At 36.6% G+C, this 144,179-nt stretch overlaps 1 protein-coding gene and 2 long non-coding RNA genes across 7 annotated transcripts in view; 2 read left to right on the top strand and 1 right to left on the bottom strand.

The window, feature by feature from the left end:
• The window catches only part of DIAPH2 (diaphanous-related formin 2), a 265,399-nt gene extending 255,942 nt beyond the window's left edge, over positions 1-9,457 (bottom strand). For all 4 annotated transcript variants that reach the window (XM_010572431.1, XM_010572432.1, XM_010572433.1 and 1 more), the window contains exon 1: positions 9,157-9,457. In XM_010572431.1, coding sequence (XP_010570733.1) covers positions 9,157-9,279 — 123 coding nt within the window. In that variant the 5' untranslated portion in view covers positions 9,280-9,457. The remainder of the gene's footprint in view (positions 1-9,156) is intronic.
• A 59,361-nt stretch (positions 9,458-68,818) lies between these two features.
• Positions 68,819-104,607, top strand: LOC104834813. Its single transcript, XR_774658.1, has 4 exons — positions 68,819-68,878; positions 80,414-80,484; positions 99,682-99,859; positions 104,525-104,607. It is a non-coding gene; the product is annotated as an uncharacterized LOC104834813 (long non-coding RNA).
• Positions 104,608-110,024: 5,417 nt separating this feature from the next.
• On the top strand, positions 110,025-134,001 carry LOC104834812. 2 transcript variants are annotated; one of them, XR_774657.1, is made up of 6 exons: positions 110,025-110,358; positions 115,677-115,753; positions 119,194-119,341; positions 121,528-121,581; positions 128,083-128,148; positions 132,697-134,001. It is a non-coding gene; the product is annotated as an uncharacterized LOC104834812 (long non-coding RNA). The 2 variants fall into 2 exon arrangements; XR_774656.1 differs by lacking the exon at positions 110,025-110,358 and having other exon boundaries at positions 115,653-115,753.
• The last annotated feature ends 10,178 nt before the right edge of the window (positions 134,002-144,179 follow it).

The following is a 144,179-nucleotide window of genomic DNA, read 5'->3' as shown; positions in this document are numbered from 1 at the left end:
GGAAGACAGTGGAATAATAAGAGAATGGAGAATTGTAAAGGTTAGACAGACTGCATCAGACATTGCCTGGTGTATTTCTAGCTCAGCCAAGAAATTACATGCTGAATCAAAAGGAGATTCCTCAGCTCACTTTCTTCTGTTGATGAGAATAAAGCAGTGAGAGATCCACTTGCCATGGAGGAGTGGAAAGGAAGAACTGAGGCAGTTCTAGTAAAGTGGATTGCCTGGGACCAACAGCTCTTGCTGCCCCATTATTTAATAATACCAAAAAAACCACAAAGAAAGAAGAATCTGGTTTTATGGGAATTAAGACTGGCAGCAGTACCAGAAATAAAGCACTGTACTAACACCAAAGTTAGGATAAAATCAGTTACTAGATGCTTCAGTGTTGAAGCTTTGGTTGCAACTTCCATCTCAAGTCTGGTTATAAAATACCTTCTACTAATCCATCATATTCATTAGTTCACTCAATCTGTGACTGGCTAACGCCTTTATAAACAAAGACTTGCAATAATTATAAAAACACTTCTTATTGTATGAAAATTTTACTTCAGTGTATACAAAAATCAGATAGACATGCTACCATATGGCTTACAAAGAGGGACAGACACAGACTAAAGGATCTCAGTTAATTTGAGTTCATGTGTTAACTTTTCAACCTGGCCAGCTGACATGGGTTTACCCTTTGAATTTCAGATTTTATATTTAAACCTTTTGTTTTTAATGTACCCCCTAAATGTGGCTGGCATAAAAATTAAAATGTATATGGCATCAGTGTATATGCTTAGCCTGATATGTTGTTGTCTCTTCTCTGCTTTATGCAAATACTTACCTGTTCTAATGCAACTGGAACACTACGTGTAACTGCCTCAACTATTAACAACTGTCAAGTCCTCATCTACTCATGCACTCACAATTACAAATGCAAACATCCAGCACAGTTCCATTATGAAGCCACAGTATTTTAGAATTTACTTCAATTTTATAGGCATAAAAATAATTCACAGCAGAAGAATATGAAGAACCAAAATGTAGACAGGAAAGCAGGAAACTATGCTGTATACTGTACAAGAACTAACTACTTGTATCTGCTGTTAGGCACCTAGAATCTAATGAATCTCATGTTGGCTTAGTATTGGTTCCTCACAAAGCTACACTCATTAGAAAAAAGAAAAAATACAAAACAGGCATCTTTAAAGGTCATACTCTAACAAGCATCATTAGTTCTTACTATATTAAGAAAGAATAATAGACTGCAAACTAACATTTTTCCTGACCAAAGTACTTATTTTGTCTTGGTCAACCATCCCTGAGAGACCAACATGAATTTACACAGAGCCACTTGTAAACACATAACTAGTTATGACAAAAAGGTATCCTCAAGAACATTTAGGGTCTGTGGTTATTTCCTCTCATCTTCATGCCTAAATATGCATAATGATGTGGTTTTGTTTATATGTCCATACAGGACAAAGTTATTAACATTTAACTAGCCAATCCCTGAACAAAGAAATGAGAGAGAATGGGCCTATGTACTTTCAAACCAACCTGCATTCACCGGTACCTTTACTGCAGTTCCCTCAGCCTACATAACCTAAAGTTACAGTTGCTGCTTTACTGGCTGTACAGCAACAGTACCATTGCTCCAAGTGTTGGGATTCTACAGTACTATTCCCCAACTGTCTCAAACTTAACTTTTTTTATTTAGAAATTTGTTCTAAACTACGAGGTAGCGCTGCCCTGAAAGTTTCACATTCCTCAAGCAAGTTCTCCTGTATTTATTCTCACATAAAAGGGTAAACTAAATATGTTAATTTGGTTTTGTTATAAAGAGATAACTTTATATTTTCACTACAATTAGGAAAGCAGTAAGACTTAAGTGTGTTAAAAGAAAATATACACACACACACACACAAAAATCACTGAGGAATAGAAGGCAGGATTCTTTCCAATTCTTTTTTAATCAGCTGGTAACTTTTACACTTACATTCTACACTTTCAAAACAAGTTTGAACACACAAAATATAAACGGAAGATATTTTCAGTAATAAAAACATGTTTCCATCTTTGATGTCCTCCATATCCGATAACACTATGCAAAGAACACATACAAGCAGCAAACATGCATCACACATTCAGCATACCTAATACTTTCTCCAATACCATCTTGCCTCCAATGATTTACTCTGAGGATCACTAAAAGGTCCAAGAAGGGAACATTAAAGAAAGCCACCTGTCACATGCATCACCTTGAACTTCCTCTTCTCCCATTCTCCCCCGCAAACAGTCTGAAATTAATACAAAAATAGTTTCCTGTTTACACAGGAAGAGCCCATATCTATTAGAAACTCTTAAGAACATTTTTGTTTTATATAACAGAGAAGGTGTGGTGATGTTGCAGTATGCACTACACCTTAAGACCAAATATTACCACACCCAGGTAGACTGAAGACCTTCAGTAGCTGTATCAAACCATACAACATTTCCTATGTGTGCGTTTGTTCAGGAATTGAACTCGCAAGGTATTTCTCTATTTCTATAAATTAGGCGATTTCATGGTTTATATCACGATGTAGGTTACAATATCATTTAATTGCCCTAGCAGATCCTTTTCAGATCTGTCCATGTGCATAAAATGTGTTGCTTTTACACCATGTCGAACTAAACAGCTATCATAAGATGGCTGAAAAGCAGACACAATCATGATTTAATAGTACTAGTGGATGAACTTTAGACAAACCAATAGAAAAAGGAGGAACACTAGTGTGCCATAACACTAGTCTTAGTAGTTCTAGCAAATAATAAAGGAGGTGTTTTGACTGGTTCAGTTTCATGATCTTGTTTGTCCCGCTGCCACACAAACACTTATGGAGACTGCTTAAGCCCACACTGCTGCCTCAAAAAAAGCTGACACTTTAACTGTCACCCATTTCTCCCATACAATTAATTAATAGTTAACAAGTAGAATGTATTTGCCTTGCAGACTGTGTTAGTACTACTTTTGTCAAGCAAGATTCTGCTTATCTACCTATTAGGAAGTTGTGCTTGAAAGTCGGAAACCTAGAGGTGCTCACTCCAATACTGTAGGAAAAAGCTACTTGATTCACAAGATCCTAAGTAAAAGATCAGTTTGACAAAAAAATAACATGCAAGTTTAACACAAGTTAGCTTTGCCTACCTGCAACTTTATAAATTGCTACACAAATACTAAAGAAAGTCTTTCAACTGTTAATCTTCTCTCAAAATTATCTGTTCTACCACCATAACCCTTTATAATGACAAACTTATTTCTGCCAAAATAGTTACTAAATGTCTAAAAAAAAACTGAACGTAAAGAATGACCACGATACATAAGTTGTAAGGAACTGCATAAAAACATTCATTTTAGTAATTTCCTAACTTCTTGTGGTTTTAAGGCTGAACAAGTAAACCGATGAATAACCAACTGAAATTGTCAGTTGCTTCAGCAGCAACTGCCATCTCTTATTCTACTTTACCTCTAAATTTGAACAGGGATTAACAGAATTAGAGGAAAGTTATTAGCCATTATTGCTTACCTCTAAAGAACTGCAACTGATGCAGAAAAGATAAAGTAATCTTGTAACCCAACCAACGTTTTTAAGCCTATCTTTTCCTTCTAGCAGGTCATCGGCAATCATAGTATCATTAGCATGCTTTACAGGCTATTTATAATAAAAAAACAAAAGTTCATCCTCAATAACTTGGATATTCAGCACCACAGTGCTTAAAATCTCAGAAAACATCACTTCTATTTGATATGCACACTGTCAATTCTCACTGTAATTGTCTTTCACATTGCCTAGGTGGAATCTGCTTTGTTTGCAAAGCTTCCTGTATTGTACAGAGTTAGCTCTACAGTTTTGTCTTACAAGTAGTAGTTCAGGAAGTTTAAATACCACAAGCAGATAGGCTTATCACTGTATCTATCAGCTCGTTTAAACAGTGTCAGTATCAATTCACATTAAAAGCTAAAGCATTTACCTAAACACCAGCACCAAGCATGCCCTACTCTACCATCATCAGTATATATATAGTCAGAAGTGGAATCAGTATACTTTTCAGCAACAGAACCAAATTTTCCCAAGACATCAATTTTACTCTTCAATAATGGCTGCACCCTAACTTACTTCCCTTGCTGGAATATCTTGACTTTGAACTAATAAGACCAAGAGTCTTCTAAAACACAAGCATTTTGGTTCTCTTTTTCCTCAAGCATACACTGGAAGCAAGAAACCTCTGCAGGCATCCACTGATTTTACTCAGACACTGTGATCTCAAATGTAATATATTTTATTCATTTGCCAAAATTCTCTGCTCAACCTGACTCATAGTTCACGTATGCAGTATATAGACATCTAAGCAAGTCATGTGTAAAAGCACATTAACTCTCTACAGGAGAATGACATCAAACAGCCTTAGGAGTCAAAGTTGATGGTGCAAGGTAGGTCCTGGAGCACATAGCCTGTCTGACAGTGACTGATACACATAATTTAAAGCACTCATTAACTCCTGCATTGATATGGGCGGAGCAACGTAGCTGGGAAACATATCCTCCCAAACATACTCTGTTTACTTCTGTTTTAAAGCTAATTGATAAAAGCTTTTATTCCACTGTTTGACACTAGTTTATGCCATATTAGTCAGAACGTTGAGTTCACAGCTTTTGATTCATCTCAAAGCTCACAGGGTTTAACAGACTTCAGTAGTAAGCATAAACAATTTTTGTTCTTAAAACAAAGTATGACTTGCTCCTTGTTTGATGAATCACCAAACCCACTTGCTCTCCTTTATCCCTAACAATATGTTTTTCATGTTATACAAGATCTTTCTGCTAATCCACTTTTCAAGACAGCATCACACTCAGATGACAATCCCTTTCAGAAATTTAGTTTGTACGTAAGTGGAGTATCTATCACTGAATAACTACCACACAAACTTGAAGTGAACTTGGGGGTAATGCAGAATGCTTTTAGCAAGGCACTAGTCACCATATGCACAGAAATATTTCTATTTATGCTAATACTACACTAACATGATATATTATTAACTGTAATTAAAAAACACCCAAAAACCATTGGCCATATTAACTTCTAGTTAGCCAGTGTTTTAATAGTCAGGAAGCACCACAAATCCTGTTATAACACCTCTTTTCAAGTACTGATTCGTAGAATCACAGATGTTCGAAAGGATGTCATTCCTTTCTCAGTTTAGTCCAAACTCCTGTCCAAAAAGCAGGGTCAACACTGAATTCGAACCAGCCTGCTGAAGGCTTTGTCCGGGTTTCCAGGTCTTGAAAACCTCCAAGGACAGGGATTCCAGTGTCTCTGGTCAGCCAATGCTTAATCATCCTTCAAATTATTTTCTTCCCTTTATACTCAGTCTCCCCTCTAAAAACCTCTCCTGCTGCTTTTTATGACCTCCGTCTCCTGTGAACTTCTGTAAAAAGCCTGGCTTCAACTTCTCAGCTAAACAGATGAACAACTTGATAAGACTTTGGGTTCAGCTAAGCTACAACAGCTATGTCAAATCAGACCTGACACTTTCAAGCACTTTGATTTGCTAGGTACACAACAGAATTATATACTTCACATGTGATACTGAAGTGTTAAGGAGACCAAACAACATCTAAGTTAAGGATTAACAAGCATTGCAAAGCCAGCAATCTCCCTGACAACCTTAATTTAGTCTATTTCCCCTAGTATAACAAGCATACTTTTAAACAAGCAAAACAAGCACATTGCCAAACCCAGTTAAGAAAGTAACTGCTCATTGCCATCTCATGCCAGCCTATTCTCAGGGCTGGCATGAGATCAGATGATTGTTTGCCAAAACAATTAAATTTTTTTCTGCCCATTTCATTGTAAACAAAAATAATGACAAAAACACCAGGCACTCATTCCCACCTCCAGTCCTTGTGCCAGCAAAAAATGAGGGGAAAAAAATTAAATCAGAGCTTTCACAGCTGTGATGTGTCAAAGTGCTCACAAGACATTAAATTAAAAAAAATACTCCCATTTACACACTAGTAGTACAAAAACTGCAACTAAAGTCTCAATGTACAGTTCTGTCACATTCAACAAATTATATGAAACTTGAATGACTCTCAAACTGACCTAAAGCAGAAAAGAATTTAATTAGTTCTCATATAGCTTCAATTATTTGTGTGCTTACATATGCATCAATTATCTCACAGAAAAATACTTTAAACCATCATTTTCTTTTCTAGCATAGATCCTCTCTTGATAGCCTAGTCTTACTTCCTGTCAATCAGGAATAAATGTCATTGATCAGGCTTCAGTCCTTACAAAAAAAAAAAAAAAAAAAGAAAAAACCACCAAACCACTATGCTTCTGCAGGCCAAGCACCATTGCCCACCTTTTACTTTCAGACAGACAGCATGGGGAAACAAAAAACTTCTACCTTCTTGTAGAGCCTCCCTTCCCCCAAAATAGTGACTTCAGCTTTCCCAGCTCCCTGTCATCTAGAGTCATTTTTAGTCTATCATATAAAAATCATTCCCCTAGACTTCTTCCCAATGACTTGCCTAATTTCAGCTGCTATGCCAGAAGCTAAAAATAAATCCTCTGTTATATGTAGTTGCATACCCTCGCCCACTAAGCCCTTGTTCAGCACTCCACTTGACATGTGAAATAAGTTCTGGAAAAGACACACTCGCTCCTCTCAGCACACTGTAAAGTTCCTTGAATTATACACAACAAACTGACAGAGTGCAGGTTGATTCATCTGTATAACTCTACTGAAACTTGATGAATTGTAAGTTACGAAGCTGAACCAAGAAAATCTCCAGACCACACCCTGAGAAACTTTGTATACAGACTCTGTGACAACTTAACACTGGCACAAATAGTGTGGCTTCTCTTACAGAAGTCCCAAACATACCTTCATCTTATTTGCACAGTGAAGAGAACAGGGATGAGGTACAAGTAAAGTTGCTCTCTGAGTCCCTAAAGGTACTGCTAGCCTCAGTAGAGCCAATTCCTCATTCAAAATTCAAGCCAGCAAAATTTAGTAAGATCATTCTCCTATACAATGAATGAAGCCTTTCCCTGTTTACAGTCTTGTTCTTCCCTCACAAACCCATGGCAGTAATTGATAAATCTGGATGCCCACTCATACCACCTCAACTTAAAACACACCTGAATACCATCCCTTTTCTTCCTTAGAGGTAAATTCCTCTTGATGTCAGTTTTATACACCATTTGTGTACATCATGTCCAGAATGCCTACTTTCCCATTCAACCCATTCACTCAATTATACCATCAGAGGCTAGTTACTTTATCTCAGGGTAAAACTATCTTTCAGAAGGTAACTGATTCAAGCAACATACCACTACTGTGATTACTGTTGCTGCTGGACTGTACTCATCCCCTCAAGAAACAAAAGCATATGACTGCATATGAAGTCAAATATTAACATAATCTACTTTTTCCATAAAATGTAACAATAAAAGTCTACTCTAGTGATTCTAGAATAACTGAAAAGAACATGCAATGGAAATAGTTGTCCTGTTCAACCCAATTTTGAGCTCATTTCACTATGATTTTTCAAATTATCTATTTCTTTCAGAACAAAGTCTTCTCCTCTGCTAGAGCAAAATTCAAATTTGTACCCACAGCTTCCAATAGAAGCACTGTCCTGTGTGATTTTTAAATCACTTCCCTGCAGGCATCTTCAAGCAGCCTTCCTAGCTACTTCAGCTAAGAAATAGTACAGGTAGTATAAACATAAACAAACATCTTGTTTACATGAAGAAGTTTATTTATATTTATCCCGAGCAAGGAAGTACAAGTTTGTTTCCAACAACACCATAAAACAAAATAAGACATCATATTTGGTTACCTTTTGCTAAGATATACATGGTCACTTAATACAAGCACACTTCAAGTTACTCAGTATTCTGGTTTTCTGTCATCCTTCTAAATAATTGTAACTTTCAGTAACTTTTCAATGCCTCATATGTTATAAATTTAACATCTTCCCCAGATGTATTCTAACTTAGTTTTCAGTGAACAAAAAAACCCCCACAGTTCCCAGGTTGATCAGCCAAAGGCTCTACTGCACTCTAATTGACAAAAGGAACACAAGGTGGGAGCGCTTATATATTGCCTTAGTTTTACTACTACCTGGGAAAATCCTTGCACAGATTAAGTAAAGTTTATAACTAGCACTCTATTCAATAAGAAGAGTCAGGTAAGTTTTAAGTGTCGGCTACACTGCTGCTCTTGAAAATCCATCAGAAAACAGAGCTAAAAAGAGCTGATTCAAAGTTAAAACAAGTAAGTGTAACAGATGTAAACAATTAAAAGGAAACACTGTCATATTAACTGGTTTTGCTGCTACTGCATTTACAAAGGGAGATGCAATCCAGTGCTGTTGGCTTTGAAATGTACCTATATTGCAAGTTATCAGGTCTGTAAACAGAAATATCTTCTTTTAAATCAAAAGGCATAGGCATAATGAACAAAGTCCACAGTCCTAAAGAGGATTTGTGTGCTCAAAAGCTTGCCAGATCTTTCCAAAAAGACTGGACAACATCCAAACTTTAAAGTTATTTCCACATTAAGTCAGTTCACTCGGGAAGCACATCGTTTGCACCCTAATCACCCATGTTCTGGATGCTTCAACACAGACAGAAAAAAAAACCCAAAAACAAATAACCCTGTGATCTTTCACTCAAAAGGTGAGCTGAACGGAGGTTACACCAACAGGCCCTGCTAAAAGAACAGCGTTGGAAGGGCACCCCTCCCCAGGGGGACGGCCCCCCCGCATCACCCCCCTCACGGAAAACAGGGGAGTCCCCGGCTCCTGTCAGCGACCACCCCCGGCGCGTTACCACAGCGAGGCCCTCAGCGCGCCGCACGCCCCCCTCCAGCTGCCACCTCCCTCTTCCAAAGAGCACCCAAAAACCGTCACGGAAACTCACAAGATTTTTTTTTTTTTTTTTTTTTAAAGAGACTTTAATTCCCTCAGGCCCGGCCGCACGCCCCTCCGCCCCAGATCCTCTCCTGGGGAAGCAACAGGGCGGCATCCGAGCCTCCTCCTCCTCCTCCCCCGCCTTCCTCCCCGTCCCCAGGCCGTCCCCTGCCCCCCTCCCAGCCCCACAGCTCGCTCACCAGCTTGGGCTTGTTCCGGCTCTCCTCTTCCGCGGCGCGCCCACTCCGCTTCGGGTTCATCCTGCCAGAGCTCAGGGGCTCCTCGCCGCCGCCGCCAGCGCCCGGAGCCGCCTGACCCTCCATCCTCCCCCCCCCCAGGCTCTGCGCCCCAGCAAAGAAACGCGCTCTCTCACCGGGGGCTGTACGCTCAGGGCCCCATAGGACCGACACGCACCACCGGGCGTCTCCCCGTCCCCTCCCCGCCGCAGACCGGAGCCGGAGCAGCTCCCGGTCCTGCCACCGCCCCGCCGCCTCCTCCCAATCCACCGCCTCAGAGACGCCGAACGCCTCCACGCATGCGCGCCGGCCGGCCGGCCTCACCGCGCCTGTGCCGGGGCGGTGCGCGTGCGCCGCTGAGGAGAGCGGGGGCGGCGGGGACACCGCCCCGAGGGCGGGAGCTGAGGGAGCTCGGTGGTGGCCGTGTGGGGAAATGGCGGAGCTCGGGGGTTTTGAGCAGAAGCGCCCGCTAGAAAAGCGAACCGTGAAACGGAACTGAACGGTCTTGCTTTTGGCAGCACGGAGCCGGCGTGTAAGTGGATTTGTCGCCAGGGCTCCCGGCTGAGTCGTTCCTCAGGTGGCTGGGAGGAGGGAAGGCCGAGACTGGTGCTGCCTGGCCGTCTCCTTTCAGAGGGAGTTTGACTGCTCCGTGGGCCGGCAGGGAGCTGAGGCGGCCGGAGCCGGCTGTGGGAGTACGGGCTTTCGAGAAGAGCCTTGTCTCCTTCTCCTCTTCTTCACGTAGAGCTGCTGGGCCCCTGTGAGGAGTGCCGGGGCACTTCACACACGGAGGGTTTCCTGGTGAGGTGGCTCTGCCTTAAGTGTGTTTCCCTGTATTTTATTTTGGAAACACACGACAAGCAAGGGATAACTGTTGTGTTTTTACTAAAATTGAACTATTGTTATCCCAAACAAAAGACTTAATTTTTTCTCTCTCGGATTTGAGAACTCCATTCCCCGATATCTGACTCGTCTACACGTGCTCATGGTTGACGAAAAATTGCTTAAACCGTTTCTGTGGATTAGAGTATCCCTTTGGCTGAGCCTCACTGCAAACTGAAGGTCTGTCAGTGTGGATGTATTGGTGTGGATAGTAGAAACAAGGATCACATGTCTGATTATTAGAGGGCTCATGTTGACAGATGTCTTTGTATTAATATAATCGTTACTTTAAAAAGAAAAATACACATTTTTGTGTTAGTATAGGTGAATCTATGCTTGTTAAGTTATACTGAGAAAACAGTCGTGAAAACAATCATGATCTGTTGTTTTGCTGGGACAAGGGTAATCCACAATCTTTGGAGTCCAAATTTAGATACAAATGTAATTACTTGATTGCCCTCTAGAAAAGGGTCCCACAGTGGGTTTGTTCTTTTAAAAAGGCAAGTGAGATCAGTACAGTGAATTTTCCCCATCTTTGTGTAATACACACATAGTTAAAGCATGCCTGAGATTCTTGTAGCTGTCTGCATTTCTTGTGACTCCCTGAGGCTTTCCAGAGTACTGGATGAAATAATATTTTTTTTTAAAAATCCCAACAGTGAAAACTTGTTGATAAAATCTGACAATACCAGCTTTCAAATAAAATGACAGCTCTAAAACTTGCAGGAGTCTTAAAATCAGAGTAGAATCTTTGCAGCAGAAGTTAGTAGGTTATAAAAAAGTCCAGCTCCGTCAAGCTGCTCAGTTCTAAACTTTCCTTCGGCTTGCACCTCTTCTTTTTAGTACAAGTATTCCTTTTATTTAATCTTGCTGATTTTAACAGTGAGTATTTGGGCACAGTTTATGCTATCTTAACCACACATAACTTCAGAATTATGAAATTAACAAAATAATCATTAATTTAATCACTTGTTTGCAGTGACAAGCAATGTAACATTATTTCGAACTACATCAGTTTATAATTTACAGTGCATCATTCTACAGCAACAGTTTAACAACAATTTGCCAGTTTCAGTTAAAAAGAAATGCTCAGATCTCTTTTTTTCTTCTCTTCAGTTAGCCCTAATGGCCCTTTTGTTCTTCTGTGCTGTCTTTATTAGTCTGTATTAAGCAGCACCCATAACTGGAGCAGAAAGGTCAGTCATTCCAGAGTCAGAGAAAATAATTTCCAACCGCCTGACATCTCTGTGCACAAATTTAAGGGTTTTTAATCCAAACTCTGTAGCACTATTTGTTCAGCATAACTCTTAAGTGCTCAAGAGCTTTTTTTTTACCCAAATTTTCTGAATTTGCCACAGTACTACTTATACTGCTTTAGCCAAGTCTTCTTCAGTAAAACTTTTACATTGGACTGACCTGTAAGCTTCAAGAGCAGCAGGCAGAACATTACAAAAATACATTACAGTGTGAGTGAAAACAACCGCACATGGCAGAACTCAAGAAAATTGAGGAAATGTATGTTCAGGCATTGAGTTAATTTAGTTTTTGATGGAATAAAACTCAAATCACATTCACGATCTTAGGCAAAACAGGAAAAGAAGTACTAAAGTCAGGTTAGGGAATATGCACCTTACATTGAAAAGAAAACACAAAACATTTACTATTTTCAGTGCCGGTATGCAATAATAACTGTACCCTTGTCTAAGGGATGGAGAAAAGATATGCAACCGTCAGGCTATAGCTACATCATATGATGAAATAGCTACCCCACAAGTATTCTTAGTTCCTCTTTTCCTCCTGCTGTTTGCCTGCTCTCCTGGGACAAATGGCTGGTTGGTTAGCACAGTTATTGTCACTTTTTTTTAACTCCAACTTACAAAAATTTTGCAAGTCTCCACACAGAGTGCTCAGCTCTGACATAAAATAGTTGAGTTGTACAGAACATTGCTACGGGATTTTCTGGAGACCTGCTTTTGTATGTATTACTATAAATCAAACATCATTAGATCTACTTCACAGCCTCCTTAGCAGAAGTTAAAGCCTGCCATGGGTTTTTTGAAAATTTTTTAGTCATACTCCAGCATTTTAGTATTCTTTTTTTTTTTCCCCCCAGTTTCCAGGACTGAGGAAAAAAATATTCCATGTATGAACCAAGGACCTATGCGCATATAAACTCTGCAGGCATTTCTAAGCAAAAGGAGGGAGGTGAAATAATGCAACTATCCCAATTAGGAAAATTTAAATGGAAAAGCCCCTCCACATCAAAACAAAAAAGAAAACAGAAAACCACAACTCTGCTTAAGGCAACCAGACAAACCTCAGATCGTCTTGGCAGTCAGTTTGCAATGCAGTATTTTGGCCCGTCTCCGAGAGCAACATAGTATGGCCTGAGGGTGGAAACTAGTAGTTGTACAAACTGTTCTTAACTTGGCTTCATCTTTGAAGAAAATGTATTTTAAAGCTATGCATTTTACAAAAATCACTTCACAACATGGAAAACATGTAACTACAACAGGCCACTTCTATGTAGATGCTAACATTTCACCTTGTGGTTTCATGTGTAATCAGAGTCGCATTCAGTCACATAACCGCAACAGCTAACAGTGACAGAAAACTGCATATGTGCATCTGTAAAAAAAAATCTTACAGCAAAATGATCATAGACTGATAGGCATGTGATATTTTGAGCTTCCCCAAAACATGTACTATTTTATATCTGAATTTGAATGAAATAATAGGCTTTTGAAGAAGACTGGCTGACACAGCAGTATAAGAACTTATTGCTCTAGCACCCTCCCTCTAAACATGTAAAAAATACAATCATGCAAGGTTCCAGAAGACGCACACTCCAAGTATATCTGAAAAAGAAAAGGGTTCTGGGTTTATGAGATTTTATAAATTCAGTGATAGAATTTCCATTTAGCTGAGAAGGCATAGGCTTCTGCTTAATAGTAGCAGTTCTAAAACAGCAGTAGTCAACTGGTCACCAAACCAACTATTCAGATTTAAGTCCTTGAGAAATGTTCTATTCTTCGGGTTTCTAGTATTGAAGAAGAAAGTTAATAACGTTGAAGTCTTTGTTCTAACTGCACTGGGGGAAAGAAAAAAAAAAAAGGAATTGTTCTGTATACTACCATGAGAGAAAACAGTATTTAACTTAACCACAAACAGGAAGCATGCTGCTAAGTCACCCAGTAGTACATTCCCCAGCTTTTCATCCAAAAATTCTGTATCATTAGCACAACCGCTCTACACAGAAAACATACCACAATCCTTCCATTACTCCTGTTGAGCTGTAAACTTCCTTCAAATTGTTTTGTCTCTCTTCCCAATCAGTATCATCACCTCAGCCAGTTTTTACTTTCCTGCCTCTCTTCCCTTTTTGCAGTTTTAGTTGGAATCTATTTACATTTAGGAATTTTAAAAATCCCAAAATTTCTCTTCAGAAGGAAGTCAGTCTAAGATTTTTTGCAGTGCATGAGAATGTGGTAAATAATAAGAAGAAAATCACAGGGTATATAGTTTATCTTAACAGGTAGGAAAATAGGATTAGAAGTATTAACTACTAAGCAATGAAAATCAATGAAGGGCATTATTTGCATGTGAATAGATACTCCCCATTGACAAAATAACCTCATTTTCTAAAAAATACTCTCTTTGACTACTTAATAAATATGATTTATTCGCAAACCTAAATCCAGAGAAAATCCACTCACTGATAAGATAATGCCAAGAAATACTTGTTTGCTAAAGCTTTGTTTAATCTAAAGCAGTAATTTCCTGGTCTGTTAGAGGCAAAAATTGTGCATTCTGTAGTGTTTCTGTAAATTAAGTCACAAGAAGTTACTATCATATTTATACAAAATTTGTTAGTGATTTGAAGGTACATTAAAACATTCTATATTAACCATTAAAACAAAGTGACATTTCACGTTACAATCATGAACAGTATCACAAATGATAATTAAAAGCACAGCTAATTCTGAACATTTCTATAGATGGATAAGGATTACAGCTTCAGCAAGGTTAATTTTCTATGGCTACAGCTACATTTTGGTTTTAACCAGTAATGAGGTGGCTGCACAACAGTTCACTTATTAGGCTATAAACTTTTCAATTTTAAGTCAACTTACACATTGTTGTACTTATTTATAGGAAGAGGAAGCTGACAGCTATCCACCTATTGTTTAAAATAAGTGTTCATGTTGCATATGTTAGTGAGGTAATTATCTCTGTTGTCACAGCAGACCTATAGTTCAACTTTACTTACTATGTCTAGCTCTAATTTAAAACCTAAAGCACTGGTGCTAGATGAGGTATATAATTATTAAATGATACATTAAAATACGGGGGTCTACTTGTGTCAAGGCACTTTCTTCATTAAAGTGACTTATATAAATCCATAAATAAACTGAATTATGGTTTTAATCTGAACAAATCTTTAGTGATTTTAATTTACTCCAGGCCAGTCTCCTCTAATACTTAGGAATCAAAACATCAATATGCTTTTTAGGTTTATATTTTCCAATGTGTTACTTTTTTGTTACAAGCATTTTCCGTCTTTGAAGTAATTAACTAATTTAGGTGAATTCTGTTTTCACCATTTTCTGTGTTTTGACCACATAGTCTAAAATGCTAGATCACAACTAGGTTTATCTTCTCCAAATGATTTTTTACTTTCAGGTTTTAACAGAACAGTAAGAAAAGAGCATTCATGCCCCATTCATGTTTTCTAGAAACAACACATGTATGAAAAAATTGCACAGGATTACATCAGGGGATGATGTAAAAAAATAAGTAGGAAGAAATCCCTTTACTTGATTTTGGGCTTTTCCCACAGGAAAAACAAAACAAAACAAACAGGTAATACATGAAGCAGCTAATATACATGGTAATTAGTTAATAATTGATTTTCTTTTTCCCCCCTTTGCTTTTAAAATACCAATCTGTAGTCTTACCTGGTACAAGATGTGGTTATTAGTGCAACTGTTATCTAAACTTTGCATCTAGCGGTAACTTCTCAATATTGCTGGCAAGCAAAATGCATACTGCCTTTTTTTTTTTTTTTTTTCCATATAATGATGCTAATAGTAGCATACAGAACTTCTTGGGTTAGTACTTCCATTTTTTCACATTTTATGTTCCAGGACACAACTACGCTATGTGAATAAAAGACAGTTACGTTGTTATACTGAGTTTTCTTCCCAGCCTGGAAGAACTGGAGACGATCTATACAGAGAGAGAAAAGATGTAGTATTGCCACTAAATACTATGTCTCAGTTTTCAAACATACATTTAATATTACTTATATGTGCTACCTTGCCATTTTTAACAATATAGCACATCTTTTTGATTTAGAGTCAAATCCCAATAGTTGTTGTGGATTTAAATAGAGTATTCAAAGTCTTAGTAAAAGCTACTAAATTTTTACACTTTTTCTATCATCTGTAGTATTTTATACACCAAGCACCTATGTACTCTCTGTATCTGACAGTGTAATTCAGAGAGCATGTTCTATCATTACCTGTAGTTCAGCAGAAGGCCGCAGAAAATATGTTTCTTCAGAATGTGGCATTGTTTTCCCCTCTAAGGGTAAGGGGGGATTCTGTTGTCTCTTCTGCATAGCTCCCTACAGACCGATGGCCGAGTTGCACAGCTTATCATGCTGTGGCATGTTCCCCAAAATGTTTAGAAAATGCTTTTTGATGTTCCTATCTCACAGCACAATTTACTTCTCAAACATAACTAAACAGTTCAATATAAACTCCTTTAATTTACTACTCCTTTTATTTACTGCGTGGGTTCCTGTGACCATATTCACCACTAGAGACCTTTCTATTTGTCTTGCTTTTCTACATCTTCACAGCTTTTCACAAAAACTAAATACCCTACTGCAGCCATTCTCTAGCAAATCCCTCGCACATGGCTTGTAATTAATCCAGGGCTGGTCAGAACAGGACAGAACTGAACTGGTTATTTAATGGTCAGGCTGGGCTACATGGTAACTTTCCGACTTTGTTTATTTTGTCTACAAAGAAAGCTGTATCATAAGCAAATAGTGTTTATAATTTCTCTAAGTGATATGAAAGCTTAGTAAATAGGAATTCTACAGTACAGGAGATTAATCAGTGGAATAGTTTTAAATGTATCTTGCCATAGCCCATACTCCAACGAGTAGGTTTCTGGGTTGAATTAAGAAGTTCATTTTGATGGAAATATACACATTTAAGGCATTAGTAGATGCTAATGAAGAGCTTCCAGGTAGATGAACAAAAATTGGCCTGTTTAAAGCTAAAGATCATGTTAAGAAATCTTTGTTCAAGTTGTGCAGTAGAAGAATTAAGTAAAAATCATGGAATTTTCACCCATAGTAATTGCCTGTCCAGCATATTAATAATACTTTCCCTTGCTAGAAAGAGTTGTTTCTTTTTTTTTTTTAACTGTTCTTGTCCTTGGGTGTAGCACATATTGTTTATTGGTGGTATATACACTGTATGAAGGGATTACCGTCACCAGGTCTGCATCAAGGCTTTTTTCATAGCTATGCTAACTCCACTAAAGACCATTTTGGGGGAGAATGGTGGGACACATTTTAAAGGTGTGTCCTTTTACATGATTAATGTAAATTAATGTAAAATGTGGGATTATTTAAACAGCTTCTTTAAAGGGAGGTAAGCTAGTTATATGATGCAATTGTTTAGTAGGTAAACTAATACCTGTTTTATTATATAATTTCTTCATGGTATTTAAAGGATTTACTTAGTTAAATATCTTGAAAAGCAGGTATTGCAACTTTGAGGAATGAGAAGAAAAATTACCATGAGCAGGAAGGTATTTGGTGTACTCCTTATATTGGTTTTGGTTCACTTAATATTTGTGTTTCACTTGTAAGAATCTTTAATAACTACCACTGAAATAAACTGTATGTCTAGCTTTTCTGATGGAAAAACCTAGCTCTGAAGTCTAATGTGCTTCCTTGTCATCTTGCACAGTTCTAGCAAGATGGTGTTGTGTGAGACTTACAGAAATAAAGTATCTTCTCTTGTTCTACATTTTTGGTTTGTTCTGAATTATTCTTTCTTTTGTGTCTGTTAATTCCTTAAATATTACTTACAATGAACTTACTTGTGAAAAGCAAATTTCTGGAACACGTAATCTAAATTTTTTGCTTGTCTACTTAGTCCTCTTTATAAATGAATGAAGATGGAGTGTGGTAAAATAATAATAACACCAGTGAGAAGCAAGATTAACTCTGATCTTATCCTGCACATGCACAATTGTATGTTTTTAGTCAGACAAATAGCTGAAGGTGGGTTTGAGGCTTAGCCCAAGAGAATGTGATTTTTCACATGATGAGAACACACATTAGACTTCATTTAGTTTAAGAGGAAGTGACTCTTAGGGTAGTGAGTGGTATTTATTTCCCTCTCTTTATCCACATGCAAAGTATTTGTTCAGCAACCTTATGTGATACAAAATTAATACATTAAAAAAATACATAGTTTTCTGCCAGATTAGTCTACCGAGCTAATTCATTTGTCTGTAGTATCCCTAGCTCTGACATAAGGAATAGGGGACAAACAGGGCCATGAGAGATTACCAGACTAACAGTAATATAATACCAAATCCTCATTACTCTCACCTTTAACTCTCCACTAAAAGTGCTCTGATTCATGAGATGTGACAGTTTATACTGTGACAATTGGCAAGATTTTTATCCTTTCCTGTCTACCACATTGACTTAGGGAAGAATACTGTCTGCTTTCAGGCTGCAACAATTCACAGCCATGTGTTTTAAGATCAATTGAAATTGTGCAAAAAGAGGAAGGTCTATAGGCTGGGGGCAAGTTAAGCTTGTCAGCCAGATCAGTGTATATTATTGCCTATTTCTGGGTCAGAACCATTTGGCATTGTGTTCTCTGGTGAATCCTCAGTGATGGGAGTATGAATACAAAGCTACCAAAACAAAACACTCTCCGACATATACCTCTAGAGGAACATGAGCACAAGCATGTGACAGATGCTTGTTCCATTGCTTAATGCATTATAGGAAGGTGACACAATGCTACAGTGATAAGGACAGTGCAAGAACTGCAGGTTTCTTGTGTAGAAGAATATAGGTTCAGTTTATAGGAATAATTACTATCCAGTTTTTTAAAAAATTATTTTTCTGACAATCTTACAATTTCAGAATAGAAATGGTACAGAAATCTGTGGATGAAATTAGCCAGGGAGAAGACAGCAGGAGGAAAGAGTTAAAGTCCAGAGACTGCATAGACAGCTGGAGAGAGGTGAGACTATCCAACAGAGTGTTTGAAAGAGAATCAGGAGCAGTAACAGGAAGCTAAGAGTGCAGTGAGGTAGCTATGTAGTCAGCTGCTAAAGGTGTCTAATGGCACAAGAAAGGTCAGAGTTTCCCAGTTTGGCTAGAAGGTCATTCCAGACTTCACGGAGGATAGTTTCACTGCAGCCTAAGGAAGGAGTGGAACTGGCATGGAGCTCCATGGCCACTGTCTCTGCTGGAATTTGTGTCTTTGCTGGAATTTGGTGTTCTGTGGTCTAAATCATGCTTATGTCTTGGGGAAATTTGTCTCTTTAAATCCTCCAAGGACTTTTGAGCCTCCCATCCCCTTATTAAGGAAATAGTTTTAGCAACCTGAGGGCATTAGAAGTATATATGGGTAGGTGACTGCTTATGTGTAGGTAATAGTTCAGTTAGTTCTGAAGTCTTTGCTGTGAAGTGCTTGCTTACTTTGCCTTTTCTATGTATAGTTCTTATAGTTATACTAATGGAAAGTTATTAGTTGGCAGTTGCTTCAAATTTTATCTGAACTTTGGTTTCACTTCAAAAAGTCAGCAGTGCCATAAAAAGAATTTTTTTTCGGTTCCTGCCTGTTACCCTTTCCCATCTCCTGGTGCTCCCTTTGTGTATGCCAAACATTCATGTGACTGTTCTTCAGTGGATTGCAAAAGTGATCTGGGTTAAAATTTACCTTATTTAAGAACAGTTGGTTTTAACTTAGTTCAGTTCATTGATCCTGCCTATCATGCAGTCTCAGAAATACCTGCATTGGTACAAGATGGAAGATAGGTAAGAGGGCAATGTAAAACCCCTTCACCCTTCAGCTGTTGCTTTCAGGAATCCAACTCCCTGCCCTGATCTGTTCCAGCTGCGTCATCTTGGCTCCAGCTGCTGAGGAAATTGCTAAATTTTGAGGAACAGCTATGAGAAGGCCTGTAAAACAGAGCCATGTGAGGTGAAGAAGCAAAATTACAGGCTGAGGTAGGCCTTTTGGTGGTTTAAGGCTTGAAAAGGGAAAATACTGACATCAAAACACATGAAATTCTAACTGAAAACGTTAGGGACTTAATGAAAGATAGCCCTGTAACAATAGTAAGGCTGTATTGCTCCAGCCAGTGAAAGCTAATTTTTATCTCCCAGGCTTTTGCTTGTTTGGCTAGAAAGGATTCTTTGGGTGTTTTCTTAGCCTGGTGAGTGTACTGTTCTTAATGAAATGACTTGTTCAATCCAAGCTATGTTTTATGAGTGTTAACTTCTAACTTACTGCTTTTTATTTTTAAGCTGCATACATGTCTTGTTTGTGCAGTCTCTGTTCATGGCTGAAGGTGCCTAAAAAAGTGACCCAGGAAGTGATGGGGGGTATATTTTTGTAGTAGTATTGGCTTGTACTATGTAATTATAGAAGGGGATGTGCTTTGACTCACTTATATGGGAAGTATCAAGATACAGTACTTCTAGTTTCATGACAACAGAAGAGCTTTTCTGGATTTAATTCTTTTTAGACAAATCAGTTTATATAGTGATAAATGGTTTTGTTTATTTCTGGTTCTTTTTGCATAGAGTTTTAAATAAACTTATGTTTGTAGGTCATCCTGTGAGTTCTAAATGGCATTTGTGGCTTTGTTAGTTATTTTCTTTATCCTTCTTTAATGAACCTAATGTAGCTGTAAACCACTTAATTTTCTTAAAAGCTTTTAATAACTCATAAAGCATTAGAGTCTTAGTATGACTCAAATTTCTCTTTTTATACTTTGTGCTCTACTGATTTAATTTTAGTATAATTTTACTAGTCCTGGTTAGCCAGTTAAATTGACTTTTGAAATTACTTCTCTGAAGTAAATCTGCACTTTAACAAAGCTCTTTCTTTTCCTCTCTCTCTAATAAACAAATGCCTGTCCCAAGACAGTATCTATGGTTAGGAATCTATTTAAAGCTTATTGAGAGACTGGTAATAGTACACTGAGCCAAAACCCTGAGTTAATTTATAAGTGTAGGAAAAATAATAAGAGTTAACTTAGTTCAAATTCTGTCCTTAAACAGTCTGACTCTAACATCATTGCAATCAAGGGAAGGTGTGGTTGTCTGAAAGTACTATGAAACAGTCTTTTTTTCAGAAGAAAAAGGAAAAACTATTGCTCATTCTCTAATCTCTCTTAAGGGTATAATTTAATGGTGATGTTTTCTTGTTAGGCCTTGAATGACATCTAGGCAGACATGAGTAGGTCTGACAGTGCATATATTTAAAGTCTGCTGAAGTTGTTTATTCTTTAGGAATAGCTTTCTTGATATTCTGCATTAGTGGATATTAGAACATCATGGCTTCTCTGGATTGTATAAAGCACAATGTTTCTTGGCTTTGGTTTTTTTTTTTCTAAAATTAGAAAACTATACTTATTTCTGTTTGGAAGCTGGTTCAACAAGTGCTGGCTGTGAACGTGCTCAAACAGGCTAAGGCAGAATAAACATCTTGATGCACCGCAGTATCCAATGTTACCTTTGTCTTACTGAAAAAAACAGTAGTCAGCATATTATCAATAGCAATGACATCATGTTGCTTAGACTCTGAACTGATTAGTCTGAGTTCTCGTGGTTCTCCTTAGTATTGAGGCACACCTAAACAAGCAAACATTGTATCGGAGTATGCTGTAGGAGCTTTTACAATGTTTCCTTTGGAGTATGTCTTCTAGTGCATTTTTTTTTTTTTAAGTCTTGTTACACAGATTTGCTTTATGACAGAAAAACAATTCAGTAAAACTAGGGTTCAGAGCACAGTACCCCAGTTCTTCTGTGTGGTTTTTGTGAGACCAGTCATTTGAGATGAGTCACTGAATCACTTAATATAATTATATAGTCACTTTTTTGTGGTTGTATAGACTAAAGTTAAAAATATTTTAACCATAATAATGTTTAGATAAGGGAGATGATGTAATTGCGAACAACTCCTAGTTTTTAACAACTGGCATGTTATTTTAAGTTTCCTAATAGGCGCTTTGGTTAATTGGGAGTCTCAGGCTTTACATCGATTATATCACACTGCCTGAAATCCTCAACAGTACTTTCCACAGGCTTAAAAAAATATCTTATTTATTGTTACAGGAGAGCTAATCAACTAAACATTCCTCTGCTGCTAAATACAGCCAGCAAGCTGCTTATGAGTCAGGGCTGTGGCAGATAATTCTGCTGCATATCAGTGAAAACTTCACTGGCTAGCTGTCATGTTCCTTATGTGAACAAATACCAACTTACTGGATCTTATTTTTCACATTCTAGGTTCATATTCCAGTAAGTAATGTTTTCAGTGTTCACTGTAGTAAGCTTAAGCTTATAAAGGAGTAGAAGAAACCCACAGCTTCATAATGCAGTCATTCTGAAGTGTAATACACAGTAAGCCCGGAAATTTACAATGTTGTATCATTGGTTGATTAGTAATTAAGCTTTCAAATGTTTATTAATTTAATTTCCATACAGCGCAGCAGTTAAGGGCAAGTTACTGGATAAACACTGTGATATCCCAAACTAGAACTACATAATTTTTATAGCAATTTTGAAAGTCTTTGGATGTTTTTGCAGGTTTTTTTAGGTGGGAAAAGTACACGGTAGACTCACATTTGTAAATAAAGGGATATATAGTATGAATATTAATTAACTACTTTATAGACACTGTGAAATTAATTTCACCCTATAACAGTAGTTTGGGAAAAACTTTCCTGTCAGTTATTTGTATATGTCCTGCCTAGTATCTTTTCATCTTTCAGTATAATGTATAAAATAGAGAAGGAGATGCTTGTCAGCAGCTTGTTAGAGTTCCTTAAATTTAATACCAGCTTTGAAAGGCAAGTGATCGCTCAAGTATGTCCAACACTTATTTCTGTATAAATGTTTTTATATTTAAAATAAGCTAGCATAATAAGTTTGTTATCATCTCAGATTAGCAGATCAAGACTACTCAGTGACTAAGCAGCTGTACACTTGACTGAGATAGATGAAACAATCTTTGCTTGTTCCTGACCAATTACCTGAACCTTGGGCTTTTACAATGTGGCTGCCCTGGCAGATGGGTTATATTAAGCTAATAATCTTTTCATGGAAACAAGAAAATCAGAAGTGATTGGCATGTCTAAAATTAAATTTTAAAAAATTCTAGTCCAGAGCACTATCTGGGAGATGAAAATGCCAAGTTCAGTTCAGTTGAGCAGAATGCCGGAACTGGCCTTCCAGTGCCAAGATGAATGCTCTTACTGCAGGGGTGGCAGGTACCAGATGCTTCATTCTTAAGATGGGAAAGCTTTTTTGGAAACTGATGCCATCTTCTCCAAAGCATGTCATTGCTAGTTCACATATCCCCTGCTATTCTAGATACTGTTTGTAGTGCTGTGCTTTGACTACTGCTTTTCCCAGTTCAGACTTCTGTTGACGAGCTGTCAGCACCACTGATTAAACACTGGCACCAAGAGGGTTAGTACTTAGCAGAGCACTTCCTGAGCTTTGCCCTTCTGCAGTCTACAAACAGTTTGGTATTGCCACACTTATCTTCCCCCTCTAATGCAATAAAGCAGAATGTATATAATCTTGTTCATTGATAATTCATGATTTTCTCTGTTTAGTTTCACATCTGTAGTTCAAATGCAGAATTCAATGCCTTTTGCTGTCAGTTTCTGCGTATTGTATTTACTAATTAACTGTGGGAAACATAATGGAATAACTATTGGAACTAGTAGAATATAGTAACTTAACATTAGTTCCTGGGCTTATATATTCTTATTTAGAACTGAAGCTAATGAGGTGTTAAAGTGATGCACAGCAGCCAAGATTATGCTAATCTGGTTTTAATGACATGAAGAGGAGAATTTTAGAGCTGCTTTTTTAAAATCAAGTATCCTGTTCAGACAGCTGAACAAAGGAATAGAGAAGTTTGATTCTCTAAAATGAAATATATTAAGAGCATTAACGGTTGCCTAAAATATGTTCCTATGTTGGCAGGTTTTTTTGTCTATTTTGCATAAAAAGATGGTTTAAAAAGATATGCAAAATTATCTTGAAATGAAACGTCTGGTTCTAAAACATGTACATTAATTATTAAAAACATAAACCCTGTTTGATTGTAGAACCATTTTGAAGAAAAGAAGTGGTCCAGGCAGCTAGCATACATAGCATCTTCAGAATTTTTTTTTTTTCCCTGTAGAAATGTCTACATAAACACTATATTGTGCTTGTATGTCATCCTTTTTGGAAGTTAAGGTATGATTCCAACGTAACGGCAGTTGTTGGGAAGTAACTATCACGTTACAGATGTCAGCTGTTCTGAATCTGCTTCATTATGTTGTACACCTTTTGGCAAAATAAGTCATAACCTCAGGAATGTTACTTCTATGACAGTAACTGTTCATAGATTGCAGAAAGAAAATTAGTGGAGGTGCTGAGTTCATTACGTCTTGTGAGTAGCATAGCTAGTGCTTTTATCCATGTTAGATGAATCCAAATTACATACTGCAATATACTGTCTAATGTACCTCTTAATCAGATGCCCAAGCTGTATTAGAATTAATTTTTATATTTAATATTAATAAGTAAATGCATTTTTAATAAAATATTTATAAATGTCAATATTTAGATATTGAATTTGCAATACTTTGTCTATGTGTCAGCTTACTTTTGTAGCTCTGCAGATTTTGTTAATGAATTTGAGAGTTCTAAAGAATGATGGCCTTTAGTTTAAAAGTGCAAATTAAGATCTCACAAGTATTCGTTCCACCTCCTTGATGCTTTCTACCAATGTGCAGTGACTTCCAGATGGCCAGGAAAAAAAAAAAAGTTAATGGGTCATTATTGGCTTAAAGAATCCCTGCCAGAACATTTGCTTTGTAGCAGGAACTATACATTCTATGCAGTAGAGCACTTAATCACATTACCTCACGTTTTTTACAATCTTGGCTTTATTTTTGGCGCTTTTTTCTATCAGTGAAATAGTTTATACCTAGACATATATTGTGCTATTCACATTGTGGAGGAATTAAAACTAGCAGTCCAAAGGGACAGAAGTTAAAATTACAGATGTACTTTCAGAATGCACAGTCAGTTCAAAGGAAAAATTTCTAATGTACTTCTAAAGCAGGAAGGAAAAGAGTTTCATAAATGTAAGGTCACAGAGCAGTCCTCCTTTACTGGCAGAGCTTATGTTCCAAAAACCCTCAAGTTTCCTCAGCTGCTGGCTGAAGGCAAAATAGCATACATACAAGAAGCCTTAGACAGGGGTGGTGTTTAAAAAAAAAAAAGGGGGGGGGGGAAGTCCATTTCAAAAAGTGTATTGCCTTTTGATCTGGGATCTGTTAATCTCAGAAGTTTGAAATTGCTGCAATTTTAACAATATACAGTAGGAAATTAGAAAAGTGGTAAAAACTTGGGTTTTTTGGAGTTGAAAGGCCGTGTGGTTTACTTAACAAAGAGAATTGGTTGAAATTAATTAAAATTAATAATTCCATTCCCTCCCCCTCTCCATCCAACCTAAATTTTGAAGTCCAGTGGATTGGAGGGGGGAATTTCTAGATTGATGTTTGCATTTCTGCATTTTAAATGAACTTAAAATGTGTCAAAACTCTTGGTTGGCATGATTGCTGTCATTTATGCAGAAATCTGTTAACTAGTGACTTTTTTATTGCACATGAAGGTACTGGGAACAATAAAATCATGGTTTTCATTAATTCTTTTATTAATTAATCTTTTACTGATGACTGCAAGTGGTATTCAGATGCATAGGATATTATTTCTGCTTGTCTATACCTAAAACTTGACTGAACTTCCCATTCAGCAACTCATAGTACTAAAATACTTGCTTTGTACAAATTGGAGCAACCTGAAACAGTAATAGAAGGTTAGAATTATTAATTATATTGATAAATGGCTAGTTCATGTAGGAGTCTCTTAATTAACTAGTGAATAGACCATTGTTGCTGTATCCTCAGGTTATCTTGGAATTATAAGCTGTTTATTAGGGCAGACACTTCTAAGAAAAAAATTTTGTGCTTCTTGATCTTAACATACTACTGCAACATTGACTGTTCTAGTAAATGTTCTAGTGCTTATTTTTTCTGTGTAGTACATGGCCAAAAGCTATGAATAAACTAACTTGGCCTGAGTCATAAGAGATAATAAGAAATATTTTACCATTGTATTGGTATCTTGTTTCAGAGGTGGTTTTATATCAGAATTTACACTTGTCTAAGATGTACTGACCTGTTTCTTCCAAGGGCTATTTAGATTTCTAAAGTGTGAAGTAAAAGCTTATTTCACTTCAGAAATAGTTGCGTGCTGACTCACCATGGGGCAGCACTGCTCCACCCTTTAGATCTGTTTGTTCTACCATGTGCCTAGTTCACAGCAGCTGTATAGCTTTCTGAACAGTGGCGAAAGATGAGGGAAGGAGTAACAGGAGAATGGGAAAATGTAATCTTTAAAGACTTAGGAATGCTAGGAATATGTGTGCTTCCCACCCACCCCTTTGCTTTGAAAAACCTTATATACCTAGCTAACGCCTGGCAGCGGTTCAGTTTTATTAGCTTAGAGCCTCTCCAGTTTTTGGCTGCTCCTAGCATTCCCCAATTACAATTAATCAAGAAATTCACTGTATTCTGTCTTTAATGACACCAGTTCTGTCATGAAATGGCAACAGCAATGTGTAGACTTCATATAATTGGCACACCAAATGCATTCAACTAGTGTCATACTAGTAAGAACATCACTGTAAGGGGAGACAAATGAGGTCTTGGAAAAAAAACAACAACAAACCTTGAATGACAAGTGTCATAAGCACAGGATAGACCTATGTGAACAATAAAGAACAATTATTTATAGAAAATGAAAGCATATGGATTTTATGTAACAGTTTTCCTGAGGTTTTTGCTAGGGTTTTTGTATTTTTACTTCTGATTGAGTATATCAGTATGTGAAAACAAATGCTTTCTCAGTAGACAAACTTAAGCTGTTGTTAGTTACTTTATGAATAATGTGACCACACAGTTTGCAGAAAACAGGAAACAGCTTGTTGTCATACTTCCTTTTTGGGGGAATGCTTCATCATGACACTACTCAAAATAAAATGTTAATTTGTCAGCTGTGGGAGACGCCCAAAATTGCACACTTAAGAAAGCAGGTACAAGCAAATCTGTTTCACTTGCTAGAATGACAATTTTTTTTCCCCATCAGAATAATTGACCAATTATTTAGTTTCTCCTTGTGCAAGTACAGGAACTAAAAGGAAGCTTTCAGTAGTGCCAGTAATCTTTCTACAAATGTAACAATTGCTATATACTAGATCTTTGGGTAATGACATCTGACAAGAAACAGTTAAGTGCTCTGTTTGCTGCAGGATCAGTGAAGATGGGGCTTTTGTGTTGTTTGGGTTTTTTTAATTAAAAAAAGGTAAATCTAGATAAAATATAGATTAAATCAAGATGTAGGTCTTAAGCAGCAAAATAAGCATGTCATTAGGCATAAATTTAAAGTATTGAAATTACTTTTATAAAAATATTCTACTTAAAACAGTGTTTTCCAGTTGACAGACAAGTATAAGTTCATGGAATGGTTCTTAAAAAAATAACTGGGTTTCTGCACTCAACGCTTTTTTTTTTTTGCCATGTAGATTCTACGCTTCAGTTTGAAATGTTTTAGATAGCAGATACTTGTGGCTGAGGGCCTCTTGCTCACAGAGACATAAGTGTTTGCTGCAGATACATGATAAGAAACAGTCTGTATGATCTCAATGGCAATTTCAGATTTCTATCTGATCCAATTTGTGCATCTATAAAGTGAAGGATATTGTTTTAACTTGCATTGGCAGCAGCGGTATAGCAATGATTAACAATAACAGGTTTGCTTTGCAAGTCTTGCATGTAGATACAAATGAGTAGTGAGTGTAAGGTAGGCAGCAGCCAGCATTTACTGACAGTATCCTTTAAACACTTAGTGTTGACTAGTATGTCAATTAAAACCTGAGTGAATGCAGCTAATGATGTCCCGCTCTATTTCTGGAGCTGAAACACAGACCGGTCCGACTCATTATAAACACTCCAAAAAAGCTCTTAAGAGGAGCTGCACTAGACCTGTTGCTGCATGGAATTCCTAAAGAACTCATTTGGTGGGGGTGAGGGAGAATGCATAGCTTCTAGGAGAAATTTTGAAAGCTTGATGGTATTTATAAAAACAAAATTTTAACAATACAATATTCAACAAATGGAAAAGAGCAATGCTTTCATTTTTAGAAAATACTATATATATGTATTTAATATCTTATTTATTTTCTGTTTTTCTGAATGTTCTCCTTAATCTAATTCCTTTTCACGTTAAGACTGAACAAATACTTTTCTTTGCTTTGGAAAAAAAGAGTGCATGCATGCTTCTTTCTACATTGGCTTTTTGCAGATAAGACTTTTACTTTCCAGACCTCATTAAGCAGTCAGTTGAGCAGGCTAAATGAGTGTTCCAAGCAATAATGGATACTTACTCCATGTAAGTACAACAAGATTATGAGATACTCGAATGCCGAGTACTTAACAGGCACAATATCATTTATATTACAAATAAATGCATCAAGTAAATAATTCAGGCATTTATGGTAGCAATGTGATTTCCTGCCTGTTAATAGGGTAGATCTGGATCACTAGATGAGGGGGTTTGTTTTCTACTTTGAGCCTTGTATCTTCCATTCCCCGTATCTGAGAGGATCTTAGCCTTTTCCAAAAAAATTGCCTTCTTTTAAGGTATTTAAGCCTGAATGGAATATGAGTGGGCAGAAAGCTTCCAACAAAACATGTTTGTGAAAACCAAGCTGCATTATGTAAACACAATTTACACACATGCAAAGTTCTTATTTTGTTTTGTAATGTTCCAAGTTGTTGGTATGATGCTTAGATAATATTGCGAAACTTGCCTTGATTTCTCCAAGCTTGGATTACAGTTATTCAAATATAAGTAAGTTCAGATTCAAATAATTCATGCTTTGGGAGTTATGAAAGATCATAAAAATAAAAACAAACTGCGGCTGTAAAAGGATAATTAATCTTATGAGCAGCAGAGTTCATGAAGCCTGACTTCCTTAACTGTCTTGCTCAGGTTCTCATATGTAAGGTATAAATTCTGAAATTATTCCAGCAGATGAGGCGCTTACAGCTGTCCCATACAGGTTCCCTGGTGTATAAAGGATAAGTTTATGCTGTTGCTTTTTCCTTTCAGTAGAGAATTTACCATGGATGTCTTCTCTATCTTGCTGATTGTCTTCAAAGATGTTGTAGAAGCTGTCTTCTGAGATGTCTTTGTGAAATTTGGTTAAAAAGGGAATTTAAAAAAGATAGTATGCGTCTTCTCGATTACTGCCTTTAGCAACTGTTGAGTAGATTGCTTATTTTGAAATATCAGTTATTTGAACCTTTCCACCAGTCATGACTTCCATGTTCAGAAATACGTATTTTGAGTTTAGTGACTTGGGGAATGTTTAATTTTAAGTAAGTTGTTCTACTGTTTCCCAATGTTGCAGCCAAAAATCAGTGGTGTGGCTGCTGGCTTCCATACAGACTTGCTTTCTGGCTATACAGTATGTAGTTTGTTTGCCAAATTGCAGTTGGCACGCATAGGAAAAAATCACTTTGTACTGGTTGCTGTCTCAAAAAATGATGAGGTCATAGAAAGAAAGAATTGCTGGGAGATTAGTCCTGTATGTTTGACCAGGGTGGATGCTTTAACTAGTCAGCCATACATGACAAAAAATATCCTGAAATACAAAGGCATAATGGCACATATCAAGTGGATAAACTCATCTGTGTTACATAATGCATTGATCAGTGAGGGAATTCCATATTACATGAAGAGAAATGGTATCAATTCTGTGTTTACCCTCAAGTACATCAGTGTTGCCATCAAGTACTGTTCCACTTGGTGCTGTGCACTGATTTTTAAAAAGGGAGAAAGAGTGAACTGCATGTGTCTAATACATGAAAATGAGAATTGCTACACTAGGTGAATCCCTAAACCATATTGACCAGATGTTTTTTCTTTACAATATTAATTTGCATAGCAATAAAAATATTGGCAATTATGCCTGAAAATAATAAAGGTATTTCTTATCTGCTCAGGATCTGAATATAAACCACCTCTGGACTATATCTAGTTCTTTGGAACTGTTAAGTAGTCCCATGATGAAAAATAAAATCTACTTTCTTACTCAAACCAAGTTTTACAGATAAGAATGTAAGTATGTGTTCTGAAGAGTGACATTGGTTTGTGATGTCTGTTCTACTGCACCCCAAATTAAGGTTGCTTATCCATTGAATAAGATCGAAAGAAACAAGGATGGATTTTGCTACTGAAAAATAGTGTATATCTTGACAGTTAATTCTGTGGAAAAAAAGTATGTTGTAGAACAGATGCTGGGTATAGATGCTTGATTTATGGTTTTAAGCAGTGAATAACCAAACTCATCAAGTTATTGCAGGGTCCTCCAAGTGATTTCTGGAGTAGTGATTAATATCTGTTTTGTAGGCAGTAGTTTCAGAGATGTTTAAAGTCACGCTGAATAAGATTGCCTTCTCAATTGGCTACTCGAAATATAAGCCATTACCATTGACAGAAACTGGATAACATAGGATGTCTGCTTAAATGATTTGTTGCACTTTTGGGCTAGCTCATTTTTTTTGAAATAATTTCTTTTCCTCCCCTGCTGATTAAATAATTTCTAATGCTACCTTGTATTTGCATGTATGTCTATAGGATAAAATTATTTTAATGACATGGAAAAAGGGGAAAGTTGAAAAAAAACCCCCAACATTGATGATTGTAGTCACTCATTGGATCACTAACTTGAAATAGGTATAGCAGATGATTTATACTTATGTATCGTGCACTTATAATTTGCACTGGAAAAAAAATTCTCAGGTGCTGTAATTTTCCAAAACAGATCTCTCAGCTATATGGAAATGTTAATTGCAAATTCAGTGCACAACAGAGTAATCCCTTGGTATGGAGCAACTGATTACATTAAGCAACCACAATTAAATATGCTGAAAACTCCTACAAAGCAGCTTTTATATCTAACTTCAAGTATTAAGTAAAAATAATTCTGCCATTATGAACTGTGGATTACATACCAGCATGTTAATATATACAGGTTTTTCTTAAGTTTACCTAGGACAATGATGATGTAAGGTAACAGTTGTGGCTGAAGTTACCAGGACTCAGAAACAGTGTTAGACATCTTAATCGTTATCTTGCATATGAAACCGCTCAGCTTCTGAAATTTAAGTATTGCCTGATACTGGGAAAGGCACAATTGCCCCTACTCCTGCCCCAGGCTGAAACAAGCCCTGCAGTTGTGGCAGCTAGGTACAAGGTAATTCTTCAGAAATGGAAGAAGCTAAGGGTGCAAAAGGCTGATTTTAGCACAGAGCAAGGCTGACTGTTCAGAAGCCACTTTAGTAGCCTTTTTAAAAGCAAACAAAATAACTTCTAAGCTTTCTAATACCTCAGCTTGCTCTGCTGTCTAGGAAGTTAGCTGCTGGTTCCTTGATCATAATTTATCTGTGGAGATTTGACAAGAGTTAGGGGCTACAGCCCTATCATTTTATTTTCTCCAGATGAAAACCAATTCAGAGTTGAGTGTTTGCTAATTATTTCCACTTAGCTTTGTTGAATGCCAGATTTTCAGTTGTATTTAATGTTCTTACTTGTTGCTCTGGAAATAAACATTAAATGTAAATGGGCATCATCACTGTACACTAGTAATTCTGTGAAATACAGTTTTAAATGAACCTGCCTCTTCATGAACATGCTGAAAAGCACCAAATGCTTCCAGGCTCTTACAGTATTTTGTACTAGAATGCAAAACAGAGTGAAGTAAATATACTTTAAATAAGAAAATTCTGAGAAAAATTCAGATGGTTGCTAACAAGAGGCAATAATATTGTAGCAAATTTTAGTGAAGTAAATAATTTCGGAAAGAGATGCTTTCTATGAAATAATAAAATTACCTAAACATGATTAAATGTGCTAAATGTGATTTCATCATCAGTTTAAGTGGTCTGTTACTTAGTCATGTCAAACTCTTGCTAGTGACAGAAGATCATTTTGATCTTCAGTTTTTTACACTGAAGCTCCAAAATCTGTGTTCTAGACTTAAATGTAGACTTCAATGGCTAATGTTTTATGAATTTACCCTTACAGTCTAATGCCTTTATACTAATTGTGTTTTCAGGTCTATTTTTGTGCTGTGAAACTTTACTTTGAAGCCCTACTAGAAACTGCTGTATTTAAGAAATGCTGTTTTCTAGCATGTAATAGGGGCATAATGTAATTAGATGAAGAAACGTTTGGGGTTTTTTTTTTTGTTGTTGGTTGGTTGGTTTGTTTGTTTGTTTTCCCCCTGAAAGCCAGAGTAGAAATGATTAACAAATTAATGGTATGGGACAGTATTGCCTCTTTAGGTATTTAAAAAGTCAACAAGATAATCGAAGATGAAGCTGAGACTGCAATGAAAACTTTCTAGAAATGGTCTCTGACACTTGGAGACCACTAAGTCATTACAGTTAAAATATATGTCACTTACTTGCAGTAGTACACAGAACATAGGTTTTGGAGAGGTATCTCTGAAGGGAGGAGATACATATGGATAACAAAAACATCTTTGTATTGAAGAGGCATGAGTGTGTTCATGTCTTATCCATATACATTTATCCTCTACACAGAGAACATTGATTTCTGTTGAAGAAATTCTGGATTTGACCTTTATCAGCACATAATGGAAGTCCAGTTCTACACGTTTCTAAGAAGTAAGTTTTGGAAATAGGCACATGAGTAAGAAGAATGTGTCTGCACTGTTGAAATCAGCTGGCAGTACAAGCTGTGTGGAGACAGTACCAAACTCTCTGCTAGCTTTTGTAAGTGACAGAGGTAGACAGTTTCATAGTCGTCAGCTGAATCTCCTTTATACAGTTCCTTTTTCTTTCTATTTTAAGTCCTTTACAAATTCTGCCACTACATAGTGCTGTTGATCTGTTTGAATATATAATTTAGGCAGGGAGTAGAAGCAAGACTGTTGAGGCCTAACTTGAAAACGGAAGTAGATCTGTTGAGACTTGCTTATCTTTAGTCTGTCCCAGTTGCACAATTCCATAATTCCTCTTAATGATGGATGCTTGGTTTATGTTCCGTAGTGCCTAGGGGTGAAATGAAGGTCTTGGTGTGTGCTTAGATAGTCTCTTCTCAAAAGGTCTCAAATTTGAGTGCATGAAGGAAAGTTAGTCTTAAAAAGCAGAGGTGACTTAGAGTCTAAAATTAAACCAATGCTGGTTATTAGGGTGACAGTGAATCCTAGATATGGAAATACCGTGATCATGATGCTAGGTAGTTCTCTTCATTAAACTTTAACTTGGATCCAGACTCCCTTGTGTAGGTGAAATCAGTGTTCCTACAAAGCAGCTGAGCCCTTTGTAGCACAGAACAGCATAAAGAAATAAAGAACAGTATGAATTAGGAAGTTTGTGTAAAATACCATATTTTATCATAATTTTCATGCCTGATCATCAAGTTTTCCACAGTTTTTAAACTCCAGACCATGGAACTTTCCAAACTTTCCAGGAATATAAAATTACTTAAAAAACAGGGTGGTTGGTTGTGTGCGTGTGTGTTTACTTCTACATGTATAAAACCAGCATATATTTTTTGCATGTCTCGGTATGCTATTATGGATATGAGTAGCATCAAACTACCCCACTGTTTCCTGAGTCTACAGAGAGGACATTAGGCTTAACACTATGTCACGGATAACATTATGATTTATGTCCTCTGGAGCTTTGTTAGATAGGAAGTTGTGGTGAAACAGGAAACCAGGCATTGTATGAAAACATCCATAAGTATGTAACTAGAGGAAAAAGCTGCAAAACTAATTTATGAAAGATATTGCTGTATACTTCCGAATGAAAATATATTTATTATTGTGCACAGCTGGATACAGTAATTGTTAATAATAATGCAAGTGACTGACTTGCTCTAAACCTGACTAAGGACTCAGGAGGAAGAAAATGAACTTGCAGATACTGATGAAAGTAGCAATATTTTGGTGTAATCAGGGGCAAAGAAAGAAAGATACTGAATGTGAACAAATGAAAAGTTGTTCCAACTTATTTAAGCATATTGTTTTCTCTGGTATTCACAAACTCATATATGCTTAGCACTAGTATTTTAAAGTATGATGTTGTTTTGCCCTGTGGTGAAATCTATTAAAAGGAAATGTGCCAAAGCAGTTGCATAGTTGTATTTTGTCTCAAAGAATTAACTGAACTTGACCTAATCAAAATGGAAAGATGGAGTTTGTGTGTGTATCTTTTTTTTTTTCTTTTTCTTTTTTTAATGGCTACTGAAGGACACATGTGAATATATCTGAACACTGGAAAACTCTTCATAACATGCTTGACCTGGATCACCTTTTTGACTTGTTTCACTGAACAGCAGTAGTACTGTATTATGAAGCTACTGTTTAGTATGACGAAGTTGTTGGTAACTATTAAGAAGTCAAGGTTAATTCTTACTTTGCCTGGTATGATAGACTTTGAAGGCTACATTTACATTGTACTAACCTGAGGTGCTATGTGTGAAATTAAATCCTGTCTTCAGCCAGAAAGTTTATCCTCCTTACTGTTTGTTTATATAAAATATGATAGAACAGTTTGGGGCTGGTTTAGCATAAAATTCTGTAAGATACAGGTCCCTCTGAAGTACATGAGCAGTCCAGAAGGTGATCGTTGTTTCTTTTGCTGTCCAGTCTGGGACTAGTATTTGCAGTATTCAATACATCCATACAGCATAAATACTCTTCTGTTCCACTCTTTCTTCCATGTTTCCAAACCATTCCAGGTGTTTACAGTAGAGCATGTGCTTAAAACGTGTTCCAAGACTTAAGTGAAAATTATGGGCTTTGCAATAGGTCCAGAGGTGTCAGCATCTTGCTTGTAATCACAAGCCACCTTTAAAGAAAAGTGTTCATAGTACTGTTATGTAGGGGTTAAAATAATATGTTAAGTTGTGGTGAATTTAAGGACAGTAGATCTCCCTTTTGTTTTGAGGGGGAAGGAAACCCAACTAGGAATAAAGATACTTGGTGCATTATTTCCTTTCTTCACTGTGTTTTTCAGTAAAGCTACCCATTTGGTTGTGAGCTGTTTTCTAATTTGATGTTAATCTAGCCACGTATTCCCCCTTCCCCCAACTTTGTGGCAATTCGATTTAAGTTTTGCATAGACGTGAGTTTACAGGATGATTGTGGCATATAAATCATCAGCAGAGATTTGGCTAGCTGTTTCCCCTGATTTACTGATCTGTATAACTTTGTCATAACAAGATTTGTCCTGCAATTCCAGGAGTTTAGATACTGAAAACAGCTATCTGTCATTACTAGAACTAGACTGCAGTTGCATTTGAAATTATTTCTGGTTTTGTGCTTCAGCTGAATTTTTCAAGTTTTTCAGAACTTCAGAAAGCGTGTATCTGTGCTACCCAGGATTTCTGGTTTTTTTTAAATTATTATTTTATTGTATTTTTTCTTCACTGTGACTCACTTAGACATACATGATAACTGAAATCATCTGTAATTGCAATACCTCAACTAAATTCAATCACAGATAAGTGGCCTTGTTGGGCTACAAGCAATCCGTGGCTAGATGTTGAGAATGCTTATTCTGCTTGCACTTCTTTTTCCAAACTTTAGAACAGTATTAAGAACCAGCAAAAATGCACAGAAATATCCACCTACTGATATCTCTTAGTGTAACAGTTCTTTTGTTCAATACAAGTTTTACTAAGTAGCCTTAAGTAATAGGATGATTAACTTAATGCTCAAGTTTTGCATATGATAAGGAAAAAATATTTTTTGAAGCTTTTCCACTCAAGCTTTCTGATGTAATTAATCAGACTTAAGAAATACAGAATGCATTTTGTCCAGACAAGAGGAATTAACTTTTTTGTTTCCCTTTCAGAAAGGGTGGCATATTGAAGGCTTATGCTTTTAATTATTGAACTTGGGTATCTAGGATTTGTGTTTCCATTATTCTTCTAAGGTATGACTCAGCCATCACTGGAAAGCAATACTTCCACATAAAAGAAAGCCATCTACAGAAATACTGCTGAATTTAACTTACTGTTTTCATCGCACTGTACTTGAATACACTCATATTAACAGAGTTAATATATAAAAACTTTTTCCCATGACTTCCAGAGACTTGTAGATTGTAAGGTGGTAGGGTGGAGAGCAAGATGTACTTGTGCTGCATAATTTCTTCATCTAATTACTAAAGAATAAAACAAGAAATTAACTGAAGCCAAGTAATTTAAAATTCTCATGCGATAAATACTGGGTTTTGTGTGGAGTGTGATGAGATAGGTACATGTGGAGTTGTTCTTACCCTAGATATCAGCAGAAATACCTGTTTGCTATTATCCAAACTCTTATAACTCTTCATATTCTTCCTAATGACATAGGAGCTGAGTGGAATTCTTAAAGAAGTAGTTTCAAGGATGTCAGTCATAGCGATGCCTGAGAAGAGATTGCAGACTCTTCAGCTTACAATGTTGAAGTTTGGGGTGGGGGTAGTGTTGATATCTTTGTAAGTAAACTGGTGAATAGATTAAATGTGATCACTTGGGAATAGAACGTCCTCAGATACGTATATCCACTTTGATATTTGAAATACAGCTTTTTCTTCCTTGGGCAATTAGACAGAACAAATAGCCCATTAAAACTCTGGGGAAAACTGCTGTTAAAAAACAACAAGCAGTTTACATGGGATGCTAGCCTTATTTAAAATCCAAGTAGTGACAACAAAATGAATGAAAATCGAAGCAAAGCTGGTCTCGTACATTTAACTAAAGCCAGCAAATTCATTGGTAAGTAGTTGAGAACAGATGCGTTTGCTTTTTCATACAAATGTTAGTTGGATGTTCCTAGTCAATGGCAGGCTAAAAATTGCTAGTCAAATTCCATGTTAGAAGGAATGAATCTCAGGAAAACTTTTTTTTTTAATTATTTCATTTCTTTTCTTCTCCTCCTTAGAGAATTTGCCCTTCTATTCTGAATTTAAAAAAAACCAAATTAATAGAAAGTTACCAAGGCAATATTATAAAGAGAAATAGTGTTTAACACTTGCCTAAAATTAAGCCAATCTGAAAATAAATGTGCTTGCTTTACAGACTGAGAAGGTTAAGGCATGACTACACTGAACTAAATATTGTCTGCAAGTGAACACTACGGAAATCCTTATTTAATAAATATACTGATAGATATGGAGGAAAGAGTCCAGTAACATGCTTGAGTAGCTTCAGAGAAAGAACTAGAAGAACTAAATCATCCCTTAATCAGTGCTTTCTCTGACTTACTGCCATTTGTAAGTTCTGTTAATGAAAGTTTTCCAAAGAATACTTACGAAATGGACTCAGATGTACAATTTTATGAACTAGTAATAAATGCTCCATATTGAAGGCTAGGGTTTTATTAATTTAAGCCTAGTTTTAGTTCCTGTCTCCTGTAAGCTAACAAATGACTGTGGATTGTCAGCGATAAATATTGGAGCAGAAATCACGGGGACAAAGCGTTTCTACATCTCAAAAAAAAAAAAGAGAGAGAGCAATTAATGACCATTTAAGTTTCCATGTATACCAGAAACAGTTCTAGCTTGAGTGGTCATGCTCAGCAGAGAATGCCTGTCATCACAGTCCAAGAAAGAATTACATTTGGACTAGTAATGTCACTGAAATGTGATTCCCTTATCCAGGTCTTGTCTGTTATTGAAGGTTTGCAGCAAGTTGTTGGCAGTATGACCCCTAAAAATAATGTTTGTAGACTGTCTATTAGCACAGTAATAAAGACTCACCTACCTGATATGTGAAGTTGGTTAGAAATAAGGTTAGAGAAAACTGGAGATTAACTTTGTCTCCCCTTGCTGCTTTTGAGCCATGAAAAAGGAGGGTAGTCAGTGTTTATTCTGTTATGAGTGGTAGATTGTGTAGGCACTGTTTTATTTGAAGGAAAAAGCAAATGAAACTAGTAGGGGAGTAGGTTGAAGAGAAGAAAGGTTATTGTTAAAGTTGGTACAGCTTTTTCCAGTGTTCCCAAACAAGACACTGCAGAGAGTACTGACATTAATTAGAGGAATGAATACAAAAGAAAAAATTGAAGTTGCAATGGATTAAAAGAGGGTTTTTAATGCTGAAATCTGTTTTGGTTGTTCTTGTTTCCCTTCATAGTGCTACATAACTAGACATCAAGTGTTAGTCTTTCTGTGATTTCTGGAAAAATTAAAACTTTGGAAAAAGAAAAATCAGTTTTGTTATTTTAAAATATGGCATTAGTCTCAATTTGCCTTCTGCTCTTGAATTGCTTTGCTTTTTAAAATTATGATAGGTTTATGGCACGGTAATGTTCAATATGGGAATGATTTTAGGTCAAGCCAAGTCACTAATTTGCTGCAAAATGCAGTGCTTCCCTGACTCTATGATAATAGCCTTGAAGCACCAACACTTGTTCAGCTGCTAATCTGCTTTTTTCACATCTAATTCTGTTGCTTTGCAAAGAATCTCATTGTTTTCCTATTGTTGAGTGAATGGATCTTCTTAAAGCTGCTGAAACGAGTCATGTTTGCTTTTATATCAACCTGCAACAAGAGCTTTGCAACATGTGAAATAGTACTGCACATCCCTTCTGCAGCTTTTCCATACCTAGTTAAGCTTAATAATTTTCCTGTACCTAAAGACAAAATTTGTTGATGACCTTTTAAATTTTGTTTGAAGGAAAGAAGAAAAAAAAAAAAGTCTTTTCAAGGTAGTCAGCTTGGTTTAACTCTATCTAAGCTAAAGCACTGGAAGGCAAATATCCCAAACTACTCTGTTAAGTACAGAAGACAGAAGGACTTTGCCTTCAAATTACTTAGCAGGTTCTGGTAGTAAATTAAAGCGGACAATAACAAGCTGAAATGAGTATTCCTGGTCAAATATACTTCTCACCTAGTTCAGCTTATATTAAGATCTTAGTTGCTATTGACAGTTGATTAGCTGTTCAGGCATTGCTATGAAAATACAGTAGTAATTTTTTTTGTTTACTTTTTTGGTGATGGAAACAAGACCTAAGCATGAAAGTAACACAGTGAGTGTGCAAATTTGCTACTAATCTGTTAAGTGAACTTGAGTGAGTTGAGACCTGAAATGTGGTAATCTTTGCTAGAAGTATTTTTCCATTATGTGTGTTGATCACCTAATAAAGGTTAATGTTAATGTTCTTATGTACGAAATTGTAAATGGGTTGGAATCTTCTTTAACAATAATCACTTGTCAAGTTATAATTTGCAGCTGAGGCACAGAGGTGCATTAGATTTCTTGGCTTTACTGATAGTAAATATGTGGAGACCTCCCTTAAAGATTTGGCCTCATGAAGGAGGCAATAACAAACCAAAATCAATATGCTAGGAACAGAAAGGATTTTCACAAATCGGAGAAAAGCACTATTATAATAGTCAATTCAGTGTTAAATGTCAGGTGTTGCTTTAGAAAACATGTATCGGTGGGACACATTCTACTAATTCTTACCTTCATGTGACTTCTGAGCAGAATTTACTGCTTCAACTTATTTTAAAGGAATTTGTATCCCTTCAACTTGGAATTGGAAACATAATTAAGATGAAAACAGGAAAGCATGGAATAGTTATGGATTTGTTTCACCCAATGTTTCTAGCTGCCACTGTGATCAGGGAAGAACTGAGTTTTACAATATCTTAAAAAAAAAAAAAAAAAAAAAAACAACAAACAGCCACAAACCAAACTCTCAGTCCGAATAAAATATTTGTGCCAAAATTAAACTCCCCCTCATAGAATGCTCCCTCGTGTATCCTTCCTGATGCAGCAGTACTTCAGTGGGCTCCAACAACAGACATCATCTGATGAGAGAACTGCAGCTTTCTTTGGTAGTTTCAGCATCTATCCTGTCCAGTACAAGTAAGTCATAACTTTGAAAAGCGTAATTGGGAAAGTATTTTTTTGAGCTGAATCATAAAACGTTCAAATTTGTGGTGGTGCATTACGGTAACATTGTACTATGTTAGATTAAGGAATGTGATGCTTCCCTCTACTGGCCGACGCACAGAGAGTAGATTTTATTATCTGGTAAAACAAGCAACACAAATGTTTTAAAAACAGCAGCCTATGCTTAGGACTGAGGTAAGAGGATTGTCATTGCAGTCTCTTACACATGAAGAATTAAATCCCTTACCTGCATCACAAAACAGCTTTATATTGTAAAGTGAATAAAATCACATCAGTCAGTTTTGTGAAGGAGTAAATACACTAATATTTTAAGCCACTTCATATCTACTAGTAACACTAATGCTAAGTATTTGCAGTACCTTACAAAGAGCACACAATGAAGTATTTGAATTTTGCAAGGAAGGCTTTTATCCAGTATGGAAACCATGAACCATATAGCCTCTGACTGATATTTAAAATGGACCTGTCTTTCAGCTTAACTTCAAGAGTTTAAATGCTCCTTTACTTTGAGATGAGAATTTGTGCATAAATCTCATTCTGTTAGTTGAAGCAAAAACAACACAAATTTTGTGGTCAGTCACAGTATCTAAGATAACAAGAAAAAATGCTTAGGTTTTGATTGTAGTATATTCTCCATGATGTGAGTTACCAGTGATGGTAACGTTCTAATTAACATGACCATTCAAAGACACTCAGTACAGCTGAAGACTGCATTGTGTATGAGCCTCACACTGTCAAAGCAACTGCATATTACAGGGTGTTCTTTCAAGTGATTAAGAGACTTCTATGTTTGTACCACAATTTCTTCCTTCCTTAAATGATGCCATTTTGCCTCTTTAACGTGTAATGTTGCAGATTCTTCACCTTTGTAGCTAGAGCTGAACAGTTTGCTGAGAGACCTTTTCTTCCCTTTAAAATGTAAGTTCTTGTGTTAAACTTGTCGTAGCTACCGAGAGGCTGCTCAGTTTGGTTCCCCTGAGATCCACAGAGACTGAAGATCTTCACTCAGGACTGTAAGTTTGTTCGGCTGGATTCGCTGCACTTTCATTGTGCAGCTGTTATCCTGTAGTAACAGGCAGAAGGCTGATTGCTGCTGGTGTTGTGAGTGCACATTTGAAAACAAAACAAAAAACCCGAAACAACTTTGCCAGGAATTGCCAAGGAGATTCGTATCTCTTGTGATGGGTTTCCACTTATTTGTTAAGTGCGCAGAATTGCACTTTCTCACTAGCAGGTGCAGGATATGGACAAAAATAGAAATTGTCTTCTGAAAACTTTTCTTGCCTCTCCCTAACAGCAAGCAAACTGGCAAATCATGTGTCTGAGTTCAAATTCTTCATATGTTAGTTTTCGCATGGGAGATCTGAATGATATTTCCTGCTGAAATCAGATTTTTTAATAATTGATAATTAAACCAACTTCTGCTTTGATTCTCTGCTGAATGTTCTGCAGTAGCAGGCACCTATATGGCCTATATATATATATATATATATGTTTCCCTTACGTGTTATTTTGGTACTGGACACTAGTTCCACTTACCATGAAACTACTCTTCTTGAATCAAGACACCAAGACTCCATTTGGGTAACAGCTAAGAAACAAATACTTTATATAAAGTGTGATCCAACTGTCTTCTATTTAAACACCTTCCCTTACGAACTTGCATATATAAAAAGGGGCAAGTGACATTACAACTAAAAAAGTATATTTGCAGCAGGAGGCTGCTAATACCTAATTTGAAGCCCCTCTGTTCCAGGGTTTTATAGCTGAAAAATGCTAATATTTCTTTAAAACGCTTTTCAACTTTGAGTCTCTGTAAGATATGCAGTGGAATCCTATGGTTCCTGCAGCTTAAAGTCTTTTAGAATTTCATTTACTTTTCAAAAAAGCAAAAGCTAGTGTTAGCATGCATTTATGATAGAGTTCGAACACTTCAGAATTTCTAGATTAGGCTTATTAGGTTTCTTGAATAGAATTACCATAGTCTGAAGTTAGGAAAAAGAACCTCATCAGGAGAAATAAATTCTGAACAGCCCATCCTCATGTGTCTCAGAAATTCTAGTTGTTCCCCAGATGGCAGGCAGAATTGTGTAATAAGACAAGTTAAACTTCAATAGAAAGGAGAAGCTTGAACACTAGTGAAATTTGTACCAAGCCTTAAAACACAGAGACTTTTTGTCATCTCAAAGCAGGTGTCTAAACTGACAAATGAATGGCATTGGACAAACCACAGGAGACTTGAGTACACTCTGTTTGCCAAGGAAGTGTAACCTAATCACTCTAAGTGGACGATGCAAAATAATTTTCCATGGAATATTTCAACACTTCAAAAGGGATTGGGTTGCAATTTTGAGCAAAGAACAGTAGAGTTTGTGAAAAAAGAATAAGGCTCCATTCAACAATTGGATGGACTCATCAGAGGCACTTGACTTTGGGGCAGCCTAGCAGGTGTGCTGCAAAAGAGCCAAGTGAATAAGCCGGTAAGGAAGCGTATCTGGTATAGTTGTGGATTACAAACAATTCAGAAACAATCTTCACAAAATGCCCTTCGAAAAGATTATTAGCTTGGACACAGATTTCATCTGAACTACTTTAGCCAGTTATTATGATGATGCAAGCACTTTGAACTCAAATGATACTTGAAGCAATTTTTGAATATTGCATTGTTATAACCAAACCAGGACCAAACCAGGAATCGAAATGATAGTGCATTGAGGGGTTTTTGTTGTCCAAAATAAGTAGGCTAGTTTGAGATGGTCTAGTAAATAAGAGAGAAGTTTGTGCAAAGACTTTTTATTTTGACAGCTGAAAATGAGCTACAGAGCTAATAGCTATAAAAGAGGCACACAATTGCTTTCATTTATATGGGTCACACCTTGGTAAATGCTTTGACGCATTCATGGCTCCTCTTACCCACTGAGACTTATTACCAGTCAAATATTCCCTGGTGGCAATATCTTAATAAATACTTGCTGATCTCAGTCTATTGATTAATGTAGGTATTTCTTTTACATAACTAGTGTAGACTTCTGTACGGGATAACAACTGGTAAGTACTGAAACTGCAACAACACTTACCTTCCTCTTCGAAATGGGGAAAAAATGCTTTTCAGCGAACTGAATCCTTACTCCTTTAGGATACTTGTAATTCCTATTTTTGCCAAAGAGAAAGAGAAGAATTTTTTGAGTGTTGCGTTCTTTGTTTTGTCTTTTTTTTTTTCTCCTCCAGGTGATCTTATGATACTCCTGAAGAAAGCTTACATCCCATGCCTTTTATGCATGTTTGCTACTATGAGATAAAATTACCATTGAGACTTTCCCACCAAAAGCATCCTTCTATAGTTCCACAAAGTTGCAATTTAGATAATCTGCTAGATAATATTTTGTAATCCCTGAAATCTTGCAGGTTATTTTGGCTTTCCCCAGAACGTTTGCTTAAGTCCAAATTTTTTTTTTTTTTTTTTTTTTTTAAGTCTCCTAAAGATGAAAGTGGTAACTTAAATACCAGAAGTGGAGAACAGTGGGTTAAAAAAAAAAGTCACAAAAAATAAAAGCCATTATAGTGACAGGAAGTTGAAACAAGCCCATATGACTCTCGGGGCATTGTTCATCCTATAGAAGAGTAAATGAGCAAAGTGGATACTTATCTGATAGAGGAAAAAAGATAAAAGTATGCAGTAACTGTTTTGTTGTCCCACATCTGACAGTTTCTCCTGGCCACATCAGCAGAGCATCACTAAGAATTGCAGAAGAGTCCACAAGATCTCATGTAGATCATCTATGGTTTTTGTGTCAAATACTGCTGGAGAGAAAGGCAAAATGTTCTTATTAAAAGCACAAGATTGTAACGGAGTGTCCTGTGTGCACAAAGAGCTACGAGGTAAATGTCCATGCTGGAGGAGGCTGTATCCTTCTCTCTTTTCTTTAAACTACTTGCTGAGAAGGAATAAGCTTAAAATAATGATTGCCATGAAAATTAATATTTGATGCCCCACTTTGGATGACAAATAAGAAGCTAATTTGAATTCTACTGTCTTCAGTTAGGGTGCTGGAGTCCTCTAATGACAGCAATTAGTAGACCCATCTGAGAAAAGTACCTTGCAATACCCATTTGGAAGACCAATCCAGAGTGGAGTATCTTTGGCCTGGAATTTAGCTCCTTGTGTAGTAGATGTATTAAACTGGATGGATAAGAGCAAAAAAGAAAACAAAAATACCCGAAGGGTGTAGAATTAAAGTGGGAATTGAATTTTGTGGCTCCTTCAGAGTTGATTTCCAAAACTCTAGCGCTAATACCACAAAGATGGGGGGTGGTTTTTGTTTTTGGTTTGGTGGTGGTGGTGGTTTGGGGGGGGGGGGGGGGTGGTGGGGGGTTTGGTTTTTTTTTTGGTTTTTTTTGTTTGTTTTTAAATCAAACTAGCTATGAGATGAGAAATTGACTTAAACTCTCAAAATTAAACATGTGGTGGCATGTTTCAATAACTTAACTACAATGATTGCAGTAGCCCAAATACTGAATTTTAGCTGAGAGTTATTATCAGCTGAAAGGTGATTTATTTATTTATGTGTTTATGGGACTTCCCAGAATGCTACTGAACAAGTTCTGATAAATAGTAGGATTATTTTTTTTTCCAGACTTGTTCGTATTTTTTGTTCTTATGTGAGAGTACTACATTGATGACTCCTCAAACTTTTCAAGGCATGAAAGAGAAAATGGCAAAGTTTCAGCAGTAAAATGGTGTTTAAAAAAAAAAAAAAGCATACATTTGTGAAGGCTTGGTTGATGATATGTCTGGAAGTTATCCAAAAATACTGATTTTTCCGAGTCCTAGATTACTCTTGCTCAACATGGAAAACACGAGGTTAGTTGACTATGGGGTTTTTTTGGAGGCAGTTTGTAAAAGGTTAAAGCTATTTCATAATATATGTTATAGTGCTGCTTGATACAAGTCAATCTTGGGGTACCAAGACGTGTCAAACTATGTAGAACAGGGTGCATATAGATTGAAATATGGGACAGAAACTGTCCCAGTTCCAATGAACTGCTGAAACTCTGTGAACCAGAACTGCATGCAAGGCCAGTTACAGAAGGTATGCTCTTGAACTGTGACAAAATTCCTGCAGCAGTAAATCTAAGTTCTGAATTCCAAATACATGCCTAATATTCTTCAAGCTGTTTTAACTCTTCAGGATTTTCTCTCCTTCCTTTATAACATGATGGTTTTAATCTTTCCTAATATTTGATGGATACATTTGAGTTGAATTCCACCTTTGGTAAATGTATGCTTTTTGTTCTTTCGCTGAAGATAAAGGAAAAAAAAAAAAAAAGAAGGAAAAAAGATCCACCCCCACCCCCCCGCCTTCCCATTTTCCTTCTTTTCTTTTAAAGATAAGAGGGGCAAAAAGACTGAGTGCACAGGACTGATACCAAGCTTCAGAGCTTTTCTTGTAAGAAGGGGAATATTCTATTATTCCATGAAAATATCGTGAAACCCATTCTTACAAAAAAAAAAAAAAATAAAATGACACCCCACCCCGTACTGAGTGTCCCTAGCATTTTTTTATCACTATAATTGCAACAATTTAATTCTTGATACATTGGCTTAGTTTTCTTTCAAGTTCTGTGCTTTTTGGAGTGTAACCTAAGCTAATTAAATGATGTTTCCTCCTGAGAGGTGCCAGTTTTGGAAAACAAGGTAACAGCAGCAGCTGCACCATGCTGATGAGGAATGACAAAACTTGTATTAGAGTGGTATTTCTGCCTGGTCAGATACAAAAGTTAAGTTGATAGCATTGAGGAATACAGTAAGCTTTCACAACTGTATAGCTCAGCTCACACAAAATAAGAATTTATAGCGGAAGGCTGTCTTTGGCCAGGCAAATACACACATTACTGCCTCTTTAAAAGAGAGTTAGCAGCCAGAAGTGGGGTGACACTTGAATTTCATTTCCAGTTGAAGTTTTGACCTTCAGCAAGTCATTCAGAGCTTTTGTGCTGTAGTTTCCCTGCCTGTATAATAGAAACAGGATTTGAATCACAGGAGTGTTGGTATATAATTTTCATAGTACTCCATAATATCTTGATGAAAGGAGGTGTGTAGGTGCAATTAACACTAGTTGAGTCTGAATTGCACTCTTTAACAAAGAGAAGTCTTTCAGTTAGTCTACAATAATCATATCCCTAGTATCCTTGGCAACAGATTACGGTCCCAAAAGGTGATATTACAGTTCAGTATTAATCACTGATACAGAGATCAAAAAGAAGGAACAACAGAATCATTTAAACAGTTTCTGGGGTGTCAATAAGCACTATGTAAGAAACATTAAATGCATCATACTGAATATGTAGAGGTATGCTCTCTAAAGAAACAAACCATTTGCATAGTTAGGACAAGAATTTTGAAAAATTTTATGCTTCATGATTTAAATTTATACAAAGAGATGGTATTTATTGGATATGGATTAGTTTCTCAACAGGGAATTGTATCAATTTTTCTTTTCAAGAAAGCCAGCCTGTGAGACACAAGGATTATCAGTTGATGAATTGAGGATAACTTGTTTTATCATAACTGTTTTTACAGAGGAATTGCCTGATTATAAATCCTTGTGTTGTGGACATATTTTAAACTTTCTGCAGTGTTTCACAATAAAGATTCCTCATCCTTTTGAGCCTGAGCTTTAAGGCCACGTATAGGAATACAGGAAACATTCCCTTCCCTTGTCCACACCCTCAAAAAAGGTTAATATTGTACCTGTACAAGAAGTATTTCTTACCTCTTTTTAAATATCCCTGTCTTCATTTACTTTCTGCTCCATACTTTTGAATGCTACAGTTCATACCAGCACACAGTGAGTTTCCTTTGCCTTCCCCTTTTCTCCCTACTCTTTTTGAAATAAGAACCAATGAAAGTAAAAACCTTAGAAGGCAGAGTTCCTTTGTTTATTTTTTAAGAGATGACTCTGTCATCATCTGGATGACAAACTCAATGCATTAATTCCTAGCTGCACTATCAGTAAGGAAGATGGAAATAAGAAAGTTAGCAAGGTATGTGAAGAATATTTGTGGAAATAAGATCTTGGAAGTAGGACAATAATGAATAGAAGGAAAGGGTCATGTAGGCACGTGAGTTCTAAATGTTTTCCAACTTGAAAAAGTTGGCTGCCGGGAATATATTTTTAACTGATTTTTGTGTTACTACTGAGGCAAAGAAGAATAAGGCATAATATAACATTATTGGTGGTGTGACATCATTTGAGTTTGAAAATGATGATGGTGACTGCTTTGAAGTGACTTGCTTAATGGAAATCCCTCCCCACTGCCCCCAATTTTGTGTCTCAAATTGGGTGACAAGAGCTTTGTAATTTAGTACATAATGATACGTCTTACCTCTGACAGATTTGGTTACTGAAGCTTACTGAAGTGAACTTGGTACTAAATATCAAGACCTGGTTTTGCTTTCAGTTTACACAAAGATCTTTATAGGAAAGGGAAGACATCAGAATACAAAATAATTTTGTGATTATTTATTTACTTGTAATCAAATGGCTTGGACACAGGCTTTGTTTTCTCTAGTTATATGGCTGCTTGATACAGTAGCAGCCTTGCATTATGACTTCTTTTACTGGAAGACAGGGTGATTTAGAATGAACAGTATGAGGATACACTGCTAGTGTGCGCATGTACATGCACACGTGCATGTCTTACTGGATTTCAAAGTTGCCCTTTTTAATTGTCTGGAACTTCTGAGGTAAACAATTTTTTTGTCTTGCAGATGGGGTGGTGATGGTCTTCAAATACTTGCGCTCTGATGTTCAGCTACCATAAATCTGCAAAATAATTGGGCTTCAAACTGTGTATTTGAAATAACTAGCTGAAGGTTTAGGACAACAAATGTTAGCAAAAACTATTCTGTGAATAAATGTTAAAAGTAATTTAGATGATCTAATTATATTATAATTTATATTTTTAATCCACAAGAGAACATCCTATCTTGAATTCTCTAGATTTTCTGTCAAATTTTATAGATTAGATTTAGTTCCTTATTGCAAAATATTTTTAATCCCTCTGTTTTCTCTCAGTTCCTGGAGGTGTAGCTCTGCATCACATACTCATCCTGCTCAGTGTAATGAGGAATTGCTAAAATACTTGTCATAAGGGTAGGGATAGCTTTTCTTGTCAAAAATTTAATAGTTAAATTTAGGAGAAATCGTCAGGAAAGCTTGCATCTAAAATAACTCGCACTTTTAGAAGGAAGCTGGAATTGTTACTTCCACTTTACTCTCTATCCATACAGGGACGTTCCTCGGACTCTGATCAAGTGCCTGTTTAACCATTCTTGAGAATTCCCCTTTGATTGAGATTAAAAGTGGGTGAATGCTACTTTTTTTCTGTTGCTGTACTAGATGGTATGGCTGTCTGTAAGGCCTGGTTACACATGGTCCCTGTACTTTCTAAAATAATGCTGAACTTCTCCCTATAAATTTCTAGTAAAACAGTGAAATTACCCTGTCCAAAAGGAAGTTTGGCCTGTGTTTAGAAATTAGCAATAGTCAAAATAAGAACAAATGACTTCCAGTTGCAAAAATGCTGATCATGAGTAGTCCTCCTTATTGGTGGAGGAATTTTTTTTTTTTTAACTAAACATCTTGTTGGATTAGCATAGCTACAAATAGGCATTAGATGTACCTATAAGGAAGATGTCAGTGAGAATGCCAAAACTGAGCTTGAAATGTGTAGGGGAAGTTGTATACTTCGTTTGCACGAAAACTAAATAGCCTTGTAAAATTTTGCTAGTTACGCTTGAGCTGATCTGTAACTTAACTCTGGAAACTGTAATTGTTAAAGGTGCTTCTGAAGTATATATAAAATTTTGGAGGCCTTCTTAAAATACTCATGAACTTGTTATATAGTGGATTATATCCTGGAAAGATACAAGTTCATTTAACTTTTTAATTTGTATTAATAATGGATTTCTAATGTCCACTGGAATTTTACAACTTAAAGTGTCAAGACTGTAGTTCAGCTTTAGAGTCTGTAAATCTTCTGCTTGATACTGACAAACCCATCTTCAGTGTGAATATAGTCTACTGAAGTTCTGCAGGATTGGGGGTCTCATGTGTTTTCACCGAAATGTTCAGAATTTAATACCAAAGAACAGTGAAACAATATATAGGAACTAAAGACTACGTGGACTTGAGCTGGAATTTTGTTCACATTCTGTTCACAGGGAAGGGTCCGAAAGTGGGAATTGTATTTGCCACTTCAGTTCTAGTAAGTGAATGAGTTGCTGCACAAGCTTATTTGGTAGTATGAGGTAATTTAACAACTTTTCTTCTGCTTGGGCAAATTATTAGTACAGTAACTGTTTTTCACTGTGAATATACCGATTTTTTTCCAGTTTACTGTAACTTGTCCTCAGTTACCTGCATTAAATAGCACTTAATGCATAATGTGGCTAATGAGCAAATACATCCATATCAATAACATACTGTATTTTTTAATATAATTTTTGTTGAGGCTAGGAAAGCATCTGTTCAGACACAAAACATTGGCTGCAGTTAGCATGTGTGAAGATACAACTGAAGTAATCATTATGCTTTCATCTCATCTTTGGAGGACTATAGGGGTAGGAGGCAGGATGGTGCAAAAAGTGTTTGACCCTTCACTGACAAGCCTTATTGAAATTCTCAGAAAGCGTAGGCACTGGAATAAGAACAACTGGAAAATTTGATTTTTGCTGAGAGTCTATTACTCAGTTTACACATTAGCATTAGATAGCACAGGAAGAACAGTGAAAGGAAAATAAAAAATAACTTAGCTCTGTAGAACTGCAGAATGTTACTATAGATAGGCTGCAAGATTAAAGAGCTGTCTTGGCATGTTACGATTCAAAGACCAGCAGCCTCATCTGCTGTTCTATCCTACAGAGTTTTTCTTAGGAATTTCATACTTCAGATATCACACTATAATGTGGGTTAAATCACTGTATTTTGTCTCAATTTTCCTCAACATTTTCCTTTTGATCCTTTTGTTCTGTCATTATCCCTTTTCTCTCTCTTGGCTTGGCTCTAATTTCTGATGTATGTGGTTATTGGAGTAATTTGAGAAACATATACCAATATTGGCTGGTTGGGTGCTTTTGTACAAATTAGCACAGCAAATGAGCATGCACACCAGTAGATCCCAAAACTCAAATTCTAAAGTCTGTGGTAGATGGTATCTAACACTGGGCTGATCAGTGTTGCACTAAAAGTCTCTAAGCTAATTGTATAACATCTGCAAGTCATGTTTGCGTTCATGGAGCTTTGTGAGGCTTCAGCAAAGAAGGACACGTAATGTTTAGTGTGATGAAAAGTCAGTGGGCTGTAATATTTTGCATTTGGAAAAAAACATAGCAAGACAAATTCATCAGTTTATTGCTTAGATGTATTAGGTAAAGTAAAACCAAAACAAACAAAACTTCCTAACTCTACTCGATCTAGTAGCACTGTAATACTTAAGACCACCTATTTTCATAAAGAGAAGAAGAGGAAAACAGTTTGTCCTATTTCTTCTACCCTAGTAGAAGGGTACTCAATGGCTGGTGGTGAACCAGCAATTCCATTGTGGAGAGGGAAACTTTTATTTTATTTTCTAGTACGGTTAGAAAATTTCTTTGTTCAAAGTCTCATTTTATTGGGTGATGAGAGATCAGCACAGGTTCTACAGTTAGCTTAACTTCTCAGTTGTGCTTGAGAAGTCTGTATTACGGTCTGTTTTCAAAATGTTGCATTCTCTTTTAGTCAGGGAGATTTTGGTGTTTGCTGTGCTGAATCTTGTTAGAAAGTGAGAGCATTACAGGATACTTTGACTTCCCCCTGTCTAATACTTAGCAATCCACCAACACTGACTTTATTTAAGGGTCATCTAATCTTCTGTGCTGTGGAGCTATTAAATTTGAGGGATTATTTGGTGTACAATTGATAATTCCTGCTAAAAACTTCGGTTCCTTCACTACTCTTTTTAAGATTAAATCATTGTTTAGTGTCCCTTCTCCATCCAAAGTAAAAAGATGTAACAACGGATGATGTTTTATTGGAGAGTTAATTGTTCTGTTTGGACACCTTTGGTGCAGGCCATCCAGTTCTGATGTTTTTCTGTAGCTTTGTTTTTTATCCCATCCCAATACATCAAAGGTGGAATCTTAACTTCACTATTTTTAGCAATAAACCACAAAATAGTTACTCCCCTTTTCCTATGCAGTGGGAAAACTAGATATGTATTTCCCTAAGCCCTGTTGGTTCTTCTGGGCTTTTTATGGCCTGGGCAGTGGAAGTGGCAATGAGACTGCTCGCTGCATACAATTTTTGAACTAACCATTAAGAGTTTTGGGGTAGCCTGCAGTCATAAATACATTCGCCAATTTAACTTTTGGTCAAGTAAACATACCCTTAACTTTTGAGAGTGTTAAATTAATTCATCTCCTACTTTCTTACATAGCTTAATCTCTCTCCTGTACCATCAAATGACAACCTCATACATATTAATCCCATTTAACATTAAACTGTGTACAAAGTTCTGCTTGCTGCCAAAGTGCAAAATTATCAGAGCATTGTATGTGGCTTGTGCTGTGATGCTTGACACTCTCTAAGGAAAGCAGAGAAACTGTGGAAAGGTAACATTGATTTTAATTTAATACTTGATCTCTGCTAGTGTTTAGAGGCCAGGAAATTCTTCAGGAAGAAGTAAGGGATACCTCAAAGTAACATAGGAATGTAGCTGTTGAACTGTTACGAGAGGACTTGCTGTGTGTAGTTCAGCACAGTGCTCATCCTTTGAGAGTAGGGGTTTTTTGCCTTGAGAGTAGCTGGAAGAGATTATCAATATTGCAACTTCTGTGGTAGAGCTGCTGAACTTGTTAGTGATTACCTGTAGTCTTTCAAAGAACTGTTGTAGTTTAACAAAGATGAAAGCTTCTGGTTTATGTTGTGTTGTGTGTGCACTCTAAGTCATGACTGAGCCTGCTGAGGAGGAGAGGGAGATTGCACTGTCTTTAAGATTAACTGAACAAAATTTGCATGTCCTTCTGGTAAAGAGACTAGAAGAAGCTGATAAGTAAGGAGTTCAGATGTGTAGAGAGCACAGTGGGACACGGCTCTAATAGGAGAGAGGAGTTAAGAAGCACTGCCTAAGTCTTTCTTTAGCTATTGAGGCTTTCTGGACTGGAGGAAACAATGTACCCTGCTATTTCCCCATGGACAGAGGGGGAGAGTCTTAAAAACCTTGTGCTTTGGTTTCTGTGATCTAGAAATTCTAAGTTTCTCTCTATTTGGGATTTTCTTGTTATTTTCTAGTTATTTTTTAATTTTATTTCTTATTTTTGATAAAATAACTGGTCGTCTTATTCTGTGGTGTGTTGAAGCAAAGGGGAAAGTAGCTGTTCTTCAGGCACTGGTTGGCTGCAAGTCCTACTGCAATAGCTATATGAGCTCTAGGGTCTGGCTCATGCAAAACAAACATCATTTAAGATAGCTGGCACACCATACTTGCATCAAAATTCTTTTATGACCAGTGAAAGATACTCATCTGTCAGCACTAAAATGTTTGTTTATTGAATAAGTTTGGAATTTTTTTTGTTGTCGTGCTTCATGATAAGGAGAGCGTCCTAGTGTTACAAACCTGGATTATGTTAAAGAAGTAGAAAAAGCTCCCTGGAAAAAAAAAAAAGTTACGTGCTTAAACATGTAAGTGAGAATAGTGTATTGGAGTCATTATGTATAATAGTGAGAAAGTGGGGTAGTCTGTATGAGGAACACAAGTAGTATAACTGTCAAACAGCTTCTATTTTTGAAGCTATTAATAACATTCCAGTTCCTGTTTACTGTGTATTTTAAGCCAAGCAGCTTTTATATGCACAAAATTTTAGTTTTGTCTCTGGATGTTGACAGAGAGCTTGCAAGTATTGGATAAAATGTGTCTGCCTAGTGCCTTTTCTCAGGAATCTCTCAAGTCTGGCCTCTGCTCAGTGGGGAGTTAAGCAGATTGCAGAAGAAAAGTCTGTGATATAAATGAGTGCCTGAACACCTTTCGACCTTCTAGGTCAATACTCTTGCACATCTCTTTAGACAGAATGTTTAATGTGGCCAACACACCCATGGCTTTCAACTGTTCTTGTGTCCACAAGTGAAAACTTAAACCAACTTAATTGACACAGTGGTGGAGGTCTGCTTCTCTAGTGCTACTCTTCAATTTCTATCTCGAACAAAGAGGATTACTATATAAATGGAAAGATCTAGCTATTCTAGATTTCTTTATTTTAGAGAATCTGAGTGGGATTTAATAGACTTACTTTCTCAAAGGATTTCCAGTTAATTGTTGATTTTCTTATTTATTTCTAAATTGTAGATTTTCTTATTTCTGTTATGCTTACTTGCATCTATTCTGGAAGCTGTATGGATTTTTACTGTACATATTTTTACTAGGCTATTGTTTGTACATGTCTGCTATTTTATTTAGTCTTTTTGGATTTTATCTACTACAATGAATTTATTATTCTGTTATCAGAATATAGTATAGTCTCTTTCCTGGTTTTGAAATCTAAAAGTGTATAGAAAAGAAAACTCTAAAATCTTTTTCAAAATATAAGTAACTGAACTTCTCTGGTTTATGAATCTGATAATTACAGGCATGACTTTCCTCAGACCTTACTGCTTGTTTTTATTTCTGTAGCCTTAAAAGCTTCAGTTAATCATTCTCAATAGACTGAAAAATAGTTTCCATGTAAGCTAATAAATTTGGAAGTGCAGTTTCTAAATCCTTTAACTGATCCTGCAAACAGATGTTGAGGATAAATATTGCTTATCTAAAAGCAGATATTGCTAATGTGTAATAAGAACTGCATAAAATTGCTGGAAACTCTTGTTTTCGTCTTGAGAGAATCAGTGTTAATAAGTCAGATCAGTCATTTTTATTTAGGCAATACAAAAAAGCATATGTCTTCTTGCTTTACCAGCTGTCATAAAATTTTGGAGAAAAAGCTTGTTTCCAAGCTTCCGAAGGGAATATTTCACAAAAGTATTTTGACCTTTATAGCTTACAAAACCAATTGACTTCCTTTTCCCATAAACTATTTTTTGGCTGAGATTCTTCTACAGCAAAGCTTTAGTTGTGAGGAAAAATACCAGCTCTGAAGAAAATAACTGGACTGCCTTCTAGTGGTTTTAGTTATCATAGATTACTCCTATAAAAAACACAACTCATCTCTTCAAGTGAATTGTATCATTCCAAATTTAAATGTCCCTCCCCAAATATTTCTTGATATTCAACAATTACAAGTGCACTTCAATGATATTTGCATTTTAAGAAGCACAAGGCAGATAGTACTAGTCACATACGGGTTTTTGGTTTGCTTGCTTGCTTGCTTGTTTTTAGTCTTAAGACCTTTTGCCTGTTTTTGTTATTTTGAATAGTGTATAGGCATTTACTGCTAGATCAGGAGATATTAATTTTAAAATGAAGGGCTCATTTTTTTTGTTTTTCTTGTGGATAGTGTTTAGAAAGAAGAAAAAAAAAAAGGGAAAAAAAAAAACCAAAAACCCCCCCCAACCGACCCCCCCCCCCCCCCCCACCCCCGACCAAAGTGCTACCACTAGGGAACAGAAGACATGTGTGACAACAGAACCATTGAATTGAATATTAGGATAGTTTAAAAATTTTCAGGTGACAAAGTACTGAGGAAAGTAATATATTAATAATGTTAAATATGATTTGTCTCATAAGACACCAGCAAAAGAGCAACTTGCATAAATCTAGTGAAGACCTTCGTGTTCTAAGGTGTAGGGGGTTTGGCTGTTTTGCATTAATTAAACAGACCTAATTTTTGGAACTCCTTAGTAAATTTTCTTGTTGTCATAGCAAGTATTTAAAATATTATTGTATACTTCTGCTGTATCTGCCACTTGTCAGTAGAAAATATTAAGATCTCTGTAAATAGATGTATCTTTTACAAGATACTGACTTTAACCTACAAACAAGGATATATATTCTCAGTATATTCTCCTGATGACTCTTTTGTAGTTCATCTTCATGTTGAGTTAATAGAAATAAAAATCTGTCATTGTTATCATCGTTATTATTACTTCCCAACTTTGTGTAATCTTCTGTCAGGTATTTTGTTACTCATCGGGCATGAAGAATTTTTTTCCTGTTAGCACGATATAACAGAAATGACATCATAAATTATATTCTGAACACAGAACATAATAGAAATGTTCTTATCTTCAGGAAGAGTCCTAGAATTGACACTTTTCTTGAAAATTCTTATTGTGAAGAAAAAAAATTACTTTTCTCTCAGATTCAAATTATCTTCTAGAAATAACATAATTACATATGTGAAGAATTGTTTGCTGTGCACTGATATTAACAAAGATGAAATGACAGCAGGGCAGTGTCAACTTTAGTCTGCAAACTTCTCTGGAGGTTATATTAAAGGCAGTTTTCTGTGATTATGTTGTGGAGGTACAGTTGAAATGCTGTGGAGGTTGCTACAGTTGTAGGAAGGTCGGTTAAGGTGCGCTTTACAAGAAGGTGAATACTTGCAAAATTAACCCTTAACTAAACAGAAAAGTTAAGTAATAAGATCTTACTTTTATCTGGATAACAGCCTTGCAAAGATGCTGAAGAAAGGAAACTGGTAACTGATGAGGTGTGACACAAATTGAGGTATAGTAGTCTTAACTGAAAGGATAAGCATATACAGAGATAGCAGCAGTCCTCAAGGCCACTGCAATATAGATGGTGGCAGGAGAATCTTGAATCAGCAAATTATGATCAAGTTTCTGAAGATGCTGACCACTGGGGAAGATTTATAGTGCTCAGTCTGAAGTACTAGTGTACATAGGCCCTTTAATCCCTGTCATTAAACTTAAAGGAAACAAGGTAGTCACTATTTGTGCTGTCCAAGGTAAGTAGCACGTAGAGGCAAAAATCATGAGGGGTATTAAAAATGGTCCAGTTATTTCCTAATACTATAAGAATAACATTTAGAACTGGAGGAGGAAAAGCAACCCCCAGTGGTGTCAGAAGTCTTGCGGTAAAGCATGGATGCTGGCTGTTACTAATAGCTTCAAAATGTGAAGCTATCGGATTTCAAATTGATGGCACTGGTTGACACTTAATTCAAGCTATTCAGTATTATCTGTAATGTCTTCCTTTCACTCTTTCCTGCTGCCGTGTGTGTTTTTATTCTTTTTCCTTTTCTGTACTGCTACTTACCCTACCTTTATTGCAGTCATTGTTGTAAGATATTTGTAAAATAGAATGTTTCACATGAAAGAGGGTTCTGGTCTCGCTTCTTCTCTGTACTACCTCTCTTTGATTTGACGTGATGCAATTATAGCAGTAATTTGTCAGTAAATGTTTACAATGCATACGTAATCTAATTTGGTTTAATTTCAAATTTTGCTTAGCTGTTTAAATCCTCAAACATACAAGCTCAGATGCTTCAACAGGCTGACTTGAAATCTCTGTGCTAGTGCTGTAGCACAGAAAGCTGCAGCAGTGCCTTCCTTTAAGTGTCCAGAAGGCTACCAACACTTAGTAGGTAACTTTTTACAGCACACAAAAATTAATAAATGTGGTCTACTTTGCAAGATTTTTTTATTATTTTATTTTGCTGAAGTATTATAATATTCCAAGAGTTCTTCTGCATGATTCTTTACATTTATAGGTGCTTTTTGTTTGATGGTAACATAATAGATGGAGAACTCTGAAATAAACACGTAAACTAACACTTTGGCCAGTAGCCCATACCACTAGTTGCCCAATTGTTTAGGGACCATTTATATGTTTTTACATATCTTTGGAAATACTTAATGAAAATGGGAGATGAAGAAAAACATCAATTCTGCTCTAGATGAAATTTGATTGTGGTTTTCTGAAACAATGGAAGACATCACTAATCCATATTACTACCATCAATGTCTTATTTAATGCAGCTTACAGTCGCCTGACTTGGAATATGTTTTTTCTGATTTTTCTGCCTTTCAAATGATGCTTGTGACATCATCAATAAAATTAAGAAAACAAGTATTTTGCATTCATGTGTGCTTACGGCTGTTGATATCAAGCTGATTTCCCCTGTTTCCCTAGGCAGCGTTGGTGACTAGTACAGCTAAATGGTTTGCAGACTTGAATTGAGAAACAATATTGTCATCTCTCTTCAGGAATCATTCTGTATCTTAAAAACTTACTAACTGTAGAGCTGATATACAGTAAGTTAGAGGATAAAATGCCCTTTTGTAGAGTTGTGTTGGGGGGGGGGGGGTTTTGGTTTGTGTGTTGGGTTTTTTTTCCTTTCCCCGCAACAGTAAAAGCCCATGCTGACAAAAAGCAGCCACTTCAAAGGCCCAGAAGAACCATAATATGCTCAGTTTCTCCTTTCTGGTGTTTTTGTTTCCTATGCTGAACACTATACAGATATTAGAGGTAGGTTTACTTTTGATCTGCCAAATTAATTTCTTAAAATGAAGAAAAAAAACCCAAACAAACCCTGTTTTGCACAGTTAAGGGGTAGAATCTTGCTCAGGTATGGTGAGAAATGAAAGGAAATTTTAGCTTGGGTACCTTTTGAAGCAGCATCCACAGGAAGTACAACAACTGGATATGGCCATGTCCACAGATCCTTGCTTTACTGTTATCAGTGATCATAGAGAAGTTACTCCTTAATTTGCAGCCTTTTTGGAGATTTTTGAGCTAGGATTCTCTTCCTTGCCTCTGGAAGAAATAAAAAAGAGAAATAACTGAAAACCCCACACTCTCCTTATCAACTACATAAACAAGGTCAAATGTCTTTCAACTTGGCATGGAGAGAAGTTCTTTTTTTGGCATGTTTTTTAAAGTTCATATTGTTTAATTAATTGTAAGGTTATTTTTTGAAGGACACTATTTGATTTAGTTGGCAACATAATTCTAAGAACTTGAATTTTGTTGCTGAATATGACTCTGATGGGGAATATATAACAAGGGGTAAGGAGAAGAGGTCATTCTTCCATTACTGCTTGTGAGTCTGATGTAACTACTTTCAAACAGCTGCTTTGAGAAGGCAAAGAAATAGCATGGTGCTAGAGAACAAGAGGACCTGATAAAACTGTTTTTATTTATCCTTCAAGTCTTTTTTCCTTCTCAGGAATATATATTTTCTTTTTCCAACGTATGATTGAGGTTTTCATGCTTGAGATGTTTCTTAAATTAGTAGGACTCTAACCATGTCATAGTTTACATACCTGTTCTTATTGTGCTAAGTTAAACATGGACCTTGGAATTCTTAATTAAGAATGAAATCTTGATTTTCAGTAGGATGTAGTCTATAGTAGCCTTATGGGTGTTCAAAACTTCTTGGGGGCCAGCTGAATTTAAAGCTGTTTTTTATCATTCTACTTCAGTATTTGCAATCATTGTCCTTATTTCTGTAACAAAACAGCATATGCTTTTTATGTTCTCAATGTAGTAGTTATCTGAGAAACACATAAATCGGAATTAGTGCTTGTCATGTAATTTCAGTGTTCACCTTAATTCATTTTGATTCTAGAGTTCTATTGTGAAAGACAGGGTAGGTTCCTTGCAAGTTTTTATTTCTCACTGACATCTCTGATTTCTTCAGATGTGATGCTCTAAATCTCTGAAGAGAACTAAGACATAGGTTAAAACCTTTCCTTCATAAAAATGTTCAGCTACCTGAAAATAATCAAATACACAAACTGGAGGTTGGATTAAACTAACCAAAAAGTTAGTTTAAAAAATAAGCTTTAAAGGACTGAAATCATTATTGACTAGAAATTCTTCAGGGACATTAACAATGTATTTGATAGTTGCCAAGGAAACATAACCTTTCCAGTGACAGTATGCATTGCACATAATAAGTAACTGCACTAATTCTGACAATGACTGATCCACTTCAGCACACCTATTCTTCCTTCAGCTCTGCAAAAATTGCAAATGTGTTTACATCCAGCTAGATTAGTATCTACTATATATGCTAAACTGTTAGTACTTCATATCTGATGTTGCAAATAGATTCAGAACAAAAGCAGGGTATCAGTTTTTCCTGATTGAAAAATTGTCTTTCTACAATGAAATGGGCAGTGATTGTGTGCCTGGCTGGCCATTCTTGAATAACCATTGGGCATCTTGGACAATGTAGAGGCTAATACAGACTCAAAAATTGGATTATGTTTATGCTACATATTGACGTGGTACAGAAACAGTGGATTCAACCTAGATAGTCTAGAATAGCAGCAGAAAGTTTTTTGCAGTGCTTGGTGTCATAGAATCACCGAATGGTTTGGGTTGGAAGGGACCTTGAAGATCATCTCGTTCCAACCCCCCTGCCACAGGCAGGGACACCTTCCACTAGATTAAGTGTCCTTTAGCTTGGGTATGTAGAACTCTCTGTACTACTGTAGCAAATGCAGCATGAACTTTGTTTAATTTTCTTGCCTTAATGTTAAATGCAAGTGTTGAGTGGAAGAAATTCCCTGTTCTGATATGGTGCAAGTGTAGTGATCAACTTGGGGAGTAACCACAATCCATTTGAAATATAAAGAATTAATATGTTATAAACATTAGTACAAGGTAGCAAATGATCATAACTTCTTAACATAAGATTTAAGAGTTGCCAAATGGATCATTTACCAAAATAAGTGACCTTGGTCCTTGAAATGGTTAAGTAAGGTCTAAAGAAGAAAAAATGCCTGTAACAGTGGCAACATCAAAAAGACAGGGATTTCCAACTCTACATGTTCCTTAGTGCTGTAAATGATTCAAGGTGACCTAAGCTGCACAGAACTTTGTTAGGCAAAATGAGTGGTTTAGACCCAAATTGGTATTGGAAGCTATTACATATACTTACAACATACTTTAATACTCTTTGAGGAGCCTAATGTTGGGACTGTGAACAACTTGGAGCACAGGTTATAGCTGAGGAAAAATTGTCTTTGACAACCTGGATTCACAGTGGAGCTGCTGTAATTGTGACTGTAAAAGCAGTGAAAGATAGAAATGCTCACAACGCTCATGTGTGTAATGCAATGTTTGGTAAAGTGCTTGAGTGAATCATCTGCACAGGATCCTGGGATCTATGAGGGTGAGCCCTCGCTGCTACTTCCCAGGGAAGAAATACAGTCTTAATACTGAGCAAGTACCATCAACCTATGTATAGTACAGTGCTATAGAGGTCATTTGTCTGCAGTTTTAATTACATGAATCCAAGTAAATAGATGATATATAAATTTAAGTTATCTGGAGAAATATTAAAAAGACTGAATAATGGTTATTTCTTGCCAAATAGGCATTTGCACAAATTTCACCTTGCCTGCAGAATTGATTTTTCTACATTAAGGAGATTGTTTTATAATTTAGCAGTACATAATTCTTATTTCATTTTGATGTTGGCATTTGGATGATTTTTAAATGGGTCTTACTAAGAAATGAAAGCTAATGTCTTAATTGAACAGTGGCTGAAATAATCCCAAAAGATGTCTTTTTATGTTGTAAATTAATACATGTTGTTGTCATTATCTTATATAAATGATTGGGGTTTTGTGCCCTGCTTTCTAAGTTCATCTCTGTTTTATAAAATATATCGTAGTGAAAATTCACTGAAGACCTCCCCGTTTTGTAATCTGCATGAAATATGCCTGTATCCATTATCCAAGTACAATTTGAAAATTGATCACAGCTCTTGCTCGCTGCCATGTTACTGTGATATTTGGCAGCCAGAATGTCATTTCGAAGGCGGAGAAGGAAGTGACTGAGTGGCTTGAATTAAATATGAACCTCATCTTTATGGAGGAGGAGTCAGGAAGAGATTGAAATCATATAAAACATTTCCTGAGGCACACAATCTAGCTAGAACTAAAACATTTGGGAAACTGTAACTTTGTCTGAAGTTAGGAAATGCAAGCGGTATAACTTTAGTCAAGCATCTATGTGGTTTTTGATGTTGCTTTTATACTGGCATATAAGATAGAATATACCCTAATTTGGGACTTCTAACTGGGGATTTTATGAAGATGTTGCATCCTAACTGTTCACTTTTATCCAGTGCTTATGGCCTGGGTATTGATATCCTGGTGATGGAAATGTTTAAAAAACACGATAGCTATGCAGTTAAAGGATTACATATCAATCCTTGAACTATTGTCATAACTTCTCTCACACAAGCATCTTAATTTATCTTTGTGTGGAGTAAACAGAGAGTTCAGACTTTTTGTTTTGTTTTCCATTGATCGTACTTAAAGAAATCTTCATTACATGCAGTTGGATGCGTAGGAAAAAGACAAGCACATCATTGTATGTGGAATTGAAGCCTGTCCTCTCTTTTGGCTTTTTTTTTTTTTTATTAAAGAGCTAATTAATAAGGAAAGCAATATAAAGAGTCAAAGTGAAACATAGAATAGTATTATTTGTCATATATTATTGTAATGAAAAGCATTTTTATACAACTCCAAAAAAAAAAGAATTTCAGAGCTTGTTTTCATCATAAGCTTGTAATGAAGCTTTAGACTAAACTCAAGAGGTTCACTTTAAAAACAAACAAACAACAACCCAACTAAAAGCAAAGTTTAGTTTAAAGTAAATTTTAAATTTGGATGCTAGCTTTTGCAAAAAGACAAACCTGGTTGTATTTGATGTCATTGGTGTAGAAGTATTTGCTCATCTTAAACTTTGGAACTATGGGCAAAATGAGCTGTAGGCCATCTCTGACTTTTGACGGAGAGATTTGTCTTCTGACTTAATTCCGTCTCTGTTCCTCTCTCAGCAGCCCAGGCATCCCCTCCTCTTTCAATGAGATGATGCTAACATGGAAAAGTAATAATGGGGATTCATCTTCTCCTATGGCCATATGATTTGCTGTTAAGGGAGTTAATAAGAACATATATAGCAGAAAAGAAGAAAAAACCCCAACAGTATGTAGTGGCCTAGCTCTCTGAAATGATGTCTAAGTAGTTTATTTAGTATCTGTAGAAAATTTTAGTCTGTGGGGTCATTAATGAAATACTTTTTTTATAAGATTTGTATCTTATCTGGAGTAAAAACAACAAAAAAAACCCAGTGTTGTGAATAAACAACAAACTCAACTTCAAAAAGTTTGGCAGTTTGAGAGAAGCTTTTAATGGGAAATGTGATATTGGCATTCCTGATAATTAGCCTTTTTTCCTTTTTTTTTTTCTTTTTCTTCAATTTCTTTTATAATAGAGCTGGTTTAACATCCTTTTTCATGTTCACTCAATATTATATATAGTTACAGTTCCTGGATGTCTGCACAGACATTTTTAGGAGTACACTAGAGACCAGAATCCAATTCAATTTTGTTATGCCAGACAGGATTTTTTTTGTTTGTTTGTTTTTAACAGAGCATCTAATTTTTTCTTTTTTGTTGGGTTTTTTTTGTCCCCTTTGATTCCTTAGAATTTCCTGTTCATGTTGCACCGTCTAAGTGTAGTGCATGACATGCAATGCTGTATCTCCTACTATCAGGAAGAAATTTTAAAACTAAATTCTTGTTGTTATTACATATAAATCCTTTCCCAGGTTTATTATACATCCTTCAGGCCACTGTCTCAGTCCTCTCTTATATCAAATGCTGATATTACTGTATTTTGTATTTTAAATGAGTATTGATGTAAGTTCCTAACAGTGTATGTGCTGCCAGTCCTTTTAAAGTCTTATTCTACCTCTGTTATAACGTAAATAAGACTACTGGTTTCTGCAGTGAAAGTGAAGTGTTATGGATAAACAGTTTTGATAGCCAACACGTTTAGTGACTTAGTGATAAATATGCAGTCACTTCTCTTAGGTGGGAACAGGGGTTATTGTGTGACTATACTGAATTAGTTCCTCACTTCTCTGTGGAATACAGGTGAGGGAGTTCAAGATTTTTGGTCTGGTGTTTTTTGGGGGGGCGGAGGGGGTTGGTTGGTGTTTTTATTGATTCCCAAGGAATACAGATTTTCTGTGAAAGAAATGCTGAAATTGTGTGTGTGTGTGGGGGGGTTGTTGTTTTGATGTAGGGTGAGGTTTTTTTGTTTGTTTGGGGTTTTTTTTGGTGGGTTTTTTGTTTCATTTGTTTTGGTTTTCCTCCCATTTACTGACAAGCTTGTGGAACTGAGGTGAACATTCACAATCATGACCTACCAAACACAGAGCTCAGAACCCAAGTGTTTTACAAGGCAATCTCAGGTAGTGGTAGTTCAGTCAGACACACATACAGACACATAATAGAGAAGTGTAGTAAAATTAACACTTCTGTCAAATAATGTTAAAATTCCGTAGTTTAAATATGTGTGGATGACATGTTTAAAAAAACATGTATAACAAACAACTGGATTTTTTTATTTTAAAACTATGTTATTAAAAAATGTGAACTGAACTTTTGATATGATTTAAAAATAGTTACATGTATCCTTGGCAATGGAGGGAAGAGGAATGGCAGGACTAAAGGTCACTGAAGCCTACTATATACACACTTTTGTACATGTAGTTTTCTCTGGGGGAACAAAAGCTGTGCAAAAATTCTTCAAGCAGACATTTATTTATTTCATCCTTCTCACTTCTGCAGCTTGGTTTTGGGTCTGCTCCTGCTGTAAACAAGTCCCTGGCTCCTCTCTGGAGTCTCCTTTTTCTTCCCAGGCAGCAGTGAGTCTATTCAGCTAAGAGAAGCTGCTGCAATGTGGAGGAGTGGGAAGGAGGAAAAACAGCAATCTGAAAGCCTGCAGCATATGAGCAATCTCCTCCTTCAGCAGTCTTCTCCTTGAGCTTTAAGATAGCAAGCTGCAAGGAAAGGACAACAGGAATGGGCAGCTGTCATTTTCACTGTTTAGCCACAGTCGTTTGAACAGAAGACAGAAAACAGTACATCAGGAGTAAACTGAAAACAAATAGCTACACCATCTGTTATGGTGGGAGTAGCCATATGGAATGAAGTTCAAAGGGTGTTGTGTATGGTTGTTAACTCTTCAACTACATCCATGTTGTACTCAAACAAGTAACTGAAATGAGGTAGCTACTGATTATCAATGACTGTCTCGTTGGAGTAGGATGGAGCTTATTCTCCCATCTCATCAATAGTGTCAGAAAAAAAATTCATGTAGTACGTGATATCTAAGGGTCCAGCTTTGCTCAGACCAATGGTAATCAGGAGTGGCAAGGGGAAAAAAACCCGTGTTTTCTAAGGATAGGTGGCAGGTGTTGCAGCAATGCTCCATTTCGACACCAGCTATGGCTTCAGAATACTGTATATTTGCTAATCTGAACTAGGAGGACAGGAAGTAAAGAAGTGACTTTCTAAAGCAGTAGCTCTGGACATATGGAATGCACAAAAGGAAGGATGGTATCATAGAGGTGGATGTTATACTTCTTAATTCTTTATTGTATTCTTTCCTGACTTTTCCAATGTAGCTGCATTTTCTCTAACTGAAGGGAATATACTTTCAATTTTAATTTTAAGATAACTTGCTAGTTCGGCTGTTACTACACTGAAGATTCTTGAAATTTCTCACTTCCTTTTGATAAGGATTAGGGTACACTATAAAGGACAAACATGCTATACGGTGCTGCCATTCTTTAATTCCATGCAGTTGTTGTAGAGGAACTTAAACGGCTTTGAAAGAGGTAAAAATAAAGCATCTTGTAAATTTATCAAGATTTCACTGAAGCATCATGTGTTTTTCCGTCTATTCTCAAATGTGAATAGGAAAAAGATTTATTAGTCTTATTAAGTCTCTGAATTGCTAATAAATAGGAAAATTTGTATTATTACATGTTGATAGTCTCTGCAATGAAAATTGTAACATCTCCGTATTTCACGTGGTGGCAAGCCTCAGACATTAAAAATTCTTTCAGTAAGAAAATGCTGTGGGTTTTGTTTTGTTTTGTTTTTTAAATACCTAGGAGCAGTCTTACCTGTCAGATTTCTAGCGTGTAAATGCTGTGGAAAATGACCTTGTTATGGATATAGTGCTTAGTGTTAATCTGGAGATACGCTGATAAGAATCTAAAGCATAGTCAGATGGCCTTGTAGCTCAGGTTTTAATCATATTAGCAACTGTTGTAGTTACTCATCCAGAGATCCCAAGGCACTTAGGCAATTTATACATAATTGGTTACTTTGGTCACCATTGTTCGATGAGTCTGTTCAATGCCATTTTCTGCTAGATGGAACTGAAGCACTTCTGTGCTAATGACAGTGCTACTTTGAACACCAGTATAATAAGAATGGGAACCCACTGATTGTAGGAAAACAAAAATGAGTACGTGGTGTGTCCTAGAATTTCCGACCAATATAGTCAATCGGGTTTCACAGATCTCAAGACTGATCTTTCCTTAATAGTAACAATTAATAAAGGATAAGGAAGACTGGGCCAGTGGGAGTGTACGTGGCTCTTTATGGAGCATCAGAAATAATTCTAAATATATGTTGTGGCCAAGAGAACCTTTGTTTGCAATAAGGACCTAAAAAAACCCCAAAAGCATTCTCATTGGAGTTTAAAGTGTTACACAATTATCTGTCAGAAAAGTTCCCCCATAAGGAAAGGGATAGGACTAAATGATCCCCTTAGGGTACCTTCCAAATCTGTGGTCTCTAAAAACCAAACTGATCTCTGTTGAGTAGCAGTTACCAGTGTAGCTGCTTAACTTTTCCAGAACTCCAGGACAAAAGATAATCTACAATATCAGAACAAGGTGGCAAAGACTTTAAGAAATATGAAGTAACTATGTTTTATGCTCTTAAACACAGTTTCCAAATTGCAGTGGAGGAAATTTATTTGCAATTGGAAGCTGTTAACTTTTATGGTGTAATGATGCAGTTATTAGTTAGCCAAGTAAACCTCATCTGAGCATTATTCCTTATTGAACTCCAATAACTCGAACTTAAAGTTTCATCCTTAAAGGTTAATCTACCTTAGTTTTATAAATTAATTTGGGCAGGGACTTAGCTTCTCTTGATTGACCCAAATAAGAAAGAAGATGGAATGAGATTAAGGCCATCAGTGTAGGGGTGTGAGAAATCTGATGGCTTTAGCCGAGGAAAAACTGATTTGCAACACCAAAGAAGTGACAGCCGTGTTCCAAGGTCTTCCCCCTGTCCCCGAACAATGACCTTTCAGTGGGGACGTAACATAGCTGGTGTGTAGCTAGCGGTTAGGGAACCCCATGGTGAGAAGTCCTCATATGCTTAGTTGTTACTCAAAGCTGTCACCAGGTCGTGACAAAGAATGGTATTCCAGTTTCCATTATTACCGTTTTTTCCCACCCATAATTGTAATACTTTGAAATAGCAGGTATATAAGCCGCAAAATTTCACGGTGGGTTTTTTCTGTTTTTTATTTTTATTTTTCTGTTACTGTCAGTCAGGTGACTCCCAAGGTCTAACTAACTGGGTTGTTCTTTCTAATACATTGGCTGTTGATTTGTGCTTGTTAAAATTCTTGGTTCGCTTTGTTAAATATATTTACATCTAACATTTGGTATTAGAAAAACTTAAAAGAGAAAGTTTAGGGAATTAATCCCTTTAGTGTGTTGGGGTTTTGTTTACTTTCTTAAACTGGAGTGGGTTTGGCTTCAAGCTAGATGTGCAATCAGAAATTAGGATAAATTCTGATGAAAATTTATCTGCCAGCACAAACCTTGCTCATAAGAGGCCAAGGCATAAGTTTTCTTATTAGACATTTTGGGGTTGTTTGGACCAAGCTAATGGAGATAAAATGCATAAATACAAAAGATTTTGAGGCAGTAGTAAATCCAATAAGTGACATCATGAGCATGCCAATGACTAGGTCTGGTGTGTAATGAAGAGAACATCCTTATGCTTATGGGTTTCTTTTTTTCTCCTGGATTGCAAATTTGTCACTAGATAGAGGTTGAACTATTCATACTTGTATGTCAGAACAGTGCATTTAACTGCAGAATATGATGTACTTAACTCACTTTCAGCACCCACGTTGTCATGGTAGCATTTTGTATACGTAGGAGTTAGATGAATGCTGCAAAATATATGTTTTGAATATGTGGTATGGAATTTCTTTTCTATCAGAAAGGTAGTTTGTGAGCAGGAGAATAACAATGCTGAGGACAGCTCTTGGGCTGTGAGAAACCCAATTTTAATTCACCTGAATGCTTCAGCAATTGGACCTTTAGATGGCTTTGAATTTTAGCATTTTTAGGACTTCTGTTGGGTTCTGGGTTTGGGGGGGGATTTGTTTGTTTGTTTATTTTAAACGCTACTGAACAACAAGAATTTTCTTTATTCTGTTTGATATAGAAGAGAACTGATTTGTTGAAATCTCTTTTGCTTCAGGATTATAGTTTTCCTGGCAGCTGTAAGCCAACTGGTTTGTTTATGAAATACAGACTTATTAACTTTACGTTTTTAATTTGAAAATGTCAGGGGTTTGCATCTAATGGTTAGAGAACAGATGCCTGCCTGTCTGCCTCTCTGCCTATCTTTCTCATGGAAAAACCGACAGAAGTAGTTTTAAAGGCTTGTAACTTAGTGCCATTTTGGAATAGTTAACTTACACAGGATATACAATATCAATATGCTGAACAACTTCAATACATATATCTTTGTAATGAACCTGAAATATCAAGGCAGTGTTATGCAAAAGGTAATCAAATTGTGCATCAAGACTGTTTTTCTAACTAATGGTAATTAAAACTTTCCCCTTTGCCTGCTTCCCTATGTTCAAAACATGATTGATTGTATCAAAGTTTCTCTGAACTAAATACTTCAGCCCTGGGGTTAACAATATTTCTGGATACTTAATCTTATCCAAAGCAATGAGGGAAGCAAAACAAGGAATGCCTGTCACATTGTGAAATGGAAAATAATATTGTCCTGGAACAACTAATTTTCCATCTAGGGATGCTTCCAAACTGATCGGTTAAAGACTGCAGATAAATAGAACCAAATGATTTTATATAGGAACAAAATGTTATCCAGGTACATAATTAATTTAGTTTTTTTAACTGCAAATTTATTTCTCAACTTTTCACAGGCTAATATGTGGTAGATGCTATTAGAGCTAATATGGCAACAAGAGGTTATATTATGGAGCTTCTAAGCTGAGGCAAGAAAGAAACCCTTGGATTTACAAGTGTTGAAGAACTGCATTTCTTTGTAATGATGTAGGAAGTTCTGCCATAATAAGAAGAGATAAAACTTCAAATTATAAGTTATTCTTCCTTCCTTTCACCAGCTTTGCTTAATGAGGTTGATGCATGTAATGTAAAAAACATTTGTTGTTTCTAGATCCAGAGTTATTATCTAGCAATCCAATTCCCATACTCATGACTAGCTAGCTGGTTTGTTTTGGTATTTATCAACCCTGATTGTATTTTAATTCTACAGTCCTGGCTAATGATGCTGGACCTCAATTTATGCATTTCCAGTAAGTTTCTTGAAATTTTGGTCTTCCTCTTCATAAAAATAATAAAAATCACAGTTATAAGTTGTGTAACAACAGTCCATATTGAATCAATGTGTGTAATTATACATATACACCTATATTATTCCTTGCTCCGAACAGTTCTCTGTTGATAATTGCCTTTGGTAAGCTTCGGTTTGTTCACTTGAATATATCTGATGGTTTTGGCAGCCTGTTGTTCTTCTGTACAAATTAGGAATGCCCAGCAATAAGCTACTTTCCTTATTACAGTTACTAGAGCATCAGACAAACTGGCTGCACAAAATCGTAATAATCAAGCATTTTTATATGTGTTTCAATATGATGATCATCTCAGGCTAGAAACAATATCTCTGAACTGTATGGTGGAATAAATTTGCTGTTGGGTTTCTAATAGGCATCGAGCTAACATGAACAAATTCTTTGATTTGACTTAATATAATGGCACCTTTCACCATTAATTTATTCTTTTGGTTTGCAGTCTTTTTACATTCTTCTAATGTGAGAAGGTATTCTGTACATTATTAACATGTTATGTTGATCAATAGTGCTAAAAGTCATATTTGGAAAATTGAGTTTGTATTTACAAATTTGGAGTTGCAGTGGTTCTACCTATAGTCTTGTTACTTCCCAGTATAAGAATTTCGTGATGCACCTTCAGTTATTCCAGTTATAGATGTATTTAGATACACCCCTTCCCATAAAAAGTCATCTTAAATAATATAACACCTGTTATCTTTGACTTCCTGAGAACATCAGAAGCATTAAACAAGCAAGTGTTTAAATATGAGGTAAATCTGAAACACTGATTACTGAAATTCAGAGAACTGTGAAATTCTACTGAATCCTTACTTTCTGTGTTTATCTATGACTGCATTTTTTCCAAGGTACTTAGTGGAATTAGGCCCCTGTGTTGCAGAGGGTGGAATTTTTTTTTTTTTTTTGGGGGGGGGGAACAATGGGATGGCACAAATTACAAGGGGAAGAAAGATACATTTTCAGGGCGAGTACTATGCTGAAATTTCCTATTACCTAGCTGTGCTGTAGCTAAAAATTTTCCTTAAATAGTATGTTTTGTGGTTATAATTGGAAACAATAAATGTTGATTCATCAGCAGTGATACTTACCTGAGTTTAGACAGCTGATGTTACAAGGCCCATAATTCAAACAATGCAATGACTCATTTTGTTAATCACTCTGTGACAAAATATATTGGAATCAGTTTCTTGTTAAACAGTGTATGTTCCCTTGAGCAGTGAAAGCATGAAGCGCTGAACATGACTTTACCACTTGAATGGTAAGATTCCTTGAATGAAAAACCAAATCAAATTTCTGCCCTATTGAGAACTAAAAGTTGTCCTAAGTTATATAGCAGTTATTTGTGGGATGTAAATGAAGGATTGAGATTAGATGAGAAAGAGACTGAAACTCTAGTCACAGTGAATGCCATCAATATGTAACTTCACTGTTTTGATAGAATTTTGAATAATTGTTTCAGCATCTAGCATGCATGAACACTCAGGGTTGTTTGGGATGTATGTGTTAAGATGCAAAAATCATCCTGGGTAAATAACAAAAGCACAGGCCTTCAGTTAGGCAGTCTCTAGTTGATGCTAACCAGCAAGAAAAAGAAATCTGTTCATCTACTTGATTTTAAGTCCAAAACCAAATACAGCTGCCAATATTTAAGTTGATGTAGGTGAGGGACGATGAACACAAGTTGCATCAAGGAAAATTCCAGTAGGATGCCCAGAAAAGAAATTTTGTGGTGAGGGTCACCAATACTGGAACAGGTGCCTAGGATGTGAAATCTGCATCTTTGTGGATAGTCAGAACTTGGCTGACACGTTCCTGAGAAACCTGCTTCAAAATTGAAGTTAGCCAAGTTTTGAGCCATGGTGTAGGAGGGGGCTGGAAATCAGCCAGGTGACCTTCTGAGGTCATCTTCCCAAATGAAATGATTCTGTGATTTTTGTAGGTAGGTGCGAAAAATGCCTTAATGATATCTGGATCACCTTTTTTCAAGCTGCTGCCTTTTCTGCATTAGAGGCATAATTGAATTTATATCTTTAAAACCTTAAAAGGCTAACAGTTTTTAAAGATAGCATCCAACTACATAGAATAGTAGCTATTTTTTAATACAGATCTGCTAAAATCATTATTTGAATCAGATGAGATAAAAGATGGAGATGACTAGGTATTTTCTTTCATCTCTAAAGCAACTTTGATTCATATTTAATGGTAGACTTCTCTACAATGCTGATTTTCTTTCATGTTGATTCCTTACTCAATTATATAGTTAAATGGAGGAATTATTTTTTTTCTCTTAGAAAATAACTTTGAAAGCAGAAGCAGCATTGATTACTGTGGTCATACCTGTAACTCTGATTAACATGCAGTATTAGACATTTCCTATTTAATACAATCATATTGTAAGACCTGAAGACAAGTGCACAAGCAAATGTGAAACCCCAAAAGGGGGGATCACTGGTATAGTGAAACTACTGAGCTAGAATGCAAAATTATGGATTATGTATAAATAAAGTGATTAATCTGGTCTTCAAAACTCTGAACAACTGATAAAGCTAACAGACGATCTATGCTGATTTTCTAGTTCTGCAAATAGTTAATGAGCTCTCTGCAGGAAATAGTCTAAGCTGGAATGAAAAAGAAAATGTTGAGGCAATTTTATCATGGTAGGGTTTTTTAATAGAGACACGTTTATTCCTAGTACAACCACTAAATACATGCTTGCATGCAGTTTGGAGTGATTTTGTATGAATTTGTTGTCAAAATCTGAGTAAGCAGCAGTCTGTAACTGCTACTCAGGAGCCTCTAAAGTGGAAAAAAAGGGAGAAGTGCAAAAAAGTGCATAGTATATGGGGTAAAATCTGTCAGGCTGACTTGAGGATGAACCAAAATAAGATTACCTTTAGTCCTTTACATAGGTGGCACAATTGGTCCTTTGGTATTTGTATCTTGTGACTATCTCGGTCTGCACTTAATAAAATATTTTAGTTCTTTTTCTGTGGATCTTGTCGTAGAGCAAGTAGGGTATTGATTCAGAATGGAATACAAGCAAAGGGGATGCAAAACTTGCCTTCCTGCACTTTCAGCATGACACACCACGACACGCAGTTTTTAGTACCGTGGCTATACATCCCTATTTTTTTCTTATTTTTTGTGGGACTGAAATTTGAAAGTTTGTTTGAACTGAGCTGCCCATCCAAAGACTCCTGACTACAGTCAGTATTTATAGTGCCTATTGCTAGTAATTTTGCTGTGTAGCAAAACTGAAAGTTTTAGTAGCATTTTCAATAGCTCAGACAGTAACCAAAATAGCAATGTTGGAGTGAATGAGAATCTTTTTAGAAAATTACAAACTTGGTGAGATAATTAGGATACTTCTAGATTATGCAGACACAAACTATAGTAATTCTACTACTAAAATAATATGTATATAAGGAATCCTTTTGTGTTTCAGTCTAGTTATGTAAGAGAATTTCTTCTAAGTTGTCATTTTATACAATGACATTGTTATTTCAACTTTTAAAGAACTACTGGCAATTTAAAGGAATTTCATAGTTATCTGGCTGCTGGTCATTCAGGGAAAATTGTGGAACGGAAGGAGGAAATTACAGAATGGAATGGAAAGAAATATCAGTTGCTAAGAACTCACAAAATAGAGCATGAAGAGTTTTAGCCATCCAGTTACTGATGGAATTTTTACATACACTGTTGAAAAATAACAAACCAGAAAGCATCTGCAATGTTATTGTAAAATCATTGTTAAGTGCCTTTGTCTTGAATTATCTTAATTTCAAGATGGATATAGAAGAACAAGAAAGTGTTTCAGGAAGACCAACAAGAATGTTAATATACAGAATGGTTCCCATAATCGGAACATGTAGGTAGCATAGCATTTTCCACTCACACAAGACACAACTAATAATATAATGTTATAGAAATTGTAGATCAAGAATGGCATAGATGAGTTTTTCATTGTCTCTTGGTGAGGAAGAATTGTAGCACTGTCTAAAGGAGAGTGTAGGTGAAGGACTTTAAACAAACAGAAGATTGTTCTTGATGCAATAGGCTGTCAATGCGTGGGACTTCTTGCTGCAAGAAATGATGGCTGTTAAAGTTTACATTGTTTCAAAAAAAAGAAGTAGGAATAATTAATTATTGGGATGAAAAGCCCCAGTGAGAAGCATTAAAGAGAAATAATAAAAGCATGTCTGGCTCAGGAAGCTTGAGGGAGGCAATTGAGGCTCCTGGGTTGTGACATTGGTAAGCATTTGATGTTTAACTTCTGCAAACAGAGGATTATACTGTTCCACCAAACTCATATGCCTTATTTAACAGAATTTTATAATTATTCTTCTGGAAGACTTCTGGGGGAAAAATAAAAAGTGCTACAAATTAATTAAAATACTGAAGTAAACATTTTGCAGTGCTGCTTCCTTTGCAGTTCTGGTGGAGTTAAGGTCTTCAATTTCAAAACAGCTCTGGTAAGAAGTGTCTCCTCAGCCTTGAGTCAGATAACAGTGAGAGAAGTGTAGAAGAGAAATAGGTTATGAATTCTGTGATATCTGGGGTGTTACAGAGAGAGTCGGGCAGTGAGTACCTGACGGCTTACTTGTTTTGTCCTGTGCCTTCAACACTTCTCAAGGCTTTTCATTTAAGAAAGGAATATTGTTAAATATTCTTTCTTTTTACCCAAAGAAGCATGAAAAGATTTGCACTCAGCTTCTTTTGTACTGTTTTTCTCTCATGTTCTGCAGTGTTTCTTTTATTCTTACTTTAGGTGCCTTGGAGAAAAGGTTGGTGTGCAGATCTTCCTTCCAAACTACCAAATACTCAAAAGATGAAGGCTTCTAAATGATTTAAGAATTTCTATTTACTATTACAATTCAGTAGAACTACTTTTAAATTAAAAAGAAAGCGTATTATAATTATAGACACAGAAAACATATTAATGCAATGACGTCAGTTAAGGAATCTCAAAAATTTATCTGCATTAAATTAAGCTGAAGATACTTGCTCTCTCACTTTGAGGATGAGAACAGTGTTTTAAATGATTTGCACAGCTTCTATCCTTACCAAGTTCAACATAATGTGGAAACAAAGGTTTGGACTTGCAAAGAGATCCTCATATTTTCAGTCTCCCCTGGAGAGACTATCTGAATATGATGTTATTTGGCATGAATTTTTATTATAATAATATAAAGTTACTCCTGTAGGATAGATCATAAAGTAACTTGCTTCTTTACAGTAGGTAAATGCACAGTATGATTCATCAAAATTGCAAGTTCTTAAAAATTCCTCTCTTTCAGTTTCGAACTTTAGTGGGTGTTAGAGAAGGTGGGAGCTGTTATTCTGCACAGTATGAACCTCTTGGAAATGCAGGCAAAGTGGAACAATTTAGGGCTGGCTAGGTTAGCTGCAAACCCCTATGTAGGTGGTAATATAATCTTGCTTCTTGTACCTCCTGCTGATTTTTTTTTTTTTTTTCTTCCTTTGTTTTTTTCCTCCCTCTGCTTCCAACATACATACCAACTAAGGTGAAACAAATATCTCCTCATCGTTGAACTGAATGGAGGGCCACATCATTTTTTGGATTCAGTCTCTGAGTGTGACTTATGTTAAGTGAAAATACGCTGTAATGCTGTCACAGGTAATGTTCTATAGCTAAATAGCAAGGTATTAATGAGAAAAAGTAATTTAAATTAAGGAAGAATGGTGCTTATTCTGTAAAATATACAAGTGTTTAATCAGTAAGAAGTTGATCATTTTGAAGGGAACAGCTGAGGAAATTCAGAGCGAGTATGCAGAGAATGAGGTGAATGCCTTGTGGAAAGATGCAGAACATGATAAATTCTGTCAAAACTTTTAAGTGAAACTGTTTAAAGTTATGCTTAGTGAGAAGCGTAGTTAATAAACATCAGCTGCTGATATAGTGCTGTTACCTTATGTCTTCTAAAATGTGTGTTTGATTGTCATAAAATTAAGGAAATTCCAGAGGTAGTAATTCTGTTTAATTGTTTGTTTTGAAGTTTTTATGGCGGTGTCTTGGGTTTGGCTGGCGTAGAGTTAATTTTCACAGGAATCTGGGAGGGGACACAGCCAGGACAGCTGACTGGAGCTAGCCAAGGGGATATTCAATATCATGTGATGTCATGCCCAGTATAGAACTGGGGGAGCTGGCCGGGTGGAGCAGGGATCGCAGCTCAGGAACAGGCTGGGCATCGGGTTCTGGGTGGTGAGCAATTGCATAGTGCATCACTTGCTTTTTCCATTCTTTTATTAGTATTATAGTTATTACTACTTCTTCTCTCCTTGTGTTGTCCTATTAGACTGTACTTATCCCAACCCACGAGGTTTTTACCTTTTTCTTCCAATTCTCCTCCCCCATCCCACTGGGGCGGGAGGAGCGAGCGAGCTGCCACGTGGTGCTTGCTGCTGGCTGAGCCTAAACCACCACAGGTTGTAATAGAGTCTCAATTACTTTCAAGCCTCCTACACGAGGAACAAATTTGATTAAATACTTAGTCTTTTTTGATTTGATATTGTTTTGATTTTTTTTTTTTTCTCATGTGAAAACTGGAATTTTATCACAAGTGAAATTTTTCGTATTCCTATATGGCAAAAGAGAAGAGCAGGGAACATCAAGTTTTCTTCTTTGCATCAGTTGTTAGAATGTAGCAGCTTACATTTGTCAACTTGGGCTTATTGTAAATCTTAGTCATGTGCATTCTGATGATCCAAAGGTATTTACTGTGTTCTCCTGAAATGACCGCACAAAGAGCTGCCAGTAAGGGCATTGTTTAATTTTATTTTGCATTACATTTGCTTTTGAAAATAGACTGTCCTACCTAACATATTTATTGTCTTAGTGCTGTTACATACGGTAGAAGTGCAGGTCTCTTAAGCTGAGTGTTATGCAAAAACTAAATTAAAAGCAAGTGTGGGATTTTTTATATTTTTTGTATTGGTACATATTATCGCTGCCACAGTTGTCCTTCTAAAGCTGTTGAAGTTAAAACTAACATATATTACTCAGATTGCTTATCAAAGCATCTTGCAAGGCTATTTGCAATGGCTTGATCTTAAACTTCGGGTAAAACTGCTGTCACTTATATTGTTTGTGATAGAATGACATAATCATGATGCTGAACTGACTTGAATGCCTTCTCCAATGGAGCTTTTTCCGCAATAAAGGAAAAGGGCAAAAAACCAAAACCACGAAGTAAAACTTGTTCTCTGTGAATATCAGTTTAGGCAAGAGCTAATAAAATGAACTTGTATCAGTGTTAGGTTTTTCAGATTTGTTCTTTAAATTGGAGGCTGTAAAAGAAATTTCAGGGCTGGTTATAAAGGCTTAAATATTCTACCGCTGAAATGAATGAAATGCAATTCAGTCTCCATTACTTCTATTCATTTGAATCTGCCAAGACAGGAACCAATTAGTGGTAGAGAGATGCAAGCATCTAGACGGAGACCACCAAAGGGTTCCACGTAGATCGGTGAAACATCCTGACTTCATTATGACCTTCTGTCACTTCTGGTGGTGGTGTGACTGTGCAGCTAGTTTTATAGAAGTGAGAAGCTCTGTGATTCTGTCATCTTCCTGAAATTTCCAGCTTTCAGGTTCCTTGGAGTTAAAAGGCTCATAAGTATGTCTACAAAAGGAAAAGTTTCAGAAAGTTTGCAGATGGCTCATTATAACATTATTATAATGACCCCTGACAGAGTATGAATAAAAGAGCTCTACTGTCTTAAGATCAGTAGTAATTGGTCACTTAAAACAGTGTTTACTATTAAGTCATTTGCCACTAAATATGTACAACTCTAATTTTCCACTTAGTTTTTTTTCCAAAGTCTTCAAATGATTATACATCTTCCTCAACCTTTACTGCAAAGATTTAAAACGAACTTTTTTTTCCTTAATGAATAAATATTCTTAACTTTTCCTCCCTTTTAATAATTTTAAGGAGAGACCATCCCTCATAGCTGCCATTGTTCCTTATATCTCTGTTTGGATGGACAGCTAGGCTACCTTTCCAGACTTTGAAACTTAGTGAGAAGCCTGTTTTTCACTTAGCCAATTTACCCTTCATGACTGTGTGTGATCTTATCATTCTGTATTTCCATTGATGTTATATTGTGATGTTGGCACTGTCACAGCTTGCTTGTAGTGATGTAGAAGCAGCACAGTTTTGTGTTTTGGGAGTGAGCAGCTGCTCAAAACCCTGTCGAAGACCAACCTTTTATCATCTGTTGTAAGGTGACTTACATTTTGCTAATGCACACAAGACAAGTTAGATGGAGTTGTTATTTTGATGTTTTTGAAGAGCCTCATAACATCATGTAGAAAACCTGTCACCCTGTCCTGGTTTCAGCTGGGATAGAGTTAACTGTCCTCCTAGCAGCTGGTACAGTGCAATGTTTTGAGTTCAGTATGTGAAGAATGTTGATAACACTGATGTTTTCAGTTGTTGCTCAGTAGTGTTTAGACTACAGTCAAGGATTTTTCAGCTTCTCATGCCCAGCCAGGGCACCTGACCCAAACTGGCCAACGGTGTATTCCATACCATGTGACGTCCCATCTAGTATAGGAACTGGGAAGTGGGGGGAATCGCCGCTCGGGGACTGGCTGGGTGTCGGTCAGCAGGTGGTAAGCAATTGCCCTGCACGTCATTTGTACATTCCAATCCTTTTATTACTACTGTTGTCATTTTATTAGTGTGATCATTATCATTATTAGTTTCTTCTTTTCTGTTCTATTAAACCATTCTTATCTCAACCCAGGAGTTTTACTTCTTTTCCTGATTTTCTCCCCCATCCCACTGGATGGGGGGGGAGTGAGTGAGCGGCTGCGTGGTGCTTAGTTGCTGGCTGGGGTTAAACCATGACACACCCAGAAAACCTGTAGAAAAACTGTCACGCAGTACATCTACACTCAGGATTATGTTGTAGTATCCCTGAAGCACTTACCATGGTGTACGTTTTTTGTTAAGGTGGAGTCACTTCAATCTTCTTTTTCCTATTGTTTAATTATCACTATTCCTGTTTGGTGTAAGCCCTGAAGTGGATTTGTGTTTCAGTGGTAGAACAAGGGCAGCAGTGGAAAATGGCACAGACTTGCTTTTTCTCTATGGGCTTATAATAAATGATCACATGCTTGATATGGAAGCTGGTTCTGTCTAGAATTTAAAATCATCTGACAAGAACCTGTAGAGCTTAATTTTCCTTAAACTGCTAAATGGAAATCTGAACATGGGGAGTGTCTGTGGAAGGGGCAGTAAATGAAGCACTTAGCAGCAGAGTACCTACAGATTCAGCAGCTAATAGATTGTTATCTGCCACAATCTAAAATCCTGAGACCAAATAAAATTCTAATTGTGGATTCTTATTCCTGTGTGCTGCTTGAGCAGTCTTTGCTAAATTGTTCTGCACATAATTTAATGTTCATCCTTTTAACTTTGAAGGCATATTGCCAAAGAATTACTCATACAGTTAAAGAAAAAAAAAAATCAGTGAGTGTAGCCCATAAATAAACTACACAGTCTTATTTCCCTTTCCAGGTTTTAAACAAATGATAAAGGGTATACTCTTCAAAAATGCATTTACCAAAAAGAATCCTTTCAAATCATTTCTCGTACATACAACTATGGCTTTTAATGACCCTTGCGGTAAGCTTGGTAAATCGCTTTCACTCTCTTTTAAGTGCATTTGTACTTCAGTGTTCTTACTGTAAATTCCATTGGTGTCTTTGGTCCCAATTGGTTGTGCTTAGCATTTTAGGGGGAAATAATGCATCAGAGTTGAAAAGCAATTTTATTAAAGTGAGAACCATCACAAGTGGTGTTTATTATAATTCATGTGATTTGAGAGTATACATGACAAGCAAGATATCATAATTACATGATTTGTTGCAAATTGTGGTAGACATTTACTTCAGGACACAGTGCTTTTCCTAATGATGAAGGACTCGTCGCTGGACAGCCATTTGTGCTTGGACTGAAAGTTAATTGATCTTGTTCACATTATTATACTGAGATGAGGTATTCACAGCATTATACATTTCTTTTATTGTGTCTTACATTTTACTATTCCTCTAAAAAGACACAATTACCGATTATGTTTTTGTGGCTAAATTTCAGGCAACTATTCCTAGAACCATGTAAGATACACCCAAAAGTGAATTTCAACGAACGATCCCTAAAATATCAGCCTTTCCTTTTAGGGGCTAAGCAGACATCCGATAAAAGTTTTCAGCACTTCTAGGTTCTGTAGGACTGGATTATCCTTTGCATTGGAAGGTGTTTCCCAATGTCTCAACAGAAAATCCCCTGCTGCAGTTTAACCCATTGCTATCTATAAAGCACAAAAATAATATATACTTCTTTTTGCAGCAACCCATTATGTATTTAGGCAGTTATCATATACTTCCTTTTATTGACTTCTCTTTCTTGGAAAACAATCCAAATTACAAATTCATAATTAGATGTGTCTCCTCAGCATTTTTGCAGAAGAAATGCTCCAAAGTAGTTCGCTGTGCTTCCATGTTGCTTGATGCTTGTCTGACTGCAGTGGTTGTTGGGAAACTTGAGACTTGTTCTACCATGTACTGAAAGACTAAATACATTTGAAGTCCTTACAGCCTCTTTGAGGTACCTCTTGTGTGATTATGAAAACAGGATAAGGAGATTTTCAGTGGTTACTTGCATAAGGATTTTGAATGTCAAAAAGGAAAAAAAATTGCTAGGTATGTGGGGTGCATTAGGATACAGAAGCAGCCCCTTCAGGTTGAGGGGTAATTGAATAAAAAGGAGAGAAGGCAACATCAGAGGGAGACTGCTGAGGATGTTTTGAAGAGGGGAAAGTGGAAGAGGTCAATATATTTGGGTAGGTTTGTTTAATGGTTTTATGCATTTTATATATATATGAGATTGAACTACAAAGTTCTGTAGTCTTGGTGGTTTTGGGGGGATACAAACCTGCATAAATGGAAGAACAGACAACATGCTTGGAATCAGTCTGATATCTCAAAAAACTTGAATAAACAGATGCTTGACAACTGATGCTACAAATATTATGAAAATACTGTGTGATTAATAAATATTATTGGCTTCATTGACTTTAATTTATGTGTAGGGGAGTTCTGCAGCACACTAATAAAAGTACTTATTTTATGGAGAGAAGAGTAGTAAAATAAAGGAAATCGTTTCCCTCCATTAAGTACATTGCAAGAATTTAAATATTCAAAATGGTTTTGAAGCATTAAGTAACACAGAGACAAAACATATGCTTTAATGAAAGTACTTATCTCACCTCTCTTGTGGAACACGTTTCTGTTTAAAAAAGATTAGTGCAAAAAGACAGTCATTCAGAAAGACAAAGCTTAAAACATTCCTAAAGCCTGCACATTTCTTGAGTGTTGTTGTAATTACTCCAAAACCACAAAAATGCTGCATATAGAGGAAGATGAAATAAAACTGCAATACAGAAATTCTATACTGGCTGAGATTAGGTGTTGCTTTCCAAAAGCTGCATAAAATTGAAGCCATTAGCTCATATTTGCATTTAAGCAGTGGAGTTGTAAAGCTAGACAGTTATAAAATTGTAAATTACAATCAGACAGGTAACATTACACATTATAGGAAGATGGCTCAGTTTGAATACAATGTTTGAGGAAACATTTTAAAAAAATATGAAGAGGTAGACTAATAAAGTATTGGACTGTTGAGATATATAGGCATTTGTGTCAGCGTACAGAAATTATGTTTGCAACTGGAAGCAGCCTTTTTTTTTCTTCCAGAAATTTACCATTAGAAGCTCCAAAACATGTTGATTCTAGTAACATAGAAACTCACAGTTTCTGTCATTTGTTTATAGGTATTTTTCAGTGCTTGCTATTGTTTACTGAGAAATCAAGAGGAATCAAAATTATACAAAAACGGTTATTAATACATGCTCAGATGACAAGTCTGGTTTTGGTTTTGGTTTGGTTTTGGTTTGGGTTTTTTTTCTTATGCTGTAGAAGTTTTTTTCTGAGAACATGGAATAAATGAGAACTTCAAGCATTTGCTTCCTCTAACATAATGGGGCTTTTAAGTTATCATCTAAATGACATGAACTGCTCTCAGGGAATCTAAGAGCATCACTCCCAGTGACAACAGTGCTTCCAGCAGTCTGAAGGAGTGAGGCAGGATAGGTGGGTGTCAATTGTAGGATGAAATGGTTTTGAAGTAGGGTATGCTCTTTTTTAATTCTGCCTAATGATGTCCAGTGGGGTGTGGGGCAGGGGCAGTTGGTATTTATGTAAGTACTGTCTAAGAATGCCATAGGTGTAGACCTTTGTCACAATCAAGTTAAAAATGAATAAATACATATATATTATGTGGGTTGTTTTTTTTTTTTTTACAATGTATATGATCATGTGCACAGTACTTCAGATTTATCAAGAAAACGTTGTTCGTCTTCAGACCTGCAAATAGAGTGATACTTTGCAATTGTCTTTTCTTTCCTATAGGCAGGTCAGCAAGGAGAACAGGCTAAGAGGACAAGAGCCAACGACAAAGAGAAAGAAAATAATTTTGTCAGGTAGGAGTAGTGGGGAAACGGGGACAAGAGTTCAAGCTGTACATGGAAATGAATGATAAACATGTTTGTAGATTACTGCACTCACAATTCCAGTTACAATCTAGTTTCCCACAAAGTTCTGATGCCAAAAAAAACCTGATAAAAGCATTCTCTAAAACTGGCTTCACCACGGCTGATGGTGAAATGTTCATGTGTGACTAGAGTCAACTGGAACATCTTTTTGCCAATGATAACAGTAATATCACCCAAGATAATTAATGAGATTAGGGTAAAAGAGGTATCTTATTCCTACTGAAAAAACTATTTATTGTATTTTATTTTCACTTTTTACAAGTGCATACTGAATACACAATCCCTGATTCAACAACCACACTTTTTTTTCAAGCTGTAAAATCTGAAGCAAAGCCAATAAGTACAAAAATATGAATCTTAAAATTGTATTCTGATATTTGTGTTACAAACTTTAGAACTGATAGACCTGTTAAACTGAAATATCAGCCTTTCAACAGCAAGCACTAGCTATAAGCTGAACTATTTTAGTAACTGTAAACATAATAAAAATCCTTATGATGAATCTCTGAAAAGTTCATTTGATGAAACTCATAAGAAATACACTGAATTCAAAGGAATGAATAATCCTGCATTACTGATAAGAGCTAACTAATTTTTTTTCAAGTGACAAGAAGAAGCCATGTTTTGTTATGGAAGTAACAATACAAAATAAAAGCCTAGAAAAATATCAAGATCTCTGCAACTGAAGTTCATTCTTCTGAACTGATAAAAATGCTTCCAAATTGAAAGTATATTGAAGACCCTTTTCAAGACTGTACATTTGTTCTTGTGGCAATATAGGAGTTGCTTAATTACTGACATATTTTAGTGAAAGGGTGTCCTGGTTTCAGCTGGGATAGAGTTAATTGTCCTCCTAGTAGCTGGTATAGTGCTATGTTTTGAGTTCAGTATGAGAAGAATGTTGATAACACACTGATGTTTTCAGTTGTTGCTGAGTAGTGTTTAGTCTAAAGTCCAGGATTTTTCAGCTTCTCATGCCCAGCCAGCAAGAAGGCTGGAGGGGCACAAGGAGTTGGGAGGGGACAGAGCCAGGGCAGCTGATCCAAAGTGACCAAAGGGGTATTTCATACCACGTGATGTCACATCTAGTATAGGAACTGGGGGTACTGGGGGTGGGGGATTGCCGCTTAGGGACTAACTGATTGTCGATCAGTGGGTGGTGAGCAATTGCACTGTGCAATTTGTACATTCCAATCCTTTTATTATTACTGTTGTCATTTTATTAGTATTATCATTATCATTATTAGTTTCTTCTTTTCTGTTCTATTAAACCATTCTTATCTCAACCCACGAGTTTTCCTTTTTTTCCTGATTTTCTCCCCCATCCCACTGGGTTGGGGGACCATGAGTGAGCGGCTGCGTGGTGCTTAGTTGCTGGCTGGGGTTAAACCATGACAAAGGGTCAGTTTATAACTGTGAATTATCAGGATTTATACTTCAGTCTGACAAGTAAGCTACTTGGGGCTTGGTTAGCTGCTCAGTCTCAGATGAGGAAAAGGATTAGCTTTAACTTGGGTCAAAATTTCAACATTGAATCTTTTGGGCCACAATAGAGAAGAAACATATTATGCTTATTTGACCTAATTAAAGTGAAGAAAAGTATGTAATAATTTCCTGAAAGCACTGGCAATAGGAGGTGGCTACTTATTTCAGCAATGCTGAAGGTGTGTTTGTAATTCAGAGAACCAAGTTTTCATGATAGTGTGAGACAGTAAAATGTGAAAAGGTGCAGTTGTAGAGGAAGTGTATATTAGCAAAGAGGTGTAAAACAGTTCCTCTTCTTTGGATGACCTTTCATGCAAATGCCATTTTTATTGAGTAAGCATGGAACAATACAATAATAACTTTTCTTAGCAACACAAGATTAGTGAATGAAGCAGATTAATCACAAGCATTTTAGTTACTTTTAACTATATTAGCATCAATTGTCAATATGCTGCTGCAGTCCATCCAGATGGCTGAATCCTGTGCTTAGTGTTCTGCTGAAGCAGGCTTGCTTTTTGCAGAAATCATGCCAAGATTCTCAACAAGTAAATTCAATTCTGGAGATGTTCCAGAAGACAATCAAACTTTGACTATGTGACCATTAGCAACTATTGTGGTGAAGTAGGCATAGCTCTGTGCAGTAAGACAGTGTAGATGATATCCCTGCATTTGGGGTAGGAAGGGAATGCTTACTTGAAACTAGTTCTAGTTTGGTCCTGTAGGTTCAAAAACCTTATAGTGATTAGGATACATCAGGTGTGTTACTTGAGCACACCTTCTGGTTTAATTTAATCCAAAAAGAATCCAGTTTAACGTGCTTAAATAATGTCAAGATGTGAACCAATGTGTGTCCACTAGTGGGAATGATCAGGAGGTACACTTCTCACTCCTGTGAGCTAAATGGGAATGTGAATGCACCAATCTAGTAAACACACTGATATCTCTAGTGTGTTAAACACCGTTTTCTGTGGTTAAAGGCATGAATGGTAAATGCAGTTGTTCAAGTTATACTAGTCTGAATCTGTGACAATAGCATGGATAACTTAAGCTCTGGATGTCAGCCATTTGTTTTTTTTAAAAGGTGCACCTGCTGTTATAACAATAGTTCAAGTAAAAGCTTCACTTGTTCTAGGTATATTTGTTTTGATTAAAAAGTTATGGGCGTTATGTCTTCCTGAAGTGATCTTGCTTAACCAAGCACTATTTAATCTAGCTGTGCAGTGTAATCATGTACACATGATCACATTTCAGAAATCATCTTAGTGAATCAAGTCAGTGTGCTTACTAGCTATTTTTGCGTGTGTTCAGCTTAGTATGTGGTTACTTGCTTTTTCTGTTGGAAGAATGTTTCTTAATGGATCATGTGGAGCTCTGCGAAAGTGAGTTGGCTATAGATGCAGCTTAATGCTATTTTAATAGCAGAGATTTTAACCTTCTGTTGAGATTATGTTCTCCTTTGGTTTATGTCCTTATTAAATATCTAGATAATTCTCTTGGATTTAAAGGAACAAAACATATGAATAAACACGTTCCGGTTTTATGCTTCTATTTACTAGTTATGATCAGTGTGGCTAGTCTCAGGTCTTTGCTCTTAACCTGCCTTGGAAACTGAGAGCTAAGATGTCACTCTATTCTCTGATAAAGTAACATCTGTCCACCGATGACAGCTCCGTCAACCTTTTCTGTACCTGTTTTCTTCAGTTAGGCAAGTTAAGAATTATCAGCAATGGAATGTTCTTGTTTGTATTCTTTTTAGTTCTCTGTAGCAAATACTAAATGTGCCTCTCTCTCCCTGGGAAGTATGTAGGTCTTCTCTGCTAATGAGATTTCACACGTTAAAGCATACTGATAAGAGCACAGTAGAGCTAAGATTATACATCTCAAGTTGTTCCTGTTGCTAGGAAGTGATGAACCTGCTATCTAATGTGCAGATTTTTCTTCTGGAACTATCCAATGTATCCTGTTAAAGTTTTCCTAAATCAGAGCCATTAAATTAATTTCTCACTCGTTAGGTCTAAAATCTAGAGCACATTAATACTTTGAGTGAGCTTAAAAAAATACTTTCATAGTCGAATTAACATAAAATGGTAAATATACTCATTTTTCTGTAGTACACAAGGTATTTTCCCTCTGCTGTAGTACTTATCTGCAACATAATTTAGAAGATAGTTCTGATTGCTTTGTTAATTTTCCTTAAATATCAGATGATTTTGGGCAAGCTCTCAATTTTTCTTCCCTGTTCCCTAATTTGATGATTGTCATCCCAAGTCTTATTGCCTTTGCAATGAAATTTTTCCTTGCGATGTACTATTTTGAGCACAGATTTTTGTAACAGTGGGAATTATTATCTGTGACTAATAACAATCTCTAAGGGGCTTGTTATACAATGAAGACTGATCATGTGCTTGAATATATTCCTGATTGCTCGCAGCTATGAGTAGCTTAACTTTCTGAAAGTTCTGCCTTATCAAAAGAGGTGCAAAACTGATTTTTTTTCCCTACTGGAATAAGGTAAATGATTTAAACTACTGCTATCTTAACTCATGTTCAATAACACTTAGATGAACTTCCACACAACAGTCTAGAAAAATGTACAAATTAACAGAGGTTAAGCTGGTCCTTGAACTGTTTTAACAGAATTTTAATTGTCGTTTGAATGGACCTTTATATAGCTAAACGGTGTTTCTAAAGGAACATTTCTTGGTAAGTGCCCCATTGGTGTGCAAATAATAAGATACCAGTAGTGAAGGTCTTACTTGGAACCCCATTTATTTATTTATTTATTTATTTATTTTTGAACAACTCTTATTTGTTTGGTACAAATGTTTTGAGAATTAGGTACCCTTCTTGGCACAGTGTGGAGGTTTCTAAAATAGTTGGGGCTTTGCGGGAAGGTCAGAGTCAGGATGTTCTCTGGTGATATGGCTGCATTTCATATTCTAATACCCACTCAAGAATTTGTATTGGAGAAAACTTGAAGGCAAGGTAATCTTGGGTAAGGGTATAGGACTGGTTGTTGTGTAAGCATGAGGTTTATTGCTTATCTTGTTTTCTGTTGATTTATGTATGTAACAGTATTTACTCCTTAGCTAGCCATACTATATATAAAATAAAAACCAACAATCAAAAACCCACACCAACCAAGCAAACAATACCCACAAAAACCAACCTGTGGATGGCATGGTCCATTCTATCTGTCATGTAAACAATCCTGTATTAGTTGTATTGAAAACAGAGCTTCAAATGGTAATGTCTTGAAAACAGAAAGCTTTCCTTTCATGGACTTAAGCTAACTGGTTTATTAACAAATGCAAAATATAGCCATAGCTTGTTCAGACTTTACTAGCATTGCTTATTACTCAAGGAATGCTGTATAATTGAATAGAGTGTTGTATTTTATAATAGCGTGACTAAACTATAATTGCCAGGTTGTCGTTTTCCCCCCACGCTGCTTATGGTCGGATTGCTCATGACATGCATTGCTTTGGTGGTATTTCTAATAATAAAACTGGATTTCATTGCATAACCATGAAGAAGTATTTCCTACAGTTATGTACTGTGAAATGGTACATAGTCTGCAGAATGATATGTGGCCTTCAGAATAATTCTAAACTTTGGCTTCTTTTGAAAGAGATACTGATTACTGTTGTGATTGGCCACCAATATGAGGTAAGAGAACATACACAGTTTTTACAGTCTGAGTTCCACCAAGATATTTCCCTGATCTTTAATTCTAATTGTTAGTTTGTCTGCATAAAGGTTCTTGCAGTAGATACTCTGGTTTCCCTGTTCAGAAGTGGGAAGTATCAGTCTTGCAGATATGTTACTGTAGTAGCGAAATTACAGCATGATACCTGAAAAGAAGATGCTGCTTTTCCAGTATAAAAATGCAGCATGTTTCAATACATCTAGTACATTATGGCATGCAAATTTGTACAGAAGGCAGAAACTGCTACTTTTGATTTGCTGCTACTAAGTCAATACTGAGGATATAAAATAAAAGTGTAAGTAAACAAGAGATTGTTACTCAAGAGCCACAGCTGAGATTGCAAACAAGCTGTCAGTAGTGATAGCCATAAGGAACTTCTATACTAGGTAAGCCCAAGTGAAAAGGAGGAAGCAGTGGGCTGTGACTGGGGTCATGTGGGTTTTCTGTAGAAATTGCACATGTGATGGATTAAATTTATTTTTGAGGGCCTGGAATAATGAAAAAATGCTTGCTTACTTGTTCAGTAATGCTTACTTATGATCTTGTTGACAACATACTGGGGGAGGAAAATTGGATGAGCACTGATGCTGCCACCTCATTAGGTACCTAATACTGTACTGGGAGATAAGGTCATAGGAATATGTGTGCTGCTGAGGGGGTGGTGAAGGATGGGGAGTGCAAGCAAAGAAAGGAAAGTAATTGGGACATTGAGAAGTAGTTTCAAAAACTCTGGAAGTAAGGATTTGATTGCCTTTTATGTATGTTTGAGTTCTGTCACTTCACAATATAAACACAGCATGATTATTGAGAATTAGAGTGTGTTCCTACCATGGAGCAAGGTCGAAAAGCAGAGTGATTTGAATTGTGCAAATTAGACAATGATTTTGAGAAATATATTATGACATTGTGTCACAGTTTAACCCCAGCCAGCAACTAAGCACCATGCAGCAGCTTGTTCACTTTTGCCCCCCCCCCAGTGGTGGGATGGGGAGGAGAATCAGAAAAAGCCACCACCAAAAAAAAGCCAACCTCGTGGGTTAAGATAAGAAGAGTTTAATAATTAAAATAGCAATAATAATAATTGTAATGAAAAGGGAGATAACAAAAAGAGAGAAATAAAACCCAAGACAGACAAGTGATGCACAGTGCAATTGCTCACCACCCACTGACTGATGCCCAGCCAGTCCCCGAGCAGAGATTGGCCCCCCCGGCCAACTCCCCCAGTTTATATACTGGGCATGAGCTCCTGTGGTGTGGAATATCCCTTTGGCTAGTTCAGGTCAGCTGTCCTGGCCATGCTCCCTCCCAGCTTCTTGTGCACCTCCTCGCTGGCAGAGCATGGGAAACTGAAAAGTCCTTGACTTAGGATAAGCACCACTTAGCAACAACTAAAACATCAGTGTGTTATCAACATTATTGTCACACTAAAATCAAAACACACTGTACCAGCTACTAGGAAGAAAATTAACTTTATCCTAGCTGAAACCAGGACAGTATCCACCCCTTATTCTATACCATTCATTCCCAGGCCCCACACTTTCCAATACATCCCAGTTAATCACCGTCTTGGTATACGCACACAGATATCACTCCCTTAGTCTATGGGCCATCCCTATAAAATGTCCGTTGAGTTCATTTAATCCATGGCTTTGGGCTCCATCCATCACAACAGTCTTTCAGGGCAGGAAAGATGGTGTGTGTTGTTGGAGTGTTGCACGCTGAAGACAGTTCTGGTTCCATCACTGCTGTGATTCTCTGGTTCTATCATTGCTGCACTTTGCTTGGTTTCATCAAGGTTCATTCATTAATCTGTGTGGTTTTTACTGTAATATCCTTGATATGGCATATAGCCACCATAGAAGCGATGATATACAGTGTTACATAGCAATTAACATCATATAATTTAATTCATTGACTATCAAAAAATGGTAATTGAGGAAAAGAGACCAGGGAAAAGGTTATAACTGTATATTCTTAACTGTATGAAATTGTCAAACAGTAGAAAAACTTAATTTTAATGAACCAATAAGACTCCACAGAGGGTGATAAACAGTCAAGTAAATACTCTCAGTTTAATAAAGGTTCTAAAGGTTGCAGGCCTTGTTGTAAAGCTAGATTTTTCTCATCTCTGTATAACATATGACGGTATGTTAGTAGCAATACCATTATGTCCTGGAGTATACTAATGGTGCAGTGAAATTATAGAATAGGAATGCAGTGTTACACAAAAGTAATTATGTGGTCTAAATTTTGTAGTTCTCGTCTACAATGTGGTCCAAAAAAAACCCCCAAAAAGGCAAAACCATGAAACAGGGACACTAAACTGTAGGGTGAATAAGCAGTACATAGCTGGTTGCTACTTAGAGGTGGGAAGGTCCTCCATTCCCTGTACTGTGGTTCTGTCAGACTGCTCTATTGTCTAAGGTGAAGAAAGTTCATCAAGACTTGAAATTTTATTCCAAAGTAGGATGATGATGTTAAAGAAAAATTGCATGAGACACTAGAAAGCAGTTATATTCATTAAGACAGTGAAAATCCATGGTGCTAATTGAAGTACCTGCTAAAGTGTGTGCTAGTCATGTAAGACTCTTTTGACATGAAATTAAACCAAGCAGAAATTCAAGTTTGTGACCTGTGTGTCTTGTTGAGACCCCAAGCAAAAGAGCAGGAGAAGAAATCAAGTGAATTATATCCAATTACCCTTTGGCCACATATACTAATATACTGAATTACAGAATTTGAAGAAAAGAGTAGGGGGCGTTAGTTTCAGCAAAATCAGTTTTGAGTACTTTTTAAGTATATATGCTGCTATGATGCAACTATGAAGAAGGAATTATGCTCTGTAATTCACTGGTGTATCAAAACTGAAGTCTTAAAATGTTTGTTAAGTTACTGCCATATGAAGTCAACTCTTCATACTGGATATAATACTTAACTGAGGTGGCATTTATTTACTAGTATGTCAAGCTATGCTTTAATTAGAGTGTTTCTCTAGCAATAAAAAGGAAAATAGAAATGTCAATAGTTTTGCCATTTATATTGATTCATAACTAAGATTGTGATTTCTGACTGAAAGACATAATTATGCCCCATGTTACTACTGAATCTCTACCTTTTTTTGTCTCATAACCACAACCAAATAATTCAGTCAACTTCAAAAAGTGCTTGAAATTGACTTCCCCTTTTTGTGTTAGGGTTTTTTCTTTTGTTTCATCAACTCCAGGTTTTGTCTCAGATTTTTTTTTTTCTTCAGAATAGCCTGTTTGCAAGGGGTATTCTGAAATATTCATCATCATATAGCAAAAGACTGTTAAAGTCCATTTGTGAAAACAAGCAAATATAAACTTTTAAGAAATAAAGACAGGGAATAAGTGTGTGTATTTGCTTGATATTTTGAAAAAAATACATCTCTTTCAAGTGTTGTTCTTCAACATTTCCTTCAAAAGAACTCACATTTTTAATAGTTTCTAATAAATGATGAAATATTTCACATCGTGGTGCATTATATTAAGATAGTCATCATTCTAAATCAGTGTTTTAATATCTGTAGATATTTGGTCAAAGGAGTTGAGTAGCATGTGTATATTGTTTCATATAGGGTTCAAAACAACTGAAATCAGTTACTTATAGCTGAAAAAAGTAGCTCAACAGTGATGCCTATGAATAAATGCTGTGTCTTCTGCAGACATACATTCTCTTATATCTTAGCTTTTACATTATAGTAATATAAGCATGTGCTTGGGTGGCTCCAAGAGTTTGGTGTTTGGTTTGTTTTTTGGGTTGTGGGTTTTTTGTTTTTTTTTTTTCCCCAAAATCCAGTGATATTGAAGGTCAGTCTTTGGCTGCAATGCATTTAATCAGATGTTCTTTTGCAGAATAAACAGTGTACAGAAACACACTTAACATGCAAAGAAATCTGTTGTGCACATTGAAGTCAGTAGTTATAACTGAGATAATAAAGGGAGTACATGTCATAACAGTATTGATTATACGCTGCCAACCTGCATAATTCTGCCTTGTGGTATTTCATGCTTTAAAACCTTTAAAACACTAATTGGACTCATACGGATCCAGCAGTGTTTTGCCAAGACTCTGTTATGAGGCATCTGCTGTGAATCACCCTTGCTCTAGTAAAGATGACCATCAGCTTGTGCTCTTCAAAGTGACTTTAAAAATGTTATTATAGGCTTCCATGTATGTGGTGCAGTGACTAAAAAAAACCCTATATCTAGTGTGCTGAGTTGATTTTTTTTTTTTTTTTTTTTTTTAAATACTCCTTCAATTGCCTTCCTTGAAAAGTCACTCAGGGATGACTGATACACAATCTTGTCAAGCTCTGAAAGATAAGTTGTAATTGTATTAATGCAAAACTGATGCCTTTGTTATGTTTGTCCTGGCCTAACTGGTTGAAATTTAGGAAATCAGTCTACTTTCCCAAGAAAAGAGAGTCTCTGTTGATTTGCAGCGCTAACAGGAGATCAAGGCAGCAAAACTTATTTTGGCTTTGCAAGAGAGCAGATGAGGTGGAAAGCCCAGGGGAATATCTCTCCTTATTCCAAAGACCTTTTTTGCATAGATGCCTTGCAGAACAGTACTCTATGAATTTAGAGGAGGACTGCTCTGACACCCTTATGGCCTGAGTTTCTTTTATTATGCGCCTATTTTGATAAATTACTCATTGATGCCCTAAGAGTAGTTTCTCTGGTATGTCTGTTCTTTTGTATTGTTCTAATTATGTATTTTAACTTCCTTTTGTCCTTAAATCCTCAAAATGATTACACTTACATCATCTGTATGTCTTTTTAATTCTTTATTATACTGGCTGATAAATAATCATATTGTCAAATCCTGCTTGTCTTAGTGTTTTTCAGGTGGTAGGAACACTCTGGATAGCTAATTAAACTGTATTATATAGGAAAATTTATTATAGATAAGGAGAACAATTGCCAGAAACTATATTACAAAATGTCTGTCTGTTAAAGTTGACTAGCTTACATACTGATCAAGTCAAACAGAAGAATCAATGTCAGATACTGGGATGGATTTTAAGCAGCAGAATACAACTTCATTTAGTGTAATAGTTTCTCTGCCACCTCTTACATAAATCATTTAACTCATTCTAATATATTTGGCTCCAAACATATGTCTAGTAAACTTCACAAAATTCACAGAAACCTGGTGACAAATTTCAGCTTATGAAGTCAATACTTTTCTGAGAGGCCAAAGATCTATCACAGCATTCCTGATTTGTTCCACACTTCTGAGATCAACTCTTCCACCCCTTCTGGTCTTTATCTGAAGTGTTAGCAAACAGTAATTGCATTGCCACTTAGGTTTCTTGTGGTTTGGTTTTGGTTTTTTCCTTCCTAATTTGGCATTAAACCAGAAGTCGACTTTTGTATTTGATAAGTGAGTCCTATTGCTCTGAAACACATGGCTCCAATGACCGTCCTTGTGTTTGATTCTCTCTAAAATAGCATTTTGCAATTTTTTTTCCTTGAATGTTTTGCAGAGGTAAATTGCAATTCAGAAATGGAGGAATTACCCACCTGCACCCCCCACACACCAAGTGTCCAGCTGGAGCTTCTCAGCTCATCTGCTACCTACCACTTTTGGATTTTTATTTTTATTTTTACTCAATAATACCAGATATAAAAATCTTGATTTGAAATAAAGCATGAATTTGCTATTGCAGGTATTCCAATGTGTTCATGGGCTATAGTTTTAAGACTATAGGCACCGAACAGCTGGGTTGTTCTGCGGTTTTCTTTAACTCTGTTTTTCAAACGGGATCAGAGTGACCTGGTAAACCCTCAGTGCCTGCTGGAGTAAGAATGACAAGTGAAGCATCCTGTACCAGATCTCAGGCTGCTGAGGCTGGTGGCACTGCCATAGGGCAACTGTCGGTCTGAGATGCAAGTGTAGTCTAAGCCTGGCACTCATCTGGCACTAGCCATCTCTAAGAAAGCCAGTTTTTTTCAGGTGATGTTTGTTCCTTTCTTGTATTTTCGGCCAGAACTTGAATGTATTAAGTTATGCATACACTATGCTGTATTTCTGTACTAATCCATGTACTATGCTGGTTTTGGTATTTTGTATACTGTACAAAAAATATAACCCTTTGTTTGAAGTTAAGTCTATTTGACCATATAATTAGGTGTCCACAGTTTTTACATGGCCAGCTTTCTAGCCTAGCACTAAATTAGCCCTTAAGTAATTTATGGCAAGTTTTTGTTCATTTGTTTTTCTCAAGTAAATACTGCTGTAACCTACGTGCGGTACCATCTTCAGTATGTTGTCATGTATCTGAAAGGGGAGTATATTTGCTTGGTTTCCTTTCAGAGATTCTACGTAAAAGGCCACAGTAAACTCTCCAGTGTCCTCTTCACATTTTTAAGATATAATGACATGCTTTGGAGTTGCTTTATGTTCGCATGCGTGAGAATGAAAAAGACAAAAGATGGTTTTATACAAATATACGTTAAAAAAAGTTTCATAGTATGGAATTCTGGAGTCTAGTTTAATCCCTTTTGTCAGTGTGTGGAGGGATGAGAATTGGAAAAGCAGAGAACACTGGAAATGCATTTCTTCATCCTGTTCCCACCACACCTCCCCCGGCCCAACCCTCCCAAGGAAAACAATACAACCCCGTTACCATGGAAAAATCAACATGATAGAGGACTGTTGGATCTCCCATACCATTTTTTTAAATCCAATTGGTTGCAGCTGTACTGAGAGGGAACAAATGTTTTGCTGCTTTTTGCTGCCAAATAATAGACTATATTTGGAAGCATAAGACTAATGAAAAAAATACACTTCAGAAACTTAGTGATTGCAAAGCTTCAGGCAGAAGAAAGGAAACCATTAGCTTTCTTTGTAAGGCATACTAGGCTCTAAAAATTTAGGTTTTATTTTTTTTAGATGCAGTGTTAAGTTATGTATAATATTGTTTCCTGAGGATTCATTTTTTCACCATGGCAGGGATCTCAAGCTTTATGCTTTCTGCTGGCTATAATTTATCTATTTACCAGCAGCAGCCATCTGCTTGGAAAATCATGAACTCCAACTTGGGCGGAGGGGGGCAGCAAGGTGGGAGCAGTGACTAGAAGACAGACTTGTCCTGTGGAGGGATAGCAGGCGGGGTGTTCCTGGTTCTCTTTGTACGTTCAGTTCTGGTGGACAGCCGCCTTCTTTGTAGACATAAAAAAGTGACATTTTATGGAGGTACTACCACACAACAAACCCCGCTGAGGCATGAGAGTCTGAATCGCATTAGGATTTTGGTGTCTCAAAGAGCGTGCTGTTCAGTAAGGGCCTCTCTCCCTGCCACAGCTTGCAGGATTTTTAGCTGACTTATTTGGTTGAACTTGTAGGTTTTGGCAAATTCAAAGAGTGAACTTGCTCAAGTTTGTTATTACTGGGTAGAGTTATCAGTGTTTGGTTTTCGTGGAAGAGGAAAAGAGTTTGACATCAGTCAGAAGTGACGTGATCTGTAAGTTGACAAGTTGCTGCTCACCGGCTGAGGTTACCTGCTCTCCACTGCAGGGTGATTTCAGCCAGCACTCTCCAGTCTGCGTGTAGAACACACCTGGCACTGGTGTAAGACTTAGCTGAGGACCAGCAACTCTTTTAACTGTGGCGACTTTAACATAGGTTACCCAATCATGAGGTCACCTTAATGGTTTTATTCAGATATGTAGTTTTATTATTTGAAATTATTAGTTATAAGAATGAAAAAAAGAAAAAGAGTTATTCTACTAAGCTCCTTATAAGCAGACGTAGAAGTTAAGTGTGTACCATTAAATCTTGTTAAAGCAAACAAACAAGTAATCCATTTTTCAGTCATCTGTTCATTGTCATGGTAGAAACATTGATTTGTATCTTACAGAGATTTATAATCACAGACCTGTAGCTTAATCTGCCATAGGTGAATGGAAGCACTTTTTCAGTGCTTCTGTAAGAAACTAGTGAGCTAAATCAATAATGCCATATGACATAAAGGAGAAAAGAAATATCTTTACAACATCAAGCAAGGGTTTAGCAATCTGATCCACGTTTGTGGTATTGAGCGACTCATCAAATATCTGGGCAACAAGCAGTAATTGATTTTACAGTATCTGACCACCTGACATGAATGTATATGTGTAATACAGTTGAGTTGCATTCATGCAAACTTTTTTGTATTGAGTTGCTGGTAGCTGGTCAGATTTTACTAAAACAGTCTGTGTTTTGATTATTTTTTTTTTTTTTACAGTTTGTTGGTGATGAATGATGTAGGAATTTAAACCCTCACCTTTAGAAATAACCATCTGTTACAAAATAGATCACTGATGTCTCCTTTAGCAGTCTAATGCAGTATGACAGAAATTACTGTTACCTATGACAGAGCGAGCTAGCCAATGGACTCTGTTACTTAATACACCTATAGTATCCTTAAAAAGCTGTATGTTTTATCTTCTATTGGGAGTACATGGATCAGGCATTCTTAGAGTGATGTGTACAGCAGTGAAAAACAATGAGAAATTGGCTTCAGAGATCTGGAGTGCCTGGTAGTTGAAGGTCAAAGTTGCAGCTTTCTGTTGGTTATAAACAAAGATGCAATTAGCACCTTGCCAGTTCAGCATATGTGGTCAAGCTGAAGCCTGTTTGGCAGCATGAATTCAGGTGTGTTAATAAAGAAAATACACCCTTTCTTCCTAGTACATTGCTGTTTTATAGCATAAACATATATATAAACATAGCATGTTTTATACTGGATGTTGTTGGGTATCACAAAACATTTGTTTATATCATTTTTTAAAAATTACATTCATGGAAAAATGTACTTCTTTCACTCTTTTAAAAGCTAATGTATACCTGGATTTTTAAGCTTATATTACTGCTAGTATGTATAGAATCATTGTACAATTGTATAAAATAGGACCGTTAAAAAAGCAGAATGATAAATAGAATTCAAAGACTACTTTTTTTTTTTTTTTTTGTACTTGGATGCCTATCTTGAGTATGGACATTGTACTAGATTTTTGACTTTGGACAGAGAATTTCCTAAAAGGAAATTCAGATGCTGAAAGCTTGCAAGTTGCAAATACTTGATTTGTTTCAACTATAAAATAGTATATTTTGAAATGAATTAAAATCTAATTAGTGATCTATTGATTTTTTGCACAAATTTGAATTTGTTTAATGATATTCTAGTTTTGCAAATATATCCTTGGCCCTGCTATTACAGGGCCTTCAGGCAAACACAGTCATAAAAATGCAGGTGTGTTTAGCAGATATAATAAAACTACGATAAAAGTGCAGGTGTGCATAGCAGGTTTATCAAGTGATACTTCTATAGGCTAAAACAAACTCCGTCTTTATACAAGTTAAGAGGTAATCAGTAGTGCTGTGGCTTTCTGATTGCCCTTCCTCCATCATTTTCTCTCCAGCTCCAGAGTGGCTGTGCCATTTTATCAGAGTATGCTATGACTCACTTCCCCGTTTTATTTTCTCTCGCAGATGGCATCATTTCATCTCATGCTCTGAAAGTGACAAGTGACACTGTGGCACTGACTTTGTTGTATTCAGCTGTACGAGCTGTGATGAATATATAATCTGTGTTGCAACTTCCTTTGTCTCTGCCTTACACAGCGGTGGGTGAAGTAAGAAAACACAGGGAAGCTAATATAAGGCTTCAGATGCTAGTGCTGTGACTTTGAGCATGAAGGCAGTATCACTAATATCATTATTGGTCCCCGTGTAGTAGCACTGATAATGTGGGTTTTTTTCTGATGTGCCAGGGAACATAGAGGCGTACAGCTGACTCACTGGCTGACGTTGTCATTTTGGCACACAGTTTGTAAAATGCTGCCAGTTCTGTCTTACTGTGTTGGATCTATTTGCCCAGAGCTTTTAAATTCCTTTCCAGAGCTGGCAGTTTTTGTGGAACTGTAACCTATGCATCCCACAACACTTGACTTTTTAAAACTGTGAGACGTGAAAGTATTTGGTGTGTTGCCAAAGAGAAAAATATTCCAAAAGCTAGTGTGAAAGTTTTATTCTTTTTATTTTTATGCTGTCTTATGATAGGCAGGCACTGAATTTTGTTGCAGGGGGGAAAAATGTGTTGTGAAAGACCTTCCCACCACCACGCATGCTATATTTTATCTTTCATCAAGATTTGCTGTAGCTAGCTGATTTAGAAATGGTTTGATGAGTGGTGAAATAGATCTACAGCTGTGCTTGGTAACTAGGGAAATCCATTACAATGTCTCCACGTGACTGGATCTGATCTTGACAGGGGACTACCTGTACTGCGTGGTAGAAGGGATGATAGATGGAACTGGACCTCAAAATAAAACACACACAGAGGTATCACTTGGATTAATATCTGGCCACCATTTTTTGAGAATGTACATACAGGCTTTATTGGCCAGTAGCCTGGTCTTTAGCTTGGGAGCAGTTCTGCTGTATTGTGCTGCTCTTTCTACACCATCACTGGCATGCAAGTCCTGAGAGCAACATACCTTGAAGTCAGTAAGAGAAATGTTGAAAATATTCACAGACAAAACAGTATTGGCATTACAAATTTTTTTTTTTAATACTTCCCCTTCTGTAAAGACCTTTAAAAAGTTAATTTTCCATCCCAGAGTTATTTTTCTGAGCTTGCTTTCAGTTGAAAGGGACATTCTGTAGGAGTTCCACTTCCATTTGTGTGTTTGTTCTCTGCAGTGACTTTATTGAGCACATAAAGAATGATGGGGGTTTTTCAGCAATCTTTCAAGAGAATCTTCTGAAGCTTGGGTTGATTTGGAGAGGGAAGAGGGGCCAATATAACAGCAAAACCTCTTCTAAGTAAATAAGCATATGTTCTTGCCTGTAGTAACATTTCTTTATCAATTTCCCCTACATAAGGAACTAATCAAGACCTGGAGTATGTTTTTTGTACCTAATGATTTTAATAGGTATTTTTCAAACTTTTAATGCTCTATAGTGGTGATTAATGTATCAAGCAGGTCTCATAGCTCAAACTGAGAGGTTATTCCCCCAGTAGAAGATAGGGAAATGAGGCACCCTTAATGTTTTGAGGTAAGTGGAAATTCACCTTAAAGGTCAAGATCATGCATTCCATATGCCAGACATAACAAATTACTTTTTTTTTTAATTATTATTACATTCCTTTCCAAAAATATAGTTAAAATTCCAACTTCTCTGTCATGCAGGACTTCACTGTTTGTTCCAACCGGTCTTGTCTCAGGATCCAGTTCTTCACGCTGCTTCACGTAGCAGTGACCAAAGCAGTCAAGTCAAGACCCAGCCATCGTTAACTTTAAGGAACTTACTGCTGTTGAGAATAGCTTTCTCTCTAGCATTGTTTTCTTTGAGGAATTATAATTGAAGACGTGGACCAATTGTAGAAGACTGGTGAAGATGAAAAGGGGGAAAAGTAGCACACTTCTTTATCTCCAGAAAAGATTTATCATGCTTTATTTACTACGTAGCTTGGAAATAGTTACATGTAAACAGGACAAACTCTTTTGTTCCAATTGCAATGTCTTCTCTGGCAACAGAAGTTCCCTGTGGCTGAATTCCAGGGCCCAAAATCAGTAGAGATCTGCTGATTTCATTTTCTCTGTCACACCAGAATGAATATGACCCTGTCTTGATGTACTGATCAAACTTCTCTCCAAATACATGTTTATTGTGAATGGAACAAAGTTTCAAGTGCAGCAAATTCAATTTACTGTTTCCACTCTATCTTGAAAAAATAGCCTCTGCCTCCAGGTGAAATTTGAGTGCAAACAGGGGAATGTTGGTTTGTGGGGTTTTTTTTGTTCTTTTTGTTTTGGTTTGTGGTTGTTTTTGTTTTTTTTTTTTAAGCAACAAAACAAAGCAAAAAATCCCCACCAAAACAAAACCAGAAAACACCCAAACATCCATAAAGTAGAAATTATGCTTGAATACATATATGATTTTATCAGTTCTGTACATAAGAAGGTCCACAGATGCAAAAAGATCATTTTGTCTGAAGTATTGTTTTAGGAAAGTTTAGTTGTCTTTTTTAGTATTTATCTGTCTTTACCTTCCAGATTGTAGGAGGTCTCTTTACACTGTCAATATTTTAATGCGTCCTGTTGCAGGGTACATGTTGACATCAGAATGGAAGTCTCAACTGATAAATCTGGAGTAACTAGTTAATATTCGATATACCAGACGTAACATAATAAATGATTCTTTTTAATGTATTGCATTCCTTTCAAAAAATACAGAGTTAAAATTCCAACTGCTGTACTAAATTCTGCTAAATAATTTTGTAAAATAAACCATGTATATCCATGTGGATATACTACTCAAATGTCAAAGATGTGTAGACAAAAGTTTACCGTACCAGAGAAACACATTTTATAACAGCTAGGGAACTAGAGCAGGAGTGAAGCTCTGAGTCCCCGATGAGCTTTTATGTAATGTTTTCTGACTTTGTAAATCATTTTGAACTGTGTGCATACAGCAGTATTATTCATCTGTCATTTTGGGGCATAATGTAAACAGTTCAGCAAGAGTGCTGTATTTTCAATAGTTTCAAAATTATTGACATGCACTTCAGGGGAAAAATCTATTCTGTTAGTACAGGGAGTACAGCATATAAAGTATATATGTATTTTAAAAACTTATTTTTAAAAAATATATTTTAAAAATATATATTACTATATACTAATATTATGTTAGTTTTAAATATATAAGAGAAGTTATGCGTTAATTCATTTTCATACAAGACTTACAGTTCAGAGTGAGCAAGAAGTGTATCATGTATATCACAATCATATTTGAGGTAGGTTATAAGAATCTGAAATGATCTTGTTCATAGGAATATACCAATTCCTGAACAATGACAGAAAGAGATACAATGCAGACCATTTTTATTTTTTTTTAATCATAAATGGAGAATTCACAGTTAATATTTTTGAGGAGTCTGTGTAAACTGTTGCAAGAAAATGAATTAAGCTTAAATAAGTTTAACCGATTGAAAGATGACTTGCCTAATGTACTCCATTATCATGAATAATTTTGCCCTTTCACCTGTATAGTAGTAAATAATGAAAGAATTCAGTTCATGGAAATTAGGCAATCTTTCTCTTTGTTTTAATAACTGTGCCTTTGAATCTCACTCTGGTCTTTAACAAAGACTCCATATCAAGACAGCACAAAGCCATTGAGGGAAGAAGGGGGTGGTGTTAACATCAAGAGGAAAAACAGGATCATGAGGTAATGTAGTGGCAAACTTGAACATTTTATTACCTCGTTATTGAGCCCTCCCTGGAGCTTTTAAATTATTTTAATAAATGCAAACAAAATAAAATTTTATGAAAAATTTTTGTATGAGGAGCTGCTTTTAGGTAACTGAAGAATGAAATGGGATGGTTAGTGAACGCTTTCGTAGCCGGTTTGATGAGATCAAGTCATTACATAGAGAATTACAACTTTTTTTTAATTATTATTTTTAAATTTTTTTTAATTGACAGCCTTGCACTCTTCCAAAGATGCTTTTGGTTGCATGGTGGAAGAGACCGATTCCATGTAAGCAAATGCTTGATACTCATCTGGAATGTGAGGATTGTAATGTTTGATGGTTTTGGTGATGTAGACATTTGAGCCCAAGACGAACCCACAGATGAGATGTGGGTGTTTTTTTCCACCATTAGTTCAACTCCTCCTTTCTCTCAAGCTCTCCAATTATGCTAGTACAAAAAATATTTACTGGCATGGACAAAAACTATTTAGACATTTGAAATAGTTGTGGCAACTGGAAATGCTACCTTTTTTTTTTTTTAGCAATATTTTTTCCACTCTAACCAGCCCCAATACTGCTGCTGAAAGATCTTTGTCCAAATATATAATAGAAACAAATTGCCAAACTGTGGAACACACAATAAAATAGTTTTCTTTTCCAGGGTGCTCTACCAGCCATAAGTATTCAGCCTCCTGAGAACAAATGACTGTCTCGATTAGCAAGCAGGATGAGTAAATATGTAGACTAGAACATGATGCTGAGGACAGTGTGTTGCCAACGAGCTCTAGTCTAATCAGGAGATTTGCTCCAGAAGTGTGCTCCTCATACAAATGAAAATGGTAATGTGAATGTACCATTAATATGAAGAATGTGTATTTTAAGTAACTGTTTTAAGATTTTTTTTTCTTTTTTTTTTTTTTTTTCTTTTGGTCTTGCAGGTCTGTTAACAATAGTTTCTGGAGATGATTGCAGATACTAAACAGAAGATAAATCTGGTCTCCTGCATTTTTCAGGCAGATAGGAATGTCTGCCAGGCCAGCACTGAGCCAGCCAGAAGCTGTGGCAATATAGGCAATATGAAACAGAATGAGTTAATGTTAGTATGCCTTTCAGTAGATTTAGTGACTTGATTTCTGTATTGTGCTAACTTAATTCATGCAGCTTCCAGTTGATTTGGAGCGATGACTGCTTTTGTGTGCAAAATGCTTTTCAGACGTATTCTTAAAACTGCCAGTAAACAGAGCTATGGGTGAGAAGTGTGACTGCTGAATGAAAACAGTGGATGAAAAGGCCATTGCTAGAGATTTGGAACCCTAGAGAAAAGAAGAAAACCAAACAGATTATAAGCATAATTAGACCAACACTATGAGAAGGTAACCAATTCCAGTTTCTGAAAGGATGCCATTAGCTGCACAGTGAGATGACTTGGCCCATGAAAGTTCTAGGAGCAGAAAGTTCTGGGAGCAGAACAGTCCATTGTTTCTGAGATGAATTTGTTATTCAAGTTAGTGTATGTAGAGCATTCCTGATCTTATATGGGGCTGAAAACTTTCTTCATGCCTTAATTATGAAATAAATCTTAATTCAGTGTTATAAACAGTACGTCAGTACTATCACCATCTCTAGGCAAAGACCCCAGCAATAGTCTTATGTGTGCCTCAATTGACCATGATAATGGCATCAAAATTTACTGTACCCAAAGCAAGGCCATACATAAACCTTTTTGGAACAGGGGTCTGTGGTGTTTATGTAGGTGATGCCTCCTATGTAACATTTTACTGGTTCCACCATTTAAGAGAAACAATAATGTACTAAATAAGAACTTCCCCCAGCAGTTATTAGTGAACTAGACAGAGATTCTTTAAAGTATGAGATTACTAGAAAATATGAACTACTTCTGACCCACAGATTCATACTAATATTTCAGAAAACACCCAGAATTAACAGCATCATTCATATAAATATCTGGCAGGAAAAAGGTTGTTTATTGTATAGAAAACGTACATTTAGAAAATATGTTTTTTGTGGCTTTGTTTCTTAATATACATATAAAAACTTTCTATTTTATTGTTTAATTGCTTTGAGCAACATGAGAAAACTGGTATTTTGCATAGCTTAGTCAATTGAATTATGCGTAAGCATTATCACAGCTCTAGTTGCTACAAATATTTAGAGGGAAGGGGAGAAAAATGTGCAAGTCAAACCCTTCTGCCTCTGAGGGCAGGGACCAAATGGATATAACAGAAGTCATTGATAAAATGTTCTGTTTGACTAGACTAGTGACAAATGACAGTTGAGTAAGAGTCATTGTAATAAATCTAGTGGGAGAGTATTCAAAGTACAGTCCTTTTATTAATTTCTCCATGGTTAAATGTAATACTGAAATAAAACCAGTCTATATTCATAACCTTGGATTAGAGGCATAAAAATACTGTTATTGTTACCATTTAGTCTTGGTAATGCCCACATAGTCATAATCTGATGTGGCCAGAACTTTGAGATGAGTCCGTTCAGGTCTTTCCTTATAGGAAGCTCTTCAAACATCAAAAGGTTTTTAAAATTAAAAAGCTAGCTTTATTAGAGTAAATGTTGAATTACCTCACTCTTTAAAGACATTAGATAGGTGAGATAGAGCACAACTGGAAAAGCTTTATAAATCTCTCAGTCTGTCCCCTCCTGCTTCTTCTCCTGCATCCTTTCAGGACTGGTCCTTGCTCCAGCCCTGGTTTCAGTCAACTTGTTGGTTTCGGGAATAGTGGCAAACTCCACAGAGCCTGGTCTAGTCCTGCGGAAGTTTTTCCTTGTCCCTGCTGAGAAGTGCGTGCTTTCCCCCACCCTTCCCAGGAAGGGGAAGGCATGGTCCCTTCTCGAGCCGCAGGTTCTCAGCACTGCGCTGTGACTTTCTTCCCCAGTACACCACATAGTTTCTGGTATCTTATTATTCGGTTGTTCCCCAGGAACAGCTGTAACACTAGTGGCCTGCCCCTACGTCCTTCTTTCCTTGGAACGTAACACGGACACTCAGGACAAAGAGAACTGGTTTAGTCCATTTTAACATTAACATCCATCTGCTGTTCAAAAATAAGCAGTAGAGAAATCAATATGTAATGCGTGACAGTGATCAGGTATTGGAGATGCATTTTAAATTTTAAAAAAACAAAAGGATTTGAAACTAACTAGGCATATTAGACAAACAGCAAAGTAAGATGAATCATTTTCTCTTCTAAGAGGAAAGATGGTGTCTACAGGGAGAGCTTGGCCTTACTGCATAGTAGGTTTGAACCGGAATGGAGAGATGAGACAAATTCCCCAGGGTGTGCTTTGGTGGAATTACAAAATAAATAAAAAAATGTACGGGGTGGGAATACTTTTTTCTGTTACAAATGGTTTGAAACACTCTTAGGTTTTTTTGGCCAACTTAATACATAATCCTGAAACTAAGATGTTCTTGGCAAAGTACGTGCTTCAGCTTCTGTCTTGTTAGAAGATGCTACTCTTCAAGGTTGATTTGTTTTAGTTTAGTGTGACATTAGCTGCAGGGCTTTTCAGCAGTACAGGCAGAATTTGGTTGTGCTGGGAGGAGAGGGTCAGGTGCATAAAACCTCTGCTGTGAAAGTGAAAAGGGTGAGAGATGGCAAAGCAGGGTAGAGAACTGCAAGGGAAAAAGAAAAAGCTGCCGAAGAGTGAAATTTCCGTTTTGCTGCTACACACAGAATGAGTGCTGATTGCTGCTTCTAGAAGGCAGTCCTCTTTTTCCAGCAGCAGTGGCTACCCTTACAGCACTCTGAGCCTTCCCTGTTAGCAGTAGCTGCCAGCCTGACACGCCAATGCTCCGATCTGGAAAAGGAGCCCTTTGCTCTTTTGCTGCACATCGGCAGTCTGTGCCCTAAGGCATTTAATATCGTAGCTGTCACCAGAGGTTTAGCGTAGAGAGGCTTAATCTTGGCCTATGGAAGGACCGAGTCTTGGCCTGAGTTTCAAGTTTCTTAAGCAACTAAACCAGATACTTTCTTCTGGTTTCCTGTTTCGTCACCAACACTTCTCAGTTCTCTATTACAAAGACTCGATGGGAACATGCTCAAGTATTCACAACTGTGAACAGAGCCTAAGGAGTGATAGGATTTAATTCCATAGTAGTTGTGCGTGATTTTTAACATTTAAGAGTGATACATAATGACTTTATAATTGTGTGTAATAGTGCACAAAATGACAGAATTCTAAATTAATAATAGCTGTGTGTTTATTAGCTAGCTGCTGATTTAATTGATATACCATTTTTTTAGTGGTGCGTTGCTTAATCAATAAATATTGTGGTTTCTTAAATTAGTTACATCTTGGGCCTGCAATTAAAGAGGGAGAGTCAAACCCATAAATAGGCCTGTATGTTGCTTGGGCTTAAGCTAGGTCTCAGAAGGGATAAATCCATGTGGATCATTCAAGAGCAGCCTAGGTCTCTGAAAACAAATGGACGCATTGGTAAATAAGCAAGATTAAAACCAGTGTATTTGTTTAACTCTCCAAGAATTATGAAGAATTATGATTTTATAGTGGCAAGTGGGAGCTCACTTGGGAAACTAGATGTTCCGGTTTTAGAGAATACTATGTTTATATACTGATGTTAACATAGCAAACATTCTTAAGTCACAACAATGAAGAATTGCATTTGCACTGTTGTCTCAATTTTGCATCAGTATCCTGGCACATCACGTAGATACTTTGAGCAGAGAGTAACGATTTTCTACTTCTATAGTCCAAGTCAAGGTGAAAGAGCAAATTCTTAACACAGATGTTTCATATAAAACTGGCTTGCTTCATTCTGGTAAATATGAGAATAAACACATTCTAGCACTAGCAATGCCTGTGAATATTTTGTTTGAAAGCATTCAGGTAATCAGAAAAAACAGGGCTGAAGGAAACTTGAGAGGTCATCTAATTGATTGAACTGTCTAATAAATCTTTATCTTTGCTTAAAAATCTCTAGTGAAATAGCTTCCAGAATTGCATTAAGTGGCATGATCCAGTTCTTCACCAACTTACAGTGAAATAGAATTGCCTACTTCTGATTCATTTCCCTGGCAGCAGTGAAAAGTCACCACTCTTGTCCTATTCAGTGGATATGGAAGTTACATTCTCCTTTTACCTTACCAGTAGCTTTTCTTACAGTTTGAAGTTTATTAACATGTATTTTCAATGTAAAGACTTCTCCCCTCTCCCCCCCCGACCGTTTTCTAAAGTTCTTAATTTTGTTGCTGTGCTTGTGAGGATCTTATGTAGATGCAGATACTGACACTACTGGGGAAGGTGGAAGGATTGCCTCATGTTTTGCATATGACATTCCTGTTTGTATTTGCTGGTATTCAAACATCTTTAGTGATTTGTGTTGGTGATTTTGTGGATTTATTTCTGCTCAACAAAAGCTAGTTCTTATTTTGAATTAGTTCTTATTCTTATCGAAGTGTACTACTCTATCCAGTTTTTTGAAGTACAGTCTACTCCTTCTGCAGCACTTCATCCATCCGTGCAGTCCAGTTCCAAGCCCCCTTTTTGTGAAATGATGCAACTTGAGTGCTTACCTGTAAGTTGTAACCACTTCTCTGGAAGTTTGAAGAGTAAAGATCGTATATGTTGAATCTGAACAAAGGGAAGATGAAAAAGACTATGAAAGGTACAAGTTATTTTCAGTGTATTTTCTATGAGAGAAGAAGACATTGTAAATAGGCTAATGTATTGTACAACTATGATATCATCCAAGAAAGGTAGGGGGAATTACAGTAGAAAGCTGATCAATATGTATAAAGCTCCAATAAATGTTCTTTGTCTTTATGATTGGTGCGAGTTGAAAACTTGCTGAGCAAAAATATTTAGAAATAAGGGCAATAGAACTGGCAGGAGTGTAGCTATTCTAATCAATAATAAAAGGATAATCTGTCTTTTTTTGTGGTACACAAAGCAATAACCTGTTGTTCAGATTGATTAAATGCCTCAGCTCTGCTTTGATTATTAATCAGTCTCTAAAATGGCTATTGTGAGTATAATGCAAAGTGTTATAGGGATTAGGGACAGTAGTGACAGTGCTATTAACAGAAAGGCAGGGGGAGTCCTTTTTTCATGAGGTGAAAGAAGCTGAACTGAGTGGGGTGTTTTTTTTCTGGACGGGCTTTCTGTTGATATACATATGAGTGGCTTGACTGCCGTGTCAAGTTGCAGAGCTCTAAAATGGGGTCTAAAGGGTTAGTTTATACAAATCACAGTAATTTTGATCTCGGATACACAAATGTAAGAAGTGCCATTGACTTGATGGAGAAACAATGTGAAATATGAGGACTAAGAGATTTGGAAGCTCTTGGCTAGAAAAAACCCTGAGTAGTTACCTTTTGGAACCATGCGTTTGTCTGATTTATTCTTTGTAGGGATTACTTGTTTCATTGCTTACTTACACCCAAGATTATTTGAACTGTGGGCTAGCCTAGGCTTTCAACTTTTGTGCTTTTTAAGTTATGAGAAAGGAAAAAAAAAATCACCCCCGCTATGTATTTTGCACCCTATGTTTGGGGTTATGTAATTGCCTAAGTGGGTTTTTTCAGTAAGTTGGATAGGTGGTGTTTTCACTTCAAAAGGTAGGGCAAAAGGCCAAAGTTTCAGTTGTCTAAATGGCTCATTACTGTCTGAAAGGGGGAATTTGGGTTTTGCCTTTTTTTTGTTTGTTTTTTTTTTACTTCTATTAGGAGGTTCAAATATACCTGTTTTACCGAAATTTATGAATCAAACTTTATAAAATGCAGAATCACTTAAGACCCTGAGCAATAGCCTTTAAGTTGTCCCTCCTTTGAGTCCTGTTGGACCAAATGACTTTCAGAGGTCCCTTTCTACTTATCTTATTCTGGGACTCAATGATTCAGTGATATCGTGTGGAATAAAAAATATTTAGGATGTTAACCTTTAAATAGATTTGGTGCAACTGATGAGAGTAGTCGAGTTGATATTTATTTATCTTTTTCTTTTGGAGGGCTTCCTTTCACTGACACTTAGGAGTCCTTGTAACATGAGCTTCTCTATCATGCTGTCTTCTCATGACTGCCAGTTATTCATCTCGGTTATCCGAGTCCTGCAGTACTTGGAGGAAATAAATGGGTCTCCATGATGGGAATGACTTTAGTTTCAGCACCGCCTCTCTGAGAATTTACACATATGCAACGGATGGATATTTGTTTGGTTCCATACTTTTAGGGTAACACTGAATACCCATGAGTGTTTAACAGAGAAGCAAAGGCTACCATTATGAAAACTGATGTTAGATCTTCAGAAGAATTTTCGTCTTTTGAACAGTACTGACCTGCATGACTAATGATGCATTATGCCGAGAGTATAAATTTCATAGCATTCTCAATCTTGACTTCTTTCCAGCTGTGTTGTGTTTTGGGTTTGGTTTTGGGTTTGTAGTGTTTTAGTTTGGTTTTTTTTTAATAGTGGAATGAAATAATGAAGCTGGTGATAAAAGATGCCTATAAAAATGCTGGCAAATGTATTACTAAACAATATGGGTTGATTTTTTTTCTCTCGATCCAGCTGGTCATTAGGCCTTTCCAACTGTCAGTGTCTCATGTAGTCTCCCTTAATAGCAGCACATAATTAGCTTTATGCTGATCAGAGGCATTGGGGATAGTGGTGGTAATACTCAAATCCAAATATCAAAATCCCAGGGAAGATCGCTCGAAGAGACATATGTCTCAGCCAGCATTTATGACTTTTAGTCCTAAAGTCTGTAACTGTTGATTTAGGCACATGAGCTTTGAACTATGGTATGGAAACTTATCAATTAAGAATCCACAGGAGTTCTGGAAGAAAAGTACAGGTGTCTCTCCAAATGGTAATATGTCACTTTTTTTTTTCCCTATGCAGGCCTGTTCTCACTTCAGATATTGAATTTCTTCTTATCTAGTTTCTTATTTAAAAAAAGGTAATGAAAATTATAGTCTTGACATTGCTCTATTAGGAACAAATTGTCTCAATTTTTAATCTTAATCCAGAGCCCTATATATACAATCTATATTAGTGTACTTCACAGAAGTGTTTCCTTAATGGCTGTTACAGGATCATAGTTTTCTAGTGTTTTTGGGGGGCACTTTTGAGGTGTTTTTTTCACTGCACATATCTGATAAATGACTTGCATTTAAAATTACCCAAGTCAAATTGGTCCCAAACTCCAAAACTTCCATGTAATTCTGGAGTGTCAGAATTCCAAGCGTATTTCACACTTCTACTTTGTACAGGACTGAAAACTGAAGCTTTACCTCTGCAAATATAACATGGTAGTCATTATTAGGAAGGCCACTGGAGGGTGTTGATATTACTGCAACTAGGACTTAATCATAAAAGTAGGAATTTCTCTCAATTCTTTTAAAGAACATTTTATTTGAACAGCTGTCTTCCAGAGCTGTTCTGGCTTGCATATTGGGCTTCGACAAATCAGCTATTTGATTATGAAAGAGGTACCCAGCTAAGTAAGGGGCAGGATTTCAAACACTTCAGACATATATTTATTGACTAGATCTAGCAAATTAGTTGGTTCATGTGCTGCCTGGATCCCAGACACCACTTCATGATGCATCAGTTAGGGAGTCCACGTGCTGAACATCAACCTCTGCATTCGGCTCTACAGTCAGCCAGAATAAACTGAACAGGACTTCAGAAAAGGAAATACACCTTGACAAGTGAAAATTGCGTCTCCTGCATTAAAGTTCTTTTAAAGCTGGAAGTGTCTTTGAATTTAGGCTTTCAGTTCTTCAATAAAAGATCACAGTTCCCTTTTTGTTCTCTGGCATTGTAATCCATTTGAGGATTCTGTCAACACCCCTTTCAAAAACTGCATAAACCTGTTAAGATTTGTAGGAGAAAAATCAATACCAGTTACCTTTTACTCCTAACTTGAAGTTCACAGCCAGAGCTTCCTCCAAGAAATGTTTCAGTACTAGAAAAGGAAAAGCAGACATCTGTTTCTTAATGGTTCCCTATTGAAAGCAATTAGTGGTACCACTACAGGGATTATTTTTGGCCTAGATTTTTGCTCAAGGATTATTTTGGTTGTCCACTACTTGTTCTAACTGACCATAATGTAAGGACACATCTTAACTCTAACAAGACAGTGGGATAGATACCGAGAAAGTAAGTGCAGTACTTGAAATGTCGACTGGATGGGAAGCGTGTTGACTTCTCCCAAAAGAGATCTGTCAAGATTCATTGCAGGATCTATTCCTTACCTTCCTCCTTTAATTTCCTGCATCATTTAACCAGTGTTTTCTGTGGCAGAACTGCTCTGCACATCACTGCTTCCCTTTATGTTTATTAATAAATAGTGGTTTCTGCTATACAAGATTTTTTTGGCATGTAGTGGTGAATATAATCTCTCTGGGTTGCAGATACAAACTAAATACAACTCCCAGACCTTTTAATAAGAAACCAAAACCTGTTAATGATGCATGGGAAACAGCCTGTAGTTCGAATGACAGCTCCCTGCTCCCTCCAGATAAATTTAGTTTAATATTAAACTCTTTCCCTAATCTTTATGTTTATGTTTTCAGGCTTCTCTCTGGAACTTACTTCCTCCAACCAAACTTCCTCATACCTCAAACCACCTTTGGTCAAAGTGTAGTTTCAGGGTGTAGGGTGGGGGAAAGGGAATGCTACATTCTAAAGTCAGTTGAAAAATAATACACTAATGTACAAGAATAGGTAAGAATGTTTTATATAGAGCTGCACTCTTAAAAAAGAGTACTAAATATTTTGAGCCATTTAAATATGTGTGCCAAGCTCTATATGCAAAGCTATTAAAATATCGAGGCCCTACAAAGACCCTAAAAGGACTTGTTTTCAAGTTAGATTTAACAGTTAACTCTTAATTCAACTCTTTTTTTTTTTTCCTAATGCTGAACGGTAAAATGAAAATGAAAAGCTATGCTCAATGCTGTATCTTGAAAGCCTTGAAAATATCCCCAAAACTCAGCACAGATTGTCACCTTTAACATAGTTATTAATAATTTGAGGTATATGCACTACAACACCTGAACGGGAAGCAGTAAATTGGATAACTTTTATCAAAACAACTGATAACTTCAAAAAGTATATTTTTTGTCACCCCACCCCCCAGCCCCCCGCTGATGTGCTAAGCCGTGCTGTTTTGTTTTTTTTTGTTGTTTTGGGGTTTTTTTTAGTTATATATCTGAAACTCTGTTACTCAAGTCATGTATGGTCACAGAATAGATTAATACAATACTTTGCTTTCTTTGTAAACACACTTGTTGAAGACAGGTATGGAAGACTCAGAATGTGAATTATTTACAGTCTTCTTTCAGACAAGGAATTGGTTTTGCAGAAAAATGGGGAATTGGAGAGCTGAAGATGGACTGCCAATAGTTCTGCTGATATTTGATACTGTGCTTTGTTTGGGGGTCATATTTACTGCCTGTAACTGCTGTCTGTTCTTCCATTTTTATTCAGCAGAAAAGAAGCCTTTCAGTAGTGGAGAGGTGGTACAAAAAATTGTTACAATACAAGCATCTTCAGCGCTAGTTTGTAATGTGATGTTTTTCAGGCTTGTTCCATTAAGAAACAAAGGAAACTGAATAATGTTTCAAAACTGCATTCTAGTCTCTTTACCAATGTTCTTGACGTTATCTCTTATATATGCAAAGCAGTTCTACACAACCTTTAACTGGATCTTTTGGGGAAGATCAGCAGAATTTCCACTTTTCAGCAAAACCAAAAGGCTATAACTTAGGGCTATCCTAGATCACTGTAAGAATATCAGCCATGGGAATTTCACCCTGAATAATAAGACCTGTAAGAACCTTTAGCTTGTGGCTATCCCGTGTTCATACGTTTTGCCATGTATGCCCAAGTGTTACGTGGCGCAAAAAGCGTGCTGAAAGAAATTAACATTTATATTGGTGAAAGGGAAAAGAAGTCTGTGTTTTGTGAAAGGTACATGTTCTGAGAGAATATTGTTTTATGAATTCCTTTTGCCAACGTTGCCTTAATCTAGCAGAGCTGATTTGTATTACTTGTAATATTGAGATTGGTTTGTTACTAGTGGCTGCTTCTGTATTTTTAAGACATTGGTTGGATTAGCCTTGTTAGTGTCTCTCCACTAACCTGTTACGAGACTGCAGGCTGTTCTTGCCGCCTCCTGGCAGAGAAGGTTATTTCCCAGCCACGCTGCTTAAAGTTCCTTTCCAGAGTTTACTTCAGGCACAGTCTAGAGGACAGAGTGTCAACCCACTGAAGAAACAAACAAACAAAAATCTGCTGCCCTGCAATCTTAGTAGCAATGCTTTTCTTTCAGGTAAGGTGAAAGACCTTCTTCTTTTAGGTAAATTATTTATCAGTCAGCTCTTTGAGCCACCTGGGAACGGACCCTGTTCAAATTTGTCAGTTAAGAAATAAGGTCCTAGAGTGATTCTGAGAATCTTTGCATTTTTCATCATAGAGTGGAGTTAGTTTTTCTGCTGGTACTTATTGCCTTCTCTAATATAGCCAGTAATTGGATGTTTAAAACTTCAAGTGGAGTAAAACTACTGGAAGTACTAGCCAATACACTCCCTTTTGATACGTAGTTTAGCAGATACCAGAATTGGAGAGAGAGAATTTAACTTTTGTGCCAAAGAAAATAAAGGCAGTAATAGAGGTCCTCGAGGAACAAGCAATGTATGGGAAGGTTATGCAGGTGGGTTAGAATGAAGAGATAGCATTTTTTTATGTGCTGTTTGGAAGCTTGTATCTCTGCTGATACATTAGAACTATTTTCAAACGCTTTCACCACTTCCATCCCACCCCCAGGAAGAGGGAGCCAATTCATAAATAGAAAGTATTGGTTATACAAAAAAGATATTACACATCAAAATTCAGGAGTTTTGTGTATTAGGCCCAAGTGCAAACCATCAAATTTTATTGGAAAGCTATGAAATACAACTAGTTTACAGGTTAAATCACTAGTATGACTTTTTTAGGACATACATCAAAATTTACTTACACATATTAAGACAAAGAAACACATCTGTTGAATGATTGAATTTCCTGCTGCCTCAGAAGTCCTTTTTATGCCCCTTTGAAACGTATTTACTTAATTTTTCTTGTTCAGTCAGGTAGATATCATAATTGATAATGTAAGATAATGATTTTAATTTCTGTTGATGCATCAGAGAATGTAGCTGTTGAAAATAACTGTAAATAATCACTGCTGATAAAAGCAGAAGAAAATAAAGACAAGGAAGAAAAGATGTAAACATTAGTGGACTCCAGTAAGATTACTGATTTCTTTGAGTTGCTTGACAGATAAAATGGTGAAGCAAAATGTCCAACTTCAAAAACATCACTTGAAGAAAATACGGGAACTTAGCAGGGGAGGAAGAAAATGATTAATGCTACTTTGTTAGACAGGAAAAAATTCAATCCTTCTGCATGAAGTATTCATCATTTTCATTTTTGTTCTACAGCCATTTAGTAAGCATTTGATAAACGTCCATTTAGCTGTAGTAGGCAAAAATGTTTAAAGTCTTGGTTCATGGGTCATCTTTCAAAGCATTACATCTTAATAGTTAAAAACTTTATCAGCTTCTGTACAACTGTTTAATGTCTGAGGCTTCAAGCAATTCTCAGAAGAAAGCAGTGAGGAATTTCATTCTGAACAGTAGTGCGTGTTGCAAGGAGGGTATAATGCATATGCATTCATATTAGTGCTGAACAGATTTTATAAAAATGCCACTGGAGATATTGGTCTCAGAGGAGAAACACATTACTCCAAATACATATATTCAGAATAGCAATGAAACTACCCTCTGGGGGTTTCTGTGATGTTACATGTGAACTGTGAATGTTATTAAAAGGTAGGAAGGGAGAAGAGAACACATGCTTTATAGAGTTAAGTTATGTGCAGGCTGTAACTCATATACATAAAGATGTTTCAGACAGAAAAAGAAAGAATGTAAGCAAAATGCTACATGTAAATTTTTGGACTTTTAAAAATGCAATCTTGTTTATTTACAAAGAATTCACAGGTTCTGTTTCTTTAAAAATTTGGTGAAAAATGAGGTGTAAATGAGAGATGGAAAGAGACTTTTGCTGGTGGGTGCCAACCTCTTTAACACCACATTCAGCCGCCCCTACAAAATGCTCAGCTAGTCTGAATCTCTTTTGTAGTCTCTTGCTTCTTTCTCATATACCATTTGTATGCAAAGCACTATCCAGTAAAGTTTCTACTTGTTTCCAAGTTAAATTACCATAGCAGATTTCCACGTGCTTTTGGAAGGTGACAGAGACAGCAGTTCTGTTCTCGAGGCAGGTACTGTTTCGTGAAAGATCTTTACTATTTATTACATCTATCCCTGCTGGAAGATTGCAATTACTATCCTACTTCCAGCAACTCTTTACCTGAATCATGACAGCTCTTAATTATGTGTGAAAGTAGAAGTTATATACAGAGAAATTTCTTAGAGCAAATTACCTAGGAGATATATTCAGGCTTAGAATGGTCTTCAGCAGGGCTATTCTTCTTGTGGTTCTCATTCTGTTGTTTTTGCTTCAGGAGCTGTGAAACTTTGCCTGACTTATGATACCAGAATTTGCATTGGGAAGGAATTTCTGCTCCTTCCTTCCCAAAGTTTCCCTCTGTCCTCCACCCCCCCCCCCCTTTTTTTTTTTTAGTCAGATTTGGCCCTGTCTGTGTTTCTTCCTGTTAATAACCTCTTGCAGTCTACTGCTGAGCATACTGCTCAAGAAAACACAAAGAAATAAGTAACAAGCTTTCCAATTTCTGATCAAGCTTAATATGTTAAATCTTATTATTCAGCTACATAAGCTTTATTACCCTTCAGTTATAAATGTTGCATTTTCAGTTTAAGTGTTTATTGGCAAAAAATTATTAATGCCTGTACTTGGAGAAATGTATCACAATGATAGTCATGTTGGAGTTGACTTTCAAAATAATTTCAAGCCTGCAGAAGTTGACATATCAAAAATGTCCTATTCCAAGTCATACTAAATCCAAGGTTTTAAAGGATGTTCAGCTTTGAGACCTTCTTAATGAATAAAGATAACTGAGCTAGGACAGACGTACAGCTTCCTGGTCCAGACTAGGTAGGGCGTTAGGAACTCTGCCACTTAATATAGGAGAATGAATTTCAAGTCAGTTGCCGCAGAAAGACAAGAAAGGAAGTTGAAGTCTGGTCTCTTTTATCCCACAGAAACACCCTGTTGGGCTGTTGTGAGTAGATTTTAGTGCACAGTCCATCTTGAGAGATTTCTGTTTCTGTGGGAAGTTTGGGCTTTATTGTATCGACATTACCAGGGAAACTGTTTTCCCTGAAAACTTCTAGGAAGCTCTCAATGCTGTACAACAATTAAATTGTATTTATTATAGGTTGTTATTTCCTGCTCAGTCTCTCTTCACTCAGGATTATTCAATTATGGATGGTCACTCTGATTTTTAGTAAGTCTTTCTTAATTTATATTTCAGCACGAGACTTATGATGGCTTGAAATAAGCCTCATTTATTAAAGGTAACCCTGACAGCACATGGTAGGTTAAATTATAAAATGTGAAGAATTTCAGGAAAGAGATGATCATTGGGGATTGTAGTAGTAACTTGATTTTGCAGATTGACTGTCACTGATGATCATTCTCTAATCGATGTGCTATGGAAACAGCTACATGTGCAACACTAGTTCATCTTTGTTTTCTGTTTCTGCTATTAAGCCATCAATATAATTGTCAATAAAGGAGCTGGCCACTTGTTGGAAAGCTTATGTCCATAGATAGTAGAGAATGTTCCTGTGAAAAGACATTGGTCTCCCAGCGTCTTTAGAAGTTGAGTTTCAGAAAGCTGTGTAAGCATTTGTGCACTGCAGTTTTTCTGCAGTAAGGCTAAGCGTTACAGGGACAAGGTCATCCTGATGCCCTCAGTGGAAGGGAACAGCCCAGCTGCTTGGGGGACTAGAATTACAGGGCTTTTTTTCTGCCTAATTAGCAATATTACTTTATATTTTGCACATTCTTTTGCATGTGTTAGGAAGAAGTCTGCAGGGAGCTCATTATGTTACCAGCCTTGTAGTTATAGGCTTGCAAAGCTGTAGCTTCAGGGACGTGGGAGGTGCGTTCACTTGAAGGAATTCCATATCCAGACTGAAACATTGCTGAAAACTTGTAGGAACTCTGCAGGATGTTTCCTGTGGGGCATGCTTTATCCTGTCCTGCATGTTCCTGCAGAGAAGCTGTCCAGATGAATCTTCCTTGACGTATTTTCACTTTGAGATAATGGCTGAGGGCAGAATTTTTGCTCATATGTCATCTGTTAATGAGCCTCTAACCAATGAATGGGTCTGTGAAGAAAAAACAGCCAATGAAACCTTGCTTATCACTGCCTTGGCATGATTTTTCAGAGCCCAGTGTAGTTCCTGTGACTGGCATATTCTAGAAGTACAATTTAGTGTGAGGGCCTTTTATTTTTTTTCCCCTTCTTTGGTGGAGAGAGGGTGAAACGTGACAGCACCATATTCCCAGCACATTGCTAGGCTAACACGCTCAAAACTGCGCTGCTGAAAGCAAAACAAGAATCTCTAAAGAAAGGATATAGGGCAAGAGCTTATGACAACGCTTTGAGGACAATAGCATGAACATTTCTTGCAAGAATGTCTGTCTGAATCCAAACTCATTCACTTCTCTTTGAGCTTTCCTCTTCTGAAGACTGGATCCTTAAAAAAGATGGCACAACATACCTTACAGAGTTATTTTGTACAACCAAGTTAAACAGTTAAAACTGAAGAAAGTATTGTGTCATTATTTTCTGGCCATCATTGAACTATGTTAGCAGCTGCTCCTCAAAAAGCGTGTATATCTTTACCCAGTGAGGATCATAGAGGATGTTGCTATGTCAAGTCCCAAATGCTAGAGTTGATCAGCACTTTAAGGAGAAATATCAATCAGAGGTTTATAAAAAGATGCAATCAGAATGTCATGTACTTTCTCCAGTTGATGAACTGCACCTTTTTTCCTCTAGCTACCACCAGATAAATGATTTTGGATATGTATAGTCATTTTGGGGCACTACACACCTGGCATCACCACACTATCCTGTGGAAAAAGTCACTTTCTAATTTAAGTGATCTCAGACATAAAATGGTGTTATCAGTTTACCTTTCACTGAAATACAAATGCACAGACCCAAGAATAACCCAGAATAAAAAGGACAGTTTCATTTTAATGGAACATAGTTTGAAAAATAAGAGTTTTTAACAGTTGTAGTTTTGATTATAACTGCATTATGATATGGCGATACATTTTTAAACATATGGTATGTAAACATACTTTATGTAATGTGTAGAATTAACAATGCACGTAAATATAAATAGTAATTTTAACTATAGATAATTTTACCATAAGAGTTTTTCTTCATTTATGTAGAAAAATTGTGCCAATGAGAACAGAAGACTTAGTGGAGTTGTAGAAGTGTATGTCAGCATAGGATTTGTCTTCATCAGTGTGAGCTGCCGATTTTTGCAGCTTTCTATTGCTTATATCACTTCAGCTTCTAGCAAACCGAAGAGTGCTCATGTTTTTCCAGTCTTTTAGTTGCAACTGACTTAATTGCTTAGAAAAATATCTTTGCAGGGCAAAGCAAAAGCAGACAAAATGCTCCAAGAGTGCAGAAGAGTAGACTTCTGACAAAAAGAGAAATGGCACAGAAGGTAAGCCATTTCAACATACTATTCTTGCATTATTTAATGCATATTTAGTGTAAATAAAAGAAAATAGACCAATACTAACAGTGTAATCTGCAGTGATGCAAAATGTCTTGTTCTTGGAGGTTCAGGGAAGACTGTGTTGTGAGATTTGATTATAAAACTTCTGAACACAAAAATGTATTAATTTCTGTAATGTACTAGGCATGTCATTCTAATGTGTTCCAACAAAAGACCTTTGGGGCTTTTTTAAATGTTACTTGAATATTTCTTTCAGGGTGGGTATTCCTTCTTCACTTCTGCTCTGTGGTTTATAGAAGGACAATGCAATCTTTACTAATTAGCATGTCAAAGATAGAGGATAGCTGCCAAAATATAGGGTACAGTGTGTCCAAAACTATTCATCAATCTTCATCGTAATAGCAAAGTAAGTGTTCATTGACTACATGTATGACTGTCTGGGCATTCAATTAGGCTTACTTACTGGCTTTTAGATTGCAAAACTGGCTCATCTGTAAGTGCTTTATCTGGAAATAAATATTACTTGTACACTCATAATTACATCTGTAAAGCTCTTAATTTATATGTTTATATGTAGTTCATCTCGATGCTTGTTTTTATTTTCTAGCTGCATTGCTACTGACCTGGAAGATAACAAAGGCAAAAGACCATTTAATTGGTATTATTAGCACAACTCTTGCACTGCTCAGACAGAATAACGTGCTGTGTGTGCTTCTGAAAGTATTTTCTGAATAATCTGCCTCAGATTTCAAGCCAAGTGTTTAGACTGGAACAGATGAATAAATACACATTCTGCTGAAGTGGTGGAACTGTTTTAGGGTGTGAGCGGCCTGTCAAACTTTACAGCAAGCATTGCTGATTCCAGCCTTCTGTCTCTGTCTTTCATGTCAATATTTTACCTGTGTGGAAAGTCCCCTGCTCCCTGCAAAATGCATACTCTTAAGTTCTAGAGCTGTTTGGTGACATTCAGTAAGCTAGGATGCCTAGGTTCAGTTAGGCATGCCAAAGAAATGATAGTTTTCATTTTTACAGCTATTACGAATTTTACTACTTTTTAAATCCTTTTTTAAATGGATTTATCATGCCTGTTACTAATCCTTTCTGTCCATGTATGTGTCTTCCTCAGAATATGTGGTTATGTCCTCAGTCATCCTCAAGAGCATTTAAATGTCTAGCGGATTTTGGAAAAGTCAGAGGTGGATTATTTTTCCCTATTCCATATGAGATCTCATCTCAATTCTTCAGAACAATCCCCTTGTCACTTCTCAATAACACAGGAAATCATGGGATAGTCTTCGAGTCACAGAAAAAATACCAACTTCTGATTAACATTAATAATTTAAAAATCATTAAAAAAACACATTATTTTTGATGTCTTACTAAGCTACCAACTTTTTTTAAAAGTAATTGCATAATAAACAAATTAATGTTTGAAGGAGCAGAACATAGATAGTTTCAGGATAATCTAGATTTCTGAGTTCAGACCTGGAAGTAGAATTCAACTGCCAAGCCTGAAAAATGATACACAGACATGAATAACATAAATAGCATCCACAAGTGCTGTCTGAGACAGGCTGAGCCAGATCTTTAGCTGTTCGAGACTACTGATTTTCTGTGATAAGCTGTTACAGCTGTGATAAGCTGCTATCAGAAAAGAGTTTGGACAAGGAAAAATTAGTTTTACTGTCTGACTCTTTGAGAAAGATATAACTAGGCAAACTCCCATCTTCTTCCCACAACATATTTGTTTTCTCCAGCTTAGCCTTGATTGAATTTGATTTTTTTGTCTTGAGATTTTGATTTGACTTCAGAGAAAAAAGTGCACTTAGAAGTAAGAGGATGGAATTAAGCTGGAATGAGGGCTTAAATAAATATATTCCTGTAGATGCTTGGGAATCCTGGCAATAGAAATCCTGTGGATTTCTACAATCCAGGGCTATTAATGCATTCAAAAATGCTGACCGAAATACATGTCACATTCTGCAAGACACTGATGCACTTCTGAAGCTGTGACACTACCTGGTTCCTCTTCTAATTACTGCTAACAGTTCCAAATTAGGTAATCCTTTAACAGAGAGGTCATCCCACCTGTACCTAAACAGCTATTCAAATAGGAGTACCTAACTCACTAGGTATCGAGCAATGGTAATACCTAGCATAAGCATGTGGTATAGGACAATTTAACTCTTAATTGTCTCCGTTAAGGCGTATGTATTTTTAGATGCATTTTAAAAACTTTTTGCGTAAATCTAGTATTAATATTAATTTACTATACCAACATTAATAATTCTGTGTTTATATCTGACAAAAGGAAGCAAGCATATTCTTAATGCTTAGGAAAATCAGTTGAAGTTCACAGAAGTCAGTGGGTTATCTATCTAGGAAGTGTAGAGCAGAGGCCTAAATTTCTGAAAGAAAGCCTAGATCGTAGGATTTGCCACAAAACTAGCCTGCAAATTATTCTGAAAAGACTAATGTACTTATGAGGCAGAAGAGGGGAAGTGCAACAAGAGTAATATAAATTAATAACGGGAGTTATGACCAGTTTTGCTATCAGCATTTATTTTGATATAAACCACAGAATTTCTGAGTCTAGGCACTCTCTGAGCTATTGAGAATTGACATGCCAAGAGTTGTCAGCTCTCTTTTTGTATTTCCAAAGCAACTTGTCCCAAATACGTACTGATGTCAGCAGCACAAATGTGTGCATAGTCAATTAAAATGCTTTTCAATTTTTTTTTTTTAAATACTGTAAATTCTGCAGTGTTGTTCTTCAGCTCTCACCTTCTGAAGATGAAAAAGCTACTGAAAGCACCCCTATGTAAGACAGAATACAAAATGTCTTCTCATCCCAGGGATGCTTTGTGGTGACAGTTTCAGAGGCAGCAAAAACTAGAGCAGCTTTAGTACCAGCATTCACTGCCTGCGGTGCTGAACCATTGGGGCCCAAGTTACAGATACGGGGTGGGTAATGGGTCAGTGAAACTTTTGAAGCCATGTGTATTCCTTGCTACAGTAATTTCCTAAAGTGAAGAAGGCATCAGACTTGAACTCAGTGGTGGCTATTATGAAATATCTTGGTCAGCTAATGGTAGCAGAAGTTTGAATTGCAATCTTGATATTCAACAGATGAATAGTTTGGTTTTCTTATTTTGCTTTTAGCTGATTGCAAAAGAACAATCTGTTTCCAGGAAAGACTGTTAGAGGACTTGGCAAATATTTGTTGGGGAGCAAGTCTCATTTCTCATCACAACCTCTTCATGTTTTCCCTTTAGAAAACAGTATTGTGCCGTTCTGCAAATCTTGCCCCAATACTGGAGAAGGATGTGTTTGGAGACAGTGGAAGAGGAGTCTCAGTGTCTACAGCTATTTCACTTATTACCACAGAAGAACTGAAATGCTGACATAAATCTTTTTTCTTTTAGGAGTGTAACTGACATCAGGAGCCCTGCTAGCTATTGAGTCGGAAGCCAGATGGTTGATAAGGAAAATGCAAGTAGCAGGTGACAATTAGCACACACACACTGCCTTAGACTACCTGCATACCCCAGGACTGAAAGATTCACCAATCGGGTAACACACAGTATTGCTCCTGGAAGCTAATTATTGCGTTTTAGGAATAAAAAATGAAAATTTGGTCACACAGGGAAAAATAATTGCTACAGCTCTGTTTTGTTTGGTCACAAATCATTTGATTTAGGGATGATCAACCTTAGTATTTCTGGTTTTATTAATATGACAGACTTCTAACTGCTTAGTTTGTGGGATGTAGAATAGGTTGGGAAGCTGGTGAGAAATATGCTGTCACACGATGCCTGAATTATAATGGAGATAAAATGTACCAACTTTCCTCCTCCAGTTTATCCTCCTTGGAAAGATGCATGAAAAATAAATGGCTGTTTCTAGTGAAAGCAAGTGCTACTTCATCTAGAATAAGCATTCTGTTGTTAAAAGATTTACAATATTAACCATTCTCCACTATCGTCTGCAATCACTGCTTCTTCTCTGCTCTATTTTCATTTTTTGAACCTTCCTCATTTGCCTACTAGGGTTTTTTTCAGATAATCTGGAAGGTGAAGAATGACCAGAGAGAACTCAAATGCCATTTTGTTATGCTTAATAGCTGATTAAAAAAGAGCTGGCCCATCTCTAGTGTTCACGCGCAAATGCTCTCTCTCGGGTTTTTTAAATTGAGTCATAATTGCCTATGCCAAAAGCTGTCAGTACAACAGGATAGAAAGCAGTCAGCTCTTCTTAGTGTTATATAAAGTTGTCATTTTGGAAGAATGAGCAATGATAAAGAACTGTTGCAGTGCTTTTGCCCATTTTCACAGTAAACCGTGGTGTTTGTGTTGCTTCTAGTGTGATCTTTCTAATAAATTAAGTTTCTCTTGTAAGCAACGAGTTCAAAACAAAGCAATAGGAATTTAAGTACAATATATATAAGGAAAACGGGGCTGGATTTCTAGAAACATTTCTATCCAACATGGACATTCCTGCATGTGGTATGATAATAGATGAAAAGATTTAGGACTTTCATGTAAAACATGAAATTGAGTGTATTGTTTCTACTGTGGCAAGCACATTAGCAGATGCTAACATCTAGCTGTACATTAAAAGAAAAATTTAATGTAAACATTCTTAACCCTGTATATAATCTATACATACAACATAGTATGCTGACTTCCCTAATCATGTGTGATTTCATGGGTAATATAAGGCATAATTAATATTTATAGTGTTTGAAATCTTAGCAGAGAATGCTATCGCTGACTTCTGTAGTATCTATTTTTTGGACAACAGAATTCCCACCTATGTTGAGAACTTGCTTTGCTTTCTCATTAACATTCAAATTACTTTTAGGACAATTATTAATGAAAATCAATATTATATAAGCTAGCTCTGGAGCCACTGTTGCTTTTTAGTAAGCAATAATTTACTTTTAGCTCTCTGTAACCTACAAGGTAATGCTTCTGAAATACTGTATTTCATAACCGTAGCTGAAAACCAGTCTTCAGAGTACCAGCATCTGTGGCAACATGTGCTCATGCATTAATTTGCTGAGTCAATGTTCCAGCTTTCTGGTTCACCTCTTTTACTGAGGTGGTAACAGCTTTTCTGAAGCTGTTCTACAACAGAACGGGCTGCTTTCTCAACCAATGACTCATTGTTTTGTGTGTTACGCTTTAACAATTTCACAGGGGACAATCCGTCCCCATTAAATAGACATAACTTCCCTAGGTTGCTCATATGCCTCCTAGTGCTATTACTCTTCTGCTGTTATCTGACTGCAGCTATCAACTACATAGACATTATAGTAAGAAAATACAATCGTCTGACACACAAGCAGAAATCCACCTGACTGCAAGCTCTCTAAATCTGCCTTATAAATGACGCTTGCTGTTATAAAATATTAAGGAAAACTAGAAATGGTGAAGTTCTTCTGGAAAGCAAAAGATGCTAGAGCACAGAGGAGGAAGGTTTAGAGAGAAAATGTTAGATGCATGTGTTTGCATAAACTGAGGTAGCGCTCAGTAACTTAAATAGGAACACGAAAGCGAGTGTGTTCTTATAGATGATAAACTCTCAACATGGAAATTATTCATTATATGCATGTAATAGTAAACTAGCTTTATGAAACAAACTGCATCCAAAGAGACTGATTTGCTTGCAGCTGTAAGCTCTCTGTACTTCCTGTGTGTGTCAAGTAGCATAAATATTATTTAAGTGGTGGGATTTATTTATTTTTTTTTCCCCAGACAAGCAAAATGATGAAGACTGACAACTACAAATTGGCTATTTCTTTCAACTTTGTATGTATCCAGGTTACGTTTGATCGTTTGAAATTTAAATTTGGTGTCTGGGCAAGTCACAAGGTTGGAAGCATAAGAGAATGGCTTCTGTGTATAATTAACCCCATTCCAAAAATCCCTAGTTACAGTTAGGTCAGACATACATAATTGATTATCCTTGGCATAAGAGCTTTGACTTACACAGTAGTTGTGAAGGTAAAGTAATGAAAGTCTGGAAAATTTAGTAGCCTTGCTGCATAGTATCTGAGAGGAGATGGGTATTGGGATTGCATTAATACGTTAATCTCACTGTTACTTCTAAATATAGTCTCGCTTAATGCTGTGTGATTTCCTAATGACATTGAGACATTGCTGTAACTCAGTACTTTGAATTCCTTAGCACCATTTCTCAAGCTCTGTTCTAAGGCAAAGGTATTCCTTTGTTTGTCCTGGACTTCTGCTGTTTCCATTAGTAGTCTGTAACACGTTTCGTCCAAGACAACGTGTTACAGCCCCACACCTGCCACTGTGAACTTCTGTTCCCTTGCTGGCTCCTTTGCTGGTGCCACAGTCACCTCACAGCAGACTAAGGGAGCAATATTGGAAGATGAATAGGTGAATGAACTGCGCGCTCCAACCTTGGCATTTTCCAGCTTCAGCCATCAGCTTTCTATTTCACACAGCACTGTGCTAAGTTGTCTGCCTTTGTCATGGAAATCTTCCTATTTGGGGAAATTGCATAATAGTCTGATTCCCAGTATGCCCTTGAGCTTAAAAAAGAAAAAGAAGAAAAAAGTTAGCCTGCTATTCAAATCAGAATAGGGTAAAGATCTCATGAGCAAAGGCTTGAAAGTGCTGTAGTCTGTTGTATCAGTAGCAATACAAGAAATACTACATTCTGGGTATTTTGGGGTTGTTTCATCTGTCACATTTCCAGTTTAACTTGATTCAAAGATTTTGGAGGAAAAAATGTCTTTTAAGGCGTATCTGTTTTTTTGTTTGGTTGATTTTTCTGTTTTCAAGTTGGCTTCTATTTTTGATTAATCTTCTGAGCAACTGTATTCTATTTTTCACTATACACATTTTATTCAAAATACTGAAACTGAGGTGTTAAAATTCAAAGCAGAATTGTAATAGTGTGTTTATAATATAATTACGTTATCAGTATGTTTCTACCAGTATCTGATTTTAAAATTACCCCTATTTTTGCAGGGGTAACAAATATAAAATAAAGAATTTATTGCCGAGTTCTATATTTAGCAATAATGATTATGTGCTTCTTTATATCAGTAGATACTACATAAAGTTATGATGTTTAATGCTTTATGAAAAAGTAAGCATTCTTTTTATTTTGTAAGAGTATATAGAGTTAACTGTATTGAACACCACCCCAGTCACATCACACCACACCACACCCCCCCTTTTTTTTAAGTGTAAGTATAGCTAAGATAGGAGGAGGATTTCAAAACAGGGACTCTGGTAATGTGACTTATGCAGTATCAACTCTAAAGGTCAAATAATGTTGTTGGTTGCATATTAGAGACAATTTTCTAAGCTTTGGAGGGGAAGAATGTTTGCATTCATGACTCATGTCCAGGCTAATGCTTTTATTTCCTACAATAATTATACAGTATCACCATGTTACACACACAGGCTTTAAGTGGTTTTGAAACCAGCGGTGATTGAATAATGTGGTATCTGACTCCCTCTGTTATAGGAATTACCAGGAACTTTAAGTCCTTTTTATTCTGTGTCTGGTTCCTAGCTCTGTCTGAGTAGTAGTTTCCTGCATTTGAAGATAAACCAAACCTTGTACCACTGGGCCCTTGGCCATGTTCTTCACTGGCTTTTGCATTCAGCTGTGTGCATGGTTTCTATCTCACCCATGAACATTCTAGGGCTGAAATGTTCAGTTTTGGGGAAAAAGTGAGTGAACTTTTTGCCCTTTATCCTGTGAGAATATTTGCATTTCCTAAAATAGCGGACACACTTGAGAGTAAACTGAAGTCACCCATCTGCCTTGTTGCTCTGATTTGAATGAAATGTTTGTCAGCAGCTTATTTATCTACAAATAAATATTTGGTAGTGCTGTGCTTTGGTAGTGCTCTTATGTATTCAAATGAAAACAGCAAGAGAGACACAAAAAGCAGGGGAAACTATTTGTCTTTCCATTTAGAAAACAATCTCTAAAGCTGCATGTCATTTGTGGGGAGGGCTGGGAGGCAGACCTCTGGAAAGCAAGGTGTGATTTGACTTCCACAGTACGAAAATATTTCATAAAGAGAATTACATACGTAACAAGGAAAGACATTAGGTCAGTTGATGCCATAGACAATTCTTTCTTTAAAATGAAGTATTTTTGCCTTTCAGTTTGAGGGCACTTCACAGTTTCTAGGTAGCTTCCATAACAGAAGAGATAATAAAATAACTGAAGCTTACTTGAACTTGTGCCATAACAACTATAACTTAAAATCACTACAAAAAGACTGTTTTCAGTCTTTGTGAAAGTCTAATACTCTGTGCAGCACAGCTGATGGTAATAAGGCCTGAGAAGTTGTGAAAAATTCCTTTTAATGTTTGGTATGTCCTTCTCTATTGAAAGAAGTACACGATAATTGTGTAAAACTCTACAGAGTTCAAAGAAAATATTAGATGGATGCAAGTAGTGTACACTCAACTCTTCAAAATGTCGTGACTCAACGGAATTTCTTGTGGTTAGGCTGTTATGCCCTCAAGAGGCATCTCTGCAAATCTGGCAGCAGCACAGCAGTATTCACAAGGCAATGGAAATTTTAAATATTTTTCTTTAAATTTCTCGCTTGACTTTTAATATGTTTCCCCCTCACCCATTTAATTCTCTTCTCTGTAATAAGTTGGACAAAATTATAAGTTAACATGTTTTTACTTGTAACTCTGCCTCTTTTTGGCTTGCATCAAAATAATTTTCTTAATAATGCCACAACATAGAGCACTTGCTCAAATTACCCTGAGAGATATGTGTTGAAATTGTTATGAGACACTTTTGCATTATTTACATCATGACGTTCTGTCAGTGTAGTAATACTCAAGACTGTTTATATTTCTGGATTTAACAAATATGTAAATCAGGTGCACATTTCCCTAGGAATGCAAATGTCTCTAATGAGGAAAGACAACAAACTTCAAACCAAACAAACAAAAGAACAGAATATGGTAAATAATAGCTTATGCGAGAGTGGGGAAAGAAATGTTGCTCAAGGAAGTGGACTAGAGATACCGGGCTGTAATCCTTGCCCTGGGATTGTTTAATCAGCTCATCTTGAAGCTCTGACAGATCAATTGTTTCTTAGCAGGGAGAGAGCTGGGGAAGAATGGCAGCCAGACAGAGTTTTCCCATAAGAGGGCATGAAAACTTCTGTTTTTCCTCCATGTGGCAACCTAGAGAGCTGAGAGGATTGAGTTCCTCTGGCTGAAATTGTTAACTCTGATAGAATACCACTCCAAAGGGCCCCAGCTCTCTGAAATACTTTTTTATATTGTAATAATTAAAATAGCTGTTTGATTTCAGTGTATAAGCACAGAGTGGGAATAGCATCATGGTGAATTGAGTTTTAGTATTAGAGAAGGATTTGAATGTCCTTCAGAGAGGCATTCAGCTTGGATTTCATGTCAAAACATTTCCCTGATTTAGTAAGGATAAGTGATATCTTTGAATCATAATGTCTAGATTGAGTATATGTAGAGTGGAAATATTCTTTATTGTGCTGTGTTTGTGCTGTGCTTTTTATTATGCATTGCTCACGGAAAACTTTATCTTCCATTAAAAGCTGAATTCTATTCAGAAGTGCAATTAAACAAAATTTGCTCACTAAAATAAGACATCATTTATTTCAAGCTGGCTTCTATTTTGAATTTTGATGGCTTCCTGCTAAATATGCAAGCTTTCTTTTCTGTGAAATTAGTTCAGTATCTAAAAATCTGAATTACTTGGTATTTCGTTTTTCATCATGTAACTCCAGCCCTCAAAGTACTGGTAAGCATTATATTTCTCAATTAACCACCATCTTTAAGATGATCATTATGGTAAAATTATCCTGAGTTCTCAAAAATCTATGAATTCTGAATAGTGTATGTGTAATAAGTGGGGTAAAATGTTTTAATTAACATTCCTCAGTAATCCTTTAACTGCATATTTTATGTAACTATTGCCTTTTCTGCCTATTTTCAGTCTTTTAACTAAGAAATGTGCTTTGTGTCTGTTACAGTAAGAATGTCAGTTCGGTTCTGTACTGTGACAGCACCACATTCACGAAGCCTCTGTCTCATTTGTCTCTGTCATTATATATCTGGTCTTGCTTTAACACATTCTCACTTGTTTGTACTGGCAAAGTGGATGGGGAAGGATCATTAGCAGGATAGCAAAACCACCTTGAAAAATGCTATCTTGATTTTCCCATGTGCTGCTTAATCTGTCATGCAGATACAGGTATTACAGTGCTGGAGAACAAGTTCACTAAGCCAAATTATTTCCTGATAAAATCTGTCCCAAAGTTATGCCAAATCTCCACATCTGAATGTCTACAAAAAGTCTAAAAATGACTTATTGGTAGTAAATGCATGTGGTAATTCTTTGAAGATTAGAACATGTGGAGGGCTACTTTGGTAACTCTGACTTCTGTTATCCTAATTTCCATCGTAAAGCAGAAAAGGTTTGCCACAAAATCAGCTGACACAAAATTCATTTGTCATTTCTTTCCCACTATTACACTGCTAAAAACTTTCTACTTTCCCTTTCCTACAAGTTAACACCATGTAGGAGGTGTTAGCTCTGTACTGTTTGAACTCTGAAACCTTGTCTCTGGGGGAGTGAGGAAGCCAGAATTACTGTGAACTGCTGCTGCTGATGGTGAAAGAAAACTTGATATTCACAAAACTCTCAGTAGAAGCTGGACACAGACTTTATTAAATTGATACCTCTAATATCTCTAATTGATACCTTGGTTAGGTCTCCAATGGAGCGTGAGTTCAGTGACTTCCTTAAAAAATATCATTCACTAGATAGATAGACATTAAATTGACTTTTTAGTAGCACACAACTGTTGTCAGTTACAATGCTACCCAGAAATCTGAACTGTCAGGTGCCCTTAAGTCTTATTGATTTGGATGAATGTTTTAAGAACTACCAGAAATTATAAGTATAGTGTATAAAAGCAGTCTTCAAATGTAGTCGTAACACAGAGTATTATTTAAAAGACTCGGACCATCAATATGAGTATGTATGCTTTAATCTGTTTTTGTATGAAAAGGTAAGAAAAAAGAATGCATAACAAAAGAGCAGATAAATGCATCAATAGTTTATGGTAGTAAACTTGTCTAGGTAGGAGAGAGCTTATTACTAGCTTTCCTTAGGATTTGCAACTTTTTAAAAGAGAAATTTCATGTAGGAATTTTTTAGTTGTTATATTAAAAACATCCTCCACCTTTCACGTTCTCTTCTTGTGTTCAAACTGCTCATTGTGAATATAAAATAAATCAAAGATAATCAAAATGGAAAATGTGGAATGAAGCATTCAGTAAAGAAAAAAAATGAAAACTTTAGTAAACAGCCTGCATTTTGATACTGTTTGAAAGGTTCTTCTTGACACTCTATTTTTGTTAATTGTAATTTGAAATTATAATTTCTTTTAACTGAGGCTTTTTTACCAGACAGCTGGTGTCCTTTGTGCCAGAAGTCAAATATGAAGACACACTGTGATGTACTATATTGTAAAGTTGTCAGAATAGGACATGGATTTTAAAACTACAGGAGTGAACAGAAGAGATGACCATCTTCTTTGTTCCTGTTTGTGATTATTTTAATGTATTTTTTCTTTATAGCATCATCTATTTGCTTTTATTTTAAAATAATTTTGTCTTATTGACAACTTAATGATTTTTGGTGTTTTTTTCATAGGCAAGTATAGTTCCTAGTTGTTTGCTCTGTCCTCCTTCTCAAGGACAGTGGGAATGAGGTTTTTTTCCTTCCTGAGTTTATGTTGCTCTCTTTTTAAAACTAATCCTTACCACATTGATTTTACTGGCTTTTCAGATCTTAAAAGTTTTCTGAAAGAGTGGTGAGAAGAACAGCTATATGAGAACAAGGAGCGCATGCTATTTTGATTTCCTTATGAAATAATTATGATTTCTTTTTGAACAGGTATTTAGCAGCAGTAAATGTAAACTCTTTGTGGATTTAATTTATGCAGGTTTTAAAAAAAAAAAGACAGTACAATATGAAATTACTGAATAAAAACATGCACGTGAAGTTGCAGCATGACGGTTATCTGGAAAGTTAACGCACAATATTAAGTATTGGAGAGCTGAGAGACTGAACTAAAATAATCTATTTTTAATTTGATGGTTATTAGCTTGCTTTTGCAGTTGTTTGGATTTTTGTAATGTTCTGTTGGTTTGTGTTTATCTTTCTCCCTTTACTGAGAATGGATTCTGTTCCATCTCAGTGTTGCCTGTCATCGTGAACTATAAATATATCTTTCCTCACAGTTTTGAAACTTAAAGGAATTCTGAAAATCCTTCATTCTTGGAGATCAAAAGCTACTGTAAACCTGGGTAAGTCAGCTTCGCTAGATCTATTTGAAGTAATATCGGTTGACAATCTACCTACCAAATCTCTTGCTTGCCTAAAGTGTCTGTGAGCCAGTGAGTTAAGTAATGCTACAAATTTGATCAGTATTCTAATTTTTCACCTAGGTATTACCTCTGCTTTTTTACCCTTGATTTGGTTCTCCTCTGACCAGTTCTACTTAAGAAGTAGTGTGTGTTTTCTGATCCCAGTTGATCCCAGGCAGTTTCAAAGTCACTCAATTTTTTTTTTTTTTTTTTTTTAAAGGCATCATTCCTCCATGTTTAAATAGAACCAAGCAGGAAGAAGACAGTAATGCTTAAGCAGGGCTATCGCTGAATATGTTTCCTTCTGACATCTGTTAACTTGTGATCTTTAATTTCAGCTGAGCTTCAACTACGATAATTCTAAAAAATAAACACATACCTCCCCCCCTATAGAAGAGAGAGACGCAGTTACAGAAAGTTACAGAAAAAAGGCGAAATAACACTGTTTGGCATTAAGCAAATGGACGAGGAGGAGAAGCCATGCATAGAACTTTTTCCCTTGTGCCTTGTCTTGTTTGCTTTTAGTCTTACCTCTCAAGAGTGTGGATTGTTTAAAATATTTTGAAGCTCCTCCTGTTGTAATCACTACATTCCACTGCATTCACATTACCCCAGTTTGTCTCAGGCTTCACCTAAGTCCATCTTTGTTTCTACATGTTAGGGGCCCTGCATGTAAGTCACATGTTAGTTGTTTGTAATTTGTATTAAAACCAGCAGGACAGATAAAATAAAGAAAATGCAGAAGGAATTAAGGGGAAGCTCACATGAGATGGACTTCCTACGCAATAAAGCACTTCCCCTGACCCAGGTGAATGCAAAACTTTGTATAATTAAAATTTTCTTTTTATTTTTACATTATGTAGCAGTTTTCAGCAGTATGTACCAAAATTATACAGAACCACAGTTGACAGAATGATGGTTTTCCAAGCAATGTACAAAAAGCCTAACTCATTTTTGAGTGCAGTCTGCATAAAATGTGAGATGTATGGTAGTTCTCTATTCATACGCTGCATTTCAGAAGTTTTATGTGACCCTGAAATGTAGTTCTTTTTCAAAAAATGCAACTTTAGGTTGGTATGTTTGTTAAGTTTGAAAACGGAATTGTAAATCTTCCCAATGTTGAGATGTTCCCAGTGTGAATGCCCCTTGTTTATTTTAAATGGCCTCTTGGGTTCTTTTCTGCTGTTTTAAATGTAGATGAGGAACTTATCTAAATGGTCTTTTTTCAAATATGGCCTTTTATCGCTGGATTATATCTAATACAAATTCATATGTGGATTTAGCCAGGAGATACAGTGCTGGATTGTATTGCTGTATCTGACTGCCAGTATTGTTCTGGTAATGATTGCAGTACAGACAAAAAGCGCTGTCCGCAGCTTGAGCTTGATTGTACACTCTGTCATAGAGAAAGTCAAGGGAAATACAAGCTTTCATTTGTGAAGCAAACAAAACAACCGTGTATGTTCATTTCAGCTCCAGTTCATTTCCAGTAAGAGCAAAATAATCTCAGAAAGTCAAAGAGGAATCAGACTAGGCTTCCTACTGCTCACCCACTTTATGCCTATCAGTCAATTTTTGCGAGGAACAAAAATACTGTATAAAAGTGTGTCCACTGAAAAATACTTACGACATGCTTATTCCAGCTTATTTCTTTGCTTTATTTTATTTCGTTTTGTTATTGAAAGAAAAGACTGACATATTCCTCTGTGGCTTATGTCTTTAGGAATATTTAGGGTAGTCCCGCTGATTAATATTTTCATATTCATACAGAATGTAATCAGCATGAAATTGCAAAAAGAAAGCCATCCTTCTATTTTGGAAATGAAAATGCAGAATAAACAACTCAAAGTTTATGTCTTCTATTTATCTTAAGTACATGATGGGTTAATCATTCATGAAGTAATCATTATCTTACAAGTATGGCTAACTGCTCAAGAGAAATGAAAAATAAAATAAATACCATGCTGTTATTTTTCTTTATTATTGGAAGATGTTCCATGGTGTCAGTGCATGCAGGGAATGTTGGACAAGTGTTTAAAGAGATTAAGCTACTGTTTGGGAAGGATTTTAAGAGAATACTGGAAAAGCTATTATACAGTGTGCTACTTTATATTTTACAAGGTTATAAAAACTTGCAGAATAGGTAACAAGATAGAGTAAACAAATACTTTAATGCCTTCTGAACTCCTAGGGTGTTTGCCGAAGTAAAAGAGACATAAGCTTTTAATTTTTAATACAAGTAAACTTTCTTTCACGTACCACATTTTGTGGTATAGCAACTGCAGATCATAGAAAAATATGGCTGAAGTAAGCTTTTCAGATGTCATCAACTTTATTCCCCACCCATACGAAAGGATCAATGAAAGCATTTATGATTAGTATTTGCTCTGTCTTCTAAGTATCTTTGTGTAGTACTTCAGTAGTTTTAATACTTCTTTTTACAGTTAGGTTTTCCTAAGACATTACATACATAGGCTCTTGGTTTGGTGTCATTAGTATTTGTTTTTCCTCTCCATTTTCTAATGGGCTGATGTCGTTGTCCCTGCCTTTCCCCTGCCCAAATTTTCTGCTTCCAATAAGGTTTGGATACTTTAGATTCCTTTCGAGTTTCCTCTGTTTTTCTCTCTTGCGTTTTCTAGCTTGTGTTATTCATTCATATTAAGCTTGATCGAATCACTACAAGTTTTTGGTTGGGTTTGGTGGTTTGTTTCTTTTAATTTCAGATAAATGAAAAACCCGTTAACTTTATCCAAGTTGTTTTTTTTCCCTGTGTTTACATTCATCTGCTTCTAAGAGGGAGTGCCTCCTGAATCTTGGACAACTTCCCTGATGATACAGGAGGTGACATGGTAGTGATGGGTGTGGGTGGGGTGTCTGCTCCATAAGCCTGAGTTCTGCTTTCAGTTGCAACATTATGAATTCTGTCTAAATGAGTTTCTTTCAATGTAGTAGTCTTTTTTCTTTGGTGTTGTGTGTGTCCCGTCCCCCCCCCCCCCTTTTTTTTTTTTTTTTTTTTTTTTTAAACTATAAACCAGTTCACCAGGTTCACTGCACTGAGCTGCAAACACATGATGGTTTGGCCATAAAAAGGGAAATTCCTGAGAACCTCAGGGAACTTTACATAGGAAGTCACGTATTGAGTGAGTCTGACTTTTTAGACTCTAAAGGGTACTTAAGGAGAAGAAGAAATGATGGGTAGAAATGTCTAAGTTTTTTATGCTTAAAAGTCTTTTGCAACAAACAAATAAACATTTCTAGCTACATAGAGCATCCATTTTTGAAAAGAACCAGTCACTAAAAAAGAAGTTTGTTTAAAATGAGTCGTCTTTGATCTTAGAAAGAAATAGGAATTGTGGACAAGGCTGTTATTCTTTTAGTGTCTCCCCTCCTTTACCCTCCAGTTAAATCTATTTAGAAATAAATGTACTTTGTGGAGGTTAATAATGACTGAGAAGTTCTCTTAAGAAAATCCTGTCTCTCTATCCATCATTTGAGATTTGTATGAGGAAGTATGTGATGGGCAAAACATCAAGTCTAACAAAGCAACAGAAGCATAGTGGAAACACGATCAGAAGGCAAGGCTAGTGCTGTGGGAATGAGACTTATTACTGTTGAGTTTCAAAGCCAATGTAATGTTGTACTGAAATGGAGCTATGAAAGTGTCTGAAAAATATCAGTATGCTAATGTGAAAAAAAAAAAAAAGAAAAAGAAAAACCAGAACAATTCTTCTACTTAAAGGCTACTTTAAATATTTGTTTCTAAAAGTAATGTGTCTGCCAATCTTGGCATTAAAATTGGGTGTTTTCTGTTTTATAGGTTTTATATTATTAGTAGCAATTATATTGTAATGACTTCTATCCATTAGTACTACGGGGGAGTTAAATCAACTGGAGTGTGCACTGGTAACAGCCATGAAGTCCTAGGTCACTGCCAGTTTGTTACGGTATTAAAGAATGTCATGGTGGGTGCAGTTTTATGTCAGAAAGAGTTGCAGAGTTAAGTAGGATAACATTACTGTGTCAGGATAGTGGGAAAATAAATGCATAACAGCTGTTATTAGACACCGTAAGTACAAAATAAATCTGTTCCCAAGAACACCATTGTGAATGAAAAAGGAGAGAGAGAATAATCCCTTGCTAGTAGCTTTTAGCATAGCAGGATAAGCTACTTTCTGCCTTCTTTCTGATGTTTTTCAGGATTTCTCCAGGTAGACTAGGGACTTTTATACAGACATTGTTACCTTGGGAGAAATTTCAGGTCTCCAATCTTTATTTTTACTCAAGATTTAGTAAACTGCAGGAAAATCCGTACTTATGGCAGATTTGCATATTATTTGGTTTTGATAAAAATGTTGGTTTTGCCAAATCTTCTGGAACCTTCACGAAACTGGAGGGAAAAAACCCCTACCAAGTTACTTATACACTTCTGTTCTTCTATTTGTAATTTCCGCTACTTTTTAATTGAAGTCTGTATGTTTCAGTTTTTAGGTATTGCACTGTTGTGCCTGATCCATTCCCTTCTCTGGTTTCCAGAAATTGGTATGTATGAACTTGCATTAAACGTTTTAAGTGATTAAAGCCCTGTAAAGGACAGTGAGTTACATGTGACAATCTCTCTTCGAAATTAGCGATAACATGGGAAGTATCCAAAACAAGTCAGTTCATGTAGTGCATACGTTTGGGTTACCAGTCCCCATGGGAATATGTCAGAAGACAAGCTACGTTACTAAGTTAACCACACACACATTTGTCTTCTTACAATTTTTCCGTTCATTCAAATGGGACATGAATATTTTGTTTCCTAATCTGCGCAATTACCCTGGAGCTCATGTTGTAATGTGTCAGTACAATGACAGCTTCCCCTGAATGACAACTCACAGCTATAGTGAAAAATGACAGGATTTGTAAACTAAGGTTGTTTAAAGAAAACGCACAGTTCTTGAGTGACTATTTCTCAGTTAATCATAACTGCATTTTACAATACACCTTAAATATACTTATTTTAAAATGGGTCTAATTGGCATGCTTAAAGGGACTTGTAGTGGTGTATAACAGAATATGCTGTACTACCACCTACTAACGCAATATTGTTGATGGCAATTAGAAGATGCTCAAGAGAGATTCTACACATTCTACAATGTGATCTAGTAAAAACAAGCCAGTAGTAATGGGTCTCAGAGTTTGTAAATATTCACCTTAGTGGCAGGCTTTTTCATCACTCCTTTTGTTGTTACTTGGGTAGTTACTGTCACTAGCCTTTTTTCTAATGGAGGCCTTATTTTTCATGTAGCATAAGCCACTACTTGTCTCCCTGGATGTACATTTGTGTGGAACTCCGTTATATATGATATTTCATTCTATTTATCCTGAAGTTTCCTTAATGGCATCTTGCTTAACAAAAGAGGTGAAATGGGTATTTTACACTCATAAGTGTAGGAAAGGAGTCTTGGACTGAAAGCTGACTGGGAAGCTCTCACCTGATTTTCATCCTCATGAATGGAGCTAGAACTCTGAATATAAATCACTGTAAGGTTTGCTATGTTTTTTAAATATGAGTTTTGGAACTTGAACTTATATCTGTGCCATACATTGACTGTATTTAGTTTCAGCTCTTGGGACAAGGGATTGACTATGTAACATTTATACGGCAGCTAGCATAAGCCTTTACTTGTACCTGCGGAGTAGGGGAATTGCTGCAAAATAAGTACCTAATTCTAATAATAATGTGATCCCCCTAAAATAAGGAGAATAAATCCCAACATTCTAAGTGCTTTTGAACACTTTCAAAATGTTCAGAAAGTTTTAAGGTGTAGTAAGACAGAAGTCTTAACATAAGTATGCTGCAGACATTAAAAAGACTAACACTGTTGTCATGCTGATTTCATTTTTCTTTTGTTGTATAAATATATATATAGTACATAAAAAAAAAATTGGAGATGATCTGAATTGGCTCATAAAACCTTGCTGGTTTGCAAATCATTACGATATTTTAACTGCACTGCCTGGTTCTGAGTTAGTATCTGTAGGCATCTTGCATTATATTATACCTGGGAATTGCAGCTGAAACTTGTGGCTACACAATACTGTTCTAGAAACTTGGTATTTAAGGTTAAAGGAACAGAGCAACTTCTATGCAAGATCTCTGATGCAAAATTCTGGTCATGGTAACTTCTATAGCTTCTCCTTTGTTTAAATAATGCTGATGGTTTTGTCTTTCCACTGCACTTCAGTGGAAGCACTTTTTTTTTTTTTTACTTTTTACTTTCAGCTTAGCTTCTTAGATTCTTCATGTTTATGGCCATTGATTTTCTTGAGATGTTCCTACAATGCTTAAGAAATTCTTCTCTAATTAATCATGCCATATGTACTTGATACCAAACCCAGAGACTTGAAAGGTGCATTGCTTTCTAGAAAGTGTATACTTCTATACATTTTATTCAGTTTATGTAGATATGCATGGTTGGTAAATATTAGGTATATTGGTAGTTGAAGAAGGTCTGTACTGGGTTTGTGTGGCAAGGTTTTGGTAGCGGGGCAGGGCGGTATAGGGGTGGCTTCTGTGAGAAGCTGCTAGAAGCTTCCCCCATGTCCGACAGAGCCTATGCCAGCTGGCTCCGAGACAGACCTGCTGCTGGCCAAGACTGAGCCCGTCAGCGATGGTGGTGGTGCCTCTGGGAGAAGAGATTTAAGAAGGGGAAAAAAACCTGCAGCCAAAGAGAGCAGTGAGAACATGTGAGAGCAACAACCCTGAAGACCCCCAGGTCAGTGAAGAAGGAGGGGAGGAGATGCTCCAGGCGCCGGAGCAGAGATTCCCCTGCAGCCCGTGGGGAAGCCCACGGTGAGGCAGGCTGTCCCCCTGCAGCCCAGGGAGGTCCACGGGGGAGCAGATCTCCACCTGCAGCCCAGGGAGGACCCCACGCCAGAGCAGGGGGATGCCCGAAGGAGGCTGTGACCCCGTGGGAAGCCCACGCTGGAGCAGGCTCCTGGCAGGACCTGTGGCCCCGTGCAGAGAGGAGCCCATGCTGGAGCAGGTTTTCTGGCAGGACTTGTGACCCCGCGGGGGACCCATGCTGAAGCAGTCTGTGCCTGAAGGACTGTAGCCCGTGGAAGGGACCCACGCCGGAGCAGTTCGTGGAGGACTGTCTCCCATGAGAGGGACCCCATGCCAGAGCAGGGGACGAGTGAGGAGTCCTCCCCCTGAGGAGGAAGGAGCAGCAGAGACAACATGTGATGAACTGACCCCAACCCCTATTCCCTTTCCCCCTGCACTGCTGGGGGGGAGGAGGGAGAGAATTTGAGAGTGGAGTTGAGCTGGGAAGGAAGGAGAGGTGGGGGGAAGGTGTTTTGAGGTTTGGTTTTATTTCTTGTTATCCTACTCTAGTTGATTGGCAATAAATTAAATTAATTTTCCCCAAGCTGAGTCTATTTTGCCTGTGATGGTAATTGGTGAGTGATCTCTCCCGGTCCTTATCTCGACCCACAAGCCCTTTGTTATATTTTCTGTCCCCTGTCCAGCTGAGCGGGGGGAGTGATAGAGCGGCTTTGGTGAGTACCAGGCCTCCAGCCAGGGTCAACCCACCACAAGGTCTCTCTGAAAAGGATGACTCTGGAAAGGGTGATGAGTTTGAATTTCCAGTAATTAAATGATAGTCAAATAATTTCACAAACATTAAATAACGTTAATGAACAAATAGGGTTTCTAATATTCAACAGTTAATGACTACAACAATTTGTTTTCAGCAGTTGAAAGGCATTTAAAATACTCCAATACTTTACTGTGTTAATACTTACATTATATTACTTAGGATAATAATAGGAACTTAAACTTGTATTTCTATTACTTATATGCCTGTAAGATTTCCCACAGACATTTAGTACTACCCACTTGGACAGCTGACTTTACCTAATTACCATTCTCAAGATGCAGTAACTCATTTTCCCCCACACCCAATGCTATATATACTTTTCATGTGATGGGTTATAAAAACTCTTACGCTGAGGACTCAGTAATCTGTTTTTTTAGTAGAGTCAGTTCAAAATGTTCTGCAGTCACAGATAGTATTGCCTGGGCGTTTTACATAAAGTAAGCCGAGTTTATATAATAGAAACAGAATATAGAACATAGGGCAAATAGTATTTGTGATCTTTCTGCTCCCACGTTCTAATATAAATTGAACGGGGTTTTTTTGTTGTTTCTGTTTGTGATCACTAATTCACGTTTTTCCTATGTCCCAGGATAGCTGGTCATAAATGAATGGATCTATGTCTAGTGAGTCCAGCAATTATTAGAACTACTTTAAAAAGTTTTTTTAGAATTGATGACATGACTGAGACTAGATGACAAAAAAATCTAATAAAATACTGTATCTTAAGAAAAATGTAACATTAGTGTCATATAACATTATTTGATGATAGATAACCTAATGTAAATGCATGAAATAATTGTCATCGCCTACCTGAAGACAAATAGCTTCTCCTGAACTAGCAGGCTTTTCCATATAAAATGCTACTATTTTACCAGTTTTCCCCATTTTTTGGCCAAATAAATTTTATAATGGCCATAAATGGAAAGCGTGATATGTCAACTTAAGCATTACAGTATTAACAGAGGGCATTTTTCTTGTGATTCTATATAATTGCAATCAATTACATTGTTACCTGAAAAATTGTTCTGTAGCACTGTCACTTGAAAGAAATGCTGTTTCCTTCCATTTCCCCACGTATCTAAATGTCAAAATGTGTGGATTCAGATGCACATGGATTGTAAGCGTGTGTGTGGCTGGAATTTTATGATCATAATGCTACCTTTTGCCATAAATATCTGAAATGGAGATCTGCACCTGTTATCCTAGCTGACTGGGACACGAGGCTGTCACCTGGTATGGTGATGTTTGAGTGGAAACGTCAGTTAGTTCATTCTGTTCTGATAACAGCACTACCACATCACAAGGATTTGTCAGGAGAAAAGTGTCCATGGTATAAAAGAAAGGTCAAATAGTATTATCAAAACCACTTAAACATTAATTATAGCAGTTTCAAAGTTTTTTCGTTATGAGTTGGAAAGTACTTCCCCTCATGCATACGTAGAGGGAGTAAAATGAAGGTAGATTTTGTAAACATGAAAATTACTAAGGATACTGGGCTAAGATGAATTAACTGCCAGGCAACTACTTCATATCATATTTGCTAAGTTGATTTGGGGTCCAAAACGAGGTGTCTGAAATTTTTACCAGAGGTGTAGTGGATGTCTGCATTTCATCTGACACACTGATATCCCACACTTAATGAACGTAACATTTCTAGTATATCAGTAAACTAAATCAATATGTATTCACATGAGGAATTAAATGACTTTCATGGCTGTGAAGTACTGACTATCCTGTACAAGTCTGGACATCTTATTCTTGTTACTCCTGTTTTGTGGAGAAGCAGTTCTCTTTGATTTTTGTAGCTAATAGTAATTTTACAGATATTAGCTGGCAGCATTTGAAAATGAGTTTTTTTCTCTAGCTCTCTTACTATAACTTTTTCTCCTCAGCCTCATCAGAATGATCATGATGCCAAATTTGGCCTCAGAGAGTGCTATCTTTTTTGTTAGAAAACCAACAATTACTTCAGTGCATTTGTAAGGCTGCTCCTTATATAGACTATCTTCCTCCCTTTCCTGGCTTTTCTTCTTTAGCCTTTGCTTTAACTTCATAGCAAGCAGTCAGTCATCCTAAATACCACAAGTAGTTATACAAAATAATGTTAGAGGAGTTCCCATTTTACTGCCGATACTGAAAAACATCTCCCTGTGAAACACCAGGAAAAACATACTTTCTTTTGTCACTTAGCTTTCTCATTTAGTGTCTTATGGAAATAGCATCTGAATGTTTGGGTGTGGGCTACCCCATGTTTGATAACCATAGGAGTGAGCCCAGTACCAGGGTAGCAGTTCATTCCTACATGTCATTATTCCTAACTCATTCCATTAAAATAAGTAATGCAATTGTTGTTGATACACTGACTAGAAAAATAACAGCTGCACGCTGTTTCTTCCATGCTGTTATGTGCACTGACAGTCCATGGGTGTGGTATTAAGGCCTCGTTGGCAGATGTTTCAGATGACCTCAATATTCACAAGTCGCAAATACCCAAAAGAGTTATGGAGATCACCTCAAATGAGTTACATTTATCGAAATAAGCTTCTGTAAAAATGTGAAGTGGCTAGGTGGCATCCTTTGAGCAGCCAGGCTAGTGAAAATTTTCACTCACTGCATAGCAGTAATTATCTTATATAAACACATTGGAAGTATCCGGAATAAGGCCTGATTATATGTGATGAGTAACAGAGAACACACTTTGTTTTTAAGCTGCATATGCCTTTTAATTTTCCTCGTAAGAAGATATACGCGAATGTACTTTCACACAGCTCATTGGATTATGACTTGAACGGTATTTTAATATTTGTGTCACTTCAACTGAAAGTGTCATCACCGAAGTATGGGGGCCTAGTAAGCACACTAGTTAATGATGCATAGCTTTCTGGCTTGGCTGGAAAGAGATTTCACTACTCCTGCCTGAGTACAGTTCTATTGACTTTTTAAGGCCAGCTGATTGTAAGTAGAACATTGCCACCTTTTGGTCGTAAAGACAAGACATGCAGTTAAAGAAACATTACGCAAGTTGAGGATGCTGCAGCAAAACTACTTAATAATATATTATTTTGTAATGTAACTGCTCAGTAATGGCAGCCCAGTTCAGTGGAGGTTGTAGGCATCATTTGCTTTGATAGTGTGTATTTCATACCATGGTGATGTGTTTAGAGAGAATATATTATGCTACATACTAATTATGTTTTCTTGAGGACTGAATTACATATGCCTTGTGAAGATAGTATGAAGGCTACCATGGTTACCATTGTGCACCCAGCAACTTATTTTATACAGTGCCAATTAATCTGAGGTAATGCTTGAGAGAGAAGAACATTGAATAAGGAATGCTAATGTCTCAGCTGAAAGATGGAAATTAGATAGAAAAGCACAGCTTTTATTGAAGATTATATGTCAGGGTCAGCATTTATAAATGAATCCACCTGTAAGAGTAAAACTAACAGTTCTGTCTTACATTTAAAAAATGGTATCTTTCTAGGCCTAATCGACAGGACACACTGCTGCTTTATCAAGGATATTCTCTGAATAGGAGTTTTTTCCCTTCTCATGATTTTAACGCTGTATTCCTGAAGTTCAGACTGTATTTGGGGATTATTATGTGAGAAAGAGGGTGTAGCTTCATGATGTAAAGACATCTAAACCCTATGCAGGTTACAGTTGACAATCTTATGCCTCTGGCCAAAAACTTCCAGACGGCAAGGACTGAGCATAGTACAGCTCTAACTCTTTCCTGTTCCTGACAGCTCAGTTTTGCTCATGTTATGTTGCTGACATGGCTTCTTAGTTAACTTGTCCCATCAGTGTGAGCTGTATGGCAAAATTAATGTGTCAGCCATACATAATGTATGGTTATATTTCTTACATGTCCTTCTTTACATGTACCTTTTGTACTGGGACAAATTGTTTTAGTAGACCAAGAGAATCCAGTCTAGAGCATTCAGATCCAGATTCTTCCCCAGTTCTGAATACAAAACACCGCTGTAATTTCTAGGTGAGAAATTTGAGGAAGGGTCAAGTGAAGACATTGGATAAGCTCCTGACAGGATTGCAAATTTCCTGCTTGAATGTTTTCACTAGAATTCCTGTACCTCTTTACATCAACACAGCATAAAAGCGTTACAAATATCTGCAGAACAGTGCTGTGTAGTGTCATGGTCATGCCTTTTTTTGCTGCCATAGCAGTCTTGTAGAGTTTTGCTGTTTATTCTCGCTGCAGCAGCTGTAAATACCTAGCAACAAAGATCTAACTTATCCCTAATGAAGCAAATCGCTTAAAGATTGACAGTATCAACATTTTAAAGCTGTTTTTCAGAACAGGAAGGTGCAGACAAACTTTGAGATGAGTTTAAAGATCCTTTTAATTCTTAAATTTGCTTCTTACCATGTAACATTGAACACCGAACATTTGATCTTTAGAAGAAATTCTGCCTGCCATTTCTTTTGATTCACCAAAATGCATGAGCAGTTGGATTTAAGTTAACTTAGCTAACTTTATACTGAAACAGATGAGGGAATCCTTGTATCATCCATGCTGCTCACTGAGCAACATCATGTTCTATGGGGCTGGCAATTTTTGGCGAAAGAGTAATGGTAACAAACAGCTGGGAGGCAGTAACATTGGCTTCCGCAGATGTTGCAGTAGTGAATAGTTGCCCAAGGCAGAAGCTTTGATGCTTCAGTGATGGAATGTTTATCTTAAAAACTAGAAATTAAGCTACTAAAATGCGTAGGCACCTTTTCCAAGTGTTATTCGTTAACACAGTTCATTGGCTTATGTGACTTGTAACTATTTTATTACTATTTTTCATTAAAAACTGATTTGCTGTGCATAGTAAAGCACTTCAATGAAAGTAAAAGTAAAGCATTTTCAACAGAATTCCTCAATAAAAGAAAAATACCAAGTTTCAGTAACTTCTCACTCTTTACTGATAGTCCCTTTTAAACTGATTCTACAACTTTAATACTCTGGTATAAAGTATGATTGAAGATGCTTAACTCTGCAGGATTAATCACTGGACTCCTTTTACCATATTACATGATGAACATCTCTCTTGCAATGATCTGAAATGTATTATGGTTGGGAGTATCTGTCTGCTAGATGTAAATCAGAAATATTTTTTGCCTGCTTACTTTGTAGTTCAAGAGAGCCTTGAGATTCGTATACATCATTCTTTTGTTTCTAAGAGCATAGCTTAATCAATATTTTTGCCGAAGCTTCTAATCAGAAGTAATAGGTTACTCAAAGGGGTGTAACAGAGAAAAATTGCAATTATTTATGATAATCAAACATAATTAAGTTTCTTACAAAAATTGTTATCTATCATGCACACATTTTCTTTTTTACATAAGGAAACTTTCTTCTACGGTACTTTCAAAAGAAATTTCAGGTTTACTAGTAAAATATTTTGGAAAGTGTTTAGCTGCTGATTCAGATCCTATGTATTAATCTATGTGTTGAACTAAAAAACAGAGCTGCATGGATGTGTAACAAAGAATCAAGGATGTTTCTTCATATCTGTTGAAGCAAGTTCACATTGAATCATCAAGTTCTTGGCAAAAATGTTTCCGCAACATGTGTCAGTGGAATATATACAAGTTTAGAAAGAAAATTTGTGTAATTATCTCATTACCTAATTTCAATAATAAAATAATTGAGTTGTCTAAATGGCTATCAGTGGAAAACCAAATGGAAATAGTAGATGTGCAATTATGCATAGAAACCTTAGCTTTTTCATTCTGATGAAACCTGTGTATTCTCTGAACTTCTCTTCTTCCTTGGTGCAATGGTTGCTTTCTACTAGTTCTTGTTATAATGCTTCCCATTAGTGATTTTTTTTGAGGGGGGGTCAGGGTGGAGGACAGTGAATCATGTAAAAATCTTTGGCAGGTTTCCCTTTAGCTCTAGCAACAGAAACAGTTGACTTGTAAAAAAAACACTGTACCTGACCAATTAAGCAACTGAGGGCTCCAGGTAGGTCAGTTGTTGCCTTTGCTTGTAGGGCTGGAAACAGCAGTTATGGTAGCAACATATTTCAGATATTGATACATCAGGCAAGGTGGATAAGGCGTCTTTCAGAGCATCTGGTTCTTTGGATGGATGGACACACAGATGGAGAAGTTCTGAGTGACTGAACATTACTGAGGGTATTCAGCAAGCTGGCACAAATTTGTTTCTCTGCTAGGAAGCCTGCAGTAGAGCTGTAGGCCATTACAACTGAAAACCTGGAACTAAAAGGACAGAAGGTAATAGGGGAATACAAGGAAAACTCTATTAATTAATATTATTTTTAGAAGATTAACTTTTAAATTAAAATCTTAAGATAACTAGTTATATAGAGGAAGTTTACACATTAAGAAAAAGTAGGAAATGGTATGAAAGCAACTCACTCCATTTTACAATCCAAATGAAAGTATGTAATTTTTTTTTTCAATTTATGATAGTTTTAGAGATTAGGACTCATCGTACAAACACAATCATTACGATGAGACTAACAAAACAATAGCAGTTTCCTTGACAGTAGCTGTTACAGGATAGTGTCTGCTAAATTACATTCAAATTAATGAAATGTTGAATTACTTACCTGTTGGCTAATACACTGAATTACCCTTTTGAAGAAGGGTATCCATTCCTTCTAATGGTGTTAGATTATTCCTCCTACCACTGCTTTACCAATTTATAAATTCCCCGATTTCTGGCAACTTTTGATTTTGTACTTAAGCGGTATAATTTAGCATAGTAAATAGCTGAGACTGGCAAGCAGTGTGTAACTGATAATATAGCCAGCAATTTCTTTTATGTTTTGGGGTAATTGTAAGCACAGAATAAAACTGATTATTTCAGCATATGTAGCAATAGTCACAAAAGTTGGTTTTAATTTTAGATTTTGTCTATAGTCAATAGAAACTGGATGGTACTCTCTATTGGTTAACCTCTACTGAGGATGGAAGGAGCCAAGAACTACCATAACTTACAAAACATTCCCATGAATCTCTTTGTTTTGTAGCACATTGTGTGACTGTGGAAAAAAAGTTGGATTTGTATATCGCCTGCAAGCTCATCACTTCACCATTGAGTATTTTATTTATCCATCCTACATGAATGATGCTGTTTGTTGTCACGTTTGATTGTTAAGACTTTTTACAAGGTCTTTTAAGGTATAACTCCATTTGGAATAACTTTAAGGTTATTTTGTCCTTAAGGCGGAAGTCTTAAGACTCTCTCCTACTTTCACTGAAGTGTATGTAATGTAGAGGAAGACAGTGTTTCCAGTGAACTAAATTCTTCAGTGTGGAAGAAAAAGAGAGTCCCAGTGAGCAGACTTTTGCTCATTTACTCCCTGCAGAGAAATGACATTTGTTCTCTACAGCATTTTCTCTTGAGAGGACCAGTTATTGGCTTATGTCACAAGCAGTCTACTGTTCCTCAGTGATATACTCCTTAAGGCATACATGGATCACTTTCAATACTCAGTGATCCAAATTCAACTCTTATTGATTGTATGAATGTGCTGTGGCTGTAAGAACAGAAATTGTTCTTGTGTATATGTTAAAGTTCATCTGGTTTTCTTTCTAATACAGTGCTGCTAGGGGTTTCTTCCACTGTATGGGGGGGGATGTGTGTATATGTACACATATACATATGTATGCTTATATGAATAAAAGGCTTCAGTGGCCTTTTCCTATTAATTAGCTGGCCCTAATTCTACTCAGCCCCCTGCCACTAATACAGACTTGCAGAGTCTGTCTAGACAATCAGACTAGCAGAGAGTCCCTATCTTCCTTTACCTGCTACAGCTGGTTTGAGGGTAAGTAGCAGACAATACATATAAATAGTAGACATTCTTGCTAACTTTTTTGTTGGTCTGAGGATAATTAAAGCAACCAAATTCAAGACATGTTGAGGGGAAAAAAATTACAATGAGAAAGTAGTGTAAAATTTAATGGAAAGCATATGGTGTCTCCCCACATCCCTTACATCTCTATTATTGGAGTTCAGTGGTGACATTAATTCCTTAATTTTTTTTCATTCCTTGAATAAAACCTATATTTTCTCTCCTATGTAAAGTTTTAGCATCTTCTGCTCCGTTTTGCTTTTTGAAGGAGCCTTTGCTGAGATTAACTGTATAAGAATACAGTAAAATAATTAAATGCTCTGGTACCTGTTGGGGTGAGCAAGCCTCCTTAACTTGGTTTGGGCTGTGCAGCTGAATGTCAAGAATACCTACGGTATGACACAGTCAGCTAGAACTCAACATTGATTGGAACTAGCATTTTTATTATTGAGGTACTTCTGTATGGCAATACAGTTTTGCCAGG

This window comes from Haliaeetus leucocephalus, unplaced genomic scaffold, assembly GCF_000737465.1.
Source record: "Haliaeetus leucocephalus isolate CR32 unplaced genomic scaffold, Haliaeetus_leucocephalus-4.0 Scaffold340, whole genome shotgun sequence".
Taxonomy (NCBI): Eukaryota; Metazoa; Chordata; class Aves; order Accipitriformes; family Accipitridae; genus Haliaeetus; species Haliaeetus leucocephalus.
The sequence above is the reverse complement of the archived record's forward strand: the minus strand, read 5'-3'. Positions and strand labels throughout refer to the sequence as shown.